This window comes from Erythrolamprus reginae, chromosome 2, assembly GCF_031021105.1.
Source record: "Erythrolamprus reginae isolate rEryReg1 chromosome 2, rEryReg1.hap1, whole genome shotgun sequence".
NCBI classification, from domain to species: Eukaryota; Metazoa; Chordata; class Lepidosauria; order Squamata; family Dipsadidae; genus Erythrolamprus; species Erythrolamprus reginae.
The window spans coordinates 248875941-249020119 of NC_091951.1; the positions used below are offsets into that span (position 1 = coordinate 248875941).

Genomic DNA, 144179 nt, shown 5'->3' on the forward strand with positions numbered 1-144179 from the left:
CCTACATATTGCTGGGGAAGGGAGAGACCTCACTCTTCCAGTCTTTTGAATATCACTAGGCTGAGATTGGTCAAGACTAGGTGGATACTGTGATGGAATGTAGATCTGATATAAGAACTGGAAGAGGAGGAATCAACCATCAAGGGAGAGGTTTCAGGAAAGATCACTCAATCCTGGGAAAGAAGAAGGTGTGAGAAAGAAACTCAGGACAACCCAAGTGTTAAATCACTGCACCAGAGACTTCTGTTCGTTCAACACATTGTTTATTAACAGAGTATAACAACCAACTGTTCCTTTCAATAGCAACTCCCAACAAGGGCAGTGGCTAATCCGTTGCCCTATTTATACCTTTGCTTATGCGCGGGCTTTTTTTACTGACAACCGTTTGTTTTGGGCGGCAACCTAAATGCTTGATTTTTCTAAGTACAGTGGTACCTCTACTTAAGAACTTAATTCGTTCCGTGACCAGGCTCTTAAGTAGAAAAGTTTGTAAGTACAGTAGAAGCAATTTTTTTCCATAGGAATCAATGTAAAAGCATATAATGCATGCAAACCCATTAGGAAAGAAATAAAAGCTCAGAATTTGAGTGGGAGGAGGAGGAAGAAGAAGAAGAGGAGGAGGACAGTTGCTGCCCAGAACGAAGGGAGTGTTTCTTTTCTCTGGGCTCTTGCAGAGGTTTATTCCCTCTCCAAATGCCCAGAGAAAGGAAAATGCTTTGTTTGCTCTGGACTGCCAAAGTCTCCTTAAGTACCACCAAAAGGCTCCTCTGGCAGCCCAGAAAAGCCCAAGATGGGTGGGATTAAAGGGGGAATGGCAGAAAACTGGCTGGGCCTTTGTGCCACTCTCAGATTTCCTGGGAAATTTTTCTGGGCTCATGTTCTTAAGTAGAAAATGATTCTTAAGAAGAGGCAAAAAAATCTTGAACACCCGGTTCTTATCTAGAAAAGATCTTAAGTATAGGTGTTCTTAAGTAGAGGTACCACTGAATAAGTAACAGTAAAGATAAATTCTGGCAGACTTTCAAGATTCTGTAATAATTCCTCCATGATTCTTGAAATTCCTCTTTCTTGACCTGCCCTATCTTGAAAAGTTGACAGGTGCTTAGAACAGTGGGTTTAACCTGACTGAGAGAACCCAGGAGTGGATGAGGGTGCAGGGGGAAGCAAGCAGGGTCCCCCAATGATGTCCCCTCTCAACCAAATCACTTCTTTGCATCTGAGGGTTTTGGAGAACATGGGACAAGTGCTTTTTTCTGAATGAATGCTAGAAAACTGTTCAAAAGCAACCTGGCTAACCGGTAACATGCATGAAAGGTGGATCAGGACAAAACGGGAGGCAATGTTGATCAATAAATTAAAGTGACCAGATTTCAGCATTGCTAAAGCGGGACAACATTGATGGGGGGCCTAAAACGCTTTTTTTTTCTCTCTCTCTCTCATACCCTCACCTCTTGGCGATGTACAGGCTGCTGGTGCCCAGGCCATGTTCTGAAAGCATGGCCTCAGTAATCGGCTGCCGCAGCCGGATCCCATCACTTGGTTATGAAGAATTCTTCAGGAAGCTCATCACAAGCGCGAGGCCTTCCCTGAGCTGGGAGACACAGGAAGTACAACCTGCCCAGGATGACTCCAAGACACTTCGCTGTTTCCTTCCACCGTCACCATAGAAGAGAGAGGAAGGAAGAAAAGAAATTGGGACATTTTTGAAACGGCGTGGGACGCGGGACAGATTAGGAAAAAGCGTGACTGTCTCGCGGAAAACGGGATGTCTGGTCACCTTACAATAAATGCCATCCTCAACTTGTGTTTCTAGCGCAGGGATGGGCTTCAAAAATGTTAGCAAGAGGTTCTCTGCCCAGTTGCTGGGTAGATGTGGGCATGGTGGGCATGGCCTAGTCAGCCTCCACTATGGGTGGGGGTTTGTTTTTGCCCTCTTCAGACTCTGGAGGCATTCCTCAAACCTCTGGGAGAGTGAAAACAGTCTCCCCAGGCTCTGGAGGCCAGAAACAGCCCGAAACCTCCAGTAGGCCCAGTTTTCACCCTCCCTGAGCCTCTGCATGCGTTCTGCATTTACCTGCATCCCAAATAGGCTGTGTAGGGACACCTGGATGGGGGTGGGGCGGAGTGGGCAGAGCCAGCCAGGAGTGGGATTTGGAGGTTCTCTGAACTACACAGAATCATAGCTACACCCGAACCCCTGCGAACCCCCAGCAGCGCACCCCTGCTTCTAGGCCTAGGAATAGCAGTATTGGTAGTAGATTATTTGTTTGTTTGTTTGTTTGCTTGTTTGTTTGCTTATTTATTTATTTATTTATTCATTTATTCATTAGTCCAATACACAAATACATAGGAAGAAAAATAGACATGTAGTAAAATATATAAGGGTAAAAGTGAACTTAGAGGAGAGGATATATGAAAGAAAGAAAATATATATGATAAGTGAGAGAAAGGAAAGACAATTGGACAGGGGACGAAAGGCACACCAGTGCACTTATGTACGCCCCTTACTAGCCTCTTAGGAATCTGGAGAGGTCAATCGTGGAGAGTCTAAGGGAGAAATGTTGGGGGTTAGGGGTTGACAAAATTGAGTCCGGTAATGAGTTCCACGCTTCGATAACTGGATTGTTGAAATCATATTTTTTACAGTCAAGCTTGGAGCGGTTTGTATTAAGTTTGAATCTGTTGCGTGCTCTTGTGTTGTTGCGGTTGAAGCTGAAGTAGTCATTGACTGGTAGGACGTTGCAGCATATGATCTTGTGGGCAATACAGTGATCCCCCGCTCGTTGCGAGGGTTCCGTTCCAGGACCCCCCGCAACGAGCGGGTTTTCGCGAAGTAGCGCTGCGGAAGTAAAAACACCATCTGCGCATGTGCAGATGGTGTTTTTACTCCCACAGCGCTAGCGAGGAACCGAAGATTGGGGGCGGCGCGGCTGTTTGCCGCCGGTATGGGGGGCTTCCTAGCAGCCCCCCAAACCCGGGTTGGGGGTCCGGGGGGTGCTGGCAAGCCCCCCATGCCGGCGGCGACATTTTAAAATAGCCGTGCCGCCCCCAATCTTCGGCTCCTCCGCGCTGGCTCTCGGCGCTTTCGAGCTGAGTCCGGGAGCGAATTCGCTCCAGGACTCAGCTCAAAAGCGCCGATAGCCAGCGCCAGCGAACGGCTTGTCCACGCTGGCTATCGGCGCTTTCGAGCTGAGTCCGGGAGCGAATTCTCTTCCGGACTCAGCTCAAAAGCGCCGATAGCCAGCGCTAGCGAACGGCTTGTCCACGCTGGCTATCGGCGCTTTCGAGCTGAGTCCGGGAGCGAATTCTCTTCCGGACTCAGCTCAAAAGCCCCGATAGCCAGCGCTAGCGAACGGCTTGTCCACGCTGGCTCTCGGCGCTTTCGAGCTGAGTCCGGGAGCGAATTCGCTCCAGGACTCAGCTCAAAAGCGCCGATAGCCAGCGCTAGCGAATGGCTTGTCCACGCTGGCTCTCGGCGCTTTCGAGCTGAGTCCGGGAGCGAATTCTCTTCCGGACTCAGCTCAAAAGCGCCGATAGCCAGCGCCAGCGAACGGCTTGTCCACGCTGGCTATCGGCGCTTTCGAGCTGAGTCCGGGAGCGAATTCGCTCCAGGACTCAGCTCAAAAGCGGCGAGAATGAACCGCATGGGCGGGCGAAGGGCGGGCGGCAGCAAGGAGTTTGCGTGGGCGGTGGGGAAACTCCTCGCTGACGCCAGCAAGAGGGGGAAGACCCAGGGAAGCCGGTTGCCATCTACGCATGCGTGCCCATAGAAAAAACGGGCACGCATGCGTAGATGGTATTTTGACTTCCGGGTTGAAAAATAGCGAAGTACCCTGTTCGCAATGGTTGGGGACGCAATAAACGGGGGATCACTGTACTCAAATTGTGTTTTAGGCGCCGTAGTTCTAGGCTCTCTAGGCCCAGGATTGTTAGTCTATTTTCGTAGGATATTCTGATCAAGGATTTGAGTTCTGACCTCATAGCCGCCAACGCCTGGAAACATCTAATGGAGGGCCATGGGGAATGTGTGGTTCTGACTGGCCCATGCACGATACCAATACGATCGCCATGACTCCAGGGGCTGCCAGTAGATAAAAGAGTAAAAACATGGCCCCTTCAACCCTTTCCAGAAGCAGCGCGAAACTACTGAAATGCATTCTGCGGTGACGACAGACTCTCCTTCTCTTTTCCAATTTAAATCCATTTCCTGTGCAATACAGGACTAATATTGACTCAAGCTAATTAAAAAAAATACTCTAGTGCTCTTTTAAGGGAGTGTACACGCAGCAAATATATGACCAATGAAATGGGCCAGATTAGATCCACAACAACAACAAAATAATGTTACTTTAAATCTGGGAACACTGAAGGACAAACATCACATCTGAGGTTCTCTCAGGCCTTTAATTTCTGTTTTTGTGACCATGGAACAAGAGACTTAGCTGGATGGATTCACTGTTGAAGCAAGACTAGGAGGATGCTAGGAGGATGCCATTTCTTATACTCTCTCCACTTTGGCTGTGTTTTGGGTTATATAAATTGTATTAGTTTCAAGTTTCAAGTTTTATTGGATTTATATGCCGCCCCTCTCCGAAAACTCAGGGTGGCTAACAGCAATCATAAACAGTATACAATAAAATCCAATACTAAAAGCGAATTAAAACCCTTTAATATACAAAACCAAACACACATACAAACATACCATGCATACAATTTTAACGGCCTAGGGGGAGAAGAAATCTTAATTCCCCCATGCCTGGCGGCAGAGGTGGGTTTTAAGTAGCTTACGAAAGGCAACGAGGGTGGGGGCAATTCTAATCTCTGGGGGGAGTTGGTTCCAGAGGGTCGGGGCCGCCACAGAGAAGGCTCTTCCCCTGGGTCCCGCCAAGCGGCATTGTTTAGTTGACGGGACCCGGAGAAGACCCACTCTGTGGGACCTAACTGGCCGCTGGGATTCATGCGGCAGAAGGCAGTCCCTGAGGTAATCTGGTCCAGTGCCACGAAGGGCTTTATAGGTCATAACCAACACTTTGAATTGTGACCGGAAATTGATCGGCAACCAATGCAGACTGCGGAGTGTTGGTGTAACATGGGCATATCTTGGGAAGCCCATGATTGCTCTCGCAGCTGCATTCTGCACGATCTGAAGTTTCCGAACACTTTTCAAAGGTAGCCCCATGTAGAGAGCGTTACAGTAGTCGAGCCTCGAGGTGATGAGGGCATGAGTGACTATGAGCAGTGACTCCCGGTCCAGATAGGGCCGCAACTGTTGCACAGTATTAATTAAATGCTTAAAATTTATAAATAAAGAACAATTTTTAGCTCTCTTCAGATAACACCATGGGGAAGTGGCAGGTGAATCACAGGTACTAGGACATGTTTCTGCTGCTGTTAGAAGAACAACCTGCATCTGATATATAAGCAAAAATCCCTATAGAACTGATGCCTGTGTAAAATATTTGCTGTCAGAGAACTATTCACCGCACTCATAGAAAGCAATAGCTGCCTGTCGGGCGTATTAAATGGTTTTCTATAAGCAAGTATCAGTTCCCTCCTTGAATGGAACAGCTGTTCTGCACTACCAAGAGTGAGTAGAAATTGAAGACAGGCACGTCTGACTGAAATTTCGGAGAGGGTTTGATTCAGGAGCATTGAATTACCAATGTTAGAAATGTGGCTAAATGCTACTTGAAGCACAGAGACTATTTTCTGAGCTGAAGGTCCTTCGAACATCTCTCCCAGTGAAGGGCTACCAAAAATTTTTACTACCACAGTCTCGCCGTGGCTTATGCATTTTCTTTCAACACCTTTCAGTGCAAATTGGATGCTCTGGGGTGGAGCTCCATTTTCGCTACCCCGCTGCGTTCCCCCCCATCTGGGCAGTAGCCCACCCCTGATCTCTCCTCTCTTCTGCAAACAGGTTGGATTCACACAGTGCACCTAGCCTTAAATAACAATTTAGATTAATGTGTTTCCTGAACTTAGTGAATTTTGCTCTTGGACAAACCATGGTTAAGAAACCACAATTTAACGAGTTGTGTGAATCCAGTCACAGAGCAACAAAGACTAATTAATGTGTTTCCTGAAAGCTGGGGATCAACGGACATTTCTGTAAAAGATCCCACCTCTTGTCTGTCTCCGTAGGCATGAATGGCAGGCCTGCAAGCCAAGGAACATGGCAAATATTGGATAATGCTAGCAAGGAAATAGCTGATAGGCTGCCCTGTCCCTCACCCTTAGCCCTGCCCTTCATCCTGGGAACATGGCTGAGGCTCAGCTGTCAACTTGCTGCCAATTGCTCATTTATTCTTAGCTTTCAGGCTAGAGGTATAACAAGCAGGAAGAGGGAGATTGTGATCCCCTTATATAGAGCGCTGGTGAGACCACATTTGGAATACTGTGTTCAGTTCTGGAGACCTCACCTACAAAAAGATATTGACAAAATTGAACAGGTCCAAAGACGGGCTACAAGAATGGTGGAAGGTCTTAAGCATAAAACGTATCAGGAAAGACTTCATGAACTCAATCTGTATAGTATGGAGGACAGAAGGAAAAGGGAGGACATGATCGAAACATTTAAATATGTTAAAGGGTTAAATAAGGTTCATGAGGGAAGTGTTTTTAATAGGAAACAGAACACAAGAACAAGGGGACACAATCTGAATTTAGTTGGGGGAAAGATCAAAAGCAACATGACAAAATATTATTTCACTGAATGAGTAGTAGATCCTTGGAACAAACTTCCAGCAGACGTGGTTGCTAAATCCACAGTAACTGAATTTAAACATGCCTGGGATAAACATATATCCATTGTAAGATAAAATACAGGAAATAGTATAAGGGCAGACTAGATGGACCATGAGGTCTTTTTCTGCCGTCAGTCTTCTATGTTTCTATGTTTCTATCTAGAAACAGGTAGCTAGCTGTGGACTGTAGTTAGCCAACCCCAGAATTACACTGTTGCCAATGCATGATAAGGATGAAAAATTGGCTCCTGAAGAAACGACTTGAGACCAATGATGACGAACAAATCACATATGTATTAAAGGTGACACATTTTTGGTAACACACTCATTCAATCCAGACCCAACAATAACTGTTCTGGAGCACATGCTCTATTCTCACACAATTTTCAGAAGCTGTGAAGGTTGTATGAGGATGGAATGTACTCTTGAGCCTCTAAAAGTTACACAAGCCTCAAAAGTCATATTCCACAGTTTGGGGAGGTTTCAGAAGCCACTGAAGAGCATTCAAGAACAAAGATCTCATGTGGCCCAGAGCTGCTTTTTTTGCATTTTTTAAAAAAGCGAACGGGTCCAAAGACGGGCTACAAGAATGGTGGAAGGTCTTAAGCATAAAACGTATCAGGAAAGACTTAATGAACTCAATCTGTATAGTCTGGAGGGCAGAAGGAAAAGGGGGGACATGATCGAAATATTTAAATATGTTAAATGGTTAAATAAGGTCCAGGAGGGAAGTGTTTTTAATAGGAAAGTGAACACAAGAATAAGGGGACACAGTCTGAAGTTAGTTGGGGGAAAGATCAAAAGCAACGTGAGAAAATATTATTTCACTGAAAGAGTAGTAGATCCTTGGAACAAACTTCCAGCAGACGTGGTTGGTAAATCCACAGTAACTGAATTTAAACATGCCTGGGATAAACATACAGTGATCCCTCGATTTTCGCGATCTCGATCTTCGCGAAACGCTATATCGCGATTTTTCAAAAAATAATAATTACAAAATACTCCACGGTTTTCCCCATCTGATGACGTCATACGTCATCACCAAGAGTCACTTCTCTCTCCCTTTCTCTTCCTTTTTCTCTATCCTTTCTACCTCTTACTCTTTCTTTCTCTCCCTTCTTCATTCAATTTTCTCTCCCTCCCTTTCTCTCTCTTTCCTTTCTCTCCCTCCCTCCCTGTGCCTGCCCTGCACCACCCAACAGGGACAGACAGCCCCCGATCGTCGGTTCGTCGCCCCCCCCCCCACACAGAGGGAGATCGGGCTGCGAGGGCAGTGGATCCGCGTCCCCAGCCACCGGCTTGGATTCCCCTCCTGGCGGCATTGGGCTGCCCTGCATCACTCACGCGCTCGGCTGCGGTGGCTGCTTTGGCAGGGAAGGAGGAGTTTGGGGAGAAGATGAAGGCAGCGGGCAGCAGCTGAGGCGAAGCGAGGCGAAGGCGGCGAGGAGTGGCGAATCCACCTCCCCAGATCGGGCTGGTGGGGGCGGCAGCCACCGGAGGGAGATCGGGCTGGTAGGGGCGGCGAATCCACCTCCCCAGCCACCAGAGAGAGATCGGGCTGGTGGGGGCGCCGAATCCACCTCCCCAGCTGGGCAGCGGCCGGCCGAGCGAACGGGAGAGCGGCGAGTGAGTGAGCGGCCGGCCGGGCAGGCGGGCGAGCGGCGAACGGCGGGCGAGCAGGTGCTGGGGGGGCGGGGGCAGCCGACATTGAAAGCAACCTGTCGGCTTCTGAACTTTCATCGCTCCCCGGCTCCACCATCTGCGCATGCGCGGCCATGGGAAAAAAGGGCGCGCATGCGCAGATGGTGTTTTTACTTCCGCACCGCTATATCACGAAAAATTGATTATCGCGAGGGGTCTTGGAACGGAACCCTCGCGATAATCGAGAGATCACTGTATAACCATTGTAAGATAAAATACAGGAAATAGTATAAGGGCAGACTAGATGGACCATGAGGTCTTTTTCTGCCGTCAGTCTTCTATGTTTCTATATTAAAAATAATTTTCTTTATTTGGGGTATGTGACACACCAATGGAGTTAAGTTAGGCATTTTCCTAATTTTTGGCATGCCAAGCCCAAAATCACTGACTTAAGGCAATGCAAGTAGATTTTTGTTTTAATGACTCTTGTAATGCGGTGGGATGGGGCAATTGAATGAAACTGAGTAGTTACTGGACAGATGCCCTTCCTGACACCTACATGGAGTTCGCAGCAGTTATTTGCATTTTGCAAATTTGCTCTCTTTCTGATAGAGATAGAGAAACATTATTTCGCTACCTAGGACTGAACTCTTAGCCTCCCAGGTGGGAGGTAAGCATTGCCACCACACCGTCCAAGTAGATTAACTGTATATAATAAAAGAGACAAACACTGGGACAATGATGGTGAACCTTTTTTTCCTTGGGTGCAGATACATGAATAAAAATATAGCTTAAAAACAAGTTAAAACTTATAAGTTAAAAATCAACCCCTTAAGCAGCCACATAACTGCAAATTCGGGAACATCATTTTCCCTGTGATGTTGTCAGGAAACAGAGATCTGGCTTAGACCACATAATTGACAGCCAAAGAACAGCTGACAGCAATAGGGTGTGTATGTGTAAGACAGTTTGTTCTCTGTCACCTTACTGTGCCTCCACCCCTACTCCTTAGTCAGCTGCTCTCTGAGCTTCTCCAAAAGACTGACAACTGCAGTAAGGAAGAGAGTCGAGTCTGACAATGAATCAAAACCCCAAGGTGATGAAGAGAAAATAGATCAGGGCATTCATTCTCAAACTTTTACTTACATCAATAATTGTTGCGGTTCAGCCTGAGGCTGCTCAGGGACCAGCTGTGTCTTTGCTGGCTCCATGCCCGGAGGAGGAGGACAGCAAAGAGGAGAGGGCTGAGCAGTCGGACGGGGGAGGGGACAGTCAGGAATGGGACGAGGAAGAACAGCATGAGAGCCCCGGGGGGGGCTCTCCCCAGCCAGTAGCTTGGAATCATTAGGTGATGATGCACAAGCTGTCATTGACATGCGACAGAGATGGTCAGAGCAAAGAAAGCAGCAGTTAAAGAAATATTACCAACATTGAATGAGAAACAGCTGGGCTGGCGTGTGGTCCTCATCAGCAGGGTTTAAAAGGCAGGCAAGCCCTTGAAGCCATGTGGGATGTTATCAATTGGAGTTGCAGTGTCCTGTTTTGATTCTCGGCGTCTCTGATCTTAGCTTATGGCCTAGCAGTCTGGAAGACTCGTGGGAGGCGTATGTTTGCTATCTACAGCTTCGTCTTGGCTGCAAGAATCTGGTATTGCTGCATAGACTATTGCCTTCATGGATATATTTGAACATACTGTATAGCGTTTTCCTGTTTGTAAGGACATTTTCTGTTACCTGTGTTTTTCTTGAATTTTATAAACTGCCTTTGCCTTTTACCAGTGTGTCTGGCTTCTCTTTTTGGGTTGGTCTTGGCCCAGACCAACAATAACTATGTCTGGTAAAATGACTGGATCTATGAGGTGTTTGCAAAGCATCTGGGAAATATCAGAGGTTCCTTCCAGCATTATCCACTTTCGGAACTATAGTGTAACCACAACTAATGACACTGCTATGCAAATTCTTCTTTCTGGTGTTATGTCTCAGTCGCAACAGCTTTTTTAAAATAATTTTTATTCATTTTCATATTAACATATAATCATTGAACATTCAAGACAACACATAACAGTGTGCTCAGTGCTATCAAACAACATTCATACCCCTTCACCAAAATGGGGGCATAATTTCTATATACCATTTTAACTCAAGAGCAATATATCTATTTACATATTATAAAGTAATTCTAATTTATTCTTTATACCTTGGTCTCGAATTCTACTAACAATATATCCTCTTACTTTGTTCCATCATCTCATCAGTTCGCGCAGATTAGTTTAATTGGCTGAATTCATCCTCTTACCCACAATCTCAAATTGAATATAATCCACCATGTACTGATACCAATTTTGTATTGTCCATTTTGTCGCATCCTTCCAGCCTAGGACTATTACCCCCTGAGCGCTTTCTATCACTGCTTCTTTTATTTCTCTAAATTCTCCCATCTCATTCCTTTTAACTAATACCGCCATTAACTTTGTAATTGTCCATCGTGTATTTAACATCCTATTAGTGTCCTCTTCCACTTCTTTCCAAAATTTCTGCACTACCGGGCATTCCCAAAACATATGCATAAACACCCCCTTATCTTGACATCCGTGCAAACAAGTACAGTGTTCCCTCGATTTTTGCGGGTTCGAACTTCGCGAATAGCCTATACCACGGTTTTTCAAGAAATATTAATTAAAAAATACTTTGTGGTTTTTTTCCTATACCACGGTTTTTTCCACCCGATGACATCATATGTCATTGCCAAACTAATAATTTTTGCAAATAAATAACAAAAAAATAATTATTGTTAATAAATAATTATGTTTATAAATATCAGGATCACTAAGTGTCTTATTCAATAGTGAGTACCAGTAATAATGGTGAGTAAATGGTTGTTAAGGGAATGGGAAATGGTAATTTAGGGGTTTAAAGTGTTAAGGGATGGCTTGTGATACTGTCCATAGCCAAAACTGGTGTATTTACTTCCGCATCTCTACTTCGCGGAAATTCGACTTTCGCAGGCGGTCTCGGAACGCATTCCCCGCGGAAATAGAGGGAACACTGTATTCTTAACCTTCTGCTGAAAGTATGCAAGTTGAGCAGGTGTGTGATATCAGTTATGTAGTATTTTCCTTCTCATTTGCCCAATCCTTGTATTCTTGATTTTCCGTATATTCTCCGCTATATTCTTCATCTCTTGCACATCTACTTGTAATTCACTTTGCCACCATTTAGTCAATTCTTGGATCACAAACTCATCTACCTGCAGTAACATCCTATTTTTGTTACTTGCTTGCACCTTGTTGCGTCTCAGTTGCAACAGCTGAGAAAGAGAGCCCTGGGGTTTCCAGGAGGGCAGGTTGCTGGGAGAGTTAGGAAAAAGCTTGTCGAACTCTATGAACGCCCAACATAAGCTAAGCAACTTCTACAGCTCCTTGACATCTGATACATCATGGGTGCCCAAGCCCTGGGCTGTGGACCAGTACAGGTACAGTACAGGTATGTGACCTGTTATGAACCAACTGCAAAAGTAGTCGGCAAGAGAGAAAAACATCATCTGCACATGTGCGGGATCTAGGTTGCATACAAAACCGCCACCCCTCCTTGTCCATGGGAAAATTTGTTTTCCACAGAATCGGTCCCTGGTGCCAGACAGATTGGAGACCATTTGTGATACTTGATACAGTGATACCTCGTCTTACGAACCCCTTGTCATAAGAACTTTTTGAGATACGAACCCGAGGTTTAAGATTCTTTTGCCTCTTCTTCCAAACTATTTTCATCTTATGAACCCACTGCCGCCACTGGGATGCCCTGCCTCCAGACTTCCGTTGCCAGGCAAAGGCTCCCCTCATTGGGAAACCCCACCATCGGACCTTCTGTTGCCAGCCGAAGTGCCCATTTTCGCACTAGTGGGATTCCCCTGAGGCTTCCCTTGCTCGGAAACCCTACCTCCAGACTTCTGTTGCCAGCAAAGTGCCCATTTTTGCGATACTGGGACTCCCCTGCTGGGATTCCCCTCCAGTATCGCAAAAACGTGAAAGTCCGGAGGTGGGGTTTCCTATGGAGGGGAGCCTCAGGGGAATCCCACCAGCATGAAAACAGGCGCTTCGGCTGGCAAAAGGAGTGAATTTTGGGCTTGCAGACATTAATCGCTTTTCCATTGATTCCTATGGGAAACATTGTTTCATCTTACGAAAGTTTCACCTTACGAACTTCGTCCTGGAACCAATTAAGTTCATAAGACAATATATCACTGTATTTACTTCTTGTAAAATGAAAAAAAAAAAGAAATATAGAATTGCAAAAGAAGATTAATGGCATCAAATTGGGTTCAAAGAGCTATGTGCAGTTCAGACGTTCATATGCAATGTTTGGTTTAGGTTTAGATTTAGATTATTAGAGTTGGAAGGGACCTTGTAGGTCATCTAGTCCAACCCTCCGCTCAAGCAGGAGTCCCGACACCATTTTAGACAAATGGCCGTCCAATCTCCTCTTGAAAGTCTCAAGAATTGGAGCTCCTACAACCAGTGTTCCCTCTAATTTTTTGGGGGGGTGGGCGGAAAAGTATAGTGTCTGAGCGGCAGTCCCTTTCAGGACTGGGCGGCACAGAAATAATAAATAAATAAATAAATAAATAAATAAATAAATAAATAAATAAATAAATAAATAAATAAGTAAGTAAGTAAGTAAGTAAGTAAACAAACAAACAAACAAACAAACAAACAAACAAACAAACAAATTAATAAAAAAAACCCACCCTGTTTTGACTCAGAGAATTTCAAAATAAAATACTGTACTGTGTGTCTATAACAGTGAGCTCATAATAGGGCAACTCCATCAATATCAAAATGCCACTTAAATAGTTGAGCTAGTTTCAAACTAGATTTTGATTTTCTTTCTCTCTTCTTTACTCCCATTCTTTTTCTTTCTCTTTTCCTTCCTCTCCTTTTTCTATCTGTTTCTCTCTCTTCCTCTCTCTCTCCTTCCCTCTCACTCTTTCCCTCTCGGCTTCTGGGCAGGTTTGGAAAACTCTGAGTTGATGATGATTTTTAAGTGAGCGATTGCTCACTGCTCAGCTTAGTGGGAACTATGCCTACAACCCCCATTGGCAGGGGTGGGCTGCTGCCTGGACGGGGGGAGACACATTGGGGTAGCAAAAATGGAGCTCCACCCCAGAGCACCCAATTTGCACAGAAAAATGTTGAAAGAAAATGCAGGGTATCCTGCATAAGCCACACCCACAGTGTGGTAGTAAAATTTTTGGTAGCCCTTCACTGCCCATTGGTAGTCGCTCTCACTGTCAGAAAGTTTCTCCTCATTTCCAGGCAATGTCCTGCCTGTCAACGACTACTTCAGCTTCAGCCACAACAACACAAGAGCACATAACAGATTCAAGCTCAATATTAACCGTTCCAAACTTGACTGTAAAAAATACGACTTTAGTAATAGAGTTGTTGAAGCGTGGAACTCATTACCGGACTCCGTAGTACCATCCTGTAACCCCCAACATTTTACCCTTAGACTGTCCACAGTTGACCCCTCCAGATTCCTAAGAGGTCAGTAAGGGGCAGTGGATAAGTGCACTGGAGTGCCTTCCGGCCCCTCTCCTATTGTCTCTCCTATATCCCATATATCTTCTCTTCTATCCCTATATCTTTCTTCTATTCTCTCATTGATTATTTTATCCTATACTCTCTCTTCTATTCTTTCTCTAATTCTATTTCCTCGAAGGTGTCCTCTATTACCTTCATTGTGTATTATTGTGTATTGGACAAAATGAATGAATGAATGAATGAATGAATAAATAAATAAATAAATAAATAAATGTGTTCCTTGTCTGGCCTTCTGGTGCCTTGGAAAACAATCTGACCTCCCTCCTCAGTGTGGCATGGCACAATAAGTGGCTGAATATGTGGACCATAGTTCCCTCTAAGCTGAGCAGTGAGCAATCGCTCATTTAAAAATCATCATCAACTCAGAGTTTTCCAAACCTGCCCAGAAGCCGAGAGGGAAAGAGTGAGAGGGAAGGAGAGAGAGAGGAAGAGAGGAAGAGAGAGAAACAGATAGAAAAAAGAGAGGAAGGAAAAGAGAAAGAAAAAGAATGGGAGTAAGGAAGAGAGAAAGAAAATCAAAATCTAGTTTGAAACTAGCTTAACTATTTAAGCGGCATTTTTGATATTGATAGAGTTGCCCTATTATGAGCTCACTGTTATAGACACACAGTACAGTATTTTATTTTGAAATTCTCTGAGGCAAAACAGGGTGAGTTTTTTGTTTGTTTGTTTGTTTGTTTGTTTATTTATTTATTTATTTATTTATTTATTTATTATTTCTGTGCCACCCAGTCCCGAAGGGACTGCCGCTCAGACACTATACTTTTCCGCCCACCCCCCAAAAAAATTAGAGGGAACACTGATGTGGACTCTTTGGAATGTTTTCTGTTCTCTCCATGCATCTTGTAGCCCCTCCCAATCCAGCACCCTGTGTTGCCTTTTCGAAGAAGCATTTTATGGCAGCGTCAGAACAACTGGTTAATATCTATGCAACTCAGCTCTTGAGGTTCTTTGCCTGCCCATTTGTCAAAGCAAGTGGTGTGGAAATTCAGTACAGGCTGAGAATTACATTGCATTATCACCCTTGGCAAAAAGCATGAATATTCTAAAGTAGGTGCGTGGCTCCTTTTTTCTTGCTTTGATTTGGTCTTAGACATTTTTATTTATTTATTTATTTATTTATTTATTTATTTCAATACACAATGAGGGTTTTAGTGGGTGTATATCTATATACACATATTAAAATACATGATGAAGGTTATAGAGGAGATAAGCATAGTAAAATATATCTAAGAAATAATAGAAAAGAAGGTATAGTAATAGAACATATCAATGAAAGAATAGAAGAAGAGATATAGGAATAGAAGAAAGGTATATCTCCGAGACCGCCTTCTGCCGCACGAATCCCAGCGACCGATTAGGTCCCACAGAGTGGGCCTCCTCTGGGTCCCGTCAACTAAACAATGTCGGTTGGCGGGCCCCAGGGGGAGAGCCTTCTCTGTGGCGGCACCGACTCTCTGGAACCAACTCCCCCTGGAGATCAGAACTACCCCTACTCTTCCTGCCTTCCGTAAACTCCTCAAAACCCACCTTTGCCGTCAGGCATGGGGAAACTAAACATCTCCCCCTGGGCCTGCCGAATTTATACATGGTATGCTTGTGTGTGTGTATGTTAGTATAGGGGTTTTTTAAACTTTTTAATATTTTAATTAATTGGATTATGTATTGGATTGTTTTTCACTTGTTGTGAGCCGCCCCGAGTCTTCGGAGAGGGGCGGCATACAAATCCAAATAATAAATAAATAAATAAATAAAATAGGAGATATAGGAGAGCAATGGGACAGGGGACGGAAGGCACTCTAGTGCAGTGATTTTCAACCTTTTTTGAGCCGCGGCACATTTTTTACATTTACAAAACCATGGGGCACATTGAGGGGGGGGCAGCTAAAAAAAGATTGGACAAAAAATTCTCTTCCTCCCTTTCGCTCTATTTCTCCCTCTTTCTCTCCCTGCCTCTTTTTTTCTCTCCATCCATCTTTCTCTCTTCCTTTCCTCTTTTTTGCTCTCTTTCTCTCTCCCTCCCTTTCTCCCTCTATGTCTTTCCCTCTCCCACCTTCTTTCTCTCTCTCTTGCTTTCTTTCTCTCTCGCTCTTGCCCTCTCTTGCTTGCTTTCTCGTTCTCTTTCTCTCTCTCTTTCTTTCTTTCTTTCTTTCTTGCTCTCTCTTGTTTTTCTTTTCTTGCTCTCTTCTTGTTTTCTTTCTCTCTTGCTTACTTTCTCTTTCTCTCTCTTTCTTTCTCTCTCTCTTGTTTTCTTTCTCTGAGCTTCGCGGCACACCTGACCATGTCTCGCAGCACACTAGTGTGCCACGGCACACTGGTTGAAAAACACTGCTCTAGTGCACTTGTACTCGCCCCTTACTGACCTCTTAGGAATCTGGATAGGTCAACCGTAGATAATCTAAGGGTAAAGTGTTGGGGGTTTGGGGATGACACTATGGAGTCCGGTAATGAGTTCCATGCTTCGACAACTCGGTTACTGAAGTCATATTTTTTACAGTCAAGTTTGGAGCGGTTAATATTAAGTTTAAATCTGTTGTGTGCTCTTGTGTTGTTGTGATTGAAGCTGAAGTAGTCGCCGACAGGCAGGACGTTGCAGCATATGATCTTGTGGGCAATACTTAGATCTTGTTTAAGGCTAGTGGAGATCGTGATTGCCTTTGATTGGTTGCAAGGATCAAATTGAATGTTCTTTTTTTTTAAAAAGTCATCAATTTTATTTATTTTTGTTTTTTTTAAAAAACTAACACTGTAATGTAGGGGTTTGGGTTTTTTTAAAAAAATTTATTTTTTTTAAGGGCCAGTGGACAATGCATAGGTTTCAGATGAGCTGGAAGCAGATGAATGTAGCTTATCCAAAGAGAAAGGGAGCTGCAAAGGACATCTTGGATTATTGCAAGTTTATATTTTAATAAAGATGTTAGATAGCACTTAGACTTCCTGCTTCACAGTGCTTTTACAGCCCTTTCTAACCGGTTTATAGAGTCAGCATAATTGCCCCCAACCATCTGAATTTGAATTTTTTTTCAGGTTGTTGAGCTTTAGTTATTCTAACCAGTTTTTCACCATTCTCAAATTTGATAAGAATTTCCTCTTTCTCTTCAATATGTCATTAACAAACATACTGAAAAATAGAGGCCACAGGACTGAACCTTGCAATATCCAAGCTTTTAAAATCTTCTAGTCTGATGTGGACATTTGATGAATGCTGTTTGAGTATAATTTTAGAGCAAACTCTACAGTAATCCCTTGTTTTTCTCGGGGGATGCATTCCAAGACTACCCGCGAAAAACGAATTTCTGCGAAGTAGAGGAAATATTTTAAAACGCATTTTTAATGTACAGTATTTAACGAGTATTTGGACTTTTAAAACCCTTTAAAACATGTACTGCATGTAAAAAATACTTGTAAATAATACATTTTGTCACCTACAGGCCTAGTCTAATACTTGCAAATAATAAAAAATAATAAAAAATACTTTTAATTTATTTTTTAATATATTTAACAAGTAGGTGGACTTTTAAAACCCTTTAAAACATGTACTGTATGTAAGAAATACTTGTAGATGATATATTTTGTCATCTACAGACCTAGTCTAATACATGCAAATAATAAAAAATAATTTTAATTTACACCCATAAGAAAAAACTGTTTTTATTTACAGTAATACAGTAAAGAAAAAACACTTTTCATTTATGCACCATAAAAAACTTTAGTCTAAGCCAGTGATTTTCAACCTTTTTTGAGCCGCAGCACATTTTTCACATTTACAAAATCCTGGGGCACACCACCAACCAAAATGACACAAAATGACACTCTAACACAGTACATATTATACATATAGTTAATAATATAGTTTCTAAATATATGTATACTCACTTGGTTCTGTCTGTTTTGATGGTGCATATAGAGATTTGAGCTCTTTAAGACGACCCTTCAGGAGGTCAAATACAATATACAGTGATCCCTCGATTTGCGCGTTCTCGATTAGCGCGAAACGCTGCAACGCGGTTTTTCAAAAAATATTAATTAAAAAAATAAAATATTAAAAAATAAAAAATAAGTCCACGCTAGTTCTCTCTCTCTTTCTCTCCCTGTTGCCGGCGTGGTATATGAGAGAGAAAGAGAGAGGCAGAGGTCGGGCGCATTACCGGGAGGTGGAGGCGGCATGGGGACGCTGGGTGCCGGGGACTCCGAGGAGGGGGTGGACGTCTGTTCCCTGAATGGAGACCGCCGGCCGCTCAATCGGGCCGGCAGGGAACAGAATGGAGCCTTCCGCGGCGGGGCTGGTAGGAGGGGAGCCGAGGATGGAACCAAGCCCAGCCCCGTGGCATTCGCCTTCCTCCCGCCTGCAGCCGAGTGATCGTGGGCTCCTTCGCAACCTCAGAGAGCTTCCTGGTTTTCGTGAGCTTTCATGCCCAGGAAGCTCTCCGAGGTTGCGAAGGAGCCCAGGATCACTCGGCTGCGGGTGGCAGGAAAGCGAATGTCATGGGGCTGGGCTCGGCTCCCCCAGCCCCGCCGCGGAACGCTCCATTCTGTTCCCTGCCGGCCCGATTGAGCGGCCGGCGGTCTCCATTCAGGGAACAGAATGGAGCGTTCCGCGGCGGGGCTGGGGGAGCCGAGCCCAGCCCCGTGACATTCGCTTTCCTGCCACCCGCAGCCGAGTGATCCTGGGCTCCTTCGCAACCTCGGAGAGCTTCCTGGGCATGAAAGCTCACGAAAACCAGGAAGCTCTCTGAGGTTGCGAAGGAGCCCACGATCACTCGGCTGCAGGCGGGAGGAAGGCGAATGCCACGGGGCTGGGCTCGGTTCCATCCTCGGCTCCCCTCCTACCAGCCCCGCCGCGGAAGGCTCCATTCTGTTCCCTGAATGGAGACCGCCGGCCGCTCAATCGGGCCGGCAGGGAACAGAATGGAGCGTTCCGCGGCGGGGCTGGTAGGAGGGGAGCCGAGGATGGAGCCGAGCCCAGCCCCGTGACATTCGCTTTCCTGCCACCCGCAGCCGAGTGATCCTGGGCTCCTTCGCAACCTCGGAGAGCTTCCTGGTTTTCGTGAGCTTTCATGCCCTGGAAGCTCTCCGAGGTTGCGAAGGAGCCCACGATCAGTCTCGGCTGCGGGTGGGAGGAAGGCGAATCCCCCGTGGGCTCCGTTACATCTTCCGCTGCCAGCCAGGCCATGCTGGCGGCAGCGGAACAATCGCTGGCTGTCAACTTTTCTTTTTAAAACTGGGCAGGAGCTGACTTGCCTCCCCAGTGCTAAAAAGAAAAGTTGACAGCCAGCGCTGCGACTGACGGAATGCTGAGCCTCCCGTTCTCCCCCACCTCGCCCCTTCCGGTTTCGGCGTTCGGCAACGGAGTCCGGCGCTGGGGCCATGCGGGGCCGCTCATCCAGGGGGGCGTGGACTGGCAAGCGGCAAGCGGCAAGTGATCTGGCGGGAAGACCAAGGGAAGGTTCCTTCAGCCGCCCAACACCTGATCCGCTCCGCAGCGCGGCAGCAGCGAGGAGCCGAAGATGGGGTTTCCCCTTTGCCTTTACCCCATCTTCGGCTCCTCGCTGCTTCCGCGCTGCGGAGCAGATCAGCTGTTGGGCGGCTGAAGGAATCTTCCCTTGGTCTTCCCCGCCGCCCACACGCAAACTCCACCATCTGCGCATGTGCGTCCATGAAAAAAATTGCGCACATGCGCAGATGGTGGTTTTACTTCCGCATCCAGTATAACGCGGAAATCGGTTAGCGCGGGAGGTCTTGGAACGTAACCCCCGCGCTAACCGAGAGATCACTGTAGATAACATTGTGACGCATTGTGATGCATTGTATATCACCCTCTGCAGGGGCCTCTTATAAAAAGAAAAAGGTCAAATATCTATATACACCATCAGGATAGATATAACCAGCTGAGGCTGAGGCTTCATCTAGTGGTGGCAACATTCACCTCCAGTCCTGATCAGGATTAGAAATCGGGACCATAGGGAGGAGTAGCAGTTTCAACTACTCCCCGTGGCCACACAATGACAAGTACAGCCCGAGCGGGTATCTTCCTGGGTGTGGATGAGAGGCGGCCTTCTATTGGTTCATCGCTAGTGGTTGGGATGAATCCTAGAAGGTGATTGGTCAGTGAGTGTCCACTTTGCCTCCACTCTTCCTGTTGCTGATAGTTGGAGGGATTGTGAAGGGAATGTTTATATTCCGTTAGAGGCGGTTGACAGCAGGCCAGATAAATGGCCTACATGGGCCGTATCTGGCACAAGGGCTGTAGTTTGGGGACCCATGTTTAATTTCCCCACGGCACACCTGACCATGTCTCACGGCACACTGGTTGAAAAACACTGGTCTAAGCCATGTAACATTAAAAAAAATCTTATTTGCATGGATGGAAAAACATTGTGATCGGAAGTTGTTGTCGCTTTTTCCGCTCAAAAAGCACCTTGTAGGGTTGCAAGACCTTGTCAAGCTTGTTACAAAATTGCAATGAACGAGTCAGATCATTGTCCCATTCCTGGCTAGCCACTTTTGCTCTTTGAATGTGACTGAAGATCTTGGAGAGTCACTCTAATGTCAAGCCGGGTTGCTTGACAACTTCGGTTTCTTGCTGCTCTTCTTCTTCCTCATGGCCCGACTTGGTCAATTCTTCAAGTTCTATGTCAGTTAGTGGTTGGGAATGGCAGTCCAACAACTCATCAAGGTCTTGCATTGTCATGTCCGAAAATCCGGCGCCTCCAATATAAGTGGCCAACTGCACAACTTTCTGAACAGCAGAGTGTTGGATTTTGACAGGTATAAAGCCCTTGTCATCGTAAACGATATCCGGCCACAACTTCTTCCATCTCGTGTTAATGGTAACAGGCTTCATGTCTTTTAATGCCTTCTGGATATTTTGAAGGCATGTAGCAATTGTGTACTTCTACCAGTAAATCTTGACGTTGATGTTTTCCTCTTCCTTTCCCTCATTTTCTTGAGCGGCATTGACATAGGCAACAATATTGTCCATGGCATTCCTTGTGTATAAGGAATGCCCTGATAACCCCCTGGTCCATTGGCTGAATAAGCGATGTAGTGTTTGGCGGCAGAAATTCAATCTGTACACCGTTGCCACCAGCGTTATCCATAAGGAGAAGAACTTTGAAAGGCAAACCCTTCTCTAATAGATAAACCTTCACTTGTGGGACGAAACACTGGTGGAACTAGTCTGAGGTCAGCATCCTTGTCATCCACGCCTTGGGATTATACATCCAATGTACAGGTAGCAAATTCTTGTTTTTATTCTTCGAGGCCCTTGGGTTTTTAGACTTGTAAATAAGCGCTGGCTTTAACAAATATCCCACAGCATTGCCACACATCATGGGGTTACGCAATCTTTAAAGGCTTTAAAGCCAGATGCTTTAGTTCTTGATGGCATTCTTTTCCAAAATAAGCCAGTCTCATCCATATTAAAAACTTGTTCAGGCTTATAATCACCATCTGATATAATTTTCTTGAACTTTTCGTTCACGTATGCTTCAGCAGCTTCCTTGTCAGCAGAGGAAGCCTCTCCATGCAAGGAAACATTTTTCAGGCCGTAGCATTGCTGAAAATTTGCAAACCACCCTTTGCTAGCAGTAAAATATTTTTTACGACTAGGTTGAGACTCACTGGACGTTCCTGGTTGCGGTTCATCGTCTTCTTCCTTCTCGTTGTCATCGATCTCTTCAGGCTTGCTACCTGCCGAACTCTCGTACAGGCTCCTAGCCTTGGTTTGGATGATGTTTGAATTCAAGGCTACGTCCTTCTTTCAGCAGACATTTATCCATACAGCCAAAGCAGCTTTCATACAGATGATGGTTTTATTACAAGCCGTAACCAGCCTCTTTGCTGTCTTATTAAAGGAGAGAGTAGCTGTTTTCCTGATGCTAGCCTCGCACTTCTTGATGGTGGATTAATTAACACCAAAGTGGTGTCTCATGGCTGCACAGCTTCTCCCCCCCTTCAACATGTCTAAAAGTTGAATCTTCTTAGCAATCGTCATCATTTTTCATTTGCTTTTAGTCTCATTACCAGCCTTGGATAAACAAGGACGCTTGGGAGCCATTGCACAGTGAATACGACCACCATTCACCAATCACAGGCCATAACACAAAATGGGAGTCTATGATTCGTCATTTTCGCACCAATCACAGCCCCTGTTACAACGCATTTTACACTACGGCGTCGCATCCGACGGTGCTGAATCTTTTAAAATATATTCATCTTTCACGGTTTTCTGGAGTTTTCCTTTATTATCCACGATGTAGCGGCGATCAGCCCCTTTGGCAAAACTGTGAAATAGCGAATTCGCGAAAGATGAACCATGAAGTAGCGAGGGATTACTGTATATCCATTTAACTCTGTGTCTGACCTATTTAACTAGCTCATTAAAGAAGGATGTCATGGTACAGTTTGTGAGATGGTACAATTTGTCAGATCCTTTGCTGATATCAAGTTAGATTATGCCTATAGCATTCCAACAATCTATTAAGAAATTACCCAAACTGAGATGTTCTTGACAAACTCATAGTGTCTTTTTCATATATATTTTTTCAGAATGCTTATGGAACAGAATATAGGCAGCCGTACATCTAATAAGTCATCTATTTTTATGATTTGTCTGTAGAAATATCTTAGACTGTCTACAAATGCTGGATTGCCTTTTATCTCCTTTGAAGATAAGAACATTTTCTCTCTTATCATATGACACTTCATCAGTTCTCAGGGATTTCTCAGAGGTTTTGTCTGTCTATCTGTCTGTCCCCCTCTCGCATCATCTATATCAGTGGTGTCCAACTCGATTTCATGGAGGGCCACATCAGGGTTGTGACCTCAGGAAGGCCAGAGGGCATGGCCAGGGTGGACGGGGCAGGCTCAAAACCACTCATTGAGGCTCCATTTTCAGCTGCAATCACTTCCTGCAGCTCTCTGCCAGCAAAAACAGAGCTTGAGGATGCTGTCACAGTCGAAAATGGAGCCTGGGAGAGCTGTGCACAGCCCTCCTGTGCAAAGGGGTGATTGCTGGGTCTAAGTTAAAGGAAATCAGGGGCCCTTTGTAAGTTCCCAAACCTGTGGAAAATACCTCTGGGAATTCCTTCATGAAATTGGTATTGGGATATTCCTGAATCTTATGGATCCCTGTTACCTCTATACCCAGTGGGTCCATCCATTCCATCCTCGTCGCCAGTGTTCAGTTCAAAGTAATCGAGAGAGAGACACATGGTGGCCTAATTAGTATTTATTAGGAATTGGCCTGCAATGAACGAATTTGCAACAAAGTGTATAAAAATAACTTGCGACCATAATACCAACCGTGTGGCTTGGGTTTCCCTTTTTCAAAAGTTTTACCTTTGGTAGGCGCAGCTTTGACAGCTGCTTGAATTTTCCAGCTGCGGTTTAGACAATCCACGGTCGGTAAGCATATACATTTAATTACCCTAACCTATTTACATTCTGGCTATTTACATACTTAGATTTACATACATAATACCAACCTCCATTTTTGCTGGCAGAGACACCACAGGCCAGTTCTTCATTGTTTGCATGGCGGGCCCGCAGGCCAATTCTAAGCACCCTGCAGGTCACATCTGGCCCACGGGCCTTGAGTTTGACACCCCTGATCTATATCTTCCATCCATCCATCCATCCAATGATGGGCTGCCAAAAATTTTACTGCCACACTGTGGGCATGGCTTATTTTGTGGGTTTGGCTTGATGGTGATTTATTTATTTTTTATTTATTTTATTTATTTATTTGTCAAACAATTATAGGGTGATAATTTGTACATATTAAACATTTGCTAAGTAATGATAAAAAGTAGACAATAGGACAGGGACGGTAGGCACAATGATGCGCTTACGCACGCCCCATGTGACCAGGTAGGAGTTGATTGCCAGCCATGTGACCAGGTGGGAGTGGCTTGACAATCATGTGACCGGGGTGGTTTAAAGGTCATGTGACTGGGTGGGAGTGGCTTACCGACCAAGATAAGTTTTCAAAAAGGTTTTGTATTGAACCCACAACGTTCAGTATGATAATAGATTGTGCAAGTAGCTCAATCTTCTTTAATTTCTATGAAAGTTCAGTCCTAGATAATGATTAAAATGATTAAAGGATTAATGGGTAAGAACCTATTTAATTATTTCCTATTTTAAAAGAAATTAAGGATCATACTAAGGTACTAGAGGAGGAAGGACATTTTTTAAAAACTATTATTCATTTATTTATTATTTAGATTTGTATGCCGCCCCTCTCCGCAGACTCGGGGCGGCTCACAACAGAATAAAACAATTCATAACAAATCTAAATTGTAGTTTAAAATATTTAAAAACCCCATTTACTAAACAAACATACATACAAACATACCATTATTCAATAAATAGTGCATAAACGTACTACCTACACTGCGTACCCCACCCTACAGCCCATTATTGCATCCATCTCTATCCATCTATCCATCTCTTTCTCTCTCTCTCTCTCTCCCTCCCTCCCTCTCCCTCTCTCTCTCTCTGTCTACCTCTGTCGTCAGGCATGGGGGAATTGAAATTTTCCCCTTCCCCCTAGGCTTATAGAATTTATACATGGTATGCTTGTTTGTATGATTGGTCTCTTAAATTGGGTTTTTTAAGATTATTTTTAATATTAGATTTGTTACATTGTCTTCTTTATTGTTGTTAGCCGCCCTGAGTCTTCGGAGAGGGGCGGCATACAAATCTAATAAATAATAATAATAATAATAATAATATCTATCTATCTATCTATCTATCTATCTATCTATCTATCTATCTATCTATCTATCACATTTTTATAGCCACCAATCTTACAACAAACTCTGTAATAAGAAATATTAATTTGACAAGATCATCCTCTAATTCTTTTAGGAATCATTCATCTGATTTTGCAGATTTAAACTGAAACATAATGTGCTGAGAATGTCTACTGTGGGAGAGTTAGCGCAAGAGTAAGGAACCTCTGGCCCTTCGAATGTTCAGCAATATTTGAAGGACCACAATTTCAGTATTCCTGCCTTAGAAAATGTGCTGCTCATAAGCTGGATAAGAATTTTATTGCCTCTATCCAGAAAGAAGAGGAGAGTAATTCAAATACCTGGCCCTTGCCCACCTTCCCTTGAGTCAGGAACCTCCGGTCTGCAGATCATGCACAATCCATGATGCTTCTGCAGCCATTAGACAATAAACATTCCAATGACTATGTGCTTCCTTTCTTGCATGGTAATTAGATTTCTGGAAAGCTTTCTACTCACATATTGGGATCCCTTTAAAAATCTATCCAGAATGACAATTAACTCTAATGACAGGCTTTCTTTCATATCTGATCATCACATAGCTGTATGATTTCTATAGAGACCGTAGTTGGTGAGTGTTACTGTTTCTGCACTTTGAGACACTCACACAATTTTCCCTGCCTAGTAATTAGCTTTGAAAAAAAGGTTCTAATGAAATCCCAGTTGTTACATGCTAATGTGTGTATATGCGAAAATGAGATGCATTTGACAGATAGCGTGCATGGTAGGTGTGAGAATGGTGTTTCTGAATGTGTGTTACAGTATATGCATCCAGGTGTGTTTGAAAACAGGTGCAAAATAAAAGCAACTGTGCAAAACCATTGTTGGAACAAGAGGGAGGAAGAGCAATTTTGGTTGTTTGGTTGTTTGGTTCTGGTGCTCTTGCCATCCTTCTTTGAGAAGGATACTCAATGTGGAAGCCAACAGAAAGTTGAAAAATACTCCCATTCCCATCAATATTTTTTTTTGTCCACCTACAGTCATTCTGTTTCTCTGAAACAGTGGGTCAAGGGTTGTTTAGTATATTCTTTATATTGTTTAAAAGTGATTCTGTGACTCTTTTTGATCTTCTTAATCTCTGGCAATAGCTTTTTAATCACTGCTAATAATAGTTAAACATTCTTGATCACTAAATCTTATCAGCATGTTCCTCCTATCATTTGTTCAATTGATTTTATGTCTTTTACTGACCTTGTTTTGTTGATCTGAAGTTTATCTAGATACAAGAAATGTTTATAAATGCCTATCAATATGCTTTAATAGTGAATGTAGCAAGTAAAGAGGGAAATGGCTGTGCTTTGCTTTTATCGATCCTGGAATTTAAAGTAAAATATTATTGCATAAGTACACTGTGCACATAAATATTGCAGGTACTTGTAAGTATCATCTGCACATTTCCTTAATATTACTCAATTAGGATTCAAACATTGTTGAGTCCATTGCTGGACATTTTGGAATATTTGGAGCAGCATAATAATAAAAAAGCTATATTTATTTTTTAGAGGCGGGAAAGGCCTTTGACAATTTGAATTGGGTTTTCCTGTTCAAAGTTTAGAAATACGGTAATACCTTGTCTTACAAACTTAATTGGTTCCAGGACGAGGTTCTTAAGGTGAAAAGTTTGTAAGACAAAACAATGTTTCCCATAGGAATCAATGGAAAAGCGATTAATGTGTGCAAGCCCAAAATTCATCCCTTTTGCCAGCCGAAGCGCCTGTTTTTGCACTGGTGGGATTCCCCTGAGGCTCCCCTCCATGGGAAATCCCACCTCCGGACTTCTGTGTTTTTGCAATGCTGCAGGGGAATCACAGCAGGGGAATCACAGCATCACAAAAACGAGCACTTCGCTGGCAACGGAAGTCCGGAGGTGGGGTTTGCCAGCGAAGGGAGCCTCAGTGAAATCGTAGCATCGCAAAAACACTGAAGTCCTCGAAACCCCACCTCCGGACCTCTGTGATTTTGCAATGCTACGATTTCACTGAGACTCCCCTCGCTGGGAAACCCCCTCCTCCGAACTTCCGTTGCCAGCGAAGCACCCGTTTTTGCGCTGCTGGGATTCTCCTGCTGGGATTCCCCTGCAGCATCACAAAAACACGGAAGTCCAGAGGTGGGGTTTCCCAGCAGCACAAAAATGAGTGCTTCACTGGCAACAGAAATCCAGAGGCGGGGAATCCCAGTGGCGGTGGTGGGTTTGTAAGGTGAAACTAGTTTGTAAGAGGCAAAAAAATCTTAAACCCTGGGTTTGTATCTCAAAAAGTTTGTATGATGAGGCGTTTGTAAAACGAGGTATCACTGTATATAAACTTTGAGGAGAACTTAATAAAATGGGTGAGATCCAGCTGTGTTGCTTGTTACTTTCAGTGTTAGCCCCTATTAGCAGCACAAAAGAACCATGGTCACACTGGGAAACACAGTCACCCAATTTTGAATTCTGTTTTTTTCTTAGCTATCTACGTTCCAAAAGAACATAAATGGACATGGAGAGGTACTCTGCCCATGTGTACAGAAGCACACTTATAAAACACATGGATTTATAAGGGGCTGACACAATGAGTAATCCTTAACGGTACTATGTCTACATGGAGGGAAGTAATCAGTGGGATACCACAAGGTTTCATCTTAGGCCCAGTACTCTTCAATATCTTCATAAACAACTTAGATGAGGGAATAGAAGGGGGACTTAAGAAATTTGCGGATAACACTAAGCTGGCAGAAATAGCCAAGACCTTAAATCAGCGTTGTCAAAATGGTGGCTTGTGGGCCGGATGTGTTACGCACAGGCCATGCCCACCCAAACTCTGCGAAGGGGGAAAATATCACAAAACATTGCATGACGGCAACGTGACGTGGTGAGTTTGACACCCGATTGAGACTGGCCAAAAATGGAGGCTGGGTGCTTGTTTTCACTGGCAGAGTGCTCGGGCCGCCACAAGCGCCCCTGTAACAAATGACATCATGTGGGCCGCACACTCACCCCACTTTCCTAAGGTCAAACACAACCCTGATGCAGCCCTCAATGAAATGAGTTTGACATCCCTGGGCTGGAGAAATCTTTGGATTCATGCTCAAAACAGCGATGCAACTTGTTTTGCTCACTTCAACCAATAATATTGGATGCTAAATATGGGTGAATGGGTGAACAGTGCAGTCAGGCAGTCAGGCGGTAAGGAAAGCAAGCAGGATGCTTGGCTGCATAGCTAGAGGTATAACAAGCAGGAAGAGGGAGATTGTGATCCCGCTATATAGAGTGATTGTGAGACCACATTTGAAATACTTTGTTCAGTTCTGGAGACCTCACCTACAAAAAGATATTGACAAAATTGAACGGCTCCAAAGATGGGCTACAAGAATAGTGGAAGGACTTAAGCATAAAACATATCAGGAAAGACTTAAGGAACTCAATCTGTATAGTCTGGAGGACAGAAGGAAAAGGGGGGACATGATCGAAACATTTAAATATGTTAAATGGTTAAATAAGGTCCAGGAGGGAAATGTTTTTAATAGGAAAGTGAACACAAGAACAAGGGGACACAATCTGAAGTTAGTTGGGGGAAAGGTCAAAAGCAACATGAGAAAATATTATTTTACTGAAAGAGTAGTAGATCCTTGGAACAAACTTCCAGCAGACGTGGTAGATAAATCCACAGTAACTGAATTTAAATATGCCTGGGATAAACATATATCCATCCTAAGATAAAATATAGAAAATATTATAAGGGCAGACCAGATGGACCATGAGGTCTTTTTCTGCCATCAGTCTTCTATGTTTCTATGTTTGTAATGTTCAGTAGAAGAAAGTATGGACATATGACTGTAAAATTAAAAGCCGATAATTAAATTCAGAACATCAGCAACAGTAACGTTAGAGAAATCTACTATTGCCAAAAAAACCATTATATACACCATTGTTATATGCTCAAGTGTGATATTCTTATGTTTATACCCTAGCTTCTTTGCTTCCCTGAGCAATTATATTTCCCAAATCCATAATTTTAGGTTAAGGCAATTAATTAAGGTTTAGATGATATCTAAAATTGCATCAGATGTAATGGCACATGGAGTTCTAATGCAAAGGTAAAATTAGTCATTGAGGAGTACTTCAGATTACAGATTTAATCAAAAGAGTTAATCAAAGAATCTCTTCAATCACCCCTTTTCTGTTGAGAATCCTCTACTGCACACACCCACAAAAAGTGGAAGTAGTCATTAAAGGCTCAGATTATACAGAACTGAGGCACTGGCACAAGAGCCATCTTTACCCCTACGCTGTTCTTGATTAAAATTTTCCCCTTAATTGCAATTTAGCTATGCTGGGACAAAAGATGTTTGTATTATGCCCATCGTATGCAACATATGGCTTCAATCTGGAAAAGCTGGATGAGAAAGTACAAGAAGTCTTTTCTCCACCGTTGAGATCTTTTATTGTGGAGACTTTGTTAATACAGCGATCCCTCGATTTTCGCGGGTTCAAACTTTGCGAAACAGCTATACCACGGTTTTTCAAAAAAATATTAATTAAAAAAATACTCCCGTGGTTTTTTTCTATACCACGGTTTTTCCCATCCGATGACGTCATATGTCATCACCAAGAGTCACTTCTCTCTCTCTTTCTCTCTTTCCTGTCATTCTCTGCTTCAATCATTTTCTCATTTCTCTTTTTTTCTCCCCTTTTTTCTATCATTTCTCTCTCTCTACCTTCCACTCTCCCCCTCTTGCTCTCTCTCTCTCTTTCTCCCTCTCTTTCTCCCTCTCTCCTTTCTATCTCGCTCTGTCTGTTGCTCTCACTCTGTGAGAACGCCTGACCCAGCCCCCTCGCTGATAGCTGGGACGAAAGCGCTCTCAGCTAAGGGACTGCGAGAGGGGCGGGCGGGCATTCTCAAAGCGCTCAGAGCGGCTAGCGGCCGAATGAGGATGAGAAGCCGTAGCCACCAGCACTGCTGCAGGAGGACCCGTGCCCCAAGAAAGCCGGTGAGAGGGGTGGATCGGGCGGGCGGGGGGTAGCGGCAAGGGGGCCGGAGGTGCTGGGGGGGCAGGGGCCGCCGACATTCAAAACAATCTTTGCTGGCCTCCGCACTTTCGTTGCTCCCCGCCCCCAACTTCAAGCCCATATTTTTTTGGAAGGCAAAGATTGTTGACAACTGAATTGAAACCTTTGGCATTGTTCCGTCTTAAGCAGCTGTTGTTCGGCAACATCTAGACATCCACACAATCTCTATCTAGGTTTAGATGAATGCAGCAATTTCCTATAAAACTCAGCATCAGCACAAAGTGAGCTGAGCAATCTGCAAATGCAGAAACAAAAGCAAAGCCAGCAGAGCCCTTTGCTTCCTTTGGAGCAGACAGCTATTTCCTTCATAAACCAAAACCACTCACATTCGAACCTTCTTAAAAGCTTGTTTTCAACCAAAGCTTTGGTTACAGACTGTGCACAAATGTAACACCGCATTTGAGTCTGGCTGATGTTTTCTCCTGGAAAGGCCTCACTAATCCCCCTCCCAAAAGGAAATGAAATATAATTTATTAAGCTGCCTCTTGGCTGGAAGCTTTGCACTGGGTTCTCTGATTTTGTACTCTGAATTTCCTTAAGGGCTGTGAAGCTGAATGTTTCTCATCTCAGGCTGCTCCAGTGCCAAACGCTACTCTTGTGCTCTTGATATTTGGTTTGACTGCATCCCAGCGGTGGGTTGCTCCCGGTTCGGCCTGGTTCTGTAATCCAGTAGAACCAGCCCTGCCCATCTGCCCGGGACGTTTCTGCACATTATTATTATTTATTAGATTTGTATGCTGCCCCTCTCCGAAGACTTGGGGTGGCTTACAACAATAAAAGAAACAATATAACAGTGAAACAAATCTCATATTAAAAAAATAAAACATATATAAAACCCCAGCAATTAAAACCATACAACACATACATACCAAACATAAAATATAAAAGCCAGGCGAGGGTGTCTCAGTTCCCCCATGCCTGGCGATATAGGTGGGTCTTGAGTAATTTGCGAAAGACAAGGAGGGTGGGGGCCGTTCTAATCTCTGGGGGGAGTTGATTCCAGAGGGCCGGGGCTGCCACAGAAAAGGCTCTTCCCCTGGAGCCGGCCAAAAGACATTGTTTGGTCGACGGGACCCGGAGAAGTCCAACTCTGTGGGACATTATTGGCCACTGGGATTCGTGCGGTAGAAAGTGGTTCTGGAGGTTTTCTGGTCCAATGCCATGCAGGGCTTTAAAGATCATTACTAACACTTTGAATTGTGACCGGAAACTGATCGGCAGCCAATGCAGGCCACGGAATGTTGCAGAAACGTGGGTGAATCTAGGGAGCCCCACGACAGCTCTCGCAGCCGCATTCTGCACGATCTGAAGTTTCCGAACACTTTTCAAGGGTAGCCCCATGTAGAGAGCGTTGCAGTAATCGAACCTCGAGGTGATGAAGGCATGAGTGACTGTGAGCAATGACTCCCGGTCCAAGTAGGGCCGCAACTGGTGCACCAGGCGAACCTGGGCACTACTGCTGCATCCTACTACATTTTGTTCATACAACGACTGTATGTATGCAACGGATTTTGATTTACAGGTAGTTAGAGAAAAATGCCACAAAATGTACAGAAGAATTCAGCCAGCCTGGATAGACTGGAAATTCTGAGGGTGTAACTGAATTACATTTACCAGCCTTTTAGCACTGCAGTAGGAGTAGAATCTTTCAACCATTATCAAAGGAATACAAGAACTACAATTGGAAAGGGACTCAGGAAGATTCAGGAAGGCCTATGCCATGCAATGGGAAGCAAACTAAGAACTCTTGACCTTGAGCGAACTTGCTTTTTCTTTTCTTGCTTTTCCTGAAGTTTTTTGCCTGCAGCTGGCAATATTAGTGTATTCTAGTAGCTTCTCTCCAATGTCTTCACTTCCAATTTCTTTGCTTCTAATCCCTTCCTTCCTTCCCTCCCCTCCCTCCCCTCCCCTTCCCTTCTCTCCTTCCTTATTTTGCACAAAGTTCTGATTTTTATTATTTTATTTATGGTACCAACTCTTCACTAATGACTTGAAATCAAATGTCCCGCAAAGCAATTTCAAATGGCTACTGATGGAATATTGTGGCAGGTGTATGAAAGATCTAATTTGAAATGATATCCAACCCATAATAACATGATTCACTGTTAGAAACATAGAAGACTGATGGCAGAAAAAGACCTCATGATCCATCTAGTCTGCCCTTATACTATTTTTTGTATTATATCTTAGGATGGATATATGTTTATCCCAGGCATGTTTAAATTCAGTTACTGTGGATTTACCAACCACGTCTGCTGGAAGTTTGTTCCAAGGATCTACTACTCTTTCAGTAAAATAATATTTTCTCATGTTGTTTTTGATCTTTCCCCCAACTAACTTCAGACTGTGTCCCCTTATTCTTGTGTTCACTTTCCTATTAAAAACACTTCCCTCCTGAACCTTATTTAACCCTTTAACATATTTAAATGTTTTGATCATGTCCCCCCTTTTCCTTCTGCCCTCCAGACTATACAGATTGAGTTCATTCAGTCTTTCCTGATACATTTTATGCTTAAGACCTTCCACCATTCTTGTAGCCCGTCTTTGGACACATTCAATTTTGTCAATATCTTTTTGTAGGTGAGGTCTCCAGAACTGAACACAGTATTCCAAATGTGGTCTCAACAGCGCTCTATACAGCGGGATCACAATCTCTCTCTTCCTGCTTGTTATACCTCTAGCTATGCAGCCAAGCATCCTACTTGCTTTTCTTACCGCCCGACCACACTGCACACCCATTTTGAGACTGTCAGAAATCACTACCCCTAAATGACTCACACAGCTATGAAAATCTCTAATCTAGCTGGAAGGCAAGTTCACGGGTTTGTTTCATATATATTCTGTACACACACATTCCTTCCCTCTCCTTCTCTGTCTCATACACACATAAATTCTTTTTCACTTTGCACCTTTGTAATCCCCAAATCAAGCACAGCTGGCTGGAGAATTCTGGGAGTTGAAGTTCAGAAGTTTTAAAGTTGCCAAGTTTGAGGACCCATTATAATCCAATCTGTATTTCCACTATACTGTAATTCATTACCTTTCCGACTTTTTGTATATGTTTATCTTGCCACAGTTTCCATTTACAATACAAATTTCCCCTATTTCTTTTCTAATTCCATTCCTTAAAACTTACTGGAAATAATTCTAGTTTCATTGTGATGTTAAGCCACAATATCTTTTGTATCACTGTATGGATTGGAAGGCAGATCCATGGATTAAAGTGAAAGGCAGTGGGCTTGACATAATAAAAGAAATTGATGGGATAAACATCAGGAAATGGTCTTTGCAGTAATGTTCCTCCTCATCTTCCAAACTGAGAAATAATGTAAGATTGGCATTATTCTCAGGTTGTACTGTTGACATGGCATTTATAGTCCTAACACATCTGGAGGACACATCTGGAGAAGAGTGAAAGTTTACATTTGTTATGAAAACACAAAAAGTGAAATCATGTGGCAATATGGCATTCACACAGAATTTGAAAGATGCCAATATTCATAAAACATTCAATAAAAAGCCACATTTAACCTCAGAAAAAAATTACGTACAGTTAGCATTTTAGGGAACATTTCTTTAAACTGAACCGTTCCATTTAAGAAAGAAGCGGTTTTCCACAGGAAAGAAGAAATTGACTAACACTTCAGTCTTCACTTGTCAGAGTTTTTCATACTTCTGCTCCTTAAAATAAATACATTCTTCCAACCTCTTGGATGTGAAGAGCCCTGAAGAGGCAGTGGCTTTCCAGTCTATGCACAAACAGCATTGATGACTAAACACAGATATCTGTCCTACCCAGCTGCTGTAAGACTGGAGAAACACAGGAGACTGAATTACAGAATTGAGAGAGAATCTCCCTCTATTCCCAACAAATATTTCAAAATTTGCGAGACAAAGATCACAAAACTCTGTCAATCTCCCAGTTTCCTCATTCCAAATTATATAGGTTTTGCTGTCTCTGTATTAGTGCCTGAAGAGTTCCTACAAAGGACTATAAAGTTTTCATAGAAGTTTTATTTCTTTATTTAATTAGATTTATAAGCCGCCCAACTCCTGATGGACTCTGGGTAGCGTACAAAAATAAAACAATTTACTACAATTAAAATCCCAATTCAAAACATTCATCCCATTCAAGGCCGGAGCAGAATACTATGGCTCAAAGGCCCCAGGCCTGCCGGCAAAGCCATGTTTTTAAGGCCTCCTGGAAGATTAGGAGGGTGGGGGCAGTGCGGATCTCCGGGGATAGTTGGTTCCATAGAGCCAGAGCTACCACAGAGAAGGCCCTCCCCCATGGTCCCGCCAGTTGACACTGTTTGGTCGATGGGACCTGGAGAAAACTAACCCTGCGGAAATGTGAGGCTGTATGTATGAGACTGTAACAAAGGACTTAAACATTCCTGATGAAAGTTTGAGGCCAGACATGGTATCTTCAGAAAATGAAGTAGTTGTTGCATGATTTTTAACTGCTGGTTTCAGCCAGTTGATCAAATCAAGGTACCCAGTGTTGACATAAATGATTCACCTGAATTGTGACCCTGACACTCAAGGCATAATCTCAATCAGTGCAAATTTCATCTCCTGTCATTGTAGTTTGTTCACTTTTGCAGGGGTTGGGGTGGGTGGGGATAGGAATTGGCACCAGCAGATAGATAAGGATAATTCTTTATTGTTTATTATAATTATGTAATATAATTATTACATTATAATAATTTCCAACATTCATTATGCTTAGTTATTAGGTACAGTATAGAAAGATAAAGCATCATACTTGAGGTTATGTTAGAAATGTGGTAACATCCATGCCATAACAAAAACATTTGTCTCACGGCTACACTGGATTTTCATCCTTTTCATTTGGACTTATTAAGCAAATCAACCATGGTCAGTAATTGAGGCATCTTGTGACTGAAATTTGTCATTTCAATGCTGGCTTCACTGTGGGACTCTCTTGGAAGCCAGTTGTGAAGTTTGCAAACGGTGATCATGTGACTGTGGGACACTGTGAGGGTCATCAACACCTGCAAAGGATTTAGGTTCTAAGTAGTTGGTCATCTCACTACACTGGGCAGCGGAGATGTCCAGCAGTATCCAGGGTGACTGGACAGCTCTTTTTAAAGCTGTCCATCTTCACCTAAAGGATGGATTAGAAAAGGTATCTTAAATGGTTCCTGTCCCACAACATCTGGTTAGCTAACCACAGATGGCATATTGGTTCCTTAGCGGTTGCATATCAAGAAAAAGAAGTTATGGTTGGAGGGCAGAACATCTGTATATTGGGGATAGAGACAAGGTGCCAAGCCCTCAAAGACTAACAGCCCTTAGAGCACACTGAATTTCAACATCACAGCATTTATATCACTGCACTCAAGTTGCCGATTAGAGTTTACTACAGGCTGTAGCAAGTGGATGTAGATTCTCCTGGGAAGTGAAAGCAAAGAGAGACAAGAGAACTCACAGAGTAGATTTTGCAATCAAAATCTCAGCTGGAGAATATCTCTACTCCACCCACTGGAATAAATGAACATACAGTGGTATCTCCACTTACAAACTTAATTCATTCCATGACCAGGTTCTTAAGTAGAAAAGTTTGTAAGAAGAAGCAATTTGCCCAGGTTCGCCTGGTGCGCCAGTTGCGGCCCTATTTGGACCGGGAGTCATTGCTCACAGTCACTCATGCCCTCATCACCTCGAGGCTCGACTACTGTAACGCTCTCTACATGGGGCTACCTTTGAAAAGTGTTCGGAAACTTCAGATCGTGCAGAATGCAGCTGCGAGAGCAATTATGGGCTTCTCTAAGTATGCCCATATCACTCCAACACTCCGCAGTCTGCATTGGTTGCCGATCAGTTTCTGGTCACAATTCAAAGTGTTGGTTATGACCTATAAAGCCCTTCATGGCACCGGACCAGAATATCCCTGGGGCCGCCTTCTGCCGCACGAATCCCAGCGACCGGTTCGGTCCCACAGAGTTGGCCTTCTCCGGGTCCCGTCGACTAAACAATGCCGTCTGGCGGGACCAAGGGGAAGAGCCTTCTCTGTGGTGGCTCCGACCCTCTTGAACCAGCTCCCCCCTGAGATTAGTATTGCCCCCACCCTCCTTGCCTTTCGCAAACTCCTTAAAACCCACCTCTGCCATCAGGCATGGGGGAACTGAAACATCTCCCCCTTGCCCATGTTGTTTTGGTGTTAGATTGATTGTGTGCTTGTTTTTTAATATTCTGGGGTTGTTTTTTATGAATTTTTTAGCTTAAATTGTAATTGGATTGGTGGGTATTGGATTTATTATGTATTGTTTTTACCTTGTTGTGAGCCACCCCGAGTTTGCGGAGAGGGGCAGCATATAAATCCAATAAATCAAATCAAATCAAATCAAATCAAATCAAATCAAATCAATTTTCTCCATAGGAATCAATGTAAAAGCAAATCATGCGTGCAATTGGGGAAACCACAGGGAGGATGGAGGCCATTTCCTCCCAGGAGATTCTTAGAGAGGCCCCATGGAGGCTTCTGCCCACCTTTTCCATCCCTGTTTCCTCCCAGGAGATTCCTAGAGGCCCCATGGAGGCTTCTCCCTGCCTTTTCCGGTTACAGTTTCGGAGCTCGAGTTTGTAAGTAGAAAATGGTTCTTGAGAAGTGGCAAAAAAACCCTGAACACCCGGTTCTTATCTAGAAAAGTTTGTAAGTACAGGCGTTATTAGGTAAAGGTACCACTGTAAGTCCTTGACTTAAAACACAACACTTAGTGATCATTCAAAGTTACAATGGCACTGAAAAAAATGACTTATGACTGTTCTTCAAAGTGAAGACCTTTGAAGCATTTCCATAATCATGTGATCAAAAATCAAATGCTTGACACCTGGTTCATACTTATGACCGTCACTCTCCCCCAAGGTCATGTGATCACCTTCTGCGACCATCTGACAAGCAAAGTCAATGGGCAAGCCAGATTCACTTAACAACTGGGTTACTAACTTATCAACTGCAGAGATTCACTTAACAATTGTGGCAAGAAAGGTTGTAAAATGCGACAAAACCAATGTCTTGCTTAACAATAGAAATTTGGGGCTCAATTGTGGGCATAAATTGAGGATTGCCTGCATTGTGAAGTTCCGCTTTCTTTTCAGAAAGTTCCAGTATATCACCACTGTCAGTGGTCTATACCCCAAGTCTCAAGTTCAATGCTAGAATGGAGACTGACTGGCATTGACAATTAAGATGGAATTCTTGGGAGGCATGAGCTGAGAAAACTGAATAGTAATTACTTGCTACTTCTGAGCAAGTGTACCAAGCATAATTTGTGCATTGCTAACATATGTTCAGACTTGCAAATAAGTGCAAAACAATCCCAGGTCCATGTATCACCACCTACTTGACCATGTCACAATATGTCAGCATGTCCTTAAAGATGTCACTTAGCCCATGCATGGTGCTGAGTACTGGACATATCACAGGCTGGTCTGGTCAGTCTTCAAGCTGTGCACATAGTCCCATTATGGAGTAAGGAACCAAGGGCTTGTTAGAACATAATTCAACATCAGCAGACTGCAAGATCTAGACCACATCTAAAGTTTTCAATTTGTATTTAATGGGAAAACGCTATGGCAATCTATCACTTGAAAGGCCTGTTCTGAAAAGTGGGCAGAGTTTAAAGACGTCATCAACAACTGTACTCAATTTGAAAAGCCAAATGCACCACTGGCCATTATCTCAAAGAAAGATAGGTTTAAACACCTACAGTCCAAAGAACAGGTGGAACTGTGAGAAATGCAGGACTAGTAGTGGCACAAGAAGGCTGAGCAGGTAAAATGCTATGAAGGGATGCATCTGATCAGTTTTTCAGCACTGAAGCCCTGCAGTCTGGAGTGCAAAATTCCATGCCTTAAGAACTAAATGGGAATATCTATGTATAATGTTTGTGGCCAGAAAAATCTTTTATCAGCATGAACTAGCAAAGTGTGTGTCAATACTTAGAGAAGAGATATTTATCTTCTACAACTCATGCACTGATAATCTGGATTATTGCAATACATTCATATTCATAAATGTATCAGGAATTGCAACTGGTGCAGAATGCATCTCTGTTGATGAGTATCTCTTTAAGACCCTAAATTATTTCTATGTCCAAAAAGCCGCACTTGTCTTCCGAGTCCAATTTAAAGTGTTCACAATGGTGTATGAATCCATTCATGACTTAGGCACAAAAATAGGGTCCTTATGCCTTGTCATATCTACACCCATGGTGTACCTCTTTCTGATTTTGCTGTAGATAAAATTTGACTAAAAGGACTCCTTTTGTTTTGTTCCATGGTAGAGTCTATATTATGAAACAAACTGCCACTCAAGATGAAGTAAGCCCTTTCCTCGCCAGCACTTTTTTTGAAGGAACTTAAAACATTTATTTAACCAAGCCTTTTGGTTTAACCCTGTATGCTTTACATCTAATAGCTTTTAATATTGGTTTAATTGACATTTTTTCTATCTTTGTAAATAATGCAGAACCATTAATACTGGAAGTATTAAAAAGGATTAAACGAACAAGTAGCTTACACATGTCCGATGAGTGTAAATAACATTTTTGTTTTGGCTGCCGATCAGTTTCCAGTCACAATTCAAAGTGTTGGTAATGACCTATAAAGCCCGACATGGCATCGGACCAGAATACCTCCAAGACCGTCTTCTGCCGCACAAATTCCAGTGGCCAATAAAGTCCCACAGAGTTGACCTTCTCCGGGTCCCGTCGACTAAACAATGTCATCTGGCGGGCCCCAGGGGAAGAGCCTTCTCTGTGGCGGCCCCGGCCCTCTGGAATCAACTCCCCCCCAGAGATCAGAACTGCCCCCACCCTCCTTGTCTTTCGTAAATTGCTTAAGACCCACCTATACCGCCAGGCATGGGGGAATTGAAACATTTCCCCCAGGCTTATATAGTTTTATGTATGGTATGCTTGTGTTGTATGGTTTTATATAATGGGCTTTTAGATATTTCTTCTTCTTTTAAATATTAGATTTGTTTATTGTATACTGTTTTATTATTGTTGTGAGCCACCCCGAGTCTGCGGAGAGAGGCGGCATACAAATCTAATAAATTATTATTATTATTATTATTATTATTATTATTATTATTATTATTATTATTTACATATCTCCAACTGTAAATGTTTGTCTATACAAACATTTGTATAGACACACTCTGTGTGTGTGTGTGTGTGTGTGTGTGTGTGTGTGTATTCTCCATATGAGAAGCATTCACAGGATATTAAATGGAAATAAAAGCAATAAATAAAATATTTTTCTCAAAACATGTGATTGTATTCAAAATTTATTTTTTTAAACAAAACAAGACAATCTTAAATAAACATGGTATTCTTAACATGTTGACAGACAATTCTAGATTAAGCATTTTGAACCATTGCTCTGTTCTGTCATAGTGCCCTCCTACAATATTTTTAAGGTTTTTTTTTCCAAAATCAACCCAGATTTCTTATACAAGAAATTAAGTTGTTTATTAAGGTGAAGCATCAGTTTCCTTTAAATCATAAAGGTTTCACTAATGCACACACACACGCACACACATTCGTACTTCTCTTACATAGTTCATAGGTCTCTCACACACATATGTGCACACACATACACACATTGAAGTCTGTCCAGCCTTTTTGGTTTTTGTATTACACTGCACAGGGTGATCAGCATCAAGCCAAGTCAGCTAAGCTTCACTTTAACAGTGCAATGGATGGCGTCAACCAAACTTCATAAAACAAACAGAAATATATCAACATCATAAGCAAAATTAAGGTAGGTATCAATGATAACAACAAACATGATAAAAACACAACTGGAATGGCTCATAACCAGACTAGTTTGCAATATGCAACCTTCCTCAGGAAGTAGCTCTTCCTGATTCACATGTAAAGAATGAAACATGCATTAAAAGCCTTTGTTCAAGGGAAAAGATGCCCTTCAAAACAATTTCTGTAATGTCATAAGGCAAACAAAGCTCTGGGGAATGTTTCATAGGATTTGTCTGCACACAAAAATGTGCGTGCTCAAACACGCACCCTATTACTTTACACTGTGTGTATACCAGACAATTAAATGCACTGGCTCAGTAAATTGGAAAAACATCCAATTCCATAAATACTCATAATTATTGCTAAAATGCTACAAATTATGCTCTTTATCACAGAAGTGTCACAACCTAGGACTTAAAGCTGTCTTACTGGCAATGCATTTTGCAAATGTCCTTTATGGTGATAGCATGCCATGCCCACATGTGGGAGGGGGGAAGGGGGGGAAGAAACGTAAGTACAAATGCAAAATAAAACAAAAGGCTTAATGCAGTGCCCCTCTCAATTTGCTTTGTGATCAAAGTCACATTTAAACAAGTCCAGTTCACCATGTTAAGAGCAATCCAATAATGGGTGGGAGAACAAACTGAGTTAAAAGGGGTAGGGGCTGGGGAGAGAGAAATAGCATGCATTTACAAATTGATTATTATCTAGTCTTTTTTTCTTTTAGCAATTACAGCTTGAATACAAAAACCCAATTGAAAGACCAGATTAATAGAAGAAAAAATTCCAAAAGATCCAGTTGATAATTAAAGCTTACAAGTTCAAATCAGTAACAGCAAATTCACTTTGCCTTTTAATATACTGACATCTATTGCAATTTGATACTTAAGGATGACTAGTGTAGACAGAAAGATGCCCACTTTAAAAAAAGATAATAAATACCTGCTTCATGAAGTTACATTCTTAAGAAGACAGTAAGAAAATAGGTCATATGTGAAATGTTTCTGAAATGCATCCCCTCTCCCCATAACTATCAAATGTTCACTTACAGAGAAACAAAAACACCCCTTTAAAAAAGTAGAATGGGAATGGAGAAGATTAGCTAGGCTAATTACAGCACAGTGATTAAAATGGTTCAAGACAGAACCAGTTAGAGTTGGCCAAAAGATGCCCCCCATTGAAGCACTAATTCTTTCCACGTTCCACATCAAACTTCTGGCTCACTGCAGAGAGACCAAAATAAATTACTCTGTATATACCCAGACAGAGATACACATTTTGCTATTCCTAAGGCCGAGTTACCTATTCATATTTGCTCTGCAGCAACCGCAAGAGGTAGGCATAGATCATCTCAAAAGCTTCTCTCCTTGTGCCCCACCACTTGTGCTTTCCAAAGCTAACCATTCTTGTATTTACATCGTTAGCCTTTTAGTGGATGCAGTATAATGACTAGAAGACCATTTGGGACAAACATATAGCTGTGCTTGGCATACATCCCATAGATTTTTCAGTGGACATACGCAGAATTTATTCCCAGTGGATTACGTCCTTTGATTAATAGAGAGTAGCTTTTGCTATACTGAAAGATGCTGTTTGTAGAACTTGCTGCAGAACATTCATAAGAAAAATGAATCCTGGAACCAATCCTCTTGATTTGATTTTGTACATAAAAACAAGGTACCATTTGGCCAAGACTATAGATGGTTTTCTTTCTTTTTTTTTCACAGATGCAAGTGCCATGCAAAATAAATTAGAGAACAGATATGAAAACATACAGGTAATAAAACTATTGAAGGTAGATCTTTTAAAAGCATTTATATAAACATAATTTGTAATACTTTCTCTTTTCTCTTTTCTTGAAATACACAGTCACAAAGCTGCGGCTATACATCAAGGATCTCTTCTGCAGTGCCTCCACAGCGTAATCTGTAGCGTCCTGTCCTCCAGCTAATAGTAGGATCCCACAAAGCTGAGAGGAAAATGTATATCGTCATGGATTCTCTGATGAACCATGCTACTGCATAGTCAAGTTTTGAAAAACACAGAGCACTGCCCTAGGGAATTATATAAAAAGAAGTTCATGATTAGTAGCAATTTCACCAACCAAATTAAATATTTACTTAATAAGCTTAAATGAAAAAAGATTACTATAAGATGCAGGAAAAAATAAGTAGCTTAGGGACTACTTTTTAGCTATTGTTTCTAATACTCCAGGCGAATCCGTAGCTCATATTTTTAAGAAACAACTGTTCTAAACCAAGTTAATTAAGAACTAAAGGCTCTATTAGAATATTTAATAAGAGTATGCATGACAACTCTTCTAGTTTTATATAGACTAATTAGCATCCTGAAAACATTGCATAGATCATTCAACATGGTGTCTTCACAAGAACTGCTCTAGATTTGTGATACGAAGAGGCCAAATACAGGTAGTCCTTGACTCATGACTACAATTGGGACCAGAATTTCCATTGCTAAGCAAGGGCAGTTGTTAAGTGAGTTGTGCCTGATTTTATTACCTTTTTGCCATGCCTGCAGTTGTTAATTGAATCTGGCTTCCTCAGATACTTTGCTTCTCAGAACCCAGCTCGAATGATTGCAAATGATGGTTATGCTGATTGCCAAGTGTCTGAGTTTTGATCATGTGACCAGGTGTGTGTGAGGTGGGGTGGGTGTCGTGAGAACAAGTTATAAGACACTTTTTAAAAGTATCACTGTAACTTTGAATAGTCATTAAACAAATGGTTGTAAATTGAGGATTATCTGTAACTGCAGCCAAAAAAAATGTCCTTCTCCAAAGTCTTTTAGGTAGATAAATGGATGACCAGAAGACAATACTAGCTTCATGTTATAGACTCAGAGGGACATGCTGAAAGAACCTAATTGAAGGTAGTCTTTAATTTATGACAATTGAGCCCAAAATTTATGGACAAATTTGTTAAGTGAGTTTTGCCCCATTTTATGACTTTTCTCACCACATTTTGTTAAATACATCACTGCAGTTCTTAAATTAGTAACACAGTTGTTAAGTGAATCTGATTTCCCCATTCACTTTGCTTGTCAGAAAGTCACAAAAGAGACCACATGATTCCCAGACACTGTAACCGTCATAAATGTGAGTCAGTTAGATGAGACAGGGTTAGAGGTTTTATGGTCAGTAAAATTCAAGACTGAGTTATAAAGAATAAACTGGAATCACTCTATAATTTGTAAATATACTAATGTTCTTAGTTTAAAATATTACAAATCAGTACACCTGCATTTTGGTGGAGGGGATTGAACAAAGGAATGTTGGGTGGCGGGAGCGCATATCACTGTGTCTTTTGTGTAGTGTGCATCTGCTTGTATTATTATTAAAACTAATAATTTTTAAAAAAATAAATAAATGTGAGTCAGTTATTAATCATCTGAATGTAAATCACGTGATCATGGGGATGCTGCAACGGTTTTAAGTGTGAAAAATGATCATAGGTCACTTTTTTCAGTGCCGTTGTAACTTCAAATGGTTACTAAAGGAACTACAGTGGTACCTCGAGATACGAGTTTAATTCGTTCCGGACCTGGGCTCTTAAGTCGAGCAGCTCTTATCTCGAACGACTTTTCCCCATAGGAATTAATGTAAATAATTTTAATTGGTTCCAGCCCTCAAAAAACTCACAAAGTTAGTCTAAATTATGCAGAAAGACATGTTTTTAATGAAGAAATGTACATGTACATATAAATGAATAATGAAGTTTCTTTCACTTAACTTGTAAACTTTCTTAAACTTTTAAATTTACATATGTTCAACTTCTCTGCCACCCAATCCTGTAGGACAGAGGTCCCCAACCCTTTTTGCACCAGGGACCGGCTTTAAGCGATCAAGAGAGGAATGGGTGAATGAATGGACGGAGGGTGGGAAGGAAGGAAAGAGGGAAGGGACAGGAACAGAGGAAGGAAGCAAGGAAACTTATGAAAGGGGAGAGTAAGAGAGGAATGAGTGAAGGGAGGGAGGGAGGGAAGAAGGTGGGAAGGAGAAAGAAAAGAAGAAATAGAGGAAGGGAAGGTAAAAGAGAGAAAGAAAAAGAGCAAGAAAGAAAGAAAGAAAGAAAGAAAGGGGGAAGGGACAGGAACAGAGGAAGGAAGCAAGGAAACTTATGAAAGGGGAGAGTAAGAGAGGAATGAGTGAAGGGAGGGAGGGAGAGAAGAAGGTGGGAAGGAGAAAGAAAAGAAGAAATAGAGGAAGGGAAGGTAAAAGAGAGAAAGAAAAAGAGCAAGAAAGAAAGCTGCAAGCACCCCCCCGAGCCCCCCAGGCCGGCTGCAACCTTTTAAAACACGCGCGCCGCTTCGCAGCTGTCTCCTGAAGCCGAACGCGGAAGTTAGCGTTTGGCTTCAGGAGACAGCTCCTTGGCGCTTGTATCTCGAATTTGGGCTTGTAAGTAGAACAAAAATATCTCTCCCCTCCCAGCTCTTATCTCGAGTTGCTCTTAAGTAGAGCAGCTCTTATGTCGGGGTTCCACTGTATTGTTAAGTCAAGGATTACCATTGTGGCATTATTTGCTTAAATTTATCACCAGATTTCAGATACCTATCCCCTCACTGTCAGCTTTTATGACGTTTCCTTCTCTGTTCCAGAGATTTTTTAAAACTCTCCAGGGTTGTTTTTTTTTGGGGGGGGGTTTGGGGGGGGGGCAGACAACATAAGAAAGAAAGGGAATTAAACAAAAACTTAGGTGTCTTCAACAGAAAATTTTTTCACTCAGATAACATCCACATAAATACCCCTCACATTAGATACTATTATTCTAAATAATATAAATTATCTAATTTTATATATAGGACACATTGTTAATTCAAATTTCTCGCTCATTTAATTCAGAAATGTTGATAAATGTGTCCTTCATACCAATCAAATGGCTAAATGTTTTAATTGCATGAAACTGTGCTACTCATGACACAAAATACATTAGTATTTGCATTTTGCATAGTCTTCATTCTGAATTTAAAGATACACTTAATATGTTATAAGAACTTTAAAATATTAATGCAAAAAAGCATGGTAATTGATTTACAAAAGAAACTCTATTACATCTGAATCTCCATTCAGTAGAACCTACCTGAACAGCCCTGAGTTGAATGTAGTCAAATATAAACCATGCCAAACAATGACACATAAAAAACACCATTATGTCCCATCTAAACATATGATGAACTGCCCATCCAATAATCAAACTCGCAACAAAGCATTCTGAGATTGGCTCACAGATTATTGTGGCTGGAAGCATGTTAATCCGTAATTTGGCCCACCTATATTTAAGAAAATGAAATACATATATATATATATTAAAACAGGGGAAAGCAGTATCTATTACTACATTGAGAAATTGATAAATGAAAATTAACTTTAAAAGACTTCTGCTGATCTGCAGGAAGTCTGATACAAAATGCATTTTTAAAAAGCTGATATTATTGAGCATTAAAGACTTCAATTTGGAAACTACAGAATGCTCTGGATCTTAGGAATGGAAACTACAGAATGCTCTGGATCTCAATGCTGGGCTACAAAAATTGGAGTTAGAATAATGTGGGATTAAAAAGCAAATTCGATTAGAATCCCTTAAAGGATAATATTTTCAGGCTGACAACTAGTTACGTAACTCATTTTACTTTGTGGATTACATTGTAATCTAGATTTTAACAGTTGCCAACATTTTTTTCTTAAATAAAATATATAATTAGATGAAAATAGATTGATGTAGATCTAATAAATGTTACCTCAGTAAACTTGAATTTGAGGAAAAGGGGAGAACTATAACAGAGTGACAGATCTATAAACAATAATTCACTTGCTGAAAATTTAATTCAAATCCTACCCCTACATCCTTCACATTAAATACTTCAGATCTAACTCTGAGTAGTTCGTAACATCTCTACAATATGATCTACCATGTTAGAATTAACACAAATCAGAAACAAATCTGAAGTTTAATTGTGATTACTAGCACATCAAACAAATAGATTTCAGGACAGTTTGCTGAAACCAGACTTCTCTAAGACAAATACCACATCCATGTACAATCAAAATCATTATACTCTGACAAATACATGCTTTTAAATATTCAAAAACTAAAATGTATATGTAGTAAGAATCAACTTAGAACAAGAAGTCATTGCTCTGATATAATTGTGTCTAAACCCCCCCCCCCATCAAATCTTTCTATTTATGAGTTCACAAAATACCAACAAAATTCGACATAATATTTATTTATTTTACAATGTAGAAGGTAATTGATTTTGTCTTCTGAATGGGCATTCTGTAACTTGTTTCATTCCCAGCATAATTTTGTTTCTGCCTTTACTTGGTGATTCTCAAAGTTTTAGTTAAAATAAATAAATAAAACAATAGCTATCTTTCATGCCTAAATTGTTTGTACATTTCTCTATATGAAACAAAGATGATTCTCCTAAGCTAGTATTTATGACTGACTTGCAGCTGGCCATTGCATTAGTGTATATAAAGACCAGTTTCATCTGACATGACTTGAAAGCAAAACACTTGAGTCTAGATATTACACAATCAAATAAAATAGAGAATGTTTCAGAAAATTTGAAACACAGTGGTACCTCTTCTTACGAACGCCTCTACTAACGAACTTTTCGAGATACAAACACAGTGTTTAAGATTTTTTTTGCCTCTTCTTACGAACTATTTTCACCTTATGAACCCAAGCCACTGCCGCTGGGATGCCCCGCCTCCGGACTTCCGTTGCCAATCGAAGTGCCCGTTCTTGCATTGCTGGGATTTCCCTGAGGTTCCCCTTGCTGGGATTCCCTTCATTTTTGCTTGCGCTGCTTTGAATCCTAGCAAGGGGAGCTCAGGGAAATCCCAGCAACACAAGAATGGGCGCCTCGGCTGGCAACGGAAGTCTGGAGGTGAGAATTCCCAGCGAGGGGAGGCTCAGGGGAATCCCAGCAATGCAAGAACGGGTGCTTCAGCTGGCAACAGAAGTCCGGAGGTGGGGTTTCCCAGCGAGGGGAGGCTCAGGGGAATCCCAGCAATGCAAGAACAGGCGCTTCAGCTGGCAATGGAAGTCCGGAGGCAGGGATTCCCAGCGGCGCAAGGCAAAAGGGGTGAATTTTGAGATGGGGTTGCACTTATAATTTGCTTTTACATTGATTCCTATGGGGAAAATTGCTTCTTCTTACGGACTTTTCTATTTACAAACCTGGTCATGGAACAAATTAAGTTCGTAAGAAGAGGTACCATTGTATTTATTAATACATGGCTGCCACAATTTTAATCACATATTTAAAAAAATAAAATCAGAATAAGCTGCCAAAAATTTACAATTGATTGGGGGGAAAAAGAATGAATATAATTATATATCTTATTAGTTTTGAATGGAACTTCTTTAACCCAAAACATACGCAAAATTGAAGGTGTCAATAACTGAGATAATAAAAAGTTATTTTTTTTACCTTATCATTCTGGACTGAAACTGTGAAATTGAATAAGACCCAGAGTTTTGCATTGCAACTTGTGAAGCCATCTGAAATTTCCAACCTCTGAAAGAAGGAATATAATCAAGATAAATAATCTCATCATCAAAGGATATTGGTTAGCTATTTTTTCCTTAAATATTGGAAAGGCTTAAGTTTGAGTTTGCTTTTCAAATACTTCATAAGTAATTACTGTCACAGTGCTTTAGATTTGACCCCAAAAGTCATGCTATACAAATAAACTGCAATGGTTGTGTGTGTCTTACACTTCTAATGCTCTCATACAAACTGAGCAGGGCAGCTCTTTTTTTTTAAATCACTGTGGGCACAGTTTAAATATTCCTTAAACACATGTTTTCTGTTTAACATGTAACTTTTCTATATTTCACATAGTTTGTATGTGAGTGGCCATATAAACCTATTTGAGGAATAAAATAAATAAATACAATCAAAATATATAGATACTGTGTGATAAAGCACAGGACTAATATCATGATTGCTTATTTTTTCTAATCATCCTGTTAACTAGAAAAAACAAAATAAAGTTTCAAATTTCTTTGAAAAATAAATAAGACAAATTCCTCTAAATGTAGGAGGGCTTTAGCTAGGGACTGTAAATAATGATATGAAAATAATATAACTCTGTACAGAAAATAAATTATGATAATTTGGCTTTAGTGTCAGGAAAAAAAAGAAACTTCCTATTTGCAACTTCAAACTGAGACCAAAAAGAGCCCAGAGTTGGCCTCCTCTGGGTCCCGTCGAGTAAGCAATGCAGGTTGGCGGGACCATGGGGGAGGGCCTTCTCTGTGGCTGCCCCGGCTCTTTGGAACCAGCTTCCACCAGACGTCCGCACCTCCCCCACCCTGCTGGCCTTTTGTAAGGCCACGAAGACCCGGCTGTGCCTGCAGGTTTGGGGGCCATAAATTTTTCACTCTAAATGGCCAATTATGAATGGTGTGCATGTGTATGATAGTGACTGTTTTTTTAATCTTTATGGGGTTTTGTTTTATAATGTTTTAGTTTAGAAATGTTCGACTTCTTTTATCTTTGTATCTATTTTATTATATTTTTTACTACTGTTGTAAGCCGCCCTGAGTCCTTCGGGATTGGGCGGCATAGAAATCGAATTAATAATAATAATAATAATAATAATAATAATAATAATAATAATAATTTGGATGAAAAACATTTCTAAACATGATTGGAGAAGAACCAGTTTAATTGGTATAATTTCCCCTCTGGGGAAGAAACAATACATCCTTTGAAAGTTATAGAATAATTCATAAACTATTAGTGAGTTGGGAGAACATATAAATAATTCTCCAACATTTCTTATTGCAATTTTTAAAAATAGTTTATGCCAGAGGTCTCAAAATTGCATTCCAAGCATCATCCTGTAATTTACTCATAAACATGCTACCAAGGGACCCGAGTTAAATAAAAGAAAAATATTTCCGTTCGCAGTAATTTAATTTAATAAATTTATTTTTAATTGCATGCAGTTATATTTTTGAAATTTATTTAGAAACATAGAAGATTTACTCAAAACTTTGATATTCGTGTATGAAAAAGCTTTAGTGTTGCAGCTTTCAGACTAGAAAATGAGTGCTCAGATACCACCCATAACAATTTAAGTTTGAAATCCTTAGTTCACAGACTAGTTTACTGTTTTAATGGCATAGTGACATTTCCTGAGAACATTATCATCATACCTGTCAGCTATTGCTTTAGCCATAAAGTAGTCTTCAGCAATATACTGTGCAAAAGCTATAAGTCCTCCAGCTTGGTCCAAAACATCTTTTCTCATCAAGCAAGACATCCCTGTTACACATTTAAAGCCAGTCATATGGGCAGAAATGTATGTCCTTGGATGGGAAGTACCAAAATATACCTTTAAAAAAAAGCATGCCTTGGTCATGGTTCTATAGTGTCCCTTACTATTACATTTAACACTTGCCATAGCTTTTTAAATATCACTACTTCTGTTAACATATATAAATGGATACTTCAAACAAAATGATCCCGCAATATAAAGCAGTTATTTATCTACATTGTCACTTTTCCATTTTTCTGTTCATCTAGAAAAGTTTCTTTTTCCCTTGGTATTAGTTAAATGACTACAAGGTCAATGTAAGTACAATATAAATTATAGCAATAAAAATGAAAAACAAGAGAAAAAAACAAGGATGCAATAGAGTATTACAGATATTTTGCTTTAATACTACAGTATTTGCTTCTAATCCAATAATAATAAACAATTTCTTTGTAGTATACTGTATATGATGTTTCTACTTGAATTAGCAAACAAAAATGTTGTGGCAGTAAGCACTATTCAATTCAGCTTGAGGCATAAAGTTAACAAAGCAAAAAAAGATGAAACTTCAAATCAAGAAGCAGTCTGTTAAGGAACTAACTACAAACAATTGATTCCTTTATTGTCAACGTGCCATTGTATATGAATTAAGGGTGCTATATTTGCCACTTAGGAAACTATGAGTTAATGCAATTCTTTTTAAATAGCTCAATTCATCCAAATTTTAAAAAGTGCTACCTCTGTAGCACTTTATTAAAATTCAAGAACTCCAAATAAGTTATTAAATGTTGCAAGCAATAGTCTCCTACAAAATGATAGGCTACAATGAATGACTCATCAGAAGGAAGGAAGGAAGGTATGCAAATAAGCCTTTTCACAATTAGAAAGCTCTACATGTAAAAGTAATAAACCTTTTGCATAATAAACTGTCAGCAAAATACTGATAGTTAAATACCAGCATTCATAAATATCAGACTATCTAGAATTATCTTTTGGTGTTAATATATGAAAACATGGAACCAATTTTACTACAGTAGCAAATATTTTTGTGGTAAAATGTTTACATTTACTGATTCTTTTCTCAGCTTTAAATTATTACAATTTACAAAAATTTAAGCTTACAAAACTGAGCAAAGATAAATAAAAAAAACTTACCTGTTCTAGAGTAGCAGCAAAGCCCTGTCTATCTGCTACATAAGGCAGGCCATGAACCAAACCCACTTTTTCAGTCATTTGATTGGCCATATCTGTTAGTGTATCTGGGTTAACTGAAAATAAGAACTACAGTTAACATCAATGGCGTAATGTTTTAAAAGGTTAGTCTCAAGTAGTTAGGTGACTACCCCACAATATGAAATCTTATTTTTTAATAACAACAAAACCCCCAATGGGAGTTCCTAGTTCTGGCTGCTTGGGTGAACATTATAAAAGTAAGGAAGGTTAATTTTTTGTTGCACAGTCTTGATAACTCAATAATTATAGGAGTAATCAGAGTGTGGAGAATAAATACCGTCCACCTGAGGTAGTTTCTATCCTGCAAATTACAAATACAAGCATTGAAAGGGGGGGAAAAAGCATTATTGTGAGAGTTCCCCAATGACTTGCCTTGAAAGAAATCCTGTTCCATATAGATACATAAACAGAAAGTTTGCATACATTATTAATATATTTATATACTGGTTTTATTTTTGCATTGCTCAAACGGGTGTACATAATGCTCCTGCCTCCTATTTTCCTCAAAACAACCACCGTGTGAGATGGATTGGGCTGACATACAGAGTAATTGTTCCAAGTATACCCAACTGTCTTTCATGCCTAAGGCAGGATTGGAACTAACACTTTAACCTCTCCATCAAACTAGCTCTAGCTTAATTTTTGTTTAAGAATTACTTTCTTAGAAATAAAGATAAATCACACAGGTAGTTATTGTGCAATGACTTGCCTAAAAACATGCCAACCCTTCTAGGATAGACAGACAATCATGTTGTAGAGCTCAATTGGAAGACTACACAGGATAGCAAGAAGCAACCTCAACAGTTTGTCTCCTCAGTTTTTCCTAATTAATACAATGGATATTTTTGAACAGTCATTTCCATCAGTGATTTTGAGAACATGCATTCTTTCCCCAATGGCTGCCTGCTGAGGAATGACTTAAAGGCTCCAAAAATTTCAAACAACAATCTTGACAGTATTTGCCTCCATATGTTTCGTGTTACCTTTCACGTTTACACCTTGTGCCTATGAGAATGACTATAACTCCATTTCCAAAAAAACTGTAATGTCTTCTTGGCAGAATGTAAGTTTATTCAGTGAATGATACCATCGACATTTAATATTATAAAGTTACTTATTTCAATAGCTTGCAATCATGAATCTTTCCAAAAGAACATTCTGTGACTTGCTACTCTTTTCATTCTCTACATCAACGACCTCTGTGATCATATCACAAGCAACTGTGTTCTTTTCGCTGACGATGTAAAACTCTTCAACATTACAGACAACACAGCTATTCTCCAAAAAGACCTTGACTTCATCTCAGATTGGTCTAAAATTGGCAACTTCAAATATCAACTAGCAAATGCTCTGTCCTCCACATCGGCAAAAAGAATCCGAACCTCGTATACAAACTGAATAAACAAAATCTCACAAACAACCCCCACTCAGTAAAAGACCTTGGAATACTAATATCAAATGACCTAAGTGCCAAAGCCCACTGCAACAATATCACCAAAAAGGCTTCTAGAATTGTTAACCTGATCCTATGTAGCTTCTGCTCCGGCAATCTCACACTACTCACCAGAGCTTACAAAACTTTCGCCAGACCCATCCTCGAATACAGCTCATCTGTCTGGAATCCATATCACATCTCGGACATCAACACCCTCGAAAATGTCCAAAGATACTTCACCAGAAGAGCCCTTCACTCCACCACTTGAAACAGAATACCCTACGAAACTAGACTTACAATTCTGGGTCTAGAAAGCCTAGAACTACGACGCCCTAAACATGATCTAAGTATTGCCCACAAGATCATATGCTGCAACAACCTGCCTGTCAACGACTACTTCAGTTTCAACCGCAATAACACAAGAGCACACAACAGGTTCAAACTTAAGATCAACCGCTCCAAACTTGACTGTAAAAAATATGACTTTAGCAATCGAGTTGTCAAAGCATGGAACCCATTACTGGACTCCGTGGTGTCAACCCCTAACCCCCAATCCCCAACATTTTTTCCTTAGACTATCCACGATTGACCTCACCAGATTCCTAAGAGGTCAGAAAGGGGGCAAGCATAAGTGCACTAGTGTGCCTTCCGTCCCCTGTCCAATTGCCCCTCCTATATCTTATATATCTTTTCTTCCATTCATATATCTTTTCCTCTATTCTTCATTGATGTATTCTATTCTCATATCTTTTCTTCTATCCTTTCCCTGATATTTACTACTACATGTTTTTATTCTCTTTAACTTTCAATTTGTATTGGACTAAATAAATGAATAAACAAACAAACAAACAAACAAACAAACAAATACTTTGAAAGAAATCACTTACCTCTAATGCCACTATCACAGATCCATATGAGATCATATTTGGCAACTTCATATGCTGGCATCAAATTGTTGATCTTTGGATTTATTCCAACTTTTTTACCACCTTGAAAATAAAATCTAAGTTGTTAGTCATTATCACTATCACGAAATAAACATTGTACAAACTCTATCTCTGAATCTATGCATTCATCCATATACTATACCCGTGAGGGAGAACCTATGGCAGAGGTGGCATGCAGAGCCCTCTCTGTGGGCATACACACCATCACTAGCTGCTCTTCCAAGTTCTGTTGCACGTGTACCAGAGTGCCAGAACCCAGAAAAGATCAGCTGGTCAGTGCACATGCGTGCTGAACCAGCTGTCTGGTGCATATGTGTGCGACAGAACCCGGACGATCAGACGGCTGCTGCATGCATGTGTGCCAGCCAGCTGCTGGCTTCTGGTGCTCTGGCACATGTGTACATTCCAATATTGGCACTTGGTGCCGAAAAAGTTAGCCATCACTCTACTATACAGAGTTGCTTGAAAAAGTTAAAGTACCTCTATTCAAACTGCATGTTTCATTGTATCTACAAACGAACAGAACCCGACACAGTTCTACAATGGTTTAAAGTTAAACAGGGTACTGGTACCCTTCTGCAAATTTGACTCTATACTTTGTATTTATGTGCAGTTGTTTATAGGTTCAAAATATGAAAATAATGAATATGGTAGATACAGAAGTATGGAAGTCTTTTCAGTCAGTAGTTGGTAACATCTCATTTTGCAGAAATAAAGTTCCAAATTTTTACAGTAGCTAGCTAAGAGACTTTCTGTTGTTGCTTTTATATTTAGTCTTCTAACTTAGAAATCTTGTGAGCCACCCCGAGTCTGCGGAGAGGGGCGGCATACAAATCTAATAAATTATTATTATTATTATTATTATTATTATTATTATTATTATTATTATTATTATTTCTTAAATCTCCTAGCATGCATTGCATGGTTAAAATTTCTTCATAGATTTATATTCAAAACTGGAGGCTTAAACTTTCCTGCAAATACATCATGGAGATACATTTTGGACTGTTGTTTTCTGAAATATCCAACTTTCAAGCTTCATGAAGAATGAATGACTTTGGAATACCAGCTCCTATGAGTTCTTAATATTTAATCAAACCCACTCTTCCTTCCACCTACACAATTATTTCCTGTGATAGTAGCTGTCTCATAACCACTAAGCAAAACAAAGTCCCTTCCATGATTAGCAGTTGGCAAAGTTTTTCTGTTCTTCAAATGCTTTACTTGCTTCCCCCCCCCCCCCCCCCAATTGTAATCTTGTCTGGTTATTGCTGAACAATTTAAGTTCTGTTTCATCAGTCTAAAGCACTTTGTTCCAAAACATTTCGTGTTCATCACAGTTTTCTTTTGCATACTTTGCACTGTGAATGAGATCAGAGAAGAGATTTCATTTTGCAAGTCTCTGATACAGATCCCTGCAATTCTGTACTGGGAGGACGTGAACAAGTCCAGTGTCAGCAGCTCATCTGCAGTGGTCTGTGAGTTGTCCTTTGCAGACCTATCCCATTTTAATTTCTAACATCATTGCTTTTTAGTTTCTTAGACCTTGATTTGACCTCCATGGAGCTTCCGTTTCTTATCTTTTCACAGAGATGAAAATGCTAGAGCTTTTACAGTTTTACCCTGCTTTCTGTGCGTGAATTACCTTCACTTTCATATACTCAGAAATCTGCTAAAAGGAGGTCTATGACTGTTGTTTGTGCACATGCGCATGGCATTGCATTATGGGTGTAGGGTACACACGAGCACGCTATCACGCGTGCACTCACCCTTTTGGCACTCAAGCCAAAAAAGGTTCGCCATCACTGAGCTATAGGTTTAACAGGAGTAAACAAATGAACTGTTTAGTCATTCTTATTTGGTTCTTTCTGAAATGGTCAGCAAAATAAACCAAGAAATCTTTACACAAATTTTACTTAGCGGCATATTCAAACTGTTCTATCTTGGCTCACTTAGTAATTTTAATCCTGCCACTTTCTCTTAGCTCAAACTATGGCACAGAGCTGTTGCTGTGGAAATATATTCATTAGCATATATAATAATATAACTTCACATTTGTCTAGCCAGTCCTGTTCTCAGAAGTAGCCAAGCAGGAAAAAATGTACGGTAATTACATGCCTCCAGCACACTAGTTAGAATATTAATTTATTATTCAATATTTCTTTCCCTACTTCAGTTGGTTTTTTTAATCAACTTCTCCAAGCAATTATTATGAATTATGAATTATATTATTATTTAATAATTAATAAATATTTAATAGTTATTAATAATTATTAATAATTATTAATTATTAATTAATTATTATTATTATTAATTATTAATTATTAATTATTTTCTTCTTACCTATAAATAATCTTGCATCAATGTTGGGGTATTTTCCAAGCAGCTTTTTACACACATCAATGGCAGGATCATCATGATCTTGCACACAAAGAAGCACTTCATACTGGGAGCAAAGAGAAACAATGCAAGGTGTTATATTTATTAATTTAGCAAATAAATTTATCAACAGTTCTCACCAATTTTGGACAGTTTACAATATACTAGCAGATAATATAATGACAAAACTCTTCTGAACTTTAATAAGGAAGTGGCATGTCTCAATTCTCATAGATGTTTATTCTATAAATTAGAACATTAATAAAAGAAAAATGATAATAGCCTGCAAAAGGTATTTTTTGAGGTCATAGGATGGACCATACAAGAGGAACACTTCTGCAAATAGCTTCAACCGAAATCTTGTAAGGCTTTGAAAGTATTTTTTTCCAGCATAAGGTATATTGGAAACAATTAAATAAAAATGCTTAGATTTTCAGAATTATATTTTTATATGTCTCTAACATTTAAACAACATATTGTATCTTTGCTTTAGAAATCTATTAAAAAGTATGTTTTAACAAGCACAAATGGAATTTCAAAGAAAGTTTAAATTGCTATCAACTTACATTTCTATAATTTGTCCTTTAATTGCTTGGTTTAGAATTAGTTTGGTGATATTGCTGAAGAAATTTAAGCAATACATTTCCTGTGGATATTTAAGGTATTAAATGCTGAATATGTACTAATGGAAGTTGGATTGGAAGACAAGCATGTTTTTACCATTGGAGGAGGAAACATCAGTAACCTGCATAATGCTAATTTTCCCTGTTAGTCAAATATGCAAAAGATCTGTAAACTCCAATACTAAAGGTTAAGGAGCAAGGTGAAAAAAATGGAACTAAAATTAAAATAAAAAAGAGCAAACTCATGGCAACAGATAGAACCAATCTCAAAATTAGCAATGAAGGTTCACTGTAAAGGAACAAGCAGTTAATAAATATATCACAGCCTAACAATAGCACTTAGACTTATATACTATTTCATAGTGCTGTACAGCCCTCTCTAAACTTTCTATAAATTGCTACCAATAATTTGAATCCTCGTTTTATCAACCTCAAAAGGATGGAAGACTGAGTCAACTTCAGCCAGTCAAGATCGAACTGCTGGCAGTCGGCAGAATTAACATGCAATACTGCATTCTAACACTGCCACCACAGCTCTTCAATGGCACTCTGTAGAACAGCCACGAAGGTTTGAAAAAATTATTCAGGTGCCAATCAGATTTATTCTAGAAAAATCAAATTGTGCAAAATACGGTATTCCCTGTAATACTCTAAAGAAGCGAAACTTGGACTTCAAAGAAGTAGGATAGGAAAAATATCAACGCTCCTAAATGTAGAGGTTTTGGAAAATACTTCCGAGAATACCATGGACAAACAAGAAAACTAACCAATGGATCATTAAACAAACTGACCCAGACTTCTGATTCAAAGAAAAAATGACCAGGTTCAAATTATACTGCTCTGAGCACATTATGGAAAGATCTGAATCTCCTGAAAAGTTGTAATGCTTGGATACGTGAAAGGAAAGAGAAGAGAAATAAGGTGAATATTACAACAGCTATGAGTATCTATGGAGATTCTCAATCAGAAGGTCATGAATGTCCCAAAGGGGCCTCTTAAAAGGCAACTGTACTTTCTTGGTTTTTTTCCCTTAAAACATTTTGCTTCTCATCCAAGAATGTTCTTTAGTTCAGACTGAATGATGGGGAATGGAAGGATTTATATTCTATTCAGTCATGTTGGTTAGTACTCAAGATCGGTCCTTAGGCCTCAGAGGGTCTTTGAGGTCATTTGGGGGTTTATCTGTACCTTCAGGGTCACCTGAAGTGACACCATAGATACTAATAAAACACACAAAATGGAAGAACAAACCCAGATGAGAGGGGATAGTGATATGTTACAGAAAACTGACGGGGACAAATCTGTCAGACAGAGCACTTATCTAACAGAAAGTAGTGGGTTTTTTGCAGATGTCATCACAGCCACATAGTCTACTATCAGGAACAGCAAACTGGTAGAACCAGAGGCAGAACAATTAAAGATGAGCGTATCTGCAGCTCTCGCCACCCCCCTTCAAATCTCACAGGTGAGCAATGATGTCCCTAAGAAGAGACCCAAGCACCGCCATCTTGCAAGCTGATAAAGGAAAGATGCATAGTTATCTTGAACACATGACTACAAGGCCACGGTGAACAATTTTCTGAAAGACAGTGAAGTTAAAAAGGTCACCAATTTCCTGCAACAACTACTAAGGACAATGCCATTGACAAGCCATAATACTACCACCTTTACCCAGCACATATGAACCCAAAAATCCACAAAGTGGGAACTCCACTCAGGCCAAGCAGCATCAACTCAGTCACTTTCAAAACATTGTAAAACAACTAAACATTTTATTAGCTCCTCTGGTTGGCAACACTACCTATTCGGGGGTGGGCTCCTAGGGGTTCGGCAGGGTTCGGGTGATCCTCTAGTCAAGGATCGCTGGGGATTGGTGAACTCCCAAATGCCACCCCTGGCTGGCTATGTCCACCCCACCCCTCCATGGAGTCTCCATGCGGCATGTTCATCATTCTAGGTAAGTACTGAGGCAGCACGGAAGGTCTGGGAGGGCAAAAATGGGCCCAGCGGAGGTTCCAGAAGTCCGAAAATGGGCCTGTTTCTGGCCTCTGAAGGGCCTCCGGACCCTGGGGGAAGCTGTTTTTATCCTCCCGGAGATTGGAGGAAAGTCTCTGGAGCCTGGTGAGAGCAAAAAATAGGCCTCCCGGAAGATTGGAAAAGGTCTGTTTCTGGCCTCCGGAGCCTGGGGGAAGCAATTTTCACCCACCTGGAGGCTGGAGAAAAACCTCTGGCCCCTGGGAAGAGTAAAAATCCCCTCCACTGTGGTGCAGGTGGCTGACTAGGCCACGCCCATCATGGTCACACCCACCCAGCAACGGGGCAGCAAACCCATTGCTAAATTATCTGAAGCCCACCCCTGCACTTATCATATCAATAACTCAGAGAACTTTATCAACAAGGTTTGGAAACTAAAACTGGACTTTAATGAGACATTGCTTTCCTATATAGTCATTTCACTCTTTATTTGCATTCTAACAAAGGAAGTTGTCACAGTAGTAAAGAAATGACTGCTACTGGAAAGAACATTAAGAGACCAAACTCATCTCAGCCTTGACCACACATGTGCCATGCTGGATCTCTGGCTGATCACTACCTATTTTAATACAATGAAGACTTCTACACACTAAAACACAGTTACATCCTGGGTTCACCTGGGTTCCCCACTCAGGCCAATCCCTAAATGGGAGAAGTAGAAACCAAAGTCCTAAACCCCTTCACAGGCATTCTACCCACTCATTAGTATAGGTATGTGGATGGTATTTGGATCAAGATTAAAACACAGGAAGTGAAAGACTTTATCAAACACATGAACACTTTGGACAGATATTTATTTATTCATTCTTTCTTTCTTTCTTTCATTCATTCATTCATTCATTCATTCATTCAACCATTCATTCGATTTTTATGCCGCCCTTCTCCTTAGACTCAGGGCAGCTTACAACATGTTAGCAATAGCACTTTTTAAAAACAGAGCCAGCATATTGCCCCCACAATCCGCATCCTCATATATCTATATCTATATCTATATTAACTTCACACAGGAAGATGTTAAGGAAAAGGTCAGATTCATTTAATATCTTGTGTTAGTAATGTTACAACTGCAGTGACTCACTTAACAACTGTGGCAAGGAAGGTCATAAAATGGGGGGAAACTCACATAACAAACGTCTCATTTAGCAACATAAGTTTTGGATTCAAATTGTGGTTGTAAGTTGAAATCTACCAATGGTTGGTGAAAATCAAAAATACTGATCTGTATGTGAAGGTTTACTATATACAGTATTTTGATATTGAGGCTTCTGTCTTCCAGACTATTCTCATTGACTTTACCTGTCAGAAAGTTGCAACAGGTGATCCACATGATTGAGGGACACTGCAACTGTCATAAAGATGACAACTTGATTATTGTAATGTGCTCTACATAAGGCTACCCTTGAAAAGCATTCAGAGACTACAACTGATCCAGAATTCAGCCGTGGGACTGTTGTGGGTGCACTGAGATACACCTACATCACATCAACACTTTGCAAGCTGCACTCGCTCCCAGTCAGTCTCCGGGTGCAATTCAAGATGTTGATTATCACCTATAAAGTCCTACAAAGCTTAGGGACAGACTATCTTTGGGAACACCTCATGCCACATAGCTCCAGCGCCCAATAAGGTCCCACAGGGTTGGCCTTCTCTGGGTCCCATCAGCTAGACAGTGTCGGCTAGCGGAGCCATGGGGGAGGGCCTTCTCTGTGGCAGCTCTGACTCTCTGGAACCAACTGCCCCTGAGGTCCGCGTTGCCCCCACTTTATTGGTCTTCTGGAAGGCACTTTGCTGGTAGGCCTGAGGTGGCTGTTGATATGCCATCTTGATCCAGCCACTAAGGATATGAATGTTTCTTTTAATGGGTTTTAGACTGTTTTGTATTGTTTTTTATATGTTGTACGGCACCCACAGTTCAGAAGGAGTTGGGCAGCCAATAAGTATAACTAATAAATAAATGAGTCAGTTACCAACTATCTGAATTTTGATCATGTGTCTATGTGGATGTTGTAACAATTGGAAGAGTGAAAAATGGTCATATGTCACTTTTTTCAGTGTTGCTGTAACTTTGAATGGTCACTAAAGGAACGGTTGTAAGTTGAGGACTACCTGTACAAAATGGGAATGATTACTAGGTTGAAGATTTGCCAAACAGCAAAGAAGGAAAAGAAAAAGAACTAAAACACATCAAAGAAGCTCTCAGAATTTGTGGCTATCACACTGGCCCTTAATGAAACCCAGAAAAAGATACAGCAGGAGCTCCATAACAGACAAAACGGAGAATAAGGAACAAAGCTACAGTATGTTGTCACTGCATACATTTCAGAAATATCTGAAAAGCTCAGCAGGATTTTCAACTAACATTTATGCACACTTTAAATCCAAGAATATATTCAGGCAGAAGCTTGTCCACCCCAGGGATAAAACACCCAGACACAACCTGAACAATGTACTATATGCAATGCAATGCAGTGAGGCAATGCAGATCTCTACATTGGGAAAACAAAACAATCACTTCACATATGTGTGGCATAATACAGGAAAACAAACCCATCCGACTGCAAATTTCAGCAACTCATTAGCATCTGAAAGACAAAGGTCACTCTTAAAGACAGCAAAGTTCACATTCTCGACAGAGAGGACGTTGGTTTGAAAGATGGATCAAAGAGGCCATCAATGCCAAAATCAAAAAGCCCTCTCTCAACAGAGGGAGAAGGATGCCATAGGAACACCTATCTTCTGTCTAAATTTCAAATTGCTCTCTGGGGCCCACCAAGCCCCTGCAGGTGGCCACTGTGGTGTTCCACTAGGTGTTCCTGGAAGATATCTGGGAGACAGACTTTTTGGCTTCTGTAGGCCTGACAGAGGCTTACCTCCTTCGTCCAAGCCACAGACATGAATGCCATTTTCAATACGCAGCCCTCCCATTCGGCCTCTCATTGGCCCCGAGGGCATTTACCAAGATCATGCTGGCTCTGGCAGCATATCTCAGAATGTTCCCCATCTGGATCCAGTGCTACTTGGACAACTTGTTGATCCAGGCCTCCTCCAACACACAGGTGGAGAGATAGCTACACATAACAATCCGATCCTCCAGAATCACAGGTTCTCAGTTAACTTGGACAAATGTCATTTGCTATCCATGACAAGACTTGTGCACTTGGGGTGCTTATAAACACTATAACTGGGCAGGTCTTTCTATCCCAGGAGTGCCAGGACAGCATCTGGACCTTGACAGGCCAGATTCGGCCGGACACAGTAGTACCATTGGCAATGCTGGCCCAGCTCCTGGGAAAATGATATCTTGTATTGCAATAGTGCCATGGGCATGGTTCCACACCAGCCCCTTCCAGTGATTCCTGCTTCCCTACCAGAGGGCAGGCCACAGTACCTCAAAGGTAAGGGTTTGAGTTCTACCAGGGTGCTTCATTCATTCCCTGGTGGAGGTCCCAAGCCATCACAAGGCGTTCTTTCTACAAGGAACCAAGACAGACTGACTATTATATGCAACACCAGCCTCTTTGGCTGGGAGGCCCACTTTGGCTCCCAAGTGGCCCAGGGACGGTGGATACAGCAGGAAGTCTAGCACAACATTAATTGGTGGTTTCAGGGTGGCATGTCCTTTTCCTAATGGACAATGGGGCTGGTAAGGCCCATGTCAACCGGCAGGGGGAGACTTGATCAAAGTCCCTCATGAAGGAAGAAGAGACACTGTGCCAGTGGGCAGGGATGCACCTACTGTTGTTAGGGGTGAGCACATTGCAGGAGTATCCCTGTAGAAATGTAGAAATAACAAAGACAGACACATGGTTTCTAGAATGCTTTGTCCATGTTGGAAATATCTCTCTGGGCTGAGCAGACTGTCTCATGTTGAAAACCTCTTTTTCTCTCTGGGAACATGCTGTGTGTCAACATTGTCTGGACTTGCAAATTTATTTTTATAACCAATTTCTTGTATGTACAAATATAAAACATTAATTCTTAACTTAACCTAGTTACAATGTAAATAGTTAATATGTGAGATATATGATACAGACAAATCCTGCCAGGGTACAAAGATAGCTAAATAAACAGAAGAGCATCCTAATTAACCAGACAAACAGAAGGACTTCAATTACCTAAAGTCAACATAAACTTAAACAATTATTTCCTTAAACTTAATCAAGAGGGGCAAGTTGTCTCTGTCCAGTACGTAGCTTCTTCAAACCAATCATGTTTGGTTTGACCTTTGCTAGAGCTGAATAAGCATGTAACTTTTTTCCTTAGATATATAGAGAGTATAATTTGTATGCTTTAAATAATTCAGAATAATGAAAGGCTTCATTCGCAATATATGTGTGCATATCATTGCAATAATTGATAATAACCTACAGTATCCAATGTGCAGGCAGACTGGCTGAGTAGGGCTACTGTTAACCATGCAGAGTGGCACCTGCATACTTTTTTGAACTCTGAAATAAGCACTTGGTCTTATTGCCATGCATTCAAAAGCACGATTGGGCTTATTATCAGGGGATGTCTTATTTGGGGGAAAACACGGTAATTTGGATTGCAGACAGATTATAAGATTCATTTCATCTTCGTTTTCAACTGGGGACCATTACCAGGGAGGCATTTTCAACTCAGACAATAGAGCTAGGAGACTAGAGCAACCTATCCTGGATCCTCCCATTGAGCTCCATGAGAAAGAGTCGCATTGGTCAGGGAAGACCAATGCCCCTTTTAGAAGCTAAATACTTTACTTTGCTTGCCACATATGGAGCAATGTCTCCATCAAGACTTAAGATTCAGAGATGAATAAGATTCAGAGATGAATGAGATTCAGAGATATAGGTACTGATGGTGATCTTCTAGACAGCTTGGCCTTAAGCCATTCAGAGTTTTAAATATTAAACTCAGAACACTGTGAAATGAGCCTGGAAATTAGGCTAGGAATCACTGTAATTATGATTGGAAGATAAAGTCCCAAAAATTGCCTTGTGCTTTATTTTGAACCAATTACAATTTCCAAATAGTCTTTAAAAGTCAATAATATATACTACATTCTTAAAGATTTCCAAAGTGGGAGTGACAGACCAGCAATCTTCATCTGCATGCAGCTGAAATATCAATTGAAATTAATAAAAGATTATTTGAGTCATAGTATTTTTAGAATCTGAATTTACAGTATGATAAAAAAAAATCTCCCCAAATGAAAACCATGATATTAAAAGAAAGTTCAAAACTTTCCAGAAACTTGAATATTGTTCAGTCAATTGATCACCTAATTATGTATTCATTTTATTTGAATTAAAATATCATATTTGTTCATCCTTGTCCCATCCATTACCATTTCCAAGCATTGACTTCTACTGTCCTAATTGAATCTCCTAGGCAAAAATAAAAAGACTTTTTTTTACATCAGTTCTTTTGGATATCAGTACTTTTATTTATATGCATACACCTATCTTTCCCCCCTTTCTTCCTCCTTTCCCCTCTTTCTCCCACTATCAAAGAGCTCATTGTCATATTTAAAGCTCTACATGGCTCTGGACTGGATTCTCTATAGGAATACTTTGGGTCAACTGCCTCTGAGTCTCACCTACATAAGAATCTTGGTGGAATTCTAAAAACTGGCATTCTTGACTACTGTTTTTAAATTCCATTCCCATGGCGATCCAGCCCATTTCTTCAGGCTTTCCAGAAAGCAGCTAAAATTTGCCGATTCCATGTAGCGGAGAAGGAGGAGGACATTATGTGATGAAGGTCTGAAACTAGCAGGTGCATGACTATCTACTGTTGATAGCTTGGATATTGCCATTAATTCAGCTTACATTTTATTTGGATTTATTTATTATTTTTAGAGTTGTATTTTTTGTTTCTTATTGTCAGCCACTCAGATCCTTTGAGAGTAGAGGGCATACAAAGAATGGAATGGAATAAAATATAGAATAGATTATATAGGCTAGACCAGACCAGACCTGAACAGAACGTAATAGAATAAGAGTAACAGAATTGGAAGGGACCTTGGAGGTCTTCTAGTCCAACTCCCTGATTAGGCAGGAATCCCTGCCTAATTAGTTTCACTGGTTCTTGCTGAGTAAGGGCCTGATTGGGCTGAACCTCCTAGGGATCCCTGATCTCTTGGGCTTCTGATCTGCCACATAGGTTCCCTTGTGTTCTGGGCATATTTGTGGCATCTAGTGCCAAGGGATTCCCTTCTGATCCTGCTAGTAACCCCGATTTTCCCTGGAGTCCTGTGAAAGCTGCGCTGCCATCCTTGCCCTCTCACAGATCCTTTGTAAAGTTCTATGTCGGTGTGCATCCGCCTGGGCTGAGATCCTCGAGGGGCCCTTGTTGTGTGCCCCTCTATGGGATCTGGGGGAAGATTGATCTGGTGAAGACATTTGATCTTGTTCTGAAGATTCCCTGTCTGTCTTCCTGCTTCTCTTTCCACCCCTTTGAATTACGTTTCTCGACAATCATGCCCTCTAGTGGTGTATGTTTGTTGTAGGCTCCTCCCCCAAGTAGGCCTCCAAAATGTCAGCCTCCTTATATCCCATGTGCATTACGGCCTCTACCGCTGTGTGGCCTCCATCTGGCCACAATTTGGCCTGCAACTATGCTCTTCCCCCCCGCCACACACACACCTAGGTCTTCGATATGCCTCAAGTGTGATCAGCCAGCACTGATGCAGTGCCTGAAATAGGCTGGTTTGGGGCAATCTTATATGCAGCGCTACCCTTCCTATGAGCTGGATTTAATAAGAGGTGGGGATTTGCCAGGAGACTGAAGAGCAGATAAGAATTGTCTGCCGCAAGTCAGGAGTGGGCTACTGGCCGGAGGGTGGGGGATCACAATGGGGTAGCAAAAATGGAGCTCCACCCCAGAGCACCCAATTTGCACTGAAAGATGTTGAAAGAAAATGCAGGACTTCCTGCATAAGCCATGCCCATAGTGTGGTAGTAAAAATTCTGGTAGCCCTTCACTGCTGCAAGCTAAACCTTTGTCTCCCTACTCCAGAGCATCTGGGTCTTCTAGCCCATGTCTGGAAGTGCTGCCCTTTAAAATTTCCCGCCGGGGTGGCTTTATCTTGGCTGACAAGCTGACTCAGTGGCGCCCATAGCTCCGGCAAATCCCGAAGCACACAGATGGAAGGAGGTGAGGGCGGTGAGGGAACCAGGAAACCAGGCTATGATCTTGCATGTATCTCTTGATCGTGCAGAAGTTCCAAGGCATGATTGGAGTTATAGGAAGCTGGAATCAGGGGCCCTAAAAAGGGCTGTTTGGTAGTAAGAAGTTGAAAGACTTAAGATTAATTTAAAGAAAAAGGCCAAATTAGAGAAAAGATTCAGGAGGGAGTTCTGCCATGACTATCCTCTGAAGGCTCAAGTCAAAATCTAGTGGTCTCAAGGTGGATCCTAGCAATTATCCAAATGAGACTGACTTGATCCTCAAGCTGATTGGTTGAGTACAAACCCATTCTGAAGGCTGGTTCCACCCCAAGATAGAAAACACTGCTATCATGTCTCCCCTAGTTCTTCTTTTTAAAGTAGACATATCCAATTCCTGCAACCTTTCTTCATGTGTTTTAGCCTCCAGTCCCATAATCATCTTTGTTGTTCTTCTCTGCACTCTTTCTAGAGTCTCAACATCTTTTTTACATTGTGGCAATCAAAACTGAATGTAGTATTCCAAGTGTGGCTTTACCAAGGCATTATAAAGTGGTATTAACATTTCACGTGATCTTGATTCTGTCTGTTGATGCAGCCTAGAAATGTGTTCGCTTTTTTGGCAGCTGCTGCACACTGCTAGCTCATTTTTAGATGGTTGTCCACTAGGACTCCAAGTCTCTTCCGCAGGTACTGCTATTGAGCAAGGTACCACCTCTACTATAACTCTGCATTTTGTTTTTCTTGCCTAAATGTAAAACCTTACTTTTTTCACCACCGAATTTCATTTTATTTGATAGTGCCCAATGTTCAATTCTGTCACGATCCTTCTGTATCTTGAATCTATCTTCCGGAGAGTTGGCGATTCCTGCCAGTTTCGTGTCATCTGCAAATTTGATGAGTTCCCCATCTATCCCCTCGTCCAAGTCATTGATGAAGATGTTGAAGAGTACTGGGCCTAAAACAGAGCCTTGGGGTACTCCACTGCATACTGAATGTAGATGCAGTTCCATTTAAAACTATATGTTGAGTGTGGTTGGTCAGCAATCAATCACTCAATGGTATTAGCAATAATTTCATGCACCATTTCCTAGAAACGGCTCATTAGAGCAGTGCAGAGCACTAATATTTCCTCATACCCAACCCTGTATACTCAATCCATACCCAACCCTGTATACCTAGTATAATACCAGGGGTGATAGTATAAAAGAATGCCAAGAGGTCCGGGAAAGCCATTTTTCTCAAAATCATTTGGGAAAACACAAACTTGCCTCTTGTTTCAAGCACACTTCACTAGAGTTTGAGTCTCCTCAATTTCTCAAGAATGCCTGCAACCTTCTGAACTTAGCAAACTATTCCTTCCCTGTTAGAATAATGAATGAAATAAAGTTTGAGCACACAAAGACTCTGGCACAAACAACTGAAATTCAGCCAACAGAAAGGTACTAACTTACAAAAATTTAAAAAATCTTAAAGTAACCCATTTCTCTAAAATGCCATTTTTCAAGGATGCAGTACAAAATTAACTGTCTTAATTAAATATTATCTCATATTCAGATTAATTCTATATTTTTTCATAATTATTGACATCTCAGAGAATAACTAAAAAGCTGCGCTAAAAATGTAATTTTATTGGTAATGAAAAAGAATGGAGGAGGTTTATATATAATAAATAGTTGTCCCAATATCATTTTTACTGTCAGCAGAAAAGGGGACTTAAAGTTGTTAATATGTGGTAGAACGCATATCAAAATTTGGGATCATGGCATGCTAAAATAAATATTAGCACACTCAGCTCCATATACAATATATTATTGATTTTGTTGCTCCCATTTTGGGAATAACAAAAATGTTTTTGGAAATATTGCTTCAGCCAGAGAATGCTGTATTTTTGATGAATAAAAAAAAGTTTTTTTATTATTCTGAATTTGTATTTCTACAGTTCAGTAACTGATTACTTTATAAAATCTTGATTTAAAACTCTGCTATTTACAACTATTTTTGTTTGGCACATAGCACTACATGTATATAATTTCTAATTTTTTGCTTTGCAAAAAATCAAGTTAATCAAGTTAATATTAATTAAGGTGGTGTTTAAAAGTTGGTAAACTCTTATTGAATTTTCAATATGTTTGCATAAATGTGACCCAAAATGTAATCAGTTGTTGATGCCAAGCCTTAAATCAGATAAAAAGAACCCAATTAAACAAATTATTCAAAAACTTTATATTTGGGACTTTATATTCCACATTTGGAATACTGTGTTCAGTTCTGGAGACCTCACCTACAAAAAAGATATTGATAAAATTGAACAGGTCCAAAGACAGGCTACAAAAATGGTGGAAAGGTCTTAAGCATAAAACTTATCAGGAAAGACTTAATGAACTTAATCTGTATAGTCTGGAAGACAGAAGGGAAAGGGGGCACATGATCGAAACATTTAAATATGTAAAAGGCTTAAATAAGGTTCAGGAAGGAAGTGTTTTTAAAAGGAATGTGAACACAAGAACAAGGGGGCACAATCTGAGGTTAGTTGGGGGAAAGATCAGAAGCAACGTGAGAAAATATTATTTTACTGAAAGAGTAGTAAGATGCTTGGAACAAACTTCTAGCAGTAACTGAATTTAAACATGCCTGGGATAAACATATATCCATTCTAAGAATAAAATACAGGAAAATAGTATAAGGGCAGACTAGATGGACCATGAGGTCTTTTTCTGCCGTCAATCTTCTATGTTTCTATGTTTTTATTTGTGATGCTTGATAAAGTTGGTAGACCATGCTTTTATGAAACTGTAAAAGAAGAAGAAGGTACAATGGATATTTAATGTGATGGGATTTATAGTACAAATAGATCTCATTGGTAACTTATTCCATAAAGGAGATGAACAGACATTAAATCAGGATACTGATTTGGGTAATTTTTTTCTTCTGAATGTACAAAAAACTTTGCTAAGATACAAGAAAAATCTATTAAAGTCCTAAATAATTTTTACTTTGAAACACAGATAAAAAATAAATTAACTCTGACATTTTTTGAAGAAATCAAAAAATATTTTTAAAAAAATCAGAGAAGAGTTATAAGATTGTCTTCTTCAATTGGGTTTTTAAAAAGAGAATACAGTTATATCTCGGTTGTCCTTACTGGACATTTAGGATAAAAAACTGATTGACAGAGCATTTGGACCTTGTTTTCTTTATCTAAGAAATGAATTATAAAAAGGAGGACACATTATGAAGAAAATAGTTATAGCTGGTTGCTCTTACTGGAGTTTTTGCTGATAAAGATTAATTAACATAGCATTTATTTATTTTTCCTATGAGCTATAGAGAAAAGAGAGATTATGTTTATATTTGAGACTGTGATAAACTATTGAAATTGTTATTACCTGCTGGGATGAACAGAGAAACTACAGTATTTTATTTTTTTATATGTGTAATATACAATATGCACTTTTGAAAAAAACATATTTTTTTCATTTATTCACTGAGGAAAATGGCCCTCAAATAGAAGAATTTTTACTTACTTATTTTTGAAACTTTCTAAATATTAGAATGCTTATATATTGAAATGATTATGAATCAACTATGTATCAAGGTTACATTACAACATTACAATTAAAGGGGGGAAATACCAAGAGCCAGTTTGGTGTAAGAAACCGAGTCTAGTCCTCCCTTGTCATGAAAAACAGCTAAATGACTTTAGTCAATCATTCTTTCTCAGCCCACTTCCCAGAATTGTTACTATGAGGAAAAATAAGAACAGTATTATATACTTGTTCTACCTTGAGCGATAAAAGGTTACAAATCTAATAATAATTGTTGACAAATGGATTGCTCCTTCCTTTGTCCTCTGAATTATTCTGAAAACTGGCACCCTCCAGGAAGTTATAGTAAGAGCAATAGCAATAGCATTTAAGCTTAATATAATACCCCATAGTACTTTACAGCACTTTTTGCGTGGTTTACTAATGCCAGCATGTTGCTCTCAACAATCAGGTTTTCATTTTACCAACCTTAGAGGAATGGAATGCTGAGATAACCTAGAGCCCTGCCAGGATCAAACTCCAGACTGCGGGCAGAATTTGGCTGCAATGTCATACTACCCATTGTGCTATTGGGGTACTTTTATTTATGAGCAACAGTGTACTTATCACTACCAATTATTTCAAAATTTAAAAATACTTTGTATCCTCATATATATTAAATATGATATAATGCTAATTATACAGAATCCGATATAATGGGAAAGAAATTAATAATTCATCTCAGAAATCCAATCACTCACTGGCAAATCTGTAGTCCTGAAGATATTGTTAACTCATATGGTTATTTGGATTTGTTTTTGATGCCTTTGATATAGTGTTTATCCCTGGCGACCCGACTGGACAAGGCCCTCCAGTTTTCTTTGCAATGTGTTTTGCAGAAATGGATTGCCATTCCTTCTTTCTAGGACTGAGAGAAGGGATCGGCCCTAAGGTTGTCTCAGCTGGCTTTGTGTTTAAAGTACAACTAGAACTCATGGTCTCCAATTTGTAACCTGATGCTTTAACGACAGCACCAAATTGGATCTATATCATGCATTAAAATATTTTATTGATCAATATAACAAAAACACAGAAAGCTATATTTTTGTTCATATAAAAGCACTTTGATACATACTGTTTGGATAATCCAATTCAAAGAAGGTTTCCAAGTTGTTAATTAGGTTAGGATCAACACCCTTTAAAGGCTTCAAAAGTGAAACACCTGGAAGCTTGCTATATGGTTGTTTATCTGTTGCTTTCTGTGTGAGTTGTAGGTGCCTAAAGAAAAAAAAGTGCATTTAAGAAATGCAAAAGTAAAATGATAATTAAACTTTTAAACACTCCTACACAAATATTCATTTTTGCCTTGTCACAGTTTCAATGCAGGGGGAAAAATTGCAACTTTTAAGCATACAGATCTACTCTAAAAAGATACAAAAAAAAAACATTAAAGGAAACCTCATGCAAAAATATGCAATAATGCTGTAGAATCAAAACATTGATATTTTCACATCCATTCCATATTCCTGATTGCACTAATGACCTGAGGATGAAAGGGAGAGAAGATGAATAGATCAAATATTTTTATTTTATTCTAGCAGTCTCTATTTCAGATATACTTCCAAATATGTATGGTATTTATTTATTTATAATCTCCTGTATTTATAATCTCCTGTATCAGAAATTAACATGGTTCAGGTAGACAAAAGATAGAAATTAACTCCTTTATTCACTCCATCATTCTGAGAAAAATCCCTCACTGTCATTTTTCACTCAAAATAAATCCAAAGGAATTTCCTGTTACAGAATAGCAGTGGATGATATTCTACTGGCCATATCTACTCAATTAAAGTTAATCATTAAACTCTACCCTACCTTTTTCTTCAGATTCTGGAGATTTCTTTTTATATATATAACTAAATATATGTTTACCAATCATTTCAAAAGAAGTCTACACTTCGCAAATGAATTCAATTACTTCAGCAAATATGTGAACAAAAATCAAAATATGCAATATGAGCAACAATTTCATTGTAACAGTAATCATTACCTATTGATAGAATAATAGTTTAACACTAACAATGTGTAGAACATTTCAAAAAATTCAAAGTTGAAACACTTCACTTTTAATATGAACTGATTATGAGCTTTTCAGAATACCTTGAAATAGCTATCTCCAGCTCAAAACACTTCCGAAATGCTAAAAAATTGTCTTGTATTCCTCTTCAAGGAAAGTATTTGGTACTCAAAACTGAGGTGTTTTAAATTTAATTAGAATGAAAAATATACTAAACATCTCTGTTTAGCTCTACTGCAAATATGAACAATGAATATAAGAGTATCACAAAGAATAGCCCATACTTATAAAAATTATACTGATGTTCAATTTTTGTCAAAAATACATTTGAGCATATGTATATGAATGCAAATATAGATTTGTGCCTATATATATGTATACAAATGTAGATTTGTGTGTGTGTTTATTTGTATATTAATGTTACAATATTACTGGTGCTCACTTATACACATGCATGATTGAGGCATATTTCAACCACCCATTATTGATTGGCTCCCAGAATATAAGGATTATATATAATTAGTATTTGAATAGAAAACCACCAGAAAAATGCAGAATTATAGTCTAAAGCAGTGATGTCGAATCTTTTTTTCCCTAAAAATAGCATACGCACTGCTATCCCACATATGCGAGTGCCCACATCCATAATTCAATGCTTGAGGAGGGGCGAAAACAGCTTGCCCCCCAGAGGCCTCTGGAGGCTGGAAACACCCTGTTTTCTCAACTTCTGGTGAGTCCAGTAGGCTCGTGTTTCATCCTTCCCCAGGCTCCAAAGGCTTCCCTGGAGCCCGGGAGATTAAAAACGCCCCCACCCCATCACCCCGGAGGCTCTCTGGAAGCCAAAAACGCCCTCCCAGAGCCTCTGTGTGAGTTAAAAATCAGCTGGCCAGCAGACACATGCATTTTGGAGCTGAGCTTAGGGGAACAGCTCATGTGCCAGCAGATATGGCTGTGCATGCCACCTGTGGCACCCGTGCCATAGGTTCGCCATCACTGGTCTAGAGTCTAGACTGAGGTGGTGAAATAAATCTTGGAAGAAGACAGTGAAAACTATATCAATATTTCTGCAAAGGAAATTACACAGAGTACGGTAGATGTTAAGCTCAACTGGAAGAGATCTATATTTTTCATTTCCATATAAAGTCATTATGTACATGATAAAAGAACAATTACTGAAATTATTGGAAATGAACTTAGCAAACATCAAAAATTACACTCTTGATGGGAATTAGGCCAAATAACTAACAATCTTAATTTCTTCGGCAACTAAGAAACTTTTTCAGAGCTGTTCTCTTCCCCTTTTAGCTTAAGTGGAGTTTTACTAAAATTTCTATGAGTCAAAGATTATACCCCTGCTGCACTGGAGCCTCTGAAACTACCATCCACATGTTACACTATAGTACATTTACAAACATGAAAGTGGAGGAAGCTACAAATACTAAATTAGTTAACTGATTGTATCAGCCTTTCTCATTCCAGCTATCTCCGTGCTGACTTGGAGTTGTAGTAATCCAATTCAACAGACAGATGCCAGGTTGGAAGGCTGGCTAGTTACGGTAAAAACAGCTATTTTTAACTCGGGTTTCACCTTAGCCAGCTTCCCAGGCATATTCGATTCCTATATTTAGAAAAAAAATAGAGGCTAGTAACAACTAAGCAATACACAAATGAGCAATATGCATTGTGTTATATACTTATTAATATATACTAATCATAACCAATCCATTTTCAAGAGGAGATTGGACTGCCATTTGGCTGGAGTGCTGTAGGATTTCCTGCTCAAGCAGGGGATTGAACTTGATGATCTGTAAGGTCCCTTTCAACTCAACTCAACTCAACTCAACTCAACAAACAAACAAACAAACAATCAGAACTGGTAACCTCTGAACTTGTACTAGCTCCTGAACATCAGTAGAATACTTTTCCTCTCAACTAAGTAAATATAGTCTTTGCTACCCTGAAGTGATGACATTTCTTCCTTACAACACTCTGCAAGTCTGTTAGAGAAAGCACTTTTCCACATACCTAGCAGATAACCCATACTTAACTAAATATTTATTTTCTCCAAAACTGAATCCTGTTCTCTCAGCAATTCTCATCTGCCAAGACTCCATGATTATATTTCTTAACTCTTTTGCCACAAGCAAACTATTTTGTGCACATTCCATTTTTCCACTTAATGTAGAATGTTGAAAGGCAATTTCTCCTCTGTATGAAAAAAATCATTTTAATTAAGATATACCTAAGATCTTTAAAAATATTCCAAACTGCCTGTGTTACACTCAGAGGTCTATTTTGCAGCTCTAGTTGCAGATGCCGAGGACTGAACCTGGAAACATCTAAGGTACATCTGTAGGTCTAATGTCACTCTGTAGACTGTCCTGCACAAAATATAGGTTTATTTTCTCCTTTTTTCTGTTTGCTCTTTATCTTACCTGCTATAGCAACTTAAGCAGTCACACATTTTATATTATTTAAAACTACTTTCTTTTTGCCGATTAATGGTGCATTAAAATTAATAGTGAAAAAAAAAGAAAAAAGAAAGAATAGCAGGTTTTTATCAATTTTAATCACATTGAATCCAAATCAGATAAGCTACTACAACTTTATTAAAGGAGATCAAGGAAACAGAAAATACCTCTGTTTGAGGCACTTATAGATATTGGTTCCTTTGGTTAGGAATCAATAAGTTTCGTTAATGACTGGACATTCTCCTTCACAGAGAATTCATACAGTGGTGAAAGGAAGTTTGTCAATTCTTCAGAACAATCTGAATTTTACAGTAGTGTGACCTACAATTTAATGTGAGCTTCATCTACCTCCTATTAATAAATATTTGAAGGATAGAGTAGTGCTTGGAGAAGATGCATTAATTTACTGAGGGTAAAAACTGCAGCACATTGAGCCTCCCCCCCTCCCCCCCCCCCCCCAGCCAGGCTAGTGGTTGCTTTTTTCTTACAGCATGCAGCATTCATTCCTTTTTGCTGAATCTGCTTTTCTTTTCTCCACTTCGCCAGCTGTTGGTACCTGGCCAGATTTATGATTTGTACCAGGGATCAACAAACTACAGCCCAACAGCCAAATTCAAGTCATTTCCTGTTTGTCTGAAGTCCTCAACCAAGGATGGACAAGTAGGTGACAGATACTAGGCCCAAACCTAGGCCAAACTCCCAGAGAGAAGAGTAAGTCAAGAGCTAGCATGATTGGCTCAGGAATTCTAGGAGTTGAAGTCCACATGTCATAGAAGAGCCAACTCTGCCTACCCTTGGGCTAGAGCAAGGTATCTGGGGCAGCAGGCCATCAATGGCTCCCTTGCTGGCAGTCCTGTGCTGTTTTATACTACACAAACTGTTACCTTAGTCAAAAGCACTTGTCTTTTCTCCAGTAAGCTCTTTCTCTGTAAGCTTTACAAGTCTGTTCATTTACTATTCTCACTTTAATACCTTATCCTCAGCAACACCTTCAAGTCCAAGTAACTGCAGAAAGCAAACACTGTTTAACTTTTCAAAAACAATAATGCTAGGAGCTACAAAGCACATATACCATTTGGAAACTGCAAAAGGATTTTCAGACAGCCATAATCTTATTGTCTTTAACACACATTACAGAAAAGATTGCCAGGCAGTTAGCCTGCTTAATTTGGTCAATGTCTCAGAATGAGACTATATCTTTATCTTTATCTATTAACCTCTACCCCTAGCCATGTAACTATGCAGCTGTATAACTTAGTAATATTTTGCTAGGGTTTATCATAGCATGTATACACCCACAAATACACACACACACACACACACACACACACACACACACACACACACACACACACTGCAAGCTGCTAATAACAAGCACATTTTTCCCTCTACCAGCAGTAGCCATTGATTATAGTATCCTACTGGACATGGCCCCAGAAATTAAGAGTTGGAGGCATGAGAGATCTATACCCTGGAGACTCCTTAGTCTAAGGGCTAGAACTTAGTCTAAGAGCATAAGGCTAGAACCTTCCCCAACATCAAATGAACCTGGCCATATAGAAAAGAGAACCACTGCTTCCCATCTGTAATCCTTGCAGCCGATCCAGAAAGATACCATGATCGATTGTGCTGTAAGCCGCCAACAGATTCACATCCTTCCTTATCCCAAGCCCACCAAAAATCAACTACAAGCACAACAAATGCTATCTGCCCTGAACCCAGACTGTTATGACTGGGTTCAAAAATCCATTAGTCAGTGCATCTTTATAAAAGAAGTTCTTCACTATTCCTATATAGACTAACCTGAAGAGCACAGTGGGTTGAGGTCAGAGAGAAAACAATCTGTAATCAGATTTATTTCAAGATTTACAACTAGGTAGATATTAGCTGTATTATTGGTTACAAGGCACTTTCATACATATCATTTTAAGAAAGATGGGCCCATATTCTTATGTAAAATGGTCAGTTAGTTAAATTGGTATTCTTTTTATACGTAGGCATTACCTGAAAGAAGTTGCATTTTTTTCAGCTATTGCTGAGATGTTAGTAAGCTTTTATACCAACCCTGGAGCTATGTATTTTACAAAATCACTACCTCTTATTAAAAATAGAAAACATACCTTAACAAATGAAATGTATTATCTATTTAGAAACATAATTTCCACTACAAAATGGACCTTTATTTTTGGTAAGCAACTTTCAATGAAATATCCAATCCAGATGTACAGTATTCCATTATCTGCAGTTTTGCTCTAAGAAATATATATCCTAGAAATGCCAGGTATCACCAGCCTGCTTGGAAATAAAAACCCTGATTAGGTAATTTTTGACATCTAGCTCTAGGATTGGCATATAGAGACTGCAAAGGATAGTAATGGTGAAACTTTTTTGGTTTGCCTGCCAAAGGGGGGGGGGGGGAAGCACGTCTGCCCACATCCATAATTCCATGCACCTCCCACACATGCACACATGACAACCCCTCCCCCCGCTCCCAGCACACAATGGTATGCCCTTTTTTTCAGTCTCCCCAGGCTTCAGAGCCTTTCTAGGAGCCTGAGGAGGGCAAAAATGGCCTTTTCCACTCCACCCCCTGGAGGCCGGAAATGTTCCATTTGTCAACTTCTGGTTGGACCAGAAGTTCCATTTTTTTGCTTTCCCAGGCTTCATAGCTTTTTTAGGAGCCTGGGGAGGGCAAAAATAGCCTTTCCTATCTCCCCTCCCGGAGGCCCTCTGGAGGCCAGAAATGACCCGTTTGCCAATTTGACCCGAGCTCATGTGCCCACCAATTGGTTCTAGGTTTGGCATCAGATATAGGCCTTGAAGTCCAATTTAAAGTGCTGGCTTTAATTTCCAAAGCTCTATAAAATCCAGCACTTAATATACTCACATTATAATTCACCCTGTACAACCATCTTAAGAAGGGGCTTGTGAGAGTCTCCTCTCACTCCCAGTTAGAAAATAAACAGGAGCCCAGGGACTTGCATTCCCAATGGTGGTCTCCATATACTAGAATACCTGGGGTATGGGGAATTTCCACTTTGCTTGTATATCACTTAACAATTATGAACTTATTCTTCCAACAGGCTCTAGGTATAGAAGGTAATTTTCTCAATCATTCATATACAGATAGGCCTCAACTGACAAATATTAATTTAGTGACTGATTGAAGTTATGAAAGCACTGAAAAAAGTGATCTATGATTGGTTTTCACACCTACGACTGTTGCAGCATTCCCATGGCAATCAAAACTTTGACACTAGGCAACCAGCTTGTAGTTACCTCACAGGATTGTTATTGAGGAGAAAATAGGAAGAGGAAAGGGGATGGGATATGTTCGCCACCTTGCATTATTTGTAATAATAATAAAGATGAGAGATTGTATGTATGTAGGTAAGGTTAACATTGGGATGCCACATATGACAAAGAGATTGATGTCTTGTCAGATCTAGTAAACACTAATAAGAAATGTCTGGTTACTTAAATGAATCATCTACTATCTGCATTAGCAATTTCCCTCCTCTGCCAAATCCAAGAGAGGAAGATAAAAGAATATAATTTTCTTAGAATACTATGAAAATTATGTAATAATTCCTAGAAAGGCAAAGTGAATAGTGAGTTGAGTGAATGGATAGCAGTAAAAATCATGCCATTCCTGTTATGAGGATGAGTTAAAGTTTCCAATTAAAGGTTTTTTACAGCTATCAAGGAAATAGAAGACAGAGAGATCAGAATTTTTTTTCTAATTTTGAAAAAATAAAAGAAATAGAAATAAAACAGTTACCAACTATCTAGACTGAATACTAGATAGTACAGTATTGCAATACTCATTGTGTTGCAGAAATGGAAGGGAAGGTAATTCCCATCAGCTTATAGTTCCATACAAACGACAATTTGGATCTTTCTGCAAATAGGACTCCGTTAAGAAGACTCTGCTTATAATTTCTGTAACAAAAAAAAATCAAGAACTTGGAAGCTTAATATTTGATCGCCTGAAGAAAAAGCTTATTAGATCCAGGTGACATGGCTGGAATTTATTTGTAGGAACTGCAATAATGAATTGAATCTGAAATATGAAAATCAAATTTGAGGAATCAGAATAAATTACTTTGCAACAGCAGACAAGTTGATGGGAATTGAATGATGATACTCAAAAAGAATATCCTAAAGCCCTACCTGGCTTAGGGCCTGACTATTTACGAGACCGACCCCTGTCACATACCTCTCAGAGACCAATAAGGTCGCACAGAATTGGCCTTCTCCGGATCCCATCGATTAAGCAATGTAGCTTGGCGGGACCATGGGGGGTTCTTCTCTGTCGCCGCCCCGGCTCTACGGAACTAACTCTCCCCTGATGTCCGTACTGTTCCCACTCTATTGGCCTTCCAAAAAGCCGTCAAGACCTGGCTTTGCTAGCAGGCCTGGGGGCTATGAATCTTAATATCTGGCACGGCTGAGTTAATGTTTGATTGGTATGTATGTTGGTTGATAGATTGGACTTATGGGTTTTACAAGGTGGTTTATAGTTTTAGTACATGGGTTTTATAATGGGATTTTAATAGTCTGTTATTAATATTTGAGTTATTTTTATTACTGTATTATATTGGTATTATTGTAAGCCACCCTGAATCCTATGGGATGGGTGACATAGAAGTCGGATAGATGGATGGATGGATGGATGGACGGACGGACAGACAGAATGTTTCTAATTATGTGCTTAGCTTTTTCCAAATAGAATTGTAACCATTAGAATTGGTTTCTGTAGATGATCTTTTGTGTCTGCAGTAGATCATTCATATATTTGTACAATATTTGTATAACACCAGTATATGGACAGATCTATTGCATACAAAAAGAAGAAAACATTAAGGAATTATGATGAATTAGGCATCTACAAAAATTGAAGTGCAACACTAGTAATGGGATTGAAAAATTGAAGAAATAAAGAAACTGGAATTATACAAAAATCAGATGAACAAACCAACACAGGAGCCAGATTCATAGAACAACAGCTTCAAGCAACATAATTTTAGAGTCTACATAACAGCATCTCTGCATGGATAAGAACAAAAGCAAATTGTTTGCATAGTGCCAGAAAATGAAGAAACAAAATCCAGTCAGCCAGGGGACTTCCAGTTGAAAGTTGTGAAACAATCAGTGATCACTGGCTAGGTTATCTGTGGAACTACTTTCCCCTAGGGTTATCTACTTATCCACCCAGATCATATAGGTTGGGCACACTCCTCCTTCTTTCCCTTAAATATTGCTTAAATTTGATGTAAGATGCATGGATATACAGTGTTCCCTCGATTTTCGTGGGGGATGCGTTCCGAGACCCCCGCGAAAGTCGAATTTCCTCGAAGTAGAGATGCAGAAGTCAATACACTATTTTTGGCTATGAACAGTATCACAAGCCATCCCATAACACTTTAAACCCCTAAATTGCAATTTCCCGTTCCCTTAGCAACCATTTAGATTATTACTCAACATGTTTATTTATTAAAGTTTATTAAAAAAAATATTTATTAAAGGCAGATGAAAGTTTGGTGATGACATATGACGTCGTTGGGTGGGAAAAACCGTAGTATAGGGAAAAAACCCACGAAGTATTTTTTAATTAATATTTTTGAAAAACCGTGGTATAGACTTTTCGCGAAGTTCGAACCCGCGAAAATCGTGGGAACACTGTATACAGTAAAAATTACAAATAAATAAATAAAATCATAATTGATAATATACAGGTTAAACTTTAAAAATTTCAGAGTACAGGTATGCCAGCAAGATTTGGAGGATATACAGTTAGTCCTCAACTTACAACCATTTCTTTAGTGACTCTTCAAAGTGACAGCAGCACTGAAAAATGTGACTTATGAACATTTTTCATACTTATGACTGTTGCAGCAGCCTCATGACAAAAACTCAGATGCTGGGCAACAGTGTCCCAGGGTTACGTGATCACTTTTTGCAGCCTTCCCACAAGCAAAGTCAATGGGGAAGCCAAATTGACTTAGCAACTAGCTTAGTGACTGAAGTGATTCATTTAACAACTATGGCAAAAAAAAAAAGTCATAAAATGGACAAACAACTATTGTGCTTAGAAATTTTTGGCTCACTTATGGCTAGAATAAAAGAGAGCCATGAAAGAATCAATTCTATACATTGTAGTTTGACAAATAAAGAAGCTATGGGAAGAGATACAAGATTCTACAAAAACAAAACCAGAAAAAAAATCAATGTTTCAAAGAGGAAAATATTCAAGTAGTTTTCTGAAAAATCTATCACAATAGCCAAAGAAAGATTAAAGATGAAGGTCTTGAAAAATATTCCTCAACTTTGAGTTATTTCAGTCAAGCAGCCTATATATTGAGGAGACACTGTTCAACTTCCAACATCAAGCAAAAAGGGGGGAAGAGAGAGAAATGAAATTTTTTAAAAAACCACAAGAAAATTTACAGCTAGGGCAAAAATAGTCTGGAGTAATCACAAAAAAGCTCTAACAGGATTACATTAAATAAGATTAAAAATACATGGAAAAATACATACAAATAATGGAATGGAATAGAATATAGAATAATAATAATAATAATAATAATAATAATAATAATAATAATAATAATAATATATTTTTGTATGCCGCCCCTCTCCGAGGACTCGGGGCAGCTCACAACATAACAATAATAGAGTACAAATACAAATACAATATTAAAAAGTTTAAAAAACTAATTTAAAAATACATTGTCATAGCACTCATCAGCTACACAGTCATACACATTCAGTCTAACTAATCATGATACAGATGTCAAACAAAAGGGGGGGATTAATCCCCTCACGCTTGGGGGTAGAGATGTGTATTCAACATTTTGCGGAAGGCAAAGGGTAGGGGCAGTTTGAATCTCCAGAGGGAGTTGATTCCAGAGGGCCGGGGCCGCCACAGAGAAGACTCTTCCTCCGGGTCCCGTCAGACAACATTGTTTAGTCGATGGGACCCGGAGGAGGCCAACTCTGTGGGATCTAATCGGCCGCTGGGATTTGTGCAGCAGAAGGCAGTCTCATAGGTATTCTGGTAGAATAGAACAGAATATAGTATACAGTGATCCCTCGATTAGTGCGGGGGTTACGTTCCAAGACCTCCCGCACTAATCGATTTTCCGCGGTATAGTGGTGCGGAAGTAAAAACACCATCTGCGCATGCGCGCCCTTTTTCCATGACCGTGCATGCGCAGATGGTGGAGCCGGGGAGCAACGAAAGTGCGGAAGCCGACAAAGATTGCTTTGAATGTCGGCTGCCCCCACACCCCCCAACACCCCCCACCCCCCCCCCAACACCTGCCCGCCCGCCGTTCACCCGCCCGCCCGCCGTTCACCCACCCGGCCGGCCGCTCGCTCGCCCGTTCACCCGCCCAGCCGCTCGCTCGCTCGCCACTCAAGAGCAAGAGGGGGAGAGATAGAGAAAGAGAGAGAAGGAAAGAAAGAGATGAGAGAGGGAGGAAGAGAGTGTGAGAGGAAGAAGCAAGATAGAGAAAGAGAGAGAGAAAGAAAGATGAGAAAGGAAGGAAGAGAGTGAGAGAGAGGAAGAAAGAGAGAGAGAGAAGAGTGGAAGGAAGAGAGAGAGAAATGATAGAAAAAAGGGGAGAAAAAAGAGAAATGAGAAAATGATTGAAGCAGAGAATGACAGGAAAGAAAGAGAAAGAGACAGAGAAGTGACTCTTGGTGATGACGTATGACGTCATCGGGTGGGAAAAACCGTGGTATAGCAAAAAAAAAGTGGAGTATTTTTTAACTAATATTTTTTGAAAAACCGTGGTATAGCGTTTCGCACTAATCGAGACCGCACTAATCGAGGGATCACTGTAGAACAGAACAGAACTGAATTCTTTATTGATCAAGAGTGATTGGACACACAAGGAATTTGTCTTTGGTGCATATGGTCTGAGTGTACATAAATAAAAATAAAATGCATTCATCAAGAATCATAAGATAAAACAATGATGATCATAGGTTACCAATAAGCAATCAAATTATAGTAGGAAACAAATAAAACAATATAAATTGTAAAGATTTAACATGATTATAGTTGTAAATGGGAAGAGATAGGTACTAGGAAGGATTAGAAGAATATTAATATAGTCTTAGTAAATAATTTGACAGTGTTGTGGGAATTAGTTGTTTAGCAGAGTGATGGTATTCTGTCCAAAGACAAAAGCTGTCTTTGTGTCTAGCTGTTCCGGTGTGCAATGCCCTATACTGTAGCGTCCTTTTGAGGGTAGAATTTGAAACAATTTAATCTAATAAATAAATCTAATAAAAATAAATAAATAAATTTATGTCCAGGATGTGAAGAGTCCATAGATATTTTCACAGCCCTCTTTTTTATTTGTGCAGTATACAGATCCTCAATGGAAGGCAGGTTGGTAGTAATTTTTCTTCTGCAGTTCTAATTATCTGTTGAAGTCTGTGTCTATCTTGTTTGGTTGCAGAGCCAAACCACACAATTATAGAGATATAGATGACAGACTCTATAATTCCTTTGTAGAATTGAATCAACAGCTACTTGGGCAGTTTGAGCTTTCTGAGTTGGCGCATAAAGAACATTCTTTGTTGTGCTCTTTTGATGACATTTTTGATGTTAGGTGTCCATTTTAAGTCTTGAGATATGATAAAACCTAGAAACCTGAAGGTATGTACTGTTGATACTGTGTTGTCTAGTATTGTAAGAGATGGTAGCAAATGGCATCGCCATTTCTACAGTTCCGAGTGTATTTAGTTCAAGATTTTTCTGACTGCATGACAAGGCTAGTTGTTCAACCTTTCGTCTATATGTAGACCAATCAAGAATGTAGAATGACAGAAACATTTATTGAGAGGCTATATTCAGGAAGCAACTCCACTAGGAAAAGAATTATTCACTGTTTAAAACTGGAAGAAAAAAATTGTTTATGCCAATAGTCCATTACCAAATAAACTTAGAAATATTTTTTTATTCTTTTGTTGCTGCAATTTGAACTGATATTGTTGCTTAATTATATTTACTCTTGTATTATAAACTGCCACAAACTCATTCACTAGGAACATGTGGTTATAAACCTAATAATACATAGATATGGAACAAGGCAGTGGGACTAGTGAAAAAGGAGACAGGGAGGCAGAAGGTCGTGACAGCTGTCAACCTTGATAGCTTCAAGGCAGGATTAGACAGATTCATGGATGCCAAGTGTATCGGTGGTTATTGAAATGGTGGTTGAGGCAGGCAGGATTCCCTTGAGTACCCATTTGTTGAGGGTCAAGGGAAAGGGAGGGTTTTGCCTTCTCTTTCTGCTCAAGATCCCTATGTACAATTGGTGGGCCACTGTGTGATACAGAATGCTGGACTTGGTGGGCTTTGGCCTGATTCAGCATGGCTCTTATATTCTTATGTTAATAATCAAATTATTGAACCACTACATTATTTTAATATGCACATAATGTTTAATGTTAAGATCTTACAAAGAATAAAGCCATATATGGGGAGAGAAAATGCCAGATGAATAGGCAAGTTCAGAAAAAAGGACACAATGTCAGATAATGGATGATGAAGAAAACAGAAATTTTTAGAAGACATTTTTAAAATGTCTGTAGCAAAGCTTTTACTCATCTGAAAGTTTACTTTACTTTGACACTGCACCTCATACAACAGAATTAAATGCCACCTTCATTGTACATAACTTTCAAAATAAAACACAAAAACACATCCTCCACATTCTATACAACTGAACTGAAAACCCCTGATATTGCATTTATATTGCACTATACAGTAGAATTCAATATAGTTTTTGCCCTGGGAAAGAAGCTGTTTTTCAGCCTATTTGTCCTTGTTTTTATTATCCTGTGCCATCTGCAAGATAGTAATAGTTTCCCCCCCCCCAAAAAAAAGGGTGCCCAGGATGATATGGATGAAGATGAAGTGAAGTATATTAAGAGAAACACCTGATTATTATTCTGATGAACCTTTACATCTTGTCCCTTACACTATTTCAACATCAAAGAAATAGCTCAGAAATGGAAAGAGACTACTTCAGAATATTTTCCCATATGTGTTTAAATATAGAGGGGAAATATATAATGATAGCAATACTAGAAAAGGGTATATCTAATTAAAATACTATAACACTGGGAGATATCCAGATGTTCCTTTATTAACTGAAAATAAAGAAAACTTGTAAAATATAAATCATTTAAAGAAAAAGGAAACTTAAAAATCTTGATTAATGTTCAGTATTAAAAAGGCACATATCATTCAACAAGTATGCTTAATGAGCAAACAGTTGATGGCGAATAAGTGAAGGTAGGGCACACCTAGCAATTATAAACACCAACAAGATCATGAAGAATGAGGATATCTCTATGATAACACAGACCAGAATAGTTAAGCTTTTTCAATGTAACATACAATTGTGAAATATCAAAGAATAAGAAATAGCAGGAAATAAAGGCATCTATAAATGATAATGATGGATTTGAAAATGAATGCTAAGAGTAAGTTGCACTGCAAGAAGAACCAATCTATATTTCTGGGTGAAATAATGTATGACTGCTATCTTAAAGTTATGATCAACAAACAGATACTCATATATCTGATGTGATACCAGGAAATGATGGACTAAGAAAAAAAAACTGGTAGGTTGGGGGAAGTAAAAGATAGGAAAAACAATACTTAGAACCAAAATGATCACTGGAATATCATTGGAGAAGCTATAAATTATCATTAAAAACAAATTGAGAGAGTATTTATCTGCATAGTCACCAAGAGCCATTTAAGTAAGTATTAAATATTAAATACTTAATATGTAACTCAGATGCTAATACTGTATAAGTGGAAACAATTATTTTTCTATAGTTGTACTCCAGAACCGTTTTGCCATTCACTATTTTATAGCACAGTAAACAAAAATGCAATAAATAAATTACATTAGAAATATATAAACAGTTGCATTTACAAATCTCCATTTTATCAACAGTAACTACCCTACACTTCTCTCAAATAATGCTACATAAATAAAACCTTAAACAGAACGCTATTGGGGGAACACTCTTTCCCCAACTACCGTATTTTCTTTTTAAAGAAAGTAACTCTGGCTGTTTTGCTTCATATAATGGAAAGATAGAGATCTCTATATATCCCCTATTGTGAGGGAGCTGTATCAAACAAGGCTCAATTCATTCACCCTCAAGCTGCTTCAGTGTAACACCCAATCACCGGCACATTAATAAGCAGCTTAATCAATTTGAGGATCAAGGATAATCTATTGAGGAAGAGGTGTGCTGTGATCTCTGTTGATCTCTGGCCTCCAAATGCACTGAGCTTTGCTAGTCAGTATGCCTGCAAAAACAGGGAATATGTAATGGATGTAGGAGTGTAGCCACTTTGACTGAGGGTGTGTGAATAAATGCCCTAACACTAAATTCCCTTTGCAGCTATCTTTCATTACCACAAATTTGTTTTAATTATGTCATTCAATTAAGCCAGTATGAGGTGAATATTTTTATTACATTACTTCCCAGTACAGAAGAATTGTATATTTATTTCAAATTAGATATGCTCTGCTTGAATTTTAAAATACAGTATGTGATAGTGGTTCTTAAATTGGGCTTAGAACTAAGCTGTTTGTAATACTACGTTGTCTAAAGAGAAATCAATTCATTCCATGCATTACTTTTCTTTTTGTAAAATCAAGACTTCAAATGGCTGACAGTTATGAAATACAGAATGATATAAATAATGCAAGTGTGTAATTTTTTTAAAAAACCTCAAAATACTATTTCCTAATAGACTCGTTATAAAAATTTGTTAAAATGTATTCAAAACATGTTTTTAAAATCAACATCTTAATTCCTCATGCAATATATAATTATTTCAAAACCAACTGGCCTATACAAAAACAATAATCTTATTCTTTATACACTAGATTAGTCTCTAGCTTTTGAGGGAAAGATGTAGAGGTTACTATGCTACATAGCATACTACAGCTTTTTGTGCTATATGCTAGTTACATGTTTTGTTCTGCTCTTTAGATATTATAATATGTATTGTCTCCTGAAACACTGTATATAAATTTCTTCTTTGTAGTCTTAAAACAAATCTAGTCAAAATGATTGCATCAATGTTTAACTAATAAATCCTATAATAATCTCTATGTTATAAAACCCTGATTGAAATCCAGGCATATATGGATTTAATGTTCTTAATCTTCTGCATGGAATAAATGGTTCCTCCTATCCTGTTAATACTACCTGCCCTCATTGTGCTAAGTTGCTATAGACAAAGACATACGGTTCAGTGGAAACTTCAAACATTACATTGTGCTTGAAGGAGGACAAACAATACAGCCATCAAGACAGTGGATAATTTAATTTTCCACATCAATATTCAAATTGGTAAGTATTTATCAGTTCATAAGGAATTATCTCCTTTTAAATATGATTGATGTCAGATCTCTTTTTAGCCAATTCTTTCTTTTTCATTGAAGCTTTCAGTATTCAAGAGATTGACCAGCTTTTTACACTACAAAAATGTGGTATATAGTTGGAGAATTTAGAAATATAGTAGTCAAGTTATAAAAGCTAATTAACTTGTTTAAAGGAGAAGGGTCAAGAATTCCTTCAGAAGTCTAATTTCAAATTCATTACTGATTTTAAGAGTTAAAGTATTATCAGTGCTTGAAACACTTAAGTCACACAGTCATAGAAAAATCAGTTCAAAGGCCCCAAATGTCAGTGCCATCAAGAAATCATTGCATTTATTTCCAAACATTTTACATAACCCTGAAAGCAATTCATTATAACCAATAATTAGCGAGAAAATTAGGATTTTATTTATAAGAGTTCAAACTGTGTCACAATATGTTTTCAGCATCTTCCTCTTCTTTTGCACATTCCACACACTTCAACTGCTAATTATTATCAAATGTGTGGCTAACGAACCTCTAGGCACCTATTTCACAATTTAAGAATATTTCAAGAAGCATGTACAGTATTCATATGCCCATTGCAACACAGCTACTGTAGTAAAAAAAAATCTGACAAACTGAAGCGATGGGATTATGTCATACACCTTAAATTAATCGTGCATTGATGTACTGCTTGCATAATTAAAAAAAACCAGTCTCCTTTTAAACGATCCTTAAAATCAACTCCAAAGTTAAATCCATTCAGGCTTAACTCTCACTATATATATTGTTAAACTATCATGGTTTTTTAATATATATAAAAAAACCATGATAGTTTAACAAGGAGCCCGCAATTCTGGATTTTTAAATACTAAAGTGGGAGAGACTAATTCGGTCTGCTAAGTTACCATACCTGGGGGCATCAAGTATGGCATTTAACTGGGAGGGAGGGAGAGAGGGGGAGAGGGGTGGGTGGGAGGGAGAGAGACCACAACAGAAAGAGGTAACCGTGTCAAATAAAATACCACCCCTTGGTTACATTATAGCCAGATCCAACTGCTGAATCCTGGCGACGTGTCTGTATCAGAGCCTACTGTTAATGCTTCCTCATGGATCCGCCGGCTTAAAAGCAGGTGAGACCAAAAAAAAAGCAGGCAGCCCCGTAGAGCTTCAGCCATGCCAAGTAGCCGATTTAAAAGCATACCCCCCCCTCCTCCTCTGCTCCCTTTGCAAGACCAGAAACGCAGGGGATTCGCATTGTTTGTCAGCAGGAGCGAATGTGACTTTGCCCTCCCCCCCCCTAAGGTTGCTCTCCCAAAGCAAAGGTCGGAGAAGTCCCCCCCCATACACACACAGGCACACACACAAACGACGGGGGGGGGGGAATAGGAGGCTCCAGGAGCTTTTTAAGCCCACCGTCAGCTGGTGATGACGAGAGCGCCCCAATGGGAGGGGGGGTAAGCGGGGGGAAAGGGGGGCTGTGAAGGCGGTACATGGCGGGAGGGGGGGCAGTGCGGCACGGACGAGCCATGCTGGTTCCCCTCACCCCCAGCAATGCAGGTGCGTCTCCTCTCAGCTTGGGGAGTTTTGGGGGGGGCTAGAAGAACGCAACGGAGGGGGCGGGGGAAGGGGGAGTGCGGGGGGGGGACGCAGAGAACGACGCTTTCCCTCCTCCCCGCTTCGCAATTTCCCCCCCGCGCGCGGTGGCGATTCAGGGGGTGAGGAGGAATTGGGGGAGTCGACGAGCACCCGAGAGAGGCCCGACTTACGTGTAGATGATGGACATGAAGTGCATGAGCCACAGGACCACGAAGAGGATGAGCCCGAAGACGGCGAGTCCTTCCAGGGCCAGATCCAGCATCGCCATCTCCGCCCGGGCCACGGGGCGCAGAAAGGGAGGGGGCGGGCGGGGGAGGAGGGGGGGGAAGAGAGAGCGCGAGGGGGCGAGCGAGCGCTCTCGGACGAGCCGAGGCGGCGGCGGGCGGCGGAGGCTAGATAAGCGAGGCTCCGCCCCCTTTCGCCGGCTGCCCTCACGTTCCCCCCTCAGAGGCGACCGCCTGCGCTTCCTTTTCTTGCCTCCGCCACGAGCCCCCTCCTCGCCCCGCCCCCTCCGTTTTCTCTCCCTCTCTCTCTCGTGGCTGCCCTTCCACTCGGCAGGCTGCGGCGGCGGCTGTTCCTCCTGACAGGCTGCCTCGCGCTCCGCCGACACCCCCCCTCCACCGCGGCGTTCCCTTCCTTCTTCCCCGCGGCTCGTTCACGGTCTCCTCTCTCTCTCACACTCTCTCTCATACATAAACCAAACGGCCTGAGCTCGCGCGGAGGAGCTGCTCAGGCCCCGCCCTGCGACTGTCATCTGCCAAAGCCACGCCCCCTCTCGCTCTCGGGCTTCGACGCCGCGTTGCTGCTGCTTCTGCGGGGGGAAGCGCGGTCCCGTTAAACCCGCCGCGAGGGTGTGCTGGCCGGGAGGGGGGGAGTTAAGGGGGAGAATGGGTTAAAAAAAACCCAAACAAAACCAGGAGATGAATCAGGTTGTGGCGGGAACAGGCGATGTCGTCATTTATTATAAAAGGGGGGAGGGTGGCGGAGTTGCGCTGTGAGGGAGGTCAGGGCGCCGCTCTGTCCTTTTCCTCCCTGCAAAGGAAAAAAAGGGGAATGGTGGTGGAGGCGGCGGCGGCGCGCAAGGGGAAGAAAACTAGCCTTTTCTCTTCAGACACCTCTGGAGCCATTCGCCACAGAGCAGCCGCGTCGGCTATCCTCCATTCGTCGTCCCCCCCCCCCGCCAAAAAAATTAATAAATGAAAGCACCCTCCCGGCTGACAACGTTTTTTGTCCTTTGTAACCAATGCCCTGCAATACTCTCCGAGAAGGCAAGCGGCGACGGCGCGTCTCCACTGAAACGAATCGCCGAAGCAAAATAAGGCAGACCCCCCAAAAAATGAGCGACCACCGGCGCGCCAGAAATGTCACAGTTTGGAAACTCAACACACCCACGCGAACAACACGCAACACACACAAAAGAGCCCTGCGGCTTTATTGACAAATGGAATCCCGCCGGGTTCCTCTGTAATGCAGGCTACTGTGCAAAAGTTCAAACAATTCGTTTATTCCTGCAACAATTCATCTTGCTTCCTAAAGCTGAACGGTCTACATTGTATCTGCATTTCTTTATTCCTCCTCTCAGGTCCCCTTGGATGATTCTTAACGGTTGTAGGAAAAGAATGTTGCTTTTTTCCTGCCACAACGGGAGAAATTTTGCATGGGGTGTCCAAAGTGGAAAGAAAGTAAAAACCTTGAGAGATGGTTTTAGTCTGGGAGAAGATATGTGTGTGTGTGACATTTGAATGTGAGAACATTAGTAATTTTAAGAAGGAAAAGCTTAAAATGCCTACTTTTTATCTCTTTCTGGAAAGTAATACTTTTTAAAAAACCCAATATAATAAAAAACTGAACATCTAATCATTTAAAATGCTCTTGTGTACATTTTTCATCCATTGTTTCTTTCTCAGTTTGCTGAAAAGGTTATTGATTTTTTAAAACCCCAAAAGATTACTCTCCAATGTTTGGTTAATCTGATAATTAATTAGTCCTGAATAAAACAGACAATAAGCCTACCATATAATACAGTATAGTATACTTACCATTTACCATATAATACATATTGTTCACTTAATCCTTGTTTCTTGAAATAAATTCAAGGAAATGTTACAGGACAACACGTTCTAGGTAACATTGAAATCCCATCCCACACTTTTAAAATCTTTTCAAAAGAACATATTTGCTTACATAATAAAGAGATTTATTTGCTTTTTAATTATAAAAATGGACATAGTTCTTCAAACATACTTGATTGGTATATTTGACATTTAGTTTGTTTTATCATTCTTTTAAAGCTTACATATTTTATTAATCTTTTGAAATTAAACATTTGAAATTATTTTCAGTGAAAATACATTTCTATAATGTGTTTCTGTGAACTGACTGTATTTTCACTGAAAAACAACATGAATTACATTAATTAACATTTTCTAACCGTTTAGTACTGAACTGTACTAAACCATTATTAAATATTAGATTATTTTAAACACTGTAAAATTATACACCCTTCCAGATCTCTTTTGTTTATCTTGAATTTGACCTGTTTAACCTAGTATGTGTCAATCTTGTTAAAGAATGAGGCATTTCTCATTTTTATCTTAAGTTTTTTTAGATAGAATTTTAATTTGATATATATATACTCATCCTCTGAAGAACAGATGATTGATGTTAAGCCTCAAAATTGCCTATATCTTTGCATTTATATAATTACCCAAAGTGGAGAAATGGGGAGAGAAAAGGACAAAGACTAATCAGCATTCCATCCAGTTTTGCAGGGCAGTTGCCTTTTATTTATACAAACAACACAGTTTAGAAAAAAAAATGTAATACAACCAATGCATAGATATAGAGACAAATATGGCTGTTAGTGGAAGTTAGTATGATTAATCTTTTGCACAGCATGACACTTAATAACTGTCAAACAATAAAGAGCTTCAAATTATATTATTCTGATGCAGTATCACATGCTAAAGAAAATCATCATGTATAAGTTGGGCTTTCTTGCTGACACTGCTGGGAAAAAAAGTCAAAAGTTTTGGTCTGTTGATGTTCTCTTGATTGTATTACCTCAAAACTGTATGCTTATATTACTATAATTCTTTCAAGTGCTTTCCTTCATCTTTCTATGTCCTGGCTGAGAAAAAGATGCCTAATTACAGCCTTTGCAAATTGCATATACAAACTCTTCTCTGCATTCTCATGTTGTACCTCTTCAAGCTTTTAAAAAAAGTTTTTCAGTTCTATGTTTCCTATTTGTTTGTGACTCATGAAAACTATTGACTTGCAAAATACATTTATTTTTACAATTCAGAGATCATAAAATGTAAGTTCAAAACCTAAGCTGAATGATCAATAAATAAGCCCACTATAATGGGGAGGCAAGGAATGTTGTGGGCCCCATCCCCTAGTGAGAAACACCTGGTGGACCCAGAAGAAGGGCCTTCTCTGTGGTGGCTTCTTCTCTTTGGAACATCATTCCCCCAGAGATTAGAATGGCTCCCACTCTAATACTCTCCCAGAAGTCGCTGAAGACCTGGTTCTGCCAGTGGGTCTGGGAACCCAGAGCAGGATGGAGACCGTTAAATGGCTTATGTGATGTGTTGTTGCCGGAGTGGGGGGGCTATTATTTTATTGATTTATTATTTAATTAATTTCTTCTATTAATTTTATAATTATATTTATATTCCTGTAAGCCATCTTGAGTTGCCATGTGTGAATAGGCAGCAATATAAATGAGTAAATAATAATAAAAGACCTATTAAGCAGGCAGATTTTTTTCAAACATTTAGATTTCCACTTTCAGTTATTTTGGATTCTGTTTCCAATATTCTATCTGCTTGGATATCCAAGCAAAAGGTACTAGCTACAAGGGCCTAAGGGCATTTCCAACAGTTTCAAAATTTGCAATCTGGCATGGAAACTATTTTGTCACAGCTGCTATTGAAGCCCAAATTTGGGGGATGTGTAAGACAATATCAGTCTTCAACCCTATATGAACTAAGTTTCTAAAAACAGTCCCATAGTATCTCACTTGACCTTTAATATTGTAACACAGTTACATCTATTATGAGGCCTGTGTAAGACTTGCCATTTAAACCTTAGACAAAGCAAATCCTTTGTGGGACTTTCTTGGTTCATTTTACTTTAGGTTTTAATATCCACCCTATTAAAGGAAATAACCAAAGCTTGATTTATTGTGGTCTATTAATACCCGCTTTATTTACTTTAGCCTTGGATCAAACTTTAGCACAAATCAAATAAAGTCTTAGCTATTCACTCATATAGGACCAAAATTTCTCATCCTTATTTTATTGTACAATAGTAGAATTGCCCTTTTCTCTTGGACTCCTGCGAACTGCATAAGACACATTTTTGTCTGGCCTAAATTGATACACTACTCATCAAGGCAACAATTAAAAGATATTTCAGCCATGGAGGGGGAATATTTGTGGTAGAAAATCCTTCCATGCTTTTTAAGGCTGCTCATTCACCTTTAGGCCCCACTTAGCACCCTGTTCTCATCTGTAGCCCCAAGTAGTTGTAAAATATCCAGTGGTCATACCATGGTAAACTATCTTGGCAGAGAGATCAAACCAGGTGAGGGTAGCTGAAAGGTCTTTGGCCTTGGTGAGATAGGGATTTGTCTACCCCTGCATGTAAGCTTCCCATTCAGATATCATTTTTATAGATCCATATATGGAGATTAAATCTATATCCTGTGTTCTGTTACACTGCAACAGTTATAAAGGTTATAAATATGAACCAGTTGTTAAGCATCTGAATGTAAATCATATGACCATGGGGGATGCTGCAATGGTCAACAGTGTGAAAAATGGTCATAAGACACTTTTTTTAAAAAAATATACTTTATTAATTTATACAAAAAGGAATAAAACAGGAGGAAAGGGGGATGGGAGTACAGAAAAGAAAAGTGAGAGGGGAGTGGGGTAAACAATATTGTTATATCACAGCTTATATATATTATTGTATATACATTTCGGGTAATTGTCCATATGTAAATATTTCGTATTCAGAGTTCTTATTTAAATATCTTATAGCTATAATATTTGATAATCCAACAGTAATGTGGGAAAAGAAAGGATAGAAAGGGAGAAAAGGGAGAGGAAAAAAGAGAGAGAAAAGAGAAAGAAGAGAGAGATAGCAAGATGAGAGGTAGTACCTGCAAGCAAGCAGGCGTTTGAGTTGTGACGACTTAGATGGATTATGTTTATTGTTTTTGTTAGTAAAATTTAATCATAGGTTGTAATATTAGTAGATTTCTAATAGTTATCAAATGGATTGAACTCAGACAGGGATTGAGTTATTTTTGATCCGATTTTTGGTTATACATATATTTTTTGAGACACTTTTTTGAGTGCCGCTATAACTTAGAACAATCACTAGGCGAATTATTGTAAATTGAGGACTACCTGTAAAAACAGAAACTTCTTTCAAAATGAGTCAAAATGAATCAGTTACCAAATGAGTGATCGCTTGATCAATGATTAAATAACATCTTCCATGGCTTTAAAGAGACCGCTGCCCATAAAATTCTGGAGCAAAGTTCCTTCTGATGTTCAAATGGCTCTTACTCTGCTGATGTTTCAAAGGGCCCTGAAGACGTGTCTCTTCCCAGGCAAGAGGATGACTAATGCTCTTCCTTTTCCTTGCTGCCCTCTGGGTTTATTTTCTTTGCCAACCTTTTTATTTTGTCGTGTGCTGCTTTTGTGTTTTTATAGCATTATTTTTAAACATTTCTAATAATTGTAAATCACTCAGAGTCACCCAGGGAAATGTAATTATTACAGTTAGTTTTATTATTGTCATAACAGATAGTATCTTCACTAATAATTTACTTCCAGAATTCACGTTAATAGGAAAAGATGAAAAGCTCTGTCTCATTTTTACTCTCCCCACTGTTGCAAAGATTGCTTTGCAAGTAATCTTCCGATGTCATTTCTACACATCACCTAGATAATAATTGTCCTTATTTAGTGACTGATTACAGGTAGTCCTCAACTTCTAACCACTATCAAGTCCCAAATTTCTGTAGTGACATATGACCATTTAAAACAGTTGCGATCTTTGAAGCGTCCCCATGCTCTTGTAATCAAAATTCAGAGACATTTGTTAAATGAGTTTTGCCCCATGTTGTGACTTTCCTTGCCACAATTATGTTAATCACTCCAGTTCATAAGTTTGTAACACAGTTGTTAAGTAAATTTGGCTTCCCCATTGACTGCTTGTCAGAGGTTTGCTAAAAGTGCTCACATGACCTTGGGACACAACAATGTTGTAAGTGTGAACCAGTTGAATTTTGATTACAAGAGCATGGGGACGCTTCAAAGATCGCAACTGTTTAAAATGGTCATATGTCACTTTTTCAGTGATATTGTAACTTTGAATGGCCACTAAACAAACTGTTATAAGTTGAGGACTACCTGTAGTTTAGCAATCATTCAGAGTTACAACCTTGGCGAAAAAAGAACTGTTGAAAAAGTAACTTTGCAACCAATCCTCGCATTACGATACTCACAAGTCTGTAAAGCAAAGGAAAACCCAGGTAAGATCATTAGCACATTATGATTTAACTTAGTGACTGCTTTATTTAATGACCAAGTTGCAGGTCCCAATCATGGCTGCTAAATGAGGACTACCTGTATTATTTTTGTTGTTGTTGTTAAATATATATTTATCCATTCTGAATTCGTGCAACATGACACCAGTGATATAGACTGAGGAAGGCAAATAATGAATCACAATAAACTGAAATAAAGCTCAAACCCATAGCATTATTACACATTAAACATTCTTGCCTCATAAGCTATGCAACAATGGTACACACTCCACAAGCACATTCCCGTGTCTCAAAGGAGAAGATACTGAGATTAGATTAGAAATAAGAGGTATACAGCACTTTATTAGTACTTTTGGCAGAAATCTACTTCCATCTATAGAAAAATCTACATTCATAGGATCATCAGTACAGTGATACCTTGTCTTACAAACTTAATTGGTTCCGTGACGAGGTTCTCAAAGTGAAAAGTTTGTAAGAGGAAACAATGTTTCCCATAGGAATCAATGGAAAAATGATTAATGCGTGCAAGCCCAAAATTCACCCCTTTTGCAAGCCAAAGCACCCGTATTTGCGCTGCTGAGATTCCCCTGAGGCTCCCCTCCATGAGAAACCCCACCTCCAGACCTCTGTGTTTTTTACGATGCTGTGATTTCAGTGAGGCTCCCCTCACTGAGAAACCCCTCCTCCGGACTTCCGTTGCCAGCAAAGCGCCCGTTTTTGCACTGCTGGGATTCCCCTGCAGCATCACAAAAACACGGAAGTCCGGAGGTGGGGTTTCCCATGGAGGGGAGCCTCAGGGGAATCCCAGCAGTGCAAAAATGGGTGCTTCACTGGCAACGGAAGTCTGAAGGCGGGGCATCCCAGAGGCGGCGGTGGGTTTATAAGGTGAAAATAGCTTGTAAGAAGAGGCAAACAAATCTTAAATCCCGGGTTTGTATCTTGAAAAGTTTGTATGACGAGGCGTTTGTAAGACGAGGTATCACTGTACCAAAATGAAGGCAACCATTGTTTTAAATAAGGCAACTAATATAATGCCAGGTAGCAGTAGGTGGGATGGAGAACTTTCACAGTCTAGGCAAGAAAAAGGGCAACTATACCCAGTACAGATAGATCTCAAGTTATGACCATAATTGAGTCCAAAATGTATGTTGCTGTGAAGAATTTGTTAAGTGAGTATAGCCCATTTTATGACTTTTCTTGCCATGGTTATTAAATGAATCATTGCACTTGTTAAGCTAACAACACAGTTGTTAAGTGAATCTGGATTTTCCATTGACAATCTTTGTCAGAAGGTTGCAAAAGCTAATCACATGTGACCATAGCAATGCTACAGCGGTTGTATGTGTGAAAAATGATCCCAAGTTACTTTTTTCAGGGCTGTTGTAACTTTGAACGGTCACTAAGTTAGCTATTGTAAGTCAAGGACTACATGTATGCTATTTTTTAAAACATTTTTTTTTAAAAAAAATAATTAGTGGGCACCTAGCAACTCTTTCTGAGTTGTCCACTTACCATATTCAGGATCAGAGAACAGAGTGATGGAGGAGTGCCTGGATATGAAGCTGGGGCCTCTTGAATAATGGTGGCCTGAAGAAGGAACCAGCTTCTGTAACCATAAATGTCTATGGAGATTCTCAGTCATCCAGGCCATGGTTCTCCCAAAGGTACTTTTTCAAGAGGCAACTGGACTTTCTGGTTTTTCATTGAAGACTTTTCACTTGTCATTCAAGAAGCAAGGGGCAAATGGTCTTCAAAGAAAAAGCAGAAAGTCCACTTGCTTCTTGAAAAAGCATCTTTGGGACTTCTGTAACAGTACCAATGAGTACTGGTTCGGTCTAGAACAGACAGGGCTTTTGAAACGTAAAACTCCCCTTTCAACATTAGCCAAGTTGCTACAGAAATCGGTAAAAGATAGATTTCTACACTGGCACTTGAAACTTCACGTTTGCTTTCTTTGTTCATGTTCCTACATCTTAGCCTATACTCTGAATTGTTTATTTTCCTTTGATGTGCAAACTGATTTCAAATTCTTCCTGTATTAAATAGATAGAACTGTAATTAGCTTGGGTGTTCCTTATCTAATCTAGTAAGCTATTTTTCCTATCTTGGTTCTGGATCTACAGTATAGCAGGTGACAATGTTCCTCATTATATTTGTTTGAATGGGTGTGTATAAAGGGATAGAAATGATACCTAATAAACGCTGGGGAAAAGTTGGTTGTAATAGAATGAAACAATATGATCTTGCCCATCACTTTCTCACAGCTCTAGGGAGAAACCAACCAAATTAATTCTGAAAAATCTCATCAAGAAAACTGTCCAGTCCCAGAATAGAGTAGAGTAGGGTACAGTAGAGTAGAATTTAGAATAGAATAGAATAGACTTTAGAATAGAATAGAATAGACTTTAGAATAGAATTCTTTATTGGCCAAGTATGATTAAACACACAAGGAATTTGTCTTTGGTGCATATGCTCTCAGTGTACATAATGAGGTACAACACTTAATGATTGTCATAGGGTTCAAATAAACAATCAGGAAACAATCAACGTTAACATAAATTGTAAGGTTACAAGCAACAAGTTACAGTCATTCAACTTGAATTATAATTTTTGAATTAGAATTCCATATAAAGACTTGTACTATATGCATACAATTCTCTTGACGTAAATCCTAATAATTGAATTTTCAGTGATCTGCCAAATAAAGATTGATCTTTTAGAAATTACTCTGATCCTTCTCTCTTATTTTATGTTTTGTATTGTACTTATTATCAGTATTGATATTTATATTGCTTGGAATATAATAGCGACTTACAGGTTTTATAATGGTATAGATAGATTTTTTTCAGTTGTGTGAAAAAAATAGGAAATATTTCCTTTTTAAATGTTGATGTGTTTAATTCTATGTTTGTAAATTTCCTGTTGACTGTTTTTCTCTTTTTTGCCTCCTTGTTTTCCTTTTGTTTTCTTGTCCTTTTCCTTTCTTAAAGCTGTTGAGAAAAAAGGAGAAAGGGAGAAGGAAAGAGGGAGGGAAGGAGAGAGGGAGGGAGGGAGACAGAATTTGCATATCTAATCTCAGACTGCTTAAATATACAGAGAGAAATGACATTATAATTATAATTATAGTCTTACAGTTCACAAATGTATATCTCATTACTTCCTGTTTTATGTCTTATGTGCAATTATTATGTTATTATGTCATCATATTACATCATCATAATATATATTCTTTTGCCATTTTATTTTTTTCTTTTAAAACTTTCAAACTCTTTATTTATTTTTATATTTTTCTTTCTTTTTCTTTTCATTGAGGAGTTCAAGGCAGAATTTTATCTTTTCTAGGTTTTCCCTGCAGCCATAACGTCGTCAAGCAGACTGAATTGAGAAAGAGTGGCAGGTTCCAAGTGAAATTACATGGATGAAAGTACATTAGATATTGAATCTCCTTTCTCCTGGATCAACATTTTAGGAACTACTCCATACTGTAATTTTTATGCATAACATGAAAAAAAAATCCTATCAGAATTAATTTTATGGCAAATTAAAAGCTCAAATAGAAAACAAAATAAAGACATAAAGAATTTTCATTACATACAAACAATGGTCTAGTTAAGAACCCATTACCTTCCAAGAGGCTGTAAGTCCATTTTGTTTGCAAGTCCAAACAAGCATATACTGTATATGTGATGTGTAAATTAGCAACTTTTAGGACTTTCCAAGACTTGTGGACTCACAAAATTTTGTAACTTGAAAGTTCATAAGTAATGTCTGTATTTATATATTGACTTCACTGCATTGTTACCCCAGGTTTCTACTAAATATGTCTCTTAATGTTATTTAGCCTAACAAAGAAAATATAAAAGAGAATTCTAACCTACAAATCAATGAAAACATAATAAAAATCTAGATAATTAAAAGACTCAAGCACTATCAAACAAAAACCTAATATGCTCCAGATGTCAAAGATTATCTGCCATCCAGTAGAGTGATTCAGAAAGGACTCTCACTTTATTCAACCAAATTTCTGGGGGGGTTTCTGTTTTTCTCCTGATAGATATTTTTTCCCCATGCAAATTAATAGCAAGAATTGGTTGGACTTGGTGTTGTTTGGCTACTATCTGTGCATCAGCAAAACACTTCTCTGTAACTGCCTCAACTTGTCAGGCAGTTCTTACTTACTTGTATTTCATTCCTGAAAAATCATCATTTGTAACTAGCTTATTGAGAGGATATGGCTATGATCAGAGTTCCCTAATTTCCGTACTGCATACATAATAGGAAACTTTGTGCTAAGAACAAAAACTATTGTGAAGAGAATAAATACAGCATTGCCTTCACCAGTGTGTACAATACAGGAATGGACAGCACCTTGGAGAAATATAATCTTGAATAAGGAAGGAGATACCTAAACAAAAATGTTAAACTGTGAAACAGTAGAAGAAAGGGATTGCTCAGGTGTGACTATCTACTTTTTAAAAAATTCATGACTCACAAATGAATACCTGAGTAATCTTACATCAGGAAGATTAAGTGCATTTGAAAGACTGAACTGCCTCTAGTTAAGATTGCAAAGATAAGGCACCAAACCAGCATTTGACCTGATAATATTTTTCTGTTGCAAATTGCAGAACCAGAAGGAAGATTATGTGGAAGAAACTACTTGATTAGAATAGAATAGAATAGAATTTTTATTGGCCAAGTGTGATTGGACACACAAGGAATTTGTCTTGGTGCATATGCTCTCAACGTACATAAAATAAAATATACATTTGTGAAGAATCATGTGGTACAACACTTAATGATTGTCATAGGGGTCAAATAAGCAATGAAGAAGCAATATTAATAAAAATCTTAGGATATACGCAACAAGTTACAGTCATACAGTCAACATGGGAAGAAATGGGTGATAGGAATGATGAGAAAAACTAGTAGAATAGAAGTGCAGATTTAGTAGAAAGTCTGACAGTGTTGAGGGAATTATTTGTTTAGTAGAGTGATGGCGTTCGGGAAAAAACTGTTCTTGTGTCTAGTTGTCTTGGTGTGCAGTGCTCTGTAGCGAAGTTTTGAGGGTAGGAGTTGAAACAATTTGTGTCCAGGATGTGAGGGGTCAGTAAATATTTTACCCGCCCTCTTTTTGACTCGTGCAGTATACAGGTCCTCAATGGAAGGCAGATTGGCAGCAATTGTTTTTTCTGCAGTTCTGATTATCCTCTGAAGTCTGTGTCGGTCCTGTTGGGTTGCAGCACCAAACCAGACAGTTATAGAGGTGCAGATGACAGACTCAATGATTCCTCTGTAGAACTGAATCAGCAGCTCCTTGGGCAGTTTGAGCTTCCTGAGCTGGCGCAGAAAGAACATTCTTTGTTGTGCTTTTTTGATGATGTTTTTGATGTTAGGTGACCATTTTAGGTCTTGAGATATGGTAGAACCTAGAAATTTGAAGGTCTCTACTGTTGATACTGTGTTGTCTAGTATTGTGAGAGGTGGAAGGGTGGAAGGGTTTCTCTTAAAGTCTACCACCATTTCTACGGTTTTGAGTGTGTTCAGTCCTAGATTGTTCTGGTCACACCACAAGGATAGTTGTTCAACTTCCCGTCTGTATGCGGATTCATCATTGTCTCGAATGAGTCCAATCACTGTTGTATCATCTGCAAACTTCAGTAGTTTAACAGATGGATCGTATGAGATGCAGTCATTAGTGTATAGAGAGAAGAGAAGTGGTGAGAGTACACAGCCTTGTGGGGCACCTGTGCTAATTGTACATATATCTGATGTGATTTTTCCTAGCTTCACCTGCTGCTTCCTGTCTGTTAGGAAGCTTGTGATCCACTTACAAGTGTGTTCAGGTACCGCTAGCTGATTTAGTTTGGTTAAGAGAATGTTCAGTACGATGGTATTGAATGCTGAACTGAAGTGCACAAAGAGGACCCTGGCGTAGGTCATTGGAGATTCAAGATGTTGAAGGATGTAGTGTAGAGCCATATTAACAGCATCATCTGTTGATCTATTTGCTCGGTATGCAAATTGCAGGGGGTCTAACAGTGGATCCGTGATGGTTTTTGAAAAGTCAGGACTCCGGTAGTTTAATCAGAACTGGTTTATTCATAACGAGGCAAATCACAAGCACTGGAACAGCAGTTTTCCCGAATGAGGGCAACGGCTAACCCGTTGCCCTTTTATACTCTCTTAAAACGGCGGGCTTTCTTTAACTGACAAGTATTTAACTTTCGCGGCTATTTTCTGAATAGCCGCGTCTTAACCAATCACAGATTTTCTGTGATTATTTTTAAACAAACACAACACCCCTCCCTCTTTGGCTGAGACCATGATTACGTGTTAATCCACGTCACATAGTCCTGCAAGCGGATTGGTGGCTTTACAGATCTCTGGGACCTGCGCAGTTCATTTTGCTGGGAGCTGCTTGCCTGGACGGCCGGCTCCGTTGCTCCGCTAAGGCTAGTCTCTGACGGGCCTGGTTGCGATGATGCATTTTGATCTTCGCCGGCCGCCAGGGGCAACAAGCAGCCATTGCTGGAGTCTCGAAGTGGTTCTGGTAAGTCCTCTATTGGTTTGTCTACAGTAGGCAAAATGTCTGAGTTAGTCTTAATTCTTTTGCGTAGTTGATCGACATGCCGATGCCAACTGCGCCCATCTGTTAATATTATGATGTATGTTTTTAACCCGGTTTTATCTAATACCGTTCCTTCTTTCCATTTATCGTTTGAATCATAGTCTTTAGCGTAAATTAAATCCCCAATGTTAAACTGTCTCTCGCTTTGTAATTTTACTTCTTTTTGGTCATTCTGGTAATTTGGGTGAATTCTGTCTAATTTAGAACGAAGGTTTCTGCCCATTAAAAGTTCTGCCGGGCTTTTGTTTGTGGACGCTGATGGCGTAATATGCTGAATGGTTAGGAATTCATCGATTTGTTGTTGCCAATCTCCTAATGGTGCTCTGTTTAATGCTTCCTTTGTGGTTCTAACCATTCGTTCTGCTTGCCCATTAGCTTGGGGAAAATGAGGTGGGGTGAGCACATGTTTTATGCCCTGGTCTGCAAGAAATAGTTCCATTTGACGGGCTGTTAACCGAGGCCCGTTGTCAGATACCAAAATGTCTGGAATGCCATGTGTGGCAAACATTTTCCTTAGTGCCTTTATAGTTGCGCTAGTAGTTGTAGATGCCATGAGTTCAATTTCCAGCCATTTGGAGTATGCATCTACGACTAGTAAAAAGGATTGGCCCCTGATTGGTCCTGCAAAGTCAATATGTATTCTGGACCAGGGCCCTCTTGGTGTTGGCCACTCTGATGGTGTGGCTTTTGGTGGGTTGGGTCTTGTTCTCTGGCAGGGTACACAACCACCAACCCATGACTCTATGTCCTTATCCAACCCTGGCCACCATAAATGACTTCTGGCAATAGTTTTCATTTTGACTATTCCTGGGTGACCTATATGCAATAGCTGCAATGCTTGCTTCTGTAAGGATTTTGGAATAACAACCCTGTCTCCCCATAATATACAATCTTTTAACACATTTAATTCAAACTGTCTATTCTTAAAGGGTTGAAATTGATTTGATTGCTGTTCATTTGGCCATCCTTTTAATATCCATTGTTTAATATATTTTAAAATTGGGTCTACTTGTGTCTGATTGGCTATTTCTGTCGCTGTTAATAAAGTTTGTTTACTAGTTTCAATTAATAAAATGCTTGAGGCAGGGGCTGGATCACTGACCAATTCTGTTTGGGGGCACCTGCTTAATGCATCGGCATTCCCTATCTCTTTCCCCCCCCTGTGGATTAATGTATAATTGTAAGCGGCAAGAAAAATAGCCCAACGAGTCATGCGAGGGGAGAGAAAGGCGGGAGTTTGTTTGTTTCCCGCCAAAATGCCTAAAAGCGGTTTATGGTCGGTGATTAAAGTAAAGGGGCGACCACAAAGATAATAATGAAATCGTTTAACTCCAGCGACAAGGGCTAGCGCCTCCTTGTCGAGTTGGGAATAATTTCTTTCAGCTGAAGAAAGAGTTTTAGAGTAATAGGCTATTGGGGCTTCTGTGCCGTCTGGAAAATTATGGCTGAGGACAGCTCCTATGCCGAACGGTGAAGCGTCGCAGGTTAAGGATAAGGGCATAGCTACATTATATTATACTAAAACACTGTTGGAGGAAAGTAAATTTTTTACTGCGGTAAAAGCGGCTTGTTCTTTTGGTCCCCACGTCCAGGCAGAGTCTTTCTTTAGGAGGTTATGTAGCGGTTCTGCCACCGTCGCTTTCTGTTTAAGAAAGACGGAATAAAAGTTAAGGAGTCCTAGGAATGCTTGCAAATCTGTCTTATCTGAGGGGGTGGGAGCATTTCTTATAGCATCAACTTTGTCGTTTGTGGGGTGAATTCCAAATCTATCTATTGTAAAGCCCAAAAATTCTACTTTGGGAACGGCCCAGGAACATTTGTCTGCTTTTAAATGGAGTCCTGTTTCTTTAAATTTAGTTAAAACGCGCCTGATTCTGTCCCATAATTCAGATTTAGATGTGGCTGATATTAATACGTCGTCGAAATATGGGACGACCCCTGGAATATTATTTAAAATTCGTTCCATGAGACCCTGAAAGATGCCAGGGGCGGTAGAGACTCCAAACTGGAGCCGGGTGCATTTAAAGGCACCTCTATGCGTTACAATTGTCTGGGCCTCAGAGGTGTCTTGATCAACGGGAAGCTGTTGATATGCCTGGGCTAGGTCCAACTTCGCGAAGATGGACCCATTTCCTAATGTGTGTAAGAGTTGTTGCACGACTGGGATTGGGTAGGCATTATGCTGTAAGGCTTTATTAATCGTGGCTTTATAGTCTGCGCAAATTCTAATAGATCCATCCGGTTTAACGGGTGTTACAATAGGAGTTTCCCATTTAGCATGATCAGTGGGAATTAAGATGCCCTGAGCTATTAATTTGTCCAATTGTTCATCCACTTTAGGCAAAAGTGGGATGGGAATTCTGCGGGGCTTTAGTCAGATGGGAGAAATATTTGGGTCCAGATTAAATGATATGGGGCTGCCTGTATATTTACCCAGAGTGCTAGAAAAAACTTCGGGAAATTCTTTCAATAAGTCATTTGAGTCAAAAGAGTCACATACATTGTTAACCCCTGAAATTTCAATGCCTAAGGGTTGTAACCATCTAAGTCCCAATAATGTGTGTTTAGGACCGTCAACCACTAGAAGAGGTAAAAACCCTTGAAATTTTTTAAAAGCAACAGGAACATTTAAACATCCTAATACTGGAATCTTATGACCCTGAAAATCACTCAAACCCGGTTCCCAAGGTTCTAAGTCAGTTTGTTTTACACGAGGTAAATATAATTTAAGTTTTCCCCAAGGCATTATGGAATGTCTGGAGCCAGTGTCTAATTCCATTTCGCAGGGACGGCCGTTGAGGAAAAGAGAAACAAATAGCTTGTTTTCCGCAGCGGGGAAATTGCAGTTTACAGAAGAAGGGGAGTTACCTCGTTGGTTTGAAGAGTGCGAGTTGTCAGCCGGGCGGGAAACGTTGCGTGAAAACGGCGGTCGTCGATTCCTTGGTGAAAAGTAGGGTCGTTGGTTTTGCGGATTTGCTGGAGTTGGGTTGGCGGCGCGGCAGACTTCAGCGATGTGGCCGCGGCGCTGGCAACGGCGACAATAGGCGTCCTTGAAATGGCAGCGAAAACGAGGATGATTTCCGTTGCAGCCGGCGCATCTGTCTGCACGGGGTGCTTCTTTGGCGTCATGGTCGGGAGCTCTTCGGATTTGGAGGCAGGTGTCGTCTGGAGTGGCGGATTCCAAGTGTTTTTCATCGGGAGAGCAGGCGTGCCAAGGTGATTCATCGGGGATGTGATGAACGGTTGAGGTTGCGCGTTTAATTTCGGCAACAGACGTTTCAGATACCTCGGAGGCTTTTGCTGCCTTAAGAATGTCTTGGAGGGAGGCATCCTCATCAACTAAATATTTCTTCTGTAGCGTGATATTGGTTAGACCGAAGATAAGGCGGTCAATCAACTGTTCCTCTGGATCCTTGTATTTGCACTTTGGAAGGAGTGCGCGTAGCCGAGTAATAAAATCGTTGGTAGATTCTCCGTCCGCTTGCCGCATTTGTGCAAATTGATGGTGGTATACGCGGACAGGAGTTGTCGGCTGGTAATGAGCGGCAAGTTTTGCTTGTAGAGCTGACCATGCGATGGTTTCCAGAGTGTCTGGGTCAACGAGCGTAGAGGCTAGGCTGTAGACTTCTGTGCCGCAATAAGCGAGGAATATAGCTTTCTTCCTGTCGTCATCGGCGTCATGTAGATTGCTCGCTTTCAGGAAAAATGTGAATTTGGACATGTATGAGGTCCAAGCTTCCGTCTCGGAGTTGAATACAGGCGGTGGTGGAGCCATGGCCGAGTTCATGGCTGCGTTAGCGGGAGTTCGACCTCCTCGTCGTCACTGAAAAGTCAGGACTCCGGTAGTTTAATCAGAACTGGTTTATTCATAACGAGGCAAATCACAAGCACTGGAACAGCAGTTTTCCCGAATGAGGGCAACGGCTAACCCGTTGCCCTTTTATACTCTCTTAAAACGGCGGGCTTTCTTTAACTGACAAGTATTTAACTTTCGCGGCTATTTTCTGAATAGCCGCGTCTTAACCAATCACAGATTTTCTGTGATTATTTTTAAACAAACACAACAGTTTTCAAATGGAACATCACTAGCCTTTCAAAGGTTTTCATAACTACAGATGTTAGAGCAACTGGTCTGTAGTCATTCAGTTCCTTGATGGAGGGCTTCTTTGGCACTGGGATGATAGTCGAGCGTTTGAAGCAGGAAGGAACATAGCACAACTCTAGTGATTTGTTGAAGATTTGGGTGAAGATGGGGGCCAATTGGTCAGCACAGACTTTTAAGCAAGAAGGAGTTATCTTGTCTGGGCCTGGTGCTTTTCCAGGCTTCTGTCTGAGAAATAGATCTTTCACTTCCTTTTCTGTGATCACTAGGGGTTGTAAACACAATGGGATGGGTTCACTTGTAGAAGATTTAGCTGTTGTTGGTGTGTCTGGTATGGAGGTTGTGCACATAAGTGGTTGAGGTTTCTTTTCAAACCTGCAGTAGAACACATTCAGGTCATCTGCCAATTGCTGATCTCCTTCAGCTTGGGAAGGTGGTTTGCTGTAACAGGTGATGTTTTTGAGAGTTTTCCACATGTTTGCTGGTTCATTTCTTGAGAATTGATTCTTTAGCTTTTCAGAGTAGTTCCTTTTTGCTGCTCTGATCTCCCTTGTTAATATATTTCTGGCCTGATTGTACAGCATTCTATCACCTTTTCTGTAGGCTTCCTCTTTGGAATGACGTAACTGCTTGAGTTTGGCTGTGAACCAAGGTTTATTGTTACTGTATATTTTCAAGTTCCTGGTTGGTACACATAGGTCTTCACAGAAGCTGACATATGATGTTACAATATCTGTGAGTTCATCTAGATCTGCAGAGGTGTCTTTAAAAATATTCCAGTCTGTGCAGTCAAAGCAAGCCTGTAGCTTTAACTTTGCTTCCTCAGTCCAAGTCCTCACTGATTTAATTATTGGTTTTGTGGCTTTAAATCTTTGTTTGTAAGCAGGTACAAGGTGAATCATACAATGATCAGAATGGCCCACAGCTGCTCTTGGTAAAGCCCTGTATGCATTTTTTACAGCTGTGTAACAATGGTCTAAGATATTATTGCCTCTGGTGGGACAATTAACAGAACAGAATGACAGAGTTGGAAGTGATCTTGGAGGTCTTCTAGTCCAATCCCCCTGACCAAGCAGGAAACTCAGTCTATACCATTTCAGACAAACGGTTGTCCAATCTTTCTTAAAAACCTCCAGTGCTGAAGTACCCACAACTTCTGAAGGCAATCATTGATTTATTTTTCTTTGTGATCCTTTTATCATATTCATTTGAAGACAAAAGAGTTCATCAAAGGCCCAAGGTGCCATGTCTATCGTCTCATTTCTTTTTCTTCTATGTCTAGACAGTTTGGGGCACTGGCTTTGGAATCAAGCTAGAAACTGGAGAATTGTGATAACTAGTTTCACCGTAGGCAGAAAGACTGCTGGGTAACCTTGGATTAATCAATCCCTATCAACCTTAGGAAGAAGGCAAAGGTCAACCATTCCAAAATCTTGCCATGAAAACTTCAGGGGCCTATCCAGACAATGGCCAAGAGTCAACAGTGTCTTGAAGGCATGTGCACAGATGAATGCACAATGCATTAATTGTGCACAGATTAATGCACAATGCACACTAACAAAATCTATATATGGCTTAATATGCTCTTCACAGTGTGTATTTTTTGTTATAGTAGGATGGAATCTGTCTTCACATGCTCTGGATAGACAAGTCCCTATCTCAGCAAAAGTCAACTCTCAACCTGGTTTGGCCAGCCTGTCAGAGCTGTTGCTCGGGGTGTGGCCGCTGCACATGCTACAGCTACTGGGAGCCACAGATGAGAACTGAGTGACAGGTGGCGACCGAAGATAAGAGATCTGCCCTAAAAGCTAAGGTCGTCTTCGAAAACAATAGGCGAACATCATCATAGTAGGATGGAACAGAGCAAAACCCATAGAGACAAGGCTAACCCCAACATTGTGCTGTCTGGAGTAAATAGCAAGGTGCATCCCCATCCCATTTCTATTCTACGTGTAGAAGATGATTAGTATTATTGTAATACTGGCAGTAGGGCAGAATTTTTCACTTGATTTAAAAGCAGCAAGCTGCCTCCATAAAGGACAGGCTTTATGATACGTATAACAATGTCCTGCCCTTCCTCATCCCTCAGTAACCACTTCCTGAAGCTGCCCCCACAGTTAGGGCCAGCATTATGTACAAAACTGACACAGATAGGAAACAGATTGTTCTCTCCACCTATATATTTGCTTGTGGAATGCACCATAACTCAAGTTGGGTTCTATTCCTGCCACGTCCAGATGATAGATCGTAGGTGGTGGTGGTGAAATAAAACTGTTAACTGAAATAGATGAAATGAACTAGATAAGCAATCGAAGCTTAAAAGAAGGCAACTTCCTAGGTTTACCTAACATTGCTCAATGATATTATATTCACATGATTCATGTGATGCTTAAATTTGGAATTATGAGAGAGAATTTGTGAGTGACATAGGGGAAGGTCTGGTAGGGAAAGTTTGCCTATTTGCCGATGACTCTAAAGTGTGCAATAGGGTTGATATTCCTGGAGGGGTCTGTAACATGGTAAATGATTTAGCTTTACTAGATAAATGGTCAAAGCAATGGAAATTGCAGTTTAATGTTTCCAAATGTAAAATAATGCACTTGGGGAAAAGGAATCCTCAATCTGAGTATTGCATTGGCAGTTCTGTGTTAGCAAAAACTTCAGAAGAGAAGGATTTAGGGGTAGTGATTTCTGACAGTCTCAAAATGGGTGAGCAGTGTGGTCGGGCGGTAGGAAAAGCAAGTAGGATGCTTGGCTGCATAGCTAGAGGTATAACAAGCAGGAAGAGGGAGATTGTGATCCCCTTATATAGAGCGCTGGTGAGACCACATTTGGAGTACTGTGTTCAGTTCTGGAGACCTCACCTACAAAAAGATATTGACAAAATTGAACTGGTCCAAAGATGGGCTACAAGAATGGTCGAAGGTCTTAAGTATAAACCATATCAGGAAAGACTTAATGAAGTCAATCTGTATAGTCTGGAGGACAGAAGGAAAAGGGGGGACATGATCGAAACATTTAAATATGTTAAAGGGTTAAATAAGGTTCAGGAGGGAAGTGTTTTTAATAGGAAAGTGAACACAAGAACAAGGGGACACAATCTGAAGTTAGTTGGGGGAAAGATCAAAGGCAACATGAGAAAATATTATTTTATTGAAAGAGTAGTAGATCCTTGGAACAAACTTCCAGCAGACGTGGTTGGTAAATCCACAGTAACTGAATTTAAACATGCCTGGGATAAACATATATCCATTGCAAGATAAAATACAGGAAATAGTATAAGGGCAGACTAGATGGACCATGAGGTCTTTTTCTGCCGCCAGTCTTCTATGTTTCTATGTTTCTAAGAGGCACAAAACAGCCAAACCTCTGTGTTCCTTATAATTGGTATATTCTGAGCTAGGAATAGTTTTAATTCTGATCAAAATGAATTTTCCTGCAATGGAAGAGCTTACTATGGCCATGATCACCTGATTCAGATATCTTACTACACTTTCTGGAAAAGCCTCAGGTTTCCCCACAGCATTATTTGTAAATTAACAGGAATTTTTCTTTTTAAGTACAGTAATTATTAGTCTGAATCCAATTCCTGGTTGGCTTAGATTTGTTTTCCTAATGAATAGATTTTATATCTGCATGACTACAATGTGTAAAATAAGACAGAGGTTTTATTTGCGACTAAAGTAACAAACATACTTTCTCTGATACATTTAACCTGAGGATTATCAAATATCTTCCGGCAGAACACGGCAGATATTTGATAATCCTCCCAACAAACACTTAATAAATGTGGTAAGTATACAAATGCTGATGTATTTACACACAGTTGACAGAACATTATTTTCTTCAGCTGGATTTGGATTTGGCAATGACATACCTGCCATTCAAGTTTTAGTGATTTAACCAAGCCCTTTTCCAGATTAATAATATACATTCTTACTGACTACAAAGTTATTATCTATCTATCTATCTATCTATCTATCTATCTATCTATCTATCTATCTATCTATCTATCTATCTCCATTGTATGGGGTGGTTATCGACTGTGGTGCCACCCAGTTTGCTGTTATTGCACATGGTGGCAACATCCTTGGTTGGACAATGGGCTGGCCATAATCAGTGAGGCCCACGAAGACTTGCGGTTCTTCGTAGTGTGGTGGCTGGTCTTGCCAAGTTGGCATGACCCTGGAACATGTAGGGCTGGGCAGTTATCTGTCTAGCCCATGTAGACCTTTGGGCTCTCATTCTCTGCCCACATCATTTTCTCATTTCTTTTTTTCTCCCCTTTTTTGCTCTCATTTCTCTCTCTCTCTTGCTTGCTTTCTTTCTCTCTCTTACTCACTCTCTTTCTCTCACTCTTACTTTCTTTCTTTCTCTCTTGCTTTCTTTCAGCCAAAAGTTACGAGACCGGAAGCTGAGCGTCCTTCTTTGCGGCTCAAATCTCCGGCGCTAATTTCCCCATGGCACACCTTACCATGCCTCGTGGCACACTAGTGTGTCGCGGCACACTGGTTGAAAAGCACTGGTTTATTGTACCCTACTGATGCTGACTCACACTAAATTGTGTTTCTGTGGTTATAGTGTCAGCAGAGTTAAAGTGGCATTCCGCAATATTGTGATTGGTGAATGGGTAGAATGTACTTTGGCTCTTATACCTTCTTGCTGTTCCAGAGTACACTTAAACATGGAAATGTTAATTTGTTTCATCCTGGAATGGGTACATTTGGTACATCGTTCTTAGGGACACAGAACTTCCAAAGTGCATTTGAAAATGCAGAGCCTCTTTTATTTGATGGGTTTTCGGTACAAAAGACACATTCTGTGTGTGTTCAGAACGCATTTGAAAAGTACCAAGAGCTGAAGACTCTTTTGGGTTGTTGGTGAGCTTTTTTTGCTCTTTTGTCCTATGCTGCTCTTTCATTTAATTTTTGCTCGTTCAGCTGCATACGTGTGCACGTTGCTCTTTTCTCCTGATTAGAGCTTTTCAGGGTGGATTTATATTTTGTTTGCTAAAGGTTGAGACAAAAGTGGACTGCGCTGTTTTTATTGTTGGGATCTGTGTTTTATTTGGTCGTGCAACTGTTTATAAACAGCAGACAGCATTTGACAGTACAATGACTAATTTTTTAAAAAAATATTAAAAATAGCAAACCCAACAGAATAAAACTAGCAATATTGCATTATGCCTTCCCAGGGGATGCTGCCTCAAATTCTCCAGCTTGTAATAATTTCTTCTAATTACAATAATACTGAAGAGAAACAAGCTTTAATTAGCTGATTTTAAAATCATTCAAAATGCCATGAAATGTGCTCTACTGAACTTATTTTTGGACTGGGTTTGAGCTACTGATAACAAATCTTAAATTAACTATTAATTGATTGTTTTAGTTATGATTTCATAATGGTTTTCTATGGTAATACACACACATAACCTCACACACACTGTATTTTTCAAAGTATACGACACACCTCTATCCTCCCTAAAAAAGGCTGAAAATTCAGGTGCATCTTATACTCTGAGTGCAACTTTTTTCTAAGCTTTTTCCCCCCAGCCCTAACAAGGTGCTAACGATCTTCCCAGCTCTTATCTTGCAGGTTCTTTCATTGTTACTGTCTGCAAAGAATGTTTTGCAAGCCCTAAGTCTTTGCAGAGCTTTTTTTTTTCATTACTCTAACTTGCTCCAAGTAAGTTTCTTTTCAGCCCTAACAATGTTCCCAGCTCTTACTGGCTTGCAAGCTCTTTCATTGTTTCTCTCTGCTAAGAATGTTTTCCAAGCCCTGTCTCTGCAGTTTTTTTTTCATTGCCCCAAATGTTTCTTTCCAACTCTAACCAGGTGCTAATGATGTTCCCAGCTCTTACCTGTTTGCAAGCTCTTTCACTGTTACTCTCAGTGAATAATAGTTTCCAAACCCTGTCTTTGTAGGTTTCTTTATCGTTCTACTTGCTCCAAATGTTTCTTTCCAGCCCTAACCAGGTGCTAACAATATTCCCAGCCCTTACCGGCTTGCAAGATCTTTCATTGTTACTCTCTGCAAAGAATGTTTCCCAAACCCTAAGTTTTGCAGCTTTTTTCATTGCTCCAGCTTGCTCCAAATGTTTCTTTCCAGCCCTAACCAGGTGCTAACAATGTTCCCAGCTCTTACCGAATTACAAGGTCTTTCATTGTTACTCTCTGCAAAGAATGTTTTCCAACCCTAAATCTTCAGTCTCTCCAAATAAGGGTTTTTTTTTAAGCCCTAACCAGGGGATAAAATAATGTGCTGAAATTGATCAGACTAAGGATGCTAGCCAGATAATATCTGGTAAGCAGATTCTTTTCCCTATTTTCCTCTCCAAAAGCTAAGGTGCGTCTTATACGGTGCGTCTTATACTCTGAAAAACATGGTACATACACACCCACACCCACGTGTGTGTATGTGTGTGTGTGTTTCTGTTGAGACACCTGGTATACCCAAATATGGGTGGGAGCACTGCCTAGCAAGGCAAAAGCAGCCCAGGTTCGAATCCTAGAAGGGTATGGCTAGCAGATAAGAGTTAAATAGCTCAAAATAGATCTATACTAGTCTCCCTTTATTTCTTTATCAGATTGCAAAGCAAGGGGCTGATTCTGATTACATACTATTTCCTACAACTGGAGCAGTCAAATCAGGGGTGAAAATCAGCAGGTTCTCACAGGTTCTGGGGAACCAGTAGTGGAAATTTTGACTAGTTCAGGGAACCCCCAAATATTTCCTCTGACTGTCCCCAGAGTGGGCTGGGAATGGAGATTTTGAAGTATCTTTCCCCTGCCATGCCCACCACACCATACCCACAGAACCAGCATAGTTCCCTCTAAGCTGAGCAGTGAGCAATCGCTCACTTAAAAATCATCATCAACTCAGAGTTTTCCAAACCTGCCCAGAAACCGAGAGGGAAAGAGTGAGAGGGAAGGAGAGAGAGAGGAAGAGAGGAAGAGAGAGAAACAGATAGAAAAAAGAGAGGAAGGAAAAGAGAAAGAAAAAGAATGGGAGTAAGGAAGAGAGAAAGAAAATCAAAATCTAGTTTGAAACTAGCTCAACTATTTAAGTGGCATTTTGATATTGATAGAATTTCCCTATTATGAGCTCACTGTTATAGACACACAGTACAGTATTTTATTTTGAAATTCTCTGAGGCAAAACAGGGTGGGTTTTTTATTTGTTTGTTTGTTTATTTATTTATTTAATATTTCTGTGCCGCCCAGTCCCAAAGGGACTGCTGCTCAGACACTATACTTTTCCACCCACCCACCCCCCAAAAAATTAGAGGGAACACTGAGAACCAGTAGGGGAAAATATTGAATTTCATTCCTAACTCAATATTCTGTAATTATTCTGATGGGACACTGAATTCTTCAGAGTCATCTCCATGGAATTCAGCCAATTTAGAAAATTCTATCAAACTATCTGAGTTGGGCAATTTTGTTCCCAGTTCAACCACCATCAGGCCATTTCTGTTTCATACACCCACTTAATAATAAAACGCCTCTATGTTAACCCATTAGCAAATTAGAAAATAAATGTAACAGTTGGTTCTCAGGTTGATAAAGGATCTAGCAACCATTGTATGAATTACTCACACTTCTACAAATGTCATAGGAAAACCTCACTGTGAGGACCATATAAGGCTGCATTCATTGTACATACTGTATATCACAAGTTTCTTTAATCTGATAAGTGGTTTTTCCTTTCTCAATAGAAGTGTTGAAGGTGGAAAATTTCTACTTTGTTTCACAACAGATTAAGAAATGGCCACAAAAGGTGTTGTTGTTTTTTCATATCTGTTTTCTTACATTTTCCACTTGTTCAGCTGGTGTTTCCTCTTCTTGAACCAGCTAAGAAGCACATTAAAAAAACTAGAACACATCATCTCCAACAAGCAACATCCAGATAAGCAGGGATTAATACCAAACAAAGGAGAACATCCTTTGTTTGTTTGTTTGTTTGTTTGTTTGTTTTTATTCAATTTTTATGCCGCCCTTCTCCTTAGAAAAGTGTTGGTTATGACCTATAAAGCCCTTCATGGCACCGGACCAGAATATCTTCGGGACCGCCTCCTGCCGCACGAATCCCAGCGACCGGTTAGGTCCCACAGAGTTGGCCTTCTCCGGGTCCCGTCGACTAAACAATGTCGTCTGGCGGGACCCAGGGGAAAAGCCTTCTCTGTGGGGGCCCCGACCCTCTGGAACCAGCTCCCCCCTGAGATTAGGATTGCCCCCACCCTCCCTGCCTTTCGTAAACTCCTTAAGACCCACCTCTGCCATCAGGCATGGGGGAACTAAAACACCTCCCCCTTGCCCATATTGTTTGTTGATTGATTGACTGTGTGCCTGTTTTTTATATATACTGTTTTTATGAGATTACTAATTTTAAATTGTAATTAGAGTGGTGGGCATTGGATTTGGTATTATGTACTGTGCTGTTTTTTATTATTGTTTGAGCCGCCCCGAGTTTGCGGAGAGGGGCGGCATATAAATCCAATAAATCTAATCTAATCTAATCCTTAGACTCAGGGCGGCTTACAACATGTTAGCAATAGCACTTCTTAACAGAGCCAGCATATTGCCCCCATAATCCGGTTCCTCATTTTACCCACCTCGGAAGGATGGAAGGCTGAGTCAACCTTGAGCCGGTGATGAGATTTGAACTGCTGACCTTCAGATCTACAGTCAGCTTCAGTGGCCTGCAGTACAGCACTCTACCTGCTGCGCCACCCCGGCTCATTAAGTTGAAGCAGAAAGCAATGCTCTAATCAAAGAAAGACTACCAAAGAGAAAACCACACCCCCAACAGCAGCGACAAGTCAAGCCTCTGTATATAAACAGGGAACAAACTCCACACTTATTTGCACTACTGATGTTACTTAGTTGGGTTAATAAAATGTCTGAAAGCAAATGATCAAACAATCACCCTACTGTCTTGGGCATTTTCTAAAGAGATTTAACGTAAGATTATTTTCTGCAAGAATAGAGGGCTAATGAATATATTTCACTCTTAGAGATATATGGGATTGAAGGGATCACTGAATGCTCCAAGGGAATCCTCAGACACTCCCAGATATCCTTTCCAGAAATGCCCAGGGTTTACTGACGGTGACGTAATCTCTCAGCAAATATGTGCACAGAACAGAGTACACAATCAGCCTGCTGTGTTGCAGAACCGTGGCAAAGAGGGCTTACTTGTTCACCTCAGTACATCCTCAGTGAATTGCTTGGATAGCTTTCCTTGGTGATAGGCAAGATCCTCAAGCTTAGGCATGAAACAAACGTCACGGTTTGAGGCAACTCTACCATTCAGTTGCAAATATCTTTTTCTATTGTAAATGATGCATTGATAAGCATGCTTGAAAAAAATGTATAAATGCATTTATATGTGAGTTTAGGGCTGGATATAGGCCAGCCTTGGTTGTCATAAGTGTCTTTACTTATGGCACTTGTGACAGTGTTGGGCAACACGGACCATCGCCTGTGCCACAAGGGATTCCTGGGTGATCACACCCCGGTGCAGTCACCCATCATGCCCTGCGCTGGGCGCAGGGACATGACGTATTTAGAGGATGGGGCGGCGAGCCATATAAAGGCTCAGGCTTGCCACCTCCCGCCCTCTTTTCCCTGCAGCTCGTCGGCACAATCGCAAGTGCCGACCCAGTCAGGGTGAAGGAGGGGAGATGCCCTTGGGGCTCACCGTGCAATCCAACAGGTGACATGCGGGGTGGAGCCTTCCCACATGCCTTGGGTGTGGCTAAGAGCAACGAGGGTCAAGGCCAAGTTCATGGCCAAAGTCAAGGTCAAGACTCATTCCTTTGCTCAGCATGAGGCTTTGCCCATAGTTGCCCAAGTATGTTGAACTTGATTTCCGTCCCATTTATTTCACCTCTACAGATTCTGATTTTATAAATAAAAGTGACCCATTAAATCCCAGCTATGTGGTCCATGTGATTACTCCGGCATCCATAACAAAGCTAATTCTTCTGGTGGTGATCGTCTTAGAAGTATTTGCTGTGGTAACGGGCTCCAGACCCACAGCATGAATTTCTGCAATCAGGTGCCCATTTGGGGCATCACAGATCCTGAAGAGATCTGCGAATTTGTGGGGGACACTTTGGAGCATGAGCGGACACCCGTTCACTCAGGAGAACACCCCCTCCCTGAAGCCTTCTGGATAAAACCTGCTTCATTTGACAAGTCCAGAGCAAAGGACAGCCACAGAGCAGGAAGCAGAAGAGGGACTTTTATAGTGAAAATCAGAACAAACTAAATTGCCAAAACCTGTGAAACTGGGAGAATGTCAGCAAGACTCTAAAAATGAGTAAGTGGCATTACCTTGCACCGCATAATGGGGGCTGCATTCCTATCTGCAAAATCCCTAACAGAAGAAAAATTTTGTTCTTGCCACCAGGTTCCAAGATCTCCTTCAATGTTCAATGTTTCCGTAATGAGTGGAAGTCATGCAGATGTTTGGAGTGTGGCCTTCATCTCCACCTCTCTTTGCCACCTGATTCTAGACTCTAGATTCAGTAGTTGCATGATGGACTGGATAAGGATAAAATACTGAAACCAAATACAGATTAAATGTAGGTAGTATGGATAGGTGAATCTGAGGTTCAGGGTAACTTTCCCCAAATGCATTCTTGATCCTACATTCTCTTCCATGACATTCAATTTACTTTTATGTTTTTCACAACATACTTGGCCCTTGTTCCATATAACAAAGTGAGCAAAAGCTACCAGTAGCATCTCCTGTGAGACACTTTTTTTAAAAAAAAAAAAAATCAGGATGGAAATCATGACCCTGCACCTCTTTTGTGTGTGCACCTGTATGAAAGTCAAAATGATGGCTATGAGAGTTTCTCGAAAAGCATGATTTTTTACTCAACCATAGTGAATGAGGAAAAGTCCATTTCAATTAGTTCAACTACTGGAGGTGTTAAAGAAATGTTAGTTGATCTATTCATCCATGTAGGAAGTGTCAACAACAGTGACAGAAAAATCAAACATCAAGGAATCATTCCAATTTGTGAGTTTCCTCAATTAGGATTTTTTTTAAAAGTAGATAGCAGCCTCAATTTTGTTTAGGATGGGTAGGTAGTTTTTTCTGTTCCCTGAGAAAAAACAACAGAAGGCATGTGGGAGTGAAAATCTTCAGCCAATAACAGAGATGGACCCAATCGATCTGAAGAACAAGAATCAATGAAGCTAGCTTCAGTATATGTTCTGTTTTGTTTCATGAATTAAGATCTGGGTTGGGTGAGGGTATTCTGTTATGTGGTGTGTGTGTGTGTGTATAGGATCCTAATCTTGAAAATAACATGTCCAAGGGCTAATAATGACTGAGTTCTGTCTATTCAGAAAACATCTGCTCATTAAGTCTTCTGCAGATAAGGTGCTAGAAGGTTATGGGTCTACAAAACCAGATATATTACAAGGAAAATTTGATTAGGTTACACAATCTTAGAAACTGGGAAAGTCTATTTTATTTATTTATTTATTTTATTATTTATCTATCTATCTATCTATTTATTTATTTATTTATTTATTTATTTATTAGATTAGATTTGTATGCCGTCTCTCTCCGTAGACTCGGGGCAGCTCACAGTATTAACAAAAACAATATATAATAACAAATCTAATATAAAGACCTAAAATAGCAACTTTATATTAAAAAACCTAGAAAAAACCCCATGATATAAAAAAGCATACATACAACATACCATACATAAAACAACACAGGCAAGGGGAGATGTCTCAGGTCTCCCATGCCTGACGGCAGAGGTGGGTTTTAAGAAGTCTACGAAAGGCAAGGAGGGTGGGGGCAGTCCTAATCTCCAGGGGGAGCTGGTTCCAGAGGGTCGGGGCCGTCACAGAGAAGGCTCTTCCCTTGGGTCCCGCCAGCCGACATGGTTTAGTCGACGGGACCTGGAGAAGGCCAACTCTGTGGGACCTAACCGGCTGCTGGGATTCGTGCGGCAGAAGGCGGTCTCACAGATATTCTGGTCCGGTGCCATTAAGGGATTTATAGGTGATAACCAACATTTTGAATTGTGACCGGAAACTGATCGGCAACCAATGCAGACTGCGGAGTGTTGGTGTAACATGGGCATATCTAGGGAATCCCATGATTGCTCTCGCAGCTACATTTTGCACGATCTGAAGTTTCCAAACACTCTTCAAAGGTAGCCCCATGTAGAGAGCGTTACAGTAGTCGAACCTCGAGGTGATGAGGGTATGAGTGTCTGTGAGCAGTGACTCCCGGTCCAAATAGGGCCACAACTGGTGCACCAGGCGAACATGGACAAACGCCCCCCTCGCCACAGCTGCAAGATGTTTCTCTAATGTGAGCTGTGGATCGAGGAGGACACCCAAGTTGCGGACCCTCTCTGAAGGGGTCAATAATTCCCCCCCCCCAGGGTAATGGACTGACAGATGGAATTGTCCTTGAGAGGCAAAACCCACAGCCACTCAGTCTTATCAGGGTTGAGTTTGAGTCTGTTGACACCCATCCAGACCCTAACAGCATCCAGGCACCGGCACATCACTTCCACTGCTTCATTGACTGGACATGGGGTGGAGATGTACAACTGGGTATCATCAGCGTACTGATGATACCTCACCTCATGCCCAGCCGGCGCGGAAGGATACCATGTCGGGTGCGTGCAGCCCCTCATGAGTCAGACACTGTACTACTTGAGTCAGGCCCATGGCTGTCATGGTGGCCATGAACTCCTGCGCTAGCCCAGAGGTTTCACCGAGTGATGGTAGGTTATGTCTGGGGGACCCCACCGCCAACCCGGCTACCTCCTCGAGCAGCACAGGCAGGGCTGTTGACAACATTTTTCACTGCGTAGGATAAACCACAGCTTCTTCAATGCCTGTGACGTTGCTCCTAATTGCCTCTTGATACAGCTGGAGATATTGCTGTCTGTTTGACTGAAGAAGGAAGAATGAACATCTGTTCTGGTTCTGTAATATCCTGTAATTGTTTGTTGCTATTCCTAGGCTCAGAGAATTCTATTACAATTCTATCATCTTTGGAGTGAAAAATCAATGTATATTTTTTATTGCACTGTACAATTTATCGAACACTTGCTGCAATTTTTCAGCCAACACTATGGTTTTCTCTGCGTACAAAATATGCACCCAGCCAACCAAGAAGTACAAGCAATGAAATAAATTACTATGTTATAATTTATACTGCTGTGCAGTTCTGGGAAACAGGATGGAAAATCTGAAAAAGAGTTGAAGACAGGTGTTTTGCTCATGTTTCTGAATGTTCTGAAATATCTTTTTAAATGCAAAATACTGCATAACATTTCATTTGTTTGATTGATGAAATGCAAAATGCCCTTGCATCCCAAGAATAACCATTTTACTGAATTACTGTTTCTTTTGTATGAGCTTAATAATATTCTTTTCTTTGATATGATTTCAATAGCATACTCAGCTTAAAAGCTCTGTTGCACAAGGCTCCACCCAGCTGAATGCCACTTATTCAAGTACACACCTGTACTCTTGACCAATTCCTGCTCATTTCAGCTTAGGCAAGTGATGTTATTCAGAACCACCATTCCAAAATATGCAAATATTTGATCCAAAAGGTGTAGCACAAAACACGAAGAAAACTAGATAAAATGCAAATTTATTTATTTATTTATTTATTTATTTATTTATTTATTTATTCATTCATTCATTCATTCATTCATTCATTCATTCATTCATTCATTCATTCAATTTTTATGCCGCCCATCTCCTTAGACTCAGGGCGGCTTACAATATGTTAGCAATAGCACTTTTTAACAGAGCCAGCCTATTGCCCCCACAATCCGGGTCCTCATTTTACCCACCTCAGAAGGATGGAAGGCTGAGTCAACCTTGAGCCGGTGATGAGATTTGAACCGCTGACCTTCAGATCTACAGTCAGCTTCAGTGGCCGGCAGTACTGCACTTTACCTGCTGTGCCACCCCAGCTCCTTTGCTTTATTGCCTCTCTCTCTAACTCTAAGTTAGTTAGTTAAAACTATAACTAACTCTAAATAAGACAGACACAGGCTAATGTGTATAATCAGGATAATCAGAACTGCAGAGAAAACAATTGCTACCAACAAGCCTTCCACGAGGCAAAAAGAGGGTGGTGAAAATATTTACAGACTTCACACATTCTGAACATAAACTGTTTTGACTCCTACCCTCAAAATGACACTATAGAGCACTGCACACCAGAACAACTCGACACAAAACCAGATTTTTTCCTGAACTATCACTCGGCTAAACAAATAATTCCCTTAATACTGTCAAATTATTCACTAAGGCTGCATTACTATTAGTCTCATCGTTCCTTTCATCCATCTCCTCCCACAAATGACTGTATGACTGTAACTTTGTTGCTTGTATTCTTACAATTTATATTGATTGTTTCCTTGTATGACTGGATTGCTATTTGACCCCTATGGCAATCATTAAGTGTTGCACCTTATGATTCTTACAAAGTCATCTTTTCTTTTATGTACACAGAGATCATGTGCATCAAGACAAATTCCTTGTTTGTCCAATCACACTTGGCCAATAAAATTCTATTCTATTCTATTCTATTCTATTCCATTCCATTCCATTCCATTCCACTCCATTCCATTCCATTCCATTCCACTCCACTCCATTCCATTCCATTCCATGTAACAAGCAGACATAAGTTCACAAAGAAAACCATGATTTTCCTCTACAAAGGAATTCTACCTATTCCCCCTCGTGTAATGGGCTGAAGAGGAACAGGAGGAAGAATTGCAACCAAGACAGTAGTCATAGAAGAGAAACGTGAATCCACGCCAGAGTAATCATGTGAAAAACATCAAACATATTAGTATTCATAACTTTAGGGGTTTTTTTTATGTTTTTATTTATTTATTTATCACACTTGTACTGGAAAGTAGTTTGTATAAACATAACATAAGTAAAAAGTAATGGTAAAAGAGAACAATAGGACAGGGACGGTAGGCACAATGGTGCGCCCCTTTGGAAGTTGTTGTTGTTGTTGTTGTTGTTATTATTATTATTATTATTATTTATTAGATTTGTATGCCGCCCCTCTCCGCAGACTCGGGGCGGCTCACAGCAATAGGTTGGTCCATAAGGAAGGCTAAGCACCAAAGAATTGACGCCTTTGAACTATGGTGCTGGAGAAGACTCCCGTTAGTCCCTTGGATGGCAAGGTGAACAAAAAAATCAGTCCTAGAGGAATTCAACCCTGACTGCTTTTTAGAAGGCCAGACCCTGAAGATGAAACTCAAATACTTTGGCCACCTAATGAGACGGAAGGACTCACTGGAGAAGAGCCTAATGTTGGGGAAGATTGAGGGCAGAAGAAGATTGGGATGACAGAGAATGAGGTGGCTGGTTGGAGTCACTGCAGCAGTCAGTGTGACCTTAAATCAGTAGTTCTCAACCTGGGGGTCACCTAAGACCAAGGGAAAAGACAAATTTCTCATGGTGTTAGGAATTAAAGCTTCTATTCTGGCACCTTGGAACATATTTTTACAATCTGACCAATCAGGCGTATCCCTCTGACCCTCCTGCCAATCAGCTTAAAGCTCTGTTGGTAGAATTGGGGCTAGACCTATGGTTGGATGAACTGTATTAAAGGGTCATGGCATTAGAAAGGTTGGGAACCACTGCCTTAAATGGACTCCAGGGGATGGCAGAAGACAGGAAGGTCCGGAGGAACATTGTCCATGGGATTGCAATAGGATGGAAATGACTTCACAACTAACAACACAAACTTTGGTTTCTGATCTACTTTGAAGGGCTTCACCTACATTTCTCAAAAAAAACCCACCCCACCCTGTGTTATATTGGATTGATTTTCTTTTTCATCAAGCCATAAAGGCAGAGAGGGAAGTCCAATTAAGTCTAAATCTGTACAAACGTTAATCTATTAAACCCAAATAACTTTGTCAAGCTCATTATTGCAATGTTCAAACACCAGTCTAATTATTGTTGTGAATTTTCAAACCAGAGAACCCAGTCTCTGAACGCCTGAGTTTAGGGAGTTGTAACGCTGAAACGGGGAACAAAGAGCTTTTCCCCAAAGAAATTGAAGGCCCCGAAAGAAGCTTAAGGAGAAATGAGAGTTGAAACATACTGAGAAGTTTTGACCACAGAGCTGTAAATATGAACAGGAGTAATTTAATGGGGTTCGGGATCAAATAAGGAACCCGTAAAGAGTCCTGTAGTAACAAAGCATAAGAATAGCATTAGAGGTCCAGAACAGCCTGAAGAATAATAATAATAATAATAATCATCATCATCATCATCATCATCATCATCATCATTTATTAGATTTGTATGCCGCCCCTCTCCGCAGACTCGGGGCGGCTCACAACAATAATAATAACAATATACAGGCCCATGGAGAAGACAGCGAGCTGACCTCCTCTTCAGCCGACGAACACTCAACTGAACTGCGTAGGTCCAGTGGGGATCGGCAACATCCAACCCAGTTGGATTACTATGTCACCTGGTTAAATGAGTGACAGTTGTGCTGACTTATTGGGGGGGTACGTATCTTTTTTTTTAAATATAATTTTTTATTGATTTTTAAAGAATTTTACAAAAAACAAAACAGAAAACATAAGTGTACCATCACCATACAGAAAAAAATGTAGGATCTTTCTTGCCATGGCAATTCCTCTGTTTGATCTTCCTCCTAAGTCTACTGCTGTTTCCTCAGACATAGCTCATCTTTGGGTGCCATTTTGCTAATATATTCCTGGATACTCTGGGTTTCATCCAGGACAGTGGCTTTGACACTCACCAGACCCTCTTTCAAACTAGTGTACAATCTCTGAATGTTGGATTTCAGGTGGAAAGATCTGTATGTTGGGAGGAGCTTCCAGGTCTTCACATCAGTGATATGTTCTTTTTTGGCCAGCTCAGTAGACCGGCAGGATATCTGATGATTGTCAGGGCATACATCTTGATGTGATAGATCTTGTTCTTCCCATTGAGCTGGCTCTTCAGGAACTGTCCAATCTTTTATTGATACTTGGATTTTGCGATCTTCTTTGCCTCCTTCTCATGGTTTCCATGTGACTCTGAGAGGTATTTGTAACTGGTCTGTATGTCTACTATGTGGCCCATTGGTAATTCCACCCCATCAGTTTTACTACTCTTCCTGTCTTGTTTACCATCCAGCCACATGTCTCTAGCCTGAATGGCATCCCAACGTAGTTCTTCACTGTAGATCCATGTTGGATGGCTCAATGAATGAGTCTCGTTCACTCTTAGCATACAACTTGATGTCACCCATGTACAAGAGATGGCTATTCTTGATGTTGTATCCATATTCAATCCTTGTGGTTATCTAGCTATGGAAGTTGAAGCCTATTCAGAAGAGCAGTGGGACTGTACGCCACCTTAGTCGTGCCTGATGGCCACTTCTGTAAGCTGTCTTGAGTGACTTCCAATGTTGTCTTCCACAGCCTCATTGAGTTCTTGAGAAAGGTCCTTAGTGTCTTGTTGACTCTGTATAGCTTCAGGCATTCACAAATTCCTGTGTGTAGCATTGAGTCATAGGCTTTTCCGTAATGAATTCAGGCTGTGCTCAAATTGAGTCTAGACCTTGAGTCTTGGGCAACTGCTCTGTCTATGAGCAACTGGTGTTTTGAGACTTCTGGTGTTGTTCCCAAGCCTTTCTGAATTGGGCTTCCATAATACAACATAGATATCAAGTATAAGTTTAACTTAAGTTCAATATTAGCATAAGCTCCCATATTGGAGCGAATCTCTCTGCTTTCCCCCTTTCTTGCTCTGTTTTCTTGTTTTCCTTTTGCTTCCCCCCTTGCCGTAAGGCAAATAGTCATATTAATTAGTAGGTGCATGGAGAAAACTATATTAATTAAGTGTTTAAGATCTATGTGCTTCTCTTTACAAATATTAATTGATATTAGAATAATAGATAGAAAATATTACTTACCTCTTAGAATATTGTGATATACATATATTGAGTTAGACTAGACATATAGTATATAGGGGGTGTTATTGGTTGTAGATTAAAAGTTCTAATGGCAACTCAACAAACTATAATGAAATCAATGAGGAGGGGTAATTTAACTATTGCATCCCCAGCTGTACAAAAATCTTCCTCAGCCTCTGATATTAATATCGCAGAGGGTAAAGAACAGACTCCTATCTTACAAACACTACAGAACTCTCTGGATAAAATACAGGAGTTTATGATTAAACAACAGGAAGCTACAAATAAAACTCAAGAAACAATATTACAAAACCATATAGAAATACAAAAGAAATTTGAGGAAGTATGCAAGAACTTTGTCAAAATTAATACTATAATAGAAGGAGTCCAAAAGACAGTGGAAAATCATGAGACTAAGATTTAAAAGGTAAAAGAGATAGTGGAAGCTAATAAATTGAGATTAAATGAAAATGAGGAGGAGCTTAAAAGAGTAAACAAGGATTTGGAAACGGCAGTGGCTCAGCTTGAATTTGAAAACAGCTTCCTTTTATTTAAGGTTACAAAACGTCCCAGAAGAAAGGGGGGATAATCTATTTGAGACAGTGGTTGAACTATTTGCGGAGTAGTTGAAAATAGACAAAGAAGAACTAGGCAGACACATAGATGAGATTTATCAGGTGCAAACCAACTATGCCCGGAGGCATCTACTCCCCAGGGAGATTCATGTTAGATTCATGAAGAAAACACTAAGGGACGAAATTTATAAGAATACCAGAGGCGTAGTAGCGTATAATAATGGCCCATATGATACTATAGCTTGGTAGCTATAATGCCTAATAGAACTTTCTGTGTTGTGGGGTGGCCTGATAGTTGGACACTTATGTGGGTTTTTCACAATCAGCACTATCCTTCCTTGGGATAGCCAGTCTGGGTAGGAGCCTGTTGCTAGCAGCTTGTTCAATTGTGCTGCTAGGCATACATGTATGGCTTGTAAGATAGACAGACAGATGTAGTTGTAGAGGTAGATGTAGATATTGATTCACACACATACACATACAAATCATTTAAAACCCATTTTCATTGTTTTAATGAATGCATTTAGATTCATTCTATACTATATTTGCATGAGAACAATGCCTTCATACTTATACGTAAGTTTACATTCAATGCAGAATATAAACTTATCTGAACCCGTGAGTCCAAATTTAGGCTACAGTGAGGCTTTCTCTTGACACAGACTATTAAATGAATACTTTAAATCTAAATTTGTGGCGGTAGCACACTGAAACCAAGTCAGTTAAAGGTGTGTTTCTTTTGTTCTGTTTTGAGATCGATAAACATAATTGGTTTTATAGATTATAACTTTATCCTCAAAATGCAAAAAGAGAAGGGGTAAAATAAACAAGGATTTTGATGCATTAGACATAAACACAGCTAGGCCCATTGGACTAATATATTTAAGATTAATAATTTTAATAATATAACCGGAAATGGCCAACATTCCTAACCCCTGCTGAAATCACCTTTTGAAATTTAAGCCATGATGTGCCACTTAAAGGAATAAGCAGGTGCCTGGCAAAAGAGCTCATGTTAAAGAGCTTTGAGTTGCTATTAATTATTGGATGATTTTTTAATATGATTTTACCCTGAAGCATAGTTTTGGTTCTATCCACATGTAGTTGCACCACTGATAAGGCAATTTTTTATATCCTTTTCATTTCTCAACATGCCTTCCAAGCAATACTTTGATAGCTTCTCAAGTTTAATTTTTTTTATTTATTTTTTTTATTTATTAGATTTGTATGCCGCCCCTCTCCGTAGACTCGGGGCGGCTCACAACAACAACACATTTAATATTTTTGTAGATAAGAGTTGATATAAATACATGATACTGACATCTTCAATGCAATGTTTAATCTGGAATGTATTTCTCTAAGTAGCCCTAAGGAAGTAAATGTCCATACTTCCAATGTTTCCATACAATTTAAGCTAGGGCAGCTATTTCTAATTGCCAATCTATAGACTTCTGTAAGTTGCATAGCTAATCAGAAATGATTACTCAAATATATTTTGAGTGCTGTCCATTTCCATCAAACTATCCCAATGACTGTCAGATGAAAGGATGTTTTCATCCTTTGACTTCGATAAGGGACACTGATAATCATCTGATGCTTCTAGAAAAGTGTTTCTCAACCTAGGCTGTTTGAAGATGTGTGGACTTCAACTCCCAGAATTCCCCAGCCAGCAACTCTGGCTGGGGAATTCTCGGAGTTGAAGTCTACACATCTTCAAATGGCCCAGGTTGAGAAACACTGTTCTAGAAGTACCTTCCACAATCCGGATCCAAGAAAGACTGGTTATGTTACTAACAACAATAAGCAAAATAGAATGGGATGGGATGGGATGGGATGGAATGGGATGGAACGGAACGGAACGGAACGGAACAGAACAGAACAGAACAGAAAAGAAAAGAATAGAATAGAATTTTTATTGGCCAAGTGTGATTGGACACACAAGGAATTTGTCTTGGTGCAGATGCATTTGTCAAGAATCATGTAGTACAACACTTGATGATTGTTATAAGGGTCAAACAAGCAATGAAGAAACAATCAACATTAATAAAAATCTTAGGATATGTTCTGTCTGGGTTTTCCCAGACCTCCACACCCACTGAAAAAACAGCCAGACACTCTGGTAAAATCCCAAAAGTATTTTATAGCAGGAAAAAAATAAGCACAAAGGAAAACCTGTCTTCACAGCAGACAGGTTACAATACGTTACAACAGGGTCCTGATGTCCAGTCAATTTCACAAGCTTCTTGCTGGCACCCCCCCCCCCCCCAAGGTTTCAATAGTCCAAGGCACAAACCAGGATTGTAGCCACCAAAGTTCACAGACAGGTCTCACGAATCTCCAAGATAAAACTCCACAAGCCAGGAAGGGTGGGGCCGCCTTTTATCCTTTCCCAAGCACCACACCCAAACCCAGCTGTGACCTCTAATGCTGGAAATACCTGGCCAATTGAGTTCGTCTCTGATTAGCTCTCCTTTGTCGCATATCTATGATGTCATGAGCATCTTCCCCCAGGGAATCCAGGCTGCTTGCTGGGGAGAGCTCCCCCTGGTGGAACTCTGGCTGTCCTTCTTCTTCAGCCTGGGATTCCGCTTCCTCGTCAGTCTGCACCTCCTGGTCCTCAGCCTCTCCCTCTGAGCTGGAAGCCGACAGCAAATCAGCCATTCCCGGAGGGGTCCCAGGCTGAACCACAACAGGATACAAGCAACAAGTTACAGCCATGCAGTCCTAAGTGGGAGGAAAAGGATAGGAATGATGAGAAAAACTAGTAGAATAGAAGTTAAGATTTAGTAAAAAGTCTGACAGTGTTGAGGGAATTATTTGTTTAGTAGAGTGATGGCGTTCAGGGAAAAACTGTTCTTGTGTCTAGTTGTCTTGGTGTGCAGTGCTGTGTAGCGATGTTTTGAGGGTAGGAGTTGAAAAAGTTTATGTCCAGGATGCGAGGGGTCAGTAAATATTTTCCCCGCCCTCTTTTTGGCTCGTGCAATATACAGGTCCTCAATGGAAGGTAGGTTGGCAGCAATTATTTTTTCTGCAGTTCTGATTATCCTCTGAAGTCTGTGTCGGTCCTGTTGGGTTGCAGCACCAAACCAGACCGTTATAGAGGTGAAGATTACAGATTCAATGATTCCTCTGTAGAACTGTATCAGCAGCTCCTTGGGCAGTTTGAGCTTCCTGAGCTGGCGCAGAAAGAACATTCTTTGTTGTGCTTTTTGATGATGTTTTTGATGTTAGGTGACCATTTTAGGTCTCGAAAAATGATAGAACCTAGGAATTTGAAGGTCTCTACTGTTGATACTGTGTTGTCTAGTATTGTGAGAGGTGGAAGGGTGGAAGGGTTTCTCCTAAAGTCTACCACCATTTCTACGGTTTTGAGTGTACAGTGATCCCCTGGTTATTGCGTCCCCGACCATTGCGAACAGGGTAATTCGCGATTTTTCAACCCGGAAGTCAAAACACCATCTGCGCATGCGTGCCCTTTTTTCTATGGGCACGCATGCGTAGATGGTGCCCGGCAGATCAGCTGCCGGGCGGCTTCCCTGGGTCTTCCCCCTCTTGCTGGCGGGAGGGCGAGCAGCGGGCATCAGCAAGGAGTTTCCCCACCGCCCACGCAAACTCCTCGCTGCCGCCCGCCCTTCGCCCGCCCACACCGTTCATTCTCGCCGCTTTGGAGCTGAGTCCTGAAGCGAATTCGCTTCAGGACTCAGCTCGAAAGCGGCCAGAGCGAGCGCGGACAAGCCGTTCGCTGGCGCTAGCTCTCGCCTGCCTGCCCGCTAGCGAGGAGCCGCCTGCCTGCCCGCTAGCGAGGAGCCGAAGATTGGGGGCGGTGCGGCTGTTTTAAAACTTCGCCACCAGCATGGGGGGCTTGCCAGCACCCCCCGGACCCCCAACCCGGGTTTGGGGGGCTGCTAGGAAGCTCCCCATGCTGGCGGGGACGTTTTAAAACACCCGCGCGACTTTCCAATGAGTCCCGAAGACAAACGCGTTGTCTTCGGGACTCATTGGAAAGTCGCGCGGGTGTTTTAAAACGTCCCTGCCAACATGGGGGGCTCGCTAGCACACCCCCGAACCCCCAACCTGGGTTAGTTAGGGGGGTGCTAGCGAGCCCCCCATGTCGGCGGGGACGTTTTAAAACACCCGCGCCGCCCCCAATCTTCGGCTCCTCGCTAGCGCTGCGGAAGTAATAACACCATCTGCACATGCGCAGATGGTGTTTTTACTTCCGCAGCGCTACTTCGCGAAAACCCACTCGTTGCGGGGGGTCCTGGAACGGAACCCTTGCAACGAGCGGGGGATCACTGTATTCAGTTCTAGATTGTTCTGGTCACACCACAGGGATAGTTGTTCAACTTCCCGTCTGTATGGGGATTCATCATTGTCTAGAATGAGTCAGATCACTGTTGTATCATCTGCAAATTTCAGTAGTTTAACAGATGGATCGTTTGAGATGCAGTCATTAGTGTATAGAGAAAAGAGAAGTGGTGAGAGTACACAGCCTTGGGGCGCACCAGTACTAATTGTACATGTATCTGATGTGATTTTTCCTAGCTTCATCTGCTGCTTCCTGTCTGTTATGAAGCTTGTGATCCACTTACAAGTGTGTTCAGGTACCGCTAGCTGATTTAGTTTGGTTAAGAGAATGTTCGGTACGATGGTATTGAATGCTGAACTGAAGTCCACAAAGAGGATCCTAGTGTAGGTCATTGGAGATTCAAGATGTTGAAGGATGTAATGAAGGATGTAATATTAACAGCATCATCTGTTGATCTAACAGTGGACCCCTGATGGTTTTCAAGTGGAACATCACTAGCCTTTCAAAGGTTTTCATAACTACAGATGTTAGAGCAACTGGTCTGTAGTCATTCAGTTCCTTGATGGAGGACTTCTTCAGCACTGGGATGATAGTTGAGTGTTTGACAAAGGATAGTCAGCTTTCACATTAAACACAAGTTATAGGACAAAACAGTCTGGAATACCACTCATTTCTCAGTATAAAAACTTAATTCAATTCTTAAAATCTTTTATTAATACAGCGGAAACATGTCTTGAAGAATCTTTAATTAATGATAGCTTATTCACATTCAATGTCTAAACAGTAGCAACAGGCAATTCCAAAATAAATTATTGTTATTTATTAAAAAATATCATTTTAATAGAAACATAAAATGTTATGCCTCATATGTTTTAGATATACACTGCTCAAAAAAATAAAGGGAACACTTAAAGAACACAATATAACTCCAAATAAATCAAACTTCTATGAAATCAAACTGTCCACTTAGGAAGCAATACTGATTGACAATCATTTTCACATGCTGTTGTGCACACTCTTGTACACGTTGTACAGAACAAAGTATTCAGTGAGAATATTTCATTCATTCAGATCTAGGATGTGTTATTGGAGTGTTCCCATTATTATTTTTTTGAGCAGTATATATTAAACCAAGAAAAGTGGAGGGGGGTTTTTTGGAACAGGGAAGGTCTCTATAATGTTTGCTTTTAAAATTTTGTTGTCATTTTTATTTTCAAACTTTTGCTCATTGTTATATGTTTCAATAAATATAATAATACAGTAAATGAAATTTTTAGCACCTGTACACATGTTAGGAGATACAGTGGTACCTCTACCTAAGAACGCCTCTATTTAAGAACTTTTCTAGATAAGAACCAGGTGTTCTAGATTTTTTTGCCTCTTCTTAAGAACCATTTTCTACTTAAGAACCCGAGCCCGGAAAAATTTCCCAGGAAGTTTGAGAGCGGCATGAAGGCCAGGCCAGTTTCCTGCCATTCCCCCTTTAATCCTGGCCATCTCGGGCTTTTCTGGGCTGCCAGAAGAGCCTTTTGGTGGCGCTTAAGGAGGCTTTGGCAGCCCAGCGCGAACGGAGCATTTTCCTTTCTCTGGGCACTTGGAGAGGGAATAAACCTCTTTCAGTGCCCAGAGAAAAGAAATGCTCCCTTCGCTCTGGGCATCCCAGAGCGAATGGAGCATTTTCCTTTTTCTGGGTGCTTGGAGAGGGAATAAACCACTTCGCTGTGATGATTCCCTCACTCTGCCTCCCATACACCTGGCATGAGGTTGCCTACCGGAGCATCTGGGCGTTGAGAGGCAAAAGGGGGTGCTTCGCTCCAGCCGGATCAACTTGGCTTCAGCCAAACCGAGGAGTCACCACAGTGAAGGAAAGGCACCGGCTACAAAAAGAGTGAGCGAGAGGAGAGGGGAGCCCTTCAGCATGGGCAGGAAGAGGAAGCAGGTAGCAGCAGCAGCAGCAGCAGCCTTTTGGTCAAAGGAGCGGGAGGTTCCCCCCTCTCACCCGCCTGGGTTTCTCTCTCTGGCACAGTGTATGGGAGGCAGCCTCGTGCCGGGTGCATGAGAGGCATGTGCTCTTCCTCGACGCCTCAGAGACCCTCTTTTTTTTTTTAAGCCTTAAAGTTTTGGATTTTTTTTAATTCACCTCACCTTCTTCCTTCAGCAGTGACTGTCCTCCTCCTCTTCTTCCTCCTCCTCCTCCCACCCAAATTCTTCCTCCTCCTCCTTCCACCCAAATTCTGAGCTTTTATTTCTTTCCTTATGGGTTTGCACGCATGATTTGCTTTTACATTGATTCCTATGGGAAAAATTGCTTCTACTTACAAACCTTTCTACTTAAGAACCTGGCCACGGAATGAATTAAGTTCTTAAGTAGAGGTACCACTGTACCTCTGTTGTCCATGGTAAAACAAAATCCAGAAGAGTTCCCAAAATATCTTTTCCAAGTTAACACATCTTATGAAAGGATATAGGTTTTTTTGAGCTGCAACTCACTTCATCAGCTTCATAGAATAGCTAAATTGATGTAAAACAATTGGGGGGAGAAGATCATTTTTCTAACTAAATGTAAACAATATGACATCATTGCTAAAGGGCTGAAGATGAAGAACCCTCTGTAGACCTCATAGGCCAGAGTCTTTCCTACCCCATCTGCTCTCAGTATGTTGTCTTATTTAAAACTTCCAGTGTTGGAGCATTCACAACTTCTGGAGGCAAGTTGTTCCACTGATTAATTGTTCTAACTGTCAGGAAATTTCTCCTTAGTTCTAAGTTGCTTCTCTCTTTGTTTAGTTTCCACCCATTGCTTCTTGTTCTACCCTCTTTAGTTTCCACCCATTGCTTCTTGTTCTACCCTCAGGTGCTTTGGAGAATAGTTTGAGTCTTCAGAGAGGGGTGGCATACAAATCTAATAAATTGAATTGAATTGAATTGATTCCCTCTTCTTTGGGGCAACCCCTGAGATATTGGAACACTGCTATCATGTCTCCCTAAAACCATATGTTTTAGCCTCCAGTCACCTAATCATCTTTGTTCCTCTTCTCTGCACTGTTTCTAATGTCTCAACCACCTTTTTACATAATGGTGACAAAACTGAATGCAGTATTCCAAGTATGGCTTTACCAAGGCATTATAAAGTGTTATTAACACTTCACATGATCTTGATTCTATCCCTCTGTTAATGCAGACTAGAACTGCATTGTTGGCTTTTTTGGCAGCTGCTGCACACTGCTGGCTCAAGATCCCTCTCACAGTTACTACTGTTGAGCAAGGTACCACATTCAGTACCTTAGCAAAAAGTTCATTTTTTTTGGTTGGGTGGCCTATAGTATAGATCAGTGATGGTGAACCTATGGCACGGCTGCCACAGGTGGCATGTGGAGCCATATCTGCTGGCACGCAAGCTGTTGCCCTACTGCAGGTCCAACGTGCACGTGTGTGCCGGCCAGCTAATTTTTGGATCACACAGAAGCTCTGGGTGGGTGTTTTTGGCTTCCAGAGAGTCTCCTGGGGGGGGGGGAGAGAATAAGGAAGTGGGGTTTTACCCTCCCCGGGCTCCAGGAACCTGGGGAGGGGGAAACATGAGCCTACTGGGCCCACCAGAAGTTGGGAAACAGGCTGTTTTTGGCCTCTAGAGGGCCTCTGGGGGGTGGGAGAAACTATTTTCACCCTCCCCAGGCATTGAATTATGAGTATGGGCACTTGCGTATGCATGATATCGTGCACGCAGGCTCATTCGGCACCTGAAGGGAAAAAGGTTCACCATCACTGGTATAGACCTATGGTAATGTCATTCCCCACCCCCTTTATGCACTCAAGATAATTTTCCAAATGCACTGAAGATAATTTTCCAAATGCACTCAAGATAATTTTCATTATTGTTGTGCTTAATTTCTGTAGAGATGTAGTTATTTCTTATATGTAGTGCAACTCCACTTCCTCTTTTATTTGGTTTATTTCTTTTAAATAATTTAAATCCCTCTAGTTGCATTTGTCAGTTTCATCCCACCAAGTTTCCATAATGGCAACAATATGATAACTTCCCTCATTTTACTTGAATCTCTCCTTCGCTCTGTTTATCCCTCATACTCTGTGCATTGATATATAGAAATTTGAGTCCATTTTGACTGACTCTGTGTTTAATGTCTTCATAACCTGTCTGCCCCTACTTTCTTGCTACCTGTTTGATTAGTGCACGTGGTATGGCACTCACGATTAAATACTTGGCTTTGCTTGACAGCAGGGCTAATAAACTTATCTGCACACACATCTATGTTGCATGCATTGATAACCCTATTAATTTTAGATTGCTGGGAACAGATATGTTCTGTACCAATTAATTCTCCATCCCTGCTGTTCAGTTTAAATGTTTATCCAGGAAATCTCTGAATTTAATACCAAGTAGTTCAGTTCATTTCTTTGATCGATGCAAGCCATCTCTTTTGTACCGTTTTTCATTGGACCAACTGCAGACATCATGATTAATAAAACCAAAGCCTTCCTTTTTACACCACTCCTTTAGCCACATATTAAACTCTGCTACACGTTGGCCTTTTCCTTTTAGTTTCTTATACACAGATAAAACCTCTGAAAAGATAAGCCTACAACCTATACTACTAAGTTCATACTCTAAGCTCTGGAAGTCATTCTGCACAGAAAGAACATCTTTTGAGGACAGATAATTTATGCCAAAATGTATAATAGCATCAACATCACAGTCTTTACTGGAATTCTTGACAATCTTAAGAATATACGGTACCTCTTGTCTCTGCTGGCAGTAGTACCTGGTAGACGCCTGACCTCTTTCAAAACCTCCATATCCTTTCCTAAATTTATATGATTACATCCTTTACAATGAAATCACCAACCAGAAGGCGGCTTCTCTTTTTGGATACCTTGCTGATCTTGCGTGACTGTTGTGTAATACCTGATTCACAGTTTCCCCTTTCCAAAGTAAGTTCTTCATCTCGGACCACGATCCCCTGCTTACTTGAGTTACCATTATCATAACTACCTTGTTTTAGTATCCCTATTAAGGTCAGCAAGGGCACTATACCTGTTTTGCTGGAACAGGGCAAAAGCTTTGTGTTTATGGTTCTGCCATATCCCACTGTTGTCCTTCTCCTGCAGGATCTTTGTGGTAGAGGAGGCTGATAGCACAGCAGCTTAATAGAGTGGAATGACTGAATTGGGCACCTAATTTCTGCTTGAAGAGCACAGATTGAAAATTCTAAGTATGTGTATTTATGGCTAAGTGGATTCTTTACTTCTGGCATCTCCAAGGCTGTCCCAGAGAGCTTATTTCTTTAAGACTGGTGAGTAAAGGATTGGATTTTCTTTCTAGTATCTTCTGCAATTCCAAATGCCACAATATTATTTAAAAAACCAAGTTGCTTTACATAACTTCAGAAGTACTAAAGTATAAATGTTTAGTGTTGTTTGTATATATAAAATAATAAAAAAATCTTTAAAAAAAGAAGTACTTTAATTTCAAAACTAAACCTTGTTGCTAAACTTCCTGGATACGGCTTAGGACATGCTAATTGTACGTTTTCTACCACTTTGGCAATTTCCCTCTGTTGCTCTAACTATGTAAGAAGTAAGAAGTCCATGCTACCTAGGCAAACCATAATGATGGCGAACCTATGGCATGGGTGCCACAGGTGGCATGTGGAGCCATTGCCTTAGCTCAGCTCCAATGTGCATGTGTGTGCCTGCCAGCTAATTTTTGGCTCACACAGAGGCTCTGAAAGGACATTTTTGGCTTCCAGAGAGCCTCTGGGGAGGTGGGGGCATGTGTTTTTACCCTCCCCCAGCTCTAGGGAATCCTTTGGAGCCTGGGGAGGGCGAAACACGAACCTACTGGGCCCACCAGAAGTTGGGAAAGTGGCCATTTCTGGCCTCCAGAGGGCCTTTGGCGGGGTGGAGGAAGCTGGAGGAATCCCCAGGCATTGAATTGTGGATGTGGGCACTCACACATGCACACACACACTCTTTCAGCACCCAAGGAAAAAAAGGTTTGCCATCACTGACATAGTATTTAATCTCCACAATCTGTTCTTTTTAATAATTGCAGTTTGTCAACCGAAAGTGATGCAACTATGTTCTCTCTGCCTCCTCCATAAGGACAAATCTGCTTCAAGAAAACAAATCCCATGATAAGAATGTGCACAAAATACACAATACTGCAATTTCTTTATTTAGGATTGCATACAGAAGGTGGTTTGTGCAGCATCACTCCCATAGGTAGTGGTCACACCCTGATGCACCAGCAAGCTTTGGGAAAAGAGGTGTTGCAAGATCTTAAAAGTCATTTTTTATTCCCAAGACCTGGGATGTAGAAATATTTCCCAAATTCAAAGTTGCATACATAAACTGAGGAAATAGGGACATTGCTGTAGTGACTATGTAACAACACAGGTGTAATATATACAAAAAATTATTGTCTTTGGAGAGGGGCAGCAAACAAGTCTAATAAATTATTAATGATAATAATAATAATAATAATACTGTAATAATAATAATAATAATAATAATAATAATAATAATATGAAAAAGATATTGCTTCAGCAGTGGGAAATGTATATTGCAAAAGGGTCCATGCATATATACAGTATATATACTGAATATATTCTTTTTTGTGATCTGAGGACCTACATCCTTCTGACTTTTGTGGAGAAAATGGCATTTGGAATAGAAAAAAACAGTAATATGATAGCAGTGATCCAATATTTCATGGGTTGCCACAAAGAAGAGGGTGTCAAGCTGTTCTCCAAAGCACCTGAAGGCGGGACAAGAAGCAATGGATGGAAACTAATCAAGGAGAGAAGCAACCTATGGAAACTGCAGTTTAATGTTTCCAAATGTAAAATAATGCACTTGGGGAAAAGGAATCCTCAATCTGAGTATTGTATTGGCAGTTCTGTGTTAGCAAAAACTTCAGAAGAAAAGGATTTGGGGGTAGTGATTTCTGACAGTCTTAAAATGGGTGAACAGTGCAGTCAGGCGGTAGGGTAAGCAAGTAGGATGCTTGGCTGCATAGCTAGAGGTATAACAAGCAGGAAGAGGGAGATTATGATCCCGCTATATAGAATGCTGGTGAGACCACATTTGGAATACTGTGTTCAGTTCTGGAGACCTCACCTACAAAAAGATATTGACAAAATTGAACGTGTCCAAAGACGGGCTACAAGAATGGTGGAAGGTCTTAAGCATAAAACGTATCAGGAAATGATACTTAATGAACTCAATCTGTATAGTCTGGAGGACAGAAGGAAAAGGGGGGACATGATCGAAACATTTAAATACGTTAAAGGGTTAAATAAGGTCCAGGAGGGAAGTGTTTTCAATAGGAAAGTGAACACAAGAACAAGGGGACACAATCTGAAGTTAGTTGGGGGAAAGATCAAAAGCAACATGAGAAAATATTACTTTACTGAAGGAGTAGTAGATCCTTGGAACAAACTTCCAGCAGACATGGTAGATAAATCCACAGTAACTGAATTTAAACATGCCTGGGGTAAACATATATCCATCCTAAGATAAAATACAGAAAATAGTACCAGGGCAGACTAGATGGACCATGAGGTCTTTTTCTGCCGTCAGACTTCTTTTTAAAAAAAATAAATTTTATTAATTTTAATAAAATAGACAAACACACACATACATTTAACATAAAAGTGGGGTTGTATTTTCCCCGCTTATCTCAAAAGTATAAATTTCAATACAGAAAAAAGAATACATACTTAAAATTCAATTCATTATTGTAAATGTTAAGAAATAATTTGTTAAACTTCTCATAATAGTTCTTCATATTTAAACTAATTCTAATATAAATCTAGAATTCTTCTCATAATAGTTCTTCATATATAAACTGATTCTAATATATTTCTAAAACAAACATATTCTAAATAATTCTATTATAACACATAAATCTTGTCTTTGCCGAAACAATTCACTCATTTATTTATTTATCTTAACCTTCTACTGTTTCTTCTTATTTATCCATATATAAACTTTGTTCCATGTTTCATAAAATTCCGTATCTTCTTGATCTTTTAAGCGTCTTGTCATCATATCCATTTCAGCGCAATCTAATATTTTTATAATAACTTCTTCTTCTGCCGTCAGACTTCTATGTTTCTATGTAAGGAGAAATTTCCTGACAGAACAAATAACTGGTGGGAAAAATTGCCTCCAACACTGGAAGTTTTCAAGAAGAGATTAGACAACTATTTGTCTGAAATGACATAAGGCTCCCTAAGCCTTAGCAGGAGCTGCGCTGGAAAATCTCCAAGGTCCCTTCCAACTCTGTTATTGCTTCCTATTTCACTCCTTCTTCCCTGTTCCTTTGTGGAACATTTTATTTAAAAGAAAGAGCAAGGAAACTCTATGCATTTACAGGAAATCTATAGTTAACTGCTGACTGAATTCTTGCATTGCATTAAATTATAAAAAGGTTTCGTTTTGGTTTAGGGTTTATTTTTATTTGTAAATTGTGGTTCCCATTTGATGCGACATATCAACCTTGGCAACTTTCAGATGTGTGGATTAACTTCCAGAATTCCTCAGCCAGTCATGGCTTTATTTATTTTATTTATTTATTTATTGGATTTGTATGCCGCCCCTCTCCGTAGACTCGGGGCGACTAACAACAGTAACAAAAAACAGCATGTAAATCCAATACTAAAACAACTAAAAACCCTTATTGTAAAACCAAACATCCATCCATACAAACATATCATACATGAATTGTAAAGGCCTAGGGGGAAAGAATATCTCAGTTCCCCCATGCCTGACAGCAGAGGTGGGTTTTAAGGAGCTTACGAAAGGCAAGGAGGGTGGGGGCAATTCTAATCTCCAGGGCGAGTTGGTTCCAGAGGTCCGGGGCTGCCACAGAGAAGGCTTTTCCCCTGGGCCCCGACAAACAACATTGTTTTGTTGACGGGACCCGGAGGAGGCCCACTCTGTGGGACCTAACCGGTCACTGGGATTCGTGCGGCTTCCCTGGGACCTAAAGTCCATCCATCTGAAGTTGCCAGAATTGAGTTAACCCAGGGATCCCCTGACTTGGCAATGTTAAGATATGTAGCCTTGAAGTCCACAAGTCTTAACGTTGTCAAATTTAAAGACCTCTGAGTTAACCTAAGAAATTGTAATTTCTTTGTGTGAGAAAAATGCAGTGGTATGGCCTGGTTTTTCAAGCAGCACCTCACACTGTCCTGTGTACTTCGAGCCACTTTAATACTGATGGCGAATGCCCACAAGGAAGGCCAGAACAATGGTGGCAAGATGCAATTAACGTGGGCATTAAAATTCCACGGTTGGACCCAGGTTTTGCATACAATCGCATGAAATGGTGTTCATTGATCTGAAAAATGGATGCTTCACCCGCATGAAAATGCTGGGACAATGAAGAGTTCTTTCTTCAATTCATGATTAAACAAACCTTGGTTTAATGCAATCCATATTTATTTATTTATTTACTTACTTACTTACTTACTTACTTACTTACTTACTTACTTACTTACTTACTTACTTACTTACTTATTAGATTTGTATGCCGCCCCTCTCCGCAGACTCAGGGCGGCTAACAACAATAAAAAGACAACGTAAACAAATCTAATATTAAAAAATCTAAAAACCTCAATTTAAGAGATCAGTCATACATACAGTCATACCATACATAAATTTTATAAGCCTAGGGGAAGGGAGTATTTCAATTCCCCCATGCCTGACGACAGAGGTGGGTTTTTAAGAGCTTATGAAAGGCAAGGAGGGTGGGGGCAACTCTGATATCTGGGGGGAGTTGGTTCCATAGGGTCGGGGCCACCACAGAGAAGGCTCTTCCCCCGGGTCCCGCCAAACGACATTGTTTAGTCGACGGGACCCAGAGAAGGCCAACTCTGTGGGACCTAACTGGTCGCTGGGATTCGTGCGGCAGAAGCCTTTCAGTTTACCTTTGATGAAGCAGAACCAATTCTGGTAATTGGGAAGTCCTCTCCCAATTCTGATTTAATTCAAAATAAGATCCCAATTAAAATTAGGTCATGTTATCTAATGTGTTTACTGCACGATGAATTGTAAAAAAAATGAGCTCCAATAACTTCCTTCTAAACTCTTTGTCCAGCCTATATTTTATGAAAGAACAATGAATAATAATATGCCTATATATGATTACTAACCTTATTTGCACAACTTCAAAAAGGAGTCAGGAGGCTAAATGATCTCAGAACATTTTTTTCATTTTAAAAAAGTACAGTCCTGCCACAAGTAGATGAGAAATCAAACTGTGATTTCTAAATTTCAAAGCACAGATGTTACTTCCTAATGTTGAAAACCCATTGCTCAATATTTTTGAAGACATGTATGTCTGCAAGGATAACATAAAACTACTACAATGTGTTGGTTTTAGAGATTACACTAATACCCTTAAGGTCTACATGTCCATGTAGTTTTTTTATAACAATATGTAAGTCATTTGCTATTGTCTTCTGCTATATATTTTTTTAAAAATTCCCAGTTTATCATATTTATCTAATACAGTCTTCCAAAGACATATCAACCAAAAAAACACACACACCCAACTGAATGAAAGAGTGTATGTAGCATGGATATATATATATATATAATCATTATTTTGGCATAGCCAGCTTCCCAAACTGTTGACCTCAATATACTTTCATTTATTATTTAAAGAAATATTTCAGTCTTTATAATATGGACTTTGAAAAAAAAGCAGAGACAATCAAACTGGTCCTCTGCTAAAAAAAACTGTAACTAAAGCCTCTTTTTAAATTACTTTTTTAAAAGCATCTGTATCTCTTAGCCTTCACTTTCTGAAAACTTTCAGAATGTGGAGAGTAGAGGGAACTCCATTATTGAGAATTATGGGCTGCTGTTGTATATTATTATTGCTATTAAATAATGAGATGGTTTCAGTATAATTACAATCTATAGCTTGCTAAACCTGGAATTCAGAATTGACAGATTTATGCCCAGGCATGGGATGGGATATGGTAGAAATTTAGTTAATTGATAACTAAAATAATAAAAAATATAAAAGGTTCAGATGAGATTCTCTATTTTCTCCTTTTATCAAGACTATTAACCATGGTGATCAAGAAATGTAAGTCTTGAGCCCTGACCAGAAGCCACCTTGAAAATTTCATTCATTAATATCATGGACACTTTCTACTCAATCACTTAATATTCAAAAATTGGATGGAGCCTGGAGATTGGTTATTCATAACCTAAAATATGAAGAACGGTTTCAATACTTTCAATAATGGTTTTAAATTACTTTAAATTTCAAACAAATTAAACTCTATTTGTATCAGCAAATATTATGGCCAATGCATTATAAATTGTATACATTCAGAATGAGATTCTGTACATAATGCAGACATTAATCCCAGTTGGGGAACTGCAGATTATCTTGACTACAGCTGTAGAACAAAAGAGATGCAAATATTATAAGCTGGGGTGGCACAGCAGGTAGAGTGCTGTATTGCAGGCCACTGAAGCTGACTGTAGATCTGAAGGTCAACGGTTCAAATCTCATCACCGGCTCAAGATTGACTCAGCCTTCCATCCTTCGGAGGTGGGTAAAATGAGGACCCGGATTGTGGGGGCAATATGCTGGCTCTGTTAAAAAGTGCTATTGCTAACATGTTGTAAGCCGCCCTAAGTCTAAGGAAGAAGGGCAGCGTAAAAATTGAATGAATGAATGAATGAATGAATAAATAAATAAATTTCAATGCAGGAATTATTTCCTGTTTAATACTAAACTAGTCCAAAAACATTAGAAAGATGTAGAAAATAATTCTGTATTAAGATAGTCACTATGTCTCAAATACCATTAAGTAGGAAACAAAACAGCCTAAACTCAAAATAGAAAAGTCTAGTGAGGTAGAGTCTCTTCAGGCAGTAATTAAAGGACCAAACAATGATCTCTAATTAAATAAAAACAAAAATAACTCCTGAAAACAAACAAAAATCAGAATTCTAAACAATGTTTAAGGAAATCAGAAAGAAAAAGAAACTTACTACATAGATGTCCACAACTCCAGGAAATCTAGATATACAATTAAAATGATTGTAACGTTCCAGGGGAGATATGACAAAAGATATGAATTGTACTATTGTGTATCTACCCAAGAGAGAATATAAAAACGGCAAACATAACTATGAGTAGCCAAATAATGTACAGTGTTCCCTCGATTTTCGCGGGTTCAAACTTCGCGGATAGCCTATACCACGGTTTTTCAAAAAACATTAATTAAAAAATACTTCGCGGTTTTTTTCCTATACCACGGTTTTTCCTGCCCGATGACATCATGCATCATTGCCAAACTAATAATTTTTGCAAATAAATAACAAAAAAATTAATTATTGTTAATAAATAATTATGTTTATAAATATCAGGATCACTAAGTGTCTTATTCAATGGTGAGTACCAGTAATAATGGTGAGTAAATGGGTGTTAAGGGAATGGGAAATGGTGATTTAGGGGTTTAAAGTGTTAAGGAAAGGCTTGTGATACTGTCCATAGCCAAAAATGGTGCATTTACTTCCGCATCTCTACTTCGCGGAAATTCGACTTTCGCGGGCGGTCTCAGAACGCATCCCCCGCGAAAATCAAGGGAACACTGTATACTCATGGCTAGTTTAAAATTAACTACAGCAACTTGAATTTGGATAACTAAAATAAAGTAACTTAAATGTTATCCACCCTGCTGGCCTTCTGGACAGCCTTAAAGACCTGAGAGGCCTGGAGCCGTTGATCAGGTGGTTTATTTCCTGGATCTGGAGGGAGGTATGATTTTATTAAATGGGTTTTAAATTGTTTTTAAAATGTTTTTGATGTTTAGTTTTGTTGTACGCCACCCAGCGTTTCTCGGGGAGTTGGGTGTAAATTAAATTAAATTAAATTAAAAAATTAAATTAAATTAAAAAATTAAATTAAATTAAATTAAATTAAATTAAATTAAATTAAATTAAATTAAATTAAATTAAATTAAATTAAATTAAATTAAATTAAATTAAATTAAATTAAATTAAATTAAATTAAATTAAATTAAATTAAATTAAATTAAATTAAATTAAATTAAATTAAATTAAATAAAATAAAATAAAATTAAATAAAATAAAATAAAATTAAATTAAATTAAATTAAATTAAATTAAATTAAATTAAATTAAATTAAATTAAATTAAATTAAATTAAATTAAATTAAATTAAATTAAATTAAATTAAATTAAATTAAATTAAATTAAATTAAATTAAATTAAATTAAATTAAATTAAATTAAATTAAATTAAATTAAATTAAATTAAATTAAATTAAATTAAATTAAATTAAATTAAATTAAATTAAATTAAATTAAATTAAATTAAATTATTTGAATTGAATTGAATTGAATTGAATTGAATTAAATTAAATTAAATTAGAATTGTCAGAGTAATCTCAAAATTTCCTGTTTGTTTGGGGTTTTTTTGGAAGAGTGGAGGATACCAGTCATATGGAAGATTCTTCCACACAACGCTGCAGAGATTCTTTTTTGCAGAAGGCTCTTTTACTTTCGGTTCCAAACCACCATCAAACATCAACTTCTTACAACTCACCCACACCCACACCGGGTGTATTCCAATATATTCAAACACTGACCAATCATATTGTTTGGAGCAGAGTGATTGCATCATTCTGCTGAATCATTGTCATTGCATCATCCCGTAGAAGCGCTGAATTACCATGATTATGCATTTACAGTACTGTTACTGGGCTTGGAATATGACATTGCGGCCTATACTCTGACATACATACATACACATACACATACAAACAAACAAAGTGATTACTTGTGACATACTTAATCTTTCACTTCTACTTCTAATTTGTGATGCAATAATTTGTAATGCAAATTAGGATTTGGGGCAATTTTGGGAGAAATGCTGAGGCCTCAGTCAATGGTTTAGAGAGTTATAAGTGCTTTGGGATCACAGGACATGCGATCCTCTTCAAAGAGTCTAGAAGTTGTCCTCATGTGAGTGGGTCTTGCTACTAAAAAATGGTCAACATGGAAGGGATCTTTTTGTGTTGAAGATATATTAATTACAATACCAATTATTATTAAACATGTTTTATTTCAACATTTATTTTACTTCCCACTTTTAAAAAGCTGACTTAAACTAACAAACATTAATCGTTCATAAGTCATGGTAGTTGAAAAGTGACATGCTTAACATTATGTTGTAAGCCACCCCGAGTCCTTGGAGAGGGGCGGCATATAAATAAATAAACGAATGAATGAACGAACGAACGAACGAACGAATGAATAATCACCACACTTAACAATCCAAGAATCCTTTTTCTTTCTTCCCAAGAATCTTCTCAATAGGCCAAACCACAAACCATACCCCAAATAAGCATTCAACTCAGGTTCCTCAAGATTAGTTCTGTTTATACCAAAGATTGTTTGACTTTCTATCAAAACCATAAACTTCCTATTATTCAGCCTTACTCTGTACATTTTTAAAAAAGCAAACAAACATGTTAATAGACTGTATAATAGATATATTGCATGTGTCCTAAAAGGCTTTTAAAAAATAATAATAATCTGTTTTACAAGTAGGAGTAGTACACGACACATGTATTTCCAAAAGCTATCTTGTTTTCCTTTGTTTTGTCTTTAGGAACAAATTACTTCCATACTTCCATTAAGGTAACAACCATCCGTGCATCTGGCCAATTAATTACTTCTATCACAGGTACAAATTAGTTTTGATAAAATAGCCAGGTTCATCTAACCAGAAGCATCTAAAAGCTGTGGACAGAAGCCAGCTCGAGACATTTTGTTTTGTCAAGCCAAAGAGAAAATAGCCTTCTCCTGTTACATCTCCAGAAGCTGATTAGCTAGGGAGGTGGTTCTTGCTGTGTTGTTGGCAACGGAACAGTGCTTCCTCCACACTCGAGGTCAGCAAGCTAGTTCACCAGCAGATTATACAGCTCTAATTGGAGATCAGAAGAAGTCCTCCCTACTGTTACATTGAACTTCCAACAGTTTACCGCTGAGGGTTGTTCCTTCACCTTGTCAAATTTGGGGGCAGTACCTTTATATTGTCAGTACCTTTACAGGGTTAATATGATTGGTGTTGCACTATTACGCAAATTCTTCAATCTCAGACATTTGTTATTTCCACGTGTAATAGTTTCTATGCTTGTTTCATGGGATAGTTTGGTGGTTTTTGTAAAAATTATTTCCAGCTTGTTATTTTCAAAAACAGCTAAAGTTGTTATCCTCAAATCTTCCTCCAATCATCTTATTTTATTTTATTTTATTTATTTATTTATTTATTTTGTCCAATACACAGGGTTTTAGTGGGTATATATCTACATACACATAGTAAAATACATGATGAAGGTTATAGAGGATATACTCATAGTAAAATATATCTAAGAAATAATAGAAAAGAAGGTATAGTAATAGAACATATCAATGAAAGAATAGAAGAAGAGATATAGGAATAGAAGAAAGGTATAGGAGATATAGGAGAGCAATAGGACAGGGGACGGAAGGCACTCTATTGCACTTGTACTCGCCCCTTACTGACCTCTTAGGAATCTGGATAGGTCAACCGTGGATAATCTAAGGGTAAACTGTTGGAGGTTTGGGGATGACACTATGGAGTCTGGTAATGAGTTCCACGCTTCGACAACTCAGTTACTGAAGTCATATTTTTTACAGTCAAGTTTGGAGCGGTTAATATTAAGTTTAAATCTGTTGTGTGCTCTTGTGTTGTTGTGGTTGAAGCTGAAGTAGTCGCCAACAGGCAGGACGTTGCAGCATATGATCTTGTGGGCAATACCTAGATCTTGTTTAAGGCGTCTTAGTTCTAAACTTTCTAGGCCCAGGATCATACTCATTTTGGAAGGACCAAAGAACAATGTGATTTATCTTAAATAGAATGACAGTAGATAATAAATTAGGTAAATTCCTGTTAAGTCCCTAGGGGTTCCTGAGACTCAAGAGTGTAGATTTCAAAGAAAAAGGTTATAGATAGATAGATAGATAGATAGATAGATAGATAGATAGATAGATAGATAGATAGATAGATTATAATATAGAGATATACTCAAAAACAACAGTGCCCCTGATAACAGGACAAGGAAGTAATACAACAATGTGTGGGATGTAATGGGGACTAACCAATGCTAGTGATATAATAGAAAAGAAGGTATAGTAATAGAACATATCAATGAAAGAATAGAAGAAGAGATATAGGAATAGAAGAAAGGTATAGGAGATATAGGAGAGCAACAGGACAGGGGACGGAAGCCGCCCCGAGTTCGCGGAGAGGGGTGGCATACAAATCTAAATAATAAATAAATAAATAAATAATAATGTAGGTATTAATTAAATAACCTACATCAATCTACAATGTCAATGATTAGTTAAATAATCTAATCATTAGTTATCATCAAATAACCTATTTATTAGTTAAATAACCTACATCAATCTACAATGTCAATTATAGAAGTGAGTGAATTTTATTTTATTCATAAATGACTACTTGTTTAGAACCTTGTTGATATTTCTATAAGCAGATGCTTTTCTCCAGACTCTGGATTTATGAGGCCACACAGTTCCAATCCATTTTCTTCTTAATGTGGTTGCAAACATTCCTTGGTATTTTTTTTTATGACTTTCACACCAGCCCATAGCTTTAAAAAAAAAACCCTTCAAGTTCTTAGCTCTACTGTTAAGCTAACTTAAATGTCTGTCTTCTGCTGATGTAACTTTTTTTCTGTGGGAATAATCTTAATGTTTCATTAATGATGTGATTAATGATGCAGTCAGATTTTGAAATGTGCCAAAGTTGTATGGGTCACTTTAGGCTGCTCTGAACATACACCTTTCCCTTCTTTCATTGAACACTGTCCCGCATGGCCATTTTGAGTTCCACTTCAGGCATGACCACACACCTGATTTCCAGAGGCATTTGCCTGCATAATTCTTGCCGGTTGTTTTTCATATACTTGTCAGATCTTTAGGAGTACCAACTTCTTATAATTACAGGTTTAGTGCTCCACTGAAAGAGCTTGCACCTGATTTTTAAATGTGGATTTCATGTTCTCTTAAAGCCATTCTACTTCACATTCACATTTGAATGGAGAAAGAAAACCGGCTTTCTATCAGATATACAG

The 144179-nt window shown here is 40.0% G+C and overlaps 1 protein-coding gene across 1 annotated transcript; it reads right to left on the reverse strand.

The window, feature by feature from the left end:
• Positions 1-39138: 39138 nt before the first annotated feature.
• UGCG (UDP-glucose ceramide glucosyltransferase) lies at positions 39139-87591 on the reverse strand. Its single transcript, XM_070742432.1, has 9 exons — positions 86981-87591; positions 69383-69522; positions 54877-54981; positions 52474-52575; positions 50074-50186; positions 48818-48996; positions 47082-47168; positions 44720-44909; positions 39139-41677 (listed from the first exon to the last, which is right to left on the reverse strand). Exons 1-9 carry the CDS (start codon positions 87076-87078, stop codon positions 41507-41509), a joined length of 1185 nt encoding a protein of 394 aa, XP_070598533.1. The 5' UTR covers positions 87079-87591; the 3' UTR covers positions 39139-41506.
• Between the last annotated feature and the right edge of the window lie 56588 nt (positions 87592-144179).

What these genes read in the sequence shown, in the direction of transcription:
- UGCG (XM_070742432.1), bottom strand. Translation starts at nt 87,078, where the DNA reads ATGGCGATGCTGGATCTGGCCCTGGAAGGACTCGCCGTCTTCGGGCTC. An exon ending in TTGCTGCTACTCTAGAACAG is followed by an intron (nt 48,997 to 50,073) that starts GTAAGTTTTTTT and finishes TTTTTTTTAAAG; the next exon opens with GTATATTTTGGTACTTCCCA. An exon ending in GCTAAAGCAATAGCTGACAG is followed by an intron (nt 47,169 to 48,817) that starts GTATGATGATAA and finishes TCCTTCTTTCAG; the next exon opens with AGGTTGGAAATTTCAGATGG.